At 44.4% G+C, this 144,179-nt stretch overlaps 1 protein-coding gene and 1 pseudogene across 1 annotated transcript; one reads left to right on the forward strand and one right to left on the reverse strand.

Moving 5' to 3' along the window:
• The first annotated feature begins 8,000 nt into the window (after positions 1 to 8,000).
• LOC145515805 (annexin A10) lies at positions 8,001 to 61,166 on the forward strand. The gene is made up of 13 exons (XM_081517161.1): positions 8,001 to 8,024; positions 8,074 to 8,370; positions 21,494 to 21,575; positions 30,348 to 30,442; positions 40,040 to 40,153; positions 41,995 to 42,085; positions 43,061 to 43,140; positions 51,768 to 51,821; positions 51,914 to 52,007; positions 52,869 to 52,964; positions 53,475 to 53,533; positions 58,454 to 58,576; positions 61,098 to 61,166. The coding sequence occupies exons 1-13, from the start codon at positions 8,001 to 8,003 to the stop codon at positions 61,164 to 61,166; spliced, it is 1,278 nt and encodes a 425-aa protein (XP_081373287.1).
• A 1,243-nt stretch (positions 61,167 to 62,409) lies between these two features.
• Positions 62,410 to 102,268, reverse strand: LOC145515811 (putative ATP-dependent RNA helicase DDX60; annotated as a pseudogene).
• Positions 102,269 to 144,179: the final 41,911 nt, after the last annotated feature.

Consider the following 144,179-nt stretch of genomic DNA (forward strand, 5'->3'; position numbering starts at 1 on the left):
TGCAGTGATTTTGGAGCCCCCCAAAATAAAGTCTGACACTGTTTCCACTGTTTCCCCATCTATTTCCCATGAAGTGATGGGACCAGATGCCATGATTTTAGTTTTCTGAATGCTGAATTTTAAGCCAATCTTTTCACTCTCCTCTTTCACTTTCCTCAAGAGGCTCTTTAGTTCTTCGCTTTCTGCCACAAGGGTGGTGTCATCTGCGTATCCAAAGTTATTGATATTTCTCCCGGCAATCTTGATTACAGTTTTTGCTTCATCCAGCCCGGCATTTCGCATATAAGTTAAATAAACAGGGCGACAATAGACAGCCTTGACATACTCCTTTCCTGATTTGGAACAGGTCTGTTGTTCCAAGTTCAGTTCTAACTGTTGCTTCTTGACCTGCATACAGATTCCTCAGGATGCAGGTAAAGTGATCTGGTATTTCCATCTCTTTAAGAATTTTCCAGTTTGTTGTGATCCACACAGTCAAAGGCTTTGGCGTAATCAATAAAGCAGAAGTAGATGTTTTTCTGGAACTCTCTTGCTTTTTTACACAATTTAAAAGTACTTTATCTAATCATAAAGTTAACTAATGTCTCCCTGATCCCTTACTATGATACCATCATGCCTTTCATTAAGGAAGTAGAGACCTGTGAACCAACTGATATAAAACCAGTCAAGGTACCAAGTCATCCTTTTGTCTTCTTCATCCTCAGGGCAATGATGGCAGAAGCACAGCTAATGTGTATAAAGAAATCTTGTAGTAATGAATGCCTTCCACCTTTACTATGACTCCATATTTTATCTTCACTAATATTCTCTGCTTTTGTGTTTTTGTGTGTGTTTGTTTGTTTTGCTTTGTTTTAGATGTATTCACAGAATGAAATGGAATTGCTTTGCAGGATATTTATTTAAAATAATTCAAAGCAAAAATTGCCCTACACTGGCCATTATTTTAACTGTGTAAAATGTATTAGTCATATGTTGTATCTTTCGAAATTATTGGGAAATCCTAAAATCTTTGCATTAAATTTTCCTTAATAAAGAAATATAAATTTCTTTCATTTTATAGCTAAACAACTTATTTACAGATTATCCATCCAGAATTTTATTTAGCTGAGAATTCTTTAAAAATCATATTCTCTTGCTTTAGTTAATATTAACTCAGAGAAGAGAAAAAAAATTGTCAACCCAGCTAGAATCAAGCATTAATATAAAGGTAAAATCTGGTGGGAAAAGAGTATCATGTTTCTTTTTCCACAACAGTCTTTCAGGGTTTAAAAGGAAGTAAAACAGTAGCCCAGAAAAGCCACTCTTTTTCTCATTAATGTCTCAAGAACAGGCAGTTCACCAGATAAAGTTATCACTGATCTCTGTTACAAAGGTAAGGAATTTCTAATCACCAGGAGCCTGTTTCTATTTGTGAAACAGATTACTGTGCTTTCAGACTGCTGGTTACCAACTTCTAAAAATACAAAATTAAAGTAGAGTGGCTGAAATCACCATTCATCCAGGAGTAGCCTCATTTTGTAGAAACTGTTGTAATAAATCCATGAAATGCAATTCTTCACTCATTAACTGCAACATAATGTCTATCTTAAGATTGAAATTCAGGACTCCACGTGTTCCTTGAGTTTGAGCTATGGATCCTATATTGAATTTTCTTCCCAATTAACCTTTAAAAATTTGAAGTTATGATATGTCTTATTCCCTCTATACTATGTTATGGGCACTAGGGTTTTTTAATCTTTTTAAAAGAGACACAAACAAATATGAAAGCAGCATTAATTTTTTGAAATATAAGAATAATAATGAACAAAGAGTTAAAAAAAAAAAAAAGAAGAGGAATAAGAAGTAAGATACATAGGGAAAGCACTGGGTTTAATGTCAGAACACTATTATTCTGGTTTGCCAATTATTAAGCCAAGGATGTTATACAAATATTGAGTCATCATTTTCATGTGTTATGTAGAAATAAGAACACTTGCCTTGCCAGCTACACCCTTGTTGATAACCTCGAATCAAACAAAGACCATAAAGGCACTGTTTAAATTGCAGAGTAGGGAGACAAGAGGTACAGAGAGCAAGAGGTATAGAGGCCTCCTTCACCTCAGAACACTAGGGTCTGCAAACCCACACGTACATGTTGTTCTGTTTGGGATGTGGATATGTTTATTAGATTTCATTGTGATTTCAGGTCTCTTTAGGCTTCCCAGGTGGCACTAGTGGTAAAGAATCTGCCTGCCAATGCAGGAGACACAAGAGATGCAGATTCGATCCCCAGGTCAGAAAAATCCTCTGAAGAAGGAAATGGCAACCCACTCGAGTATTCTTGCTTGGGAAATCCCATGGACAGAAGAGCCTGATGGGCTACAGCCCATAGGATCACAGAGGTGGACGTGACTCAGCACACATGTGTGAGTCAGGTCTCTTTTAAGGATATAGACGAGAACTAAAAGAGTGTTAGGATACTTTATTATTAATTAGATTATTTGTAAGTCAGCTTGAGTAGTATTTTTAGAGCTGCTGCATAATTTTATCTTCAAAGAAAAGAGCAAAAGAGACTGTAAGCTATCTCTTATAGACTGGTACACTAGGAAAAGGAATTCTCCAGGCAAGAACACCGGAGCAGATTGTCATGCCCTCCTCCAGGGGATCCTCCTGACACAGGGATTGAACCCAGGTCTCCCGCATTTCGGGCAGATTCTTTACCGTCTGAGCCACCAGGGAAGCCCATAGGAAAAGGCAAATTACCAAATATGTAAAACATGGTTCCATTTGGACAAACACAATTATATGTAAAGGTACAAAAAGCACAAGAAGAGGACTTGACAGATATTTCCTTTTGTTGTTGCCACTAAATATTTACCAATAATTTGTATACAATGAGATCACAAATGATGTTTTCACTTTTGTCAGAGATGTTCTTATTTGGTAACATGATTATACTAACTGTAGGTTAATTATTTAATGATAAAATATTCCCACCGGAATCTGTTCCATGTATGGAAGGAAGTCTAGCCTAGCAGTTAAGAATATGGGGGATGATTTTCAAAGTCTGTGACTCAGTGTTTTGTTTAAGTTCATTTGTATCATTTTTTTCAGATTCCATAATATGAGTGATATCATACAATATTTGTCTTTCTCTGACTTACTTCACTCAGTACGACAGTCTCTAACTACAACCATGTTGCAGAAAATGCCATTATCTCATTCTTCTTTTATGGCTGAGTAATATTGAACTGTATGTATGTACTACATCTTAGAAAACAAAGCCTAGGGTTAGGGCTAGGGTTAGAAAACAAAGCCTGTATATATTGTACATATATATAATATTCCATTCACACATTAAATGTAATCTCTATCTTATCATAATATCATATAGATATCATAATATCTATCAAAATTCCACTGTATATAGGTACCACATCTTAGAAAACAAAGCCTATTTCTTTCTGAAGTTAGAAAGAGAAAAGACAAATACTATATATTAACGAACCTATGTGGAATTTAGAAAGACAGTACCGACCATCCTACATACAAGGCAGCAAAGGAGACACAGATGTAAAGAACAGACTTTGGACTCTGTGGGAGAAGACAAGGGTAGGATGATTTGAGAGAAGAGCATTGAAACATGCACATTACCGTATGTAAAATACATGACAAATGTGAGTTCAATGAATGACGCCTGACACCGAAAGCCAGTGCTCTGGGACAACCTAGAGGGAGAGGATGAGGAGGAAGGTAGGAGGGGGGTTCAGGACGGAGGTGATGCATGTATACCTGGGGCCGATTCCTACTGATATGTGGCAAAAACAAAAAAAAATCACAGTGTGATAATTATCCTCCAGTTAACATAATAAATCAGTTCAGTCCAGTTCTGTCGCTCAGTCATGTCCGACTCTTTGCGACCCCAAGGACCACAGCACACCAGGCCTCCCTGTCCATCACCAGCTCCTGGAGTTTACCCAAATTCATGTCCATTGAGTCGGTGATGCCATCCAACCATCTCATCCTCTGTCGTTCCCTTCTCCTCCCACCTTCAATCTTTTCCAGCATCAGGGTCTTTTCCAATGAGTCAGTTCTTCACATCAGGTGGCCAAAGTATTGGAGTTTCAGCTTCAACATCAGTCCTTCCAATGAACACTCAGGACTGATCTCCTTTAGGATGGACTGGTTGGATCTCCTTGCAGCCCAAGGGACTCTCAAGAGTCTTCTCCAACACCACACTTCAAAAGCAGAAATTCTTCAGTGCTCAGCTTTCTTTATAGTCCAACTCTCACATCATACATGACCACTGGAAAAACCATAGCCTTGACTAGATGGACCTTTGTTGGCAAAGTAATGTTTCTGCTTTTTAATATGCTGTCTAGGTTGGTCGTAACTTTCCTTCTAAGGGGTAAGGGTCTTTTAATTTCATGGTTGCAGTCACCATCTGCAGTGATTTTGGAGGCCAAAAAGTAAAGTCAGCCACTGTTTCCCCATCTACTTGTCATGAAGTGATGGGACTGGATACCACCAATAAATAAATGAAAAAAACAAACAAAAAACCCCACAAACTCAAGGTGACCAAAGTGGAAACGTTGGGGATAGTGGTAAATTAGGAGCTTGGGACTGACATATACACACTAATATGTATAAAAGAGATAATCAACAAGGACCTATCATACAGCACAGGAAAACGCTACCTAATACTCTGTAATAACTTATATGGGGAAAGAATCTGAGAGAGAATGAATACATGTATATATATAACTGAACCACTCTGCTGTGCCTGAAACTAACCCAACACTGTGTATGAACCATATTCCAATATAAATTAAATTTTAAAAGCACACAGAGGGGGAGGATGGATTCAGACTGGAGTGGGTGCTAGTCTGCACCCATCACTAAGCTTGTGATCTTGAACAGAAAGTGACCTCTCTAAGCTTCGTGCATCTGTAACCGTAGCGCCAACCTGGCTTGTGTGTACTTCTGATTGTTTAATTCCTGGGAGTTAGATAAGGCATACATTACCATGACTCTTGAGACATACTGGAAACTCAGTGGGTGCCAGAGTCCCGCTCCAGCTGGTCCAGGGATCCCCAAGGGATGAACGGCGTCAGCAAAAGGAAAAGAAAGGAGACAGAGAGTTTTTGATGGCCCAAGGACCATAATCTTTATTGCTTTAGTCTCTGTTCATATAGCACGTGTTCTTCTACGTAATGATTCTTAACAATATTTTTCCATTCAGATCAACATCCCCTGATTCTAAGATGTGTTAAAAGTTTTTTCCTAGTCTATTGTCACATTTTGGTTACATGTTTACCCCGAAACCTATTTTTATTTTACTAGAACATAGTCTATGAATCATATCATTCCATCTACTTTTTCTGTACAGCCTGCTACTACAGCAAATACAGCATCTTGCTTCAGTGAATAAGTACTATAGCGGTGTCTAAGGGCAAAGTTTCTCATAGTACAGCCATTGTCAGCGGTGGCTTGTTTACTATTTACCCACATCACAAGGCTATTTCTGTCAGGGGCAAGTCTTTTGCAGTTTACCTAGAAACTATTTACAATACAATTCATATATTTCTTTTCTGTTTATGCTTAGATTCTGAGGGGAAAAGGCAATTGGCTTAGTTTCTGTAATTTTCCCTGATACATGACCCAAGTTCTCCAGTCATCAATAACGATCTCCTCATGAGGCCAGGCCACAATAGGCTTAGGGCTTGTTTTCCAAATGATCATGGCCTTATTCCCTGGCTAAATGTTAGGGACCCACCAGCCAGGGGCCCCATTAGGTTTAATCATTTTTGGAATGTTTCTCTGGGGCAAGGGATCATTTTTCTTTTTACTGGACTCTCATGACCTCATCATGGAAGCCCCTACAACTCCAGGCATCAAAGAATGAAACAGAGTTAGCCACAACAAAAGCATAGAAACAGGAAGGAGGAAAGGTTCCGATCCTGGAGAGAAACTGCTTTGCAGTTTCTTCTTGATTGGTGCCGTGACTTTGTCATTTGGCAGTAGTTCCAGAAGAGCTCCCAACATCTCGCTCTTTTTTATTTCTTAAGATGGCGCTGTGGAGTTCCAGGGAGACTTCCTTGATACTTTTACTTAAGACTCTTGACGATGACTGGAAGTAAAAGAAAAACTGTTAGGATCACAGCTATTATTACTCCTATGTTCATTACTGTGGGTATAAAATTCTTATGAGATATAAAATCAGATAAGCTATCAAAGAAATCTTTTGCAGTTTGAGAAGTAGAATAATCTAACTCAGACTGTCCTATGCCATGAATTTCTTGATGCAATCTGGTTAAATCCAAACTAACATCTGATTGGTTCCATATTCCTAAGATATGATATTGAACTTGATCCCAAGAATATACTGATTCATTAACCTTCAATGGGGTCACACAAATCCATTTATGTTCTGCATGGCATCTCAAAGCAAGCCTTAACCTTTAAAGCGGTTAGTTCCTGTCCTATATGCAAGATAGCTTCTTCTAATGCATCTACCTTAGCTTCTAATTTTCTTTCTATAATCTCTTGTGTAGCTAAAGCAAGGGAAACATTCTTGGAAAGCTGATTAACATGTTCAGCAGTGTGTACTTGCTGTGTGAGTGAAATAGCTGAAGAAGTAATTGAAGCAATGAGGGCGGCTATGCCTAAAACTAATAGACCCACAAACCTCTTTTGCCTAGTCAATAGGCTCTTAACTTGCTGTAGAGCCAAGAGGCCATAATTATCATACCATGGAGTAGTGAGGTTTACAGGTACCATAATATAAGGAGGACGCTTTAAAACCATCAACACTCGAACCTGAATAGAGGAGGTTACACAACTGGTCAAAACACGTTGGAGCACTTTGTCAAAAAAAATCAGTCCTATTCTGATAGATAGTGAGGTCTATATAATCTTTGGCTATGAGAAACACATAAGGATTGGGTAAGCAAGCTTGGATATAATAAGCAGAGGGCCCTCGTGGTCGGTGGAGAATAACAGGGGCAGTGGCTGCGATCGCTTTCCAAAGATCAGGCTGCCAGTAGGTGTTTCCTCCATGGACCAGAGATAACATAGGAGGTACAAATCCATTTTGATGCCATCTACTTCTTCTCAAAGTTGCGGAATCAGAGAATCATTCCAATTAAGGAACCTAGCTGAGTAATTAAAGTATTTTCTAAAATCTCGACTGGGGTCTGGGTTACTCCATTCATTAATCTCAAAAAGCTCTCCAGGGATTTTTAGATCTATCCAAGAATCATAAACACATTTTCTCCAGAGGGGGAATCCAGATCTAAAATCCATATTTTCCCAATCTTTTTCTGTAGGTGAATTTTCTGGTGCAGCCTCGATAGGAGACTTGCCATAAAGTGGATATTTGGGTGGATGTGCAATAGGCATCTTATGAGAAGGGTCCAAGTCTCCTGGTAATCTTAACAATATAGACCAGGCATGCCTTTTATCGGGCTCTCTGGTCTTTCTGGTCTTTACAGGAGTGTCAGTTACAAGCCCTCTTTTAGATGTAGGGATACATCCATCTTTGTTAGGAGCCCGTGGGAAGCGATATCCACTAACAGGCTTAGACTCATTTGGGAAAATGAAGCATATAGGATGAAAGGCTGAAAGACCATAAAAAGTAAAATTTGTATTCATCCTAAACTCATTGTAAGGGTAAGGGCTGCGAGACCCACGCATTAGCTCGGGCACAGTGGTAGACACCGGAACCTGGACACTGTCTGTCCCAGGCGACTACTTGAAAGAGAGGAGGGTCTGGGAAATACGGCCGATAAGAATCCCCTGCTGAACAAACCGGTTTTACCTGACAGGCAAGCAATGTAAGCATAACAACAACAACAAAAAGATGCCCGGGAGTTGTGGCGGCTCCCCGCTCGGCCACCAGCCCGTGAGGGTCTCCAGTCAACCTCCTAACTCGGCCCCAGGTAGGAAGATCAGCGGCTCTGGTTGAAGCACCAGGGGGAGGATGTCTGCGCGGCACAGATGTAGGTCGCGGTCTGGGGCAAATGGGTCCTGGAGCGTCGCTCAGAGTGAGATTCTGAAACTGCTGACAGGGCGGTGCATATTCTTTTGAAAGAGGTTGCGGTTTTTCGAAAAGAAAGTAGGGAGGGGGTGGGGGCTGCTTCTCCAGTGGCGGCGGAAGATGGACTCGAGCAGCTTCAGCTCCTGCCTCAGGCAGGGTCCCGGCCCCGGCTCCCCCTCCACGGGCCGCCCCTGCGGCTGCGGCTGCGGCTGCGGCTGCGGCTGCGGCTGCGGCTGCTGCATTTTCCGTTCCGCTCCGCTCCGGGGCGGCGGGCCGGGAGCTTCCAGCCTCCGCTCCGCGCTCTGCCGCCGCCGCCGCCTGCACTTCCTGATGAAAAGAACTCGAAGAGAGGGGTATATGGGCTTTGGATGAGGTTTAGGAGTATGGGGAACTGGTGCTGAGGGTCTAATGGTTTCAATGGTCTTAACTGGATAAGCCCAAAAGTCATCGTTCTTATGATAGACAGCAGCTGTTTCCTCCAGATCCTCCTTATTCTGCCACCGCCGCCGCCAAGTCGCTTCAGTCGTGTCCGACTCTGTGCGACCCCATAGACGGCAGCCCATCAGGCGCCCCCGTCCCTGGGATTCTCCAGGCAACAACACCGGAGTGGGTTGCCATTTCCTTCGCCAATGCATGAAAGTGAAAAGGGAAAGGGAAGTCGCTCAGTCAAGTCCGATTCTGTGCGACCCCATAGACGGCAGCGCACCAGGCTTCTCCGTCCATGGGATTTTCCAGGCAAGAGTACTGGAGTGGGGTGCCATTGCCTTATTCTGAGGGGACAGTTAATCATCATCATCTAAAATATTACCTGCCAATTGTTTTTTAGCAACCTTGATCCCCCTCTTTGTTAACATGTTTTATAATGTCAGTGATTAGCTGTCTCTCCTTTGACTCACTGTGTCCCTTTATGAGTCCTATAGGAGGGCCTTTTTAACTTCTCAAGTTCTGTAAAGATAACTGTCTCTCCTATGACTGACTGTGTCCCAGTACAAGTCCTATAGGAGGGCCTTTTTAACTTCTCAAGTTCTGTAAAGATAACTGTCTCTCCTATGACTGACTGTGTCCCAGTACAAGTTCTATAGGAGGGCCTTTTTAACTTCTCAAGTTCTGTAAAGATAACTGTCTCTCCTATGACTGACTGTGTCCCAGTACAAGTCCTATAGGAAGGCCTTTTTAACTTCTCAAGTTCTGTCAAGATAAAGCAGTAGTTTCAGAATGGCTCCCAACAAGTGGGTGCCATTATTTCTGGATTGAGGTGTTAAGCGTATGGAATTACTTCTGTTCTTACATGACTTCCTTCCTTCCACTGTCAGCTTCACTGGGCTGAATTATTCTTACTATGATTTGAAAAGGGTATCTAGGTGGTAACTTCTTCTTTTGCCTTTTCTTTCAGTTTATAGTTCGCTGGGTTTAAAACTTTGAATCCTCAATTGTTTCCTCTGAAGTCTGGAAAGACTGATCAAATGCCTTCTAAAATTTAATTTTATGGAGAATTCGGATCCCAATTTGATTATGTCCCTTGTAAGCAACTGGAATATATATAAATGTTGTCCCTTAAGTGCTGACCTTGATATTTTTCATTAGTATTCCCTGAGACAAGATAGTTCTTCTTTATCACATCACAAGGATGTGATTCTTACACTGCCTGAATTTTTTATGATGCATTTTTCTCTATTTTTTCATTATTTTTTTATTATGTTTATTATTTTATTTTTATTTTATATAGTGATATATTATTTTGCTATGGTTATGTATTTATTATGATTATATTATTTATTCCTGTTTTATTTTATTATTTTGTTATTTTTTTATTATTGTTTTTCTTCCATAGTTATGCTCTCTCCTAGGGGTGTATACATTAAATATAATGTCCTAAATTATGTCTCTATATCTTATTGTTTCTTCTGTAATTCAAAATCTCAACCCTATGTCTTTTTTCTGTTTATTCTGAAAGACCCTGGACAGAGTTACCAAATAGCAATAATCTTCTTACAATCCTCATTAACTGGCATCAGTCAAATGAAATGCTTCCAAGATCTTTTAAGCTATGAAACCTAGTCTTTCTGGTAATTTCAGTGACAATCTTTATTTACTTATAGAACAGTAGTAACCCATTGCCTTTTATTCATCCAGACAGAATGTTACTTCAGATTTCCTCGTTGTATCGTATCAAATGCGAGCTTCCTAGAAATGGCACCAAAGCACTCCCAACAATACAGCAGATTGAATAGAAGGGGAAGTTCTACCTTGACAGTCTTAAGAGCCTCTTGGGGTGGGGGGAAGGCTGGATATTTATGAATTCGGAGGGCTGGCTTAAGGGTATCATTTGACAAGGGGGGCGGGCCTGACTGGGACTGAGCAGGTTCATGAGCTAAGAGTTCAGGCTGGGAGGACACACGGAGAGGAGGATTCCACGGTGAAGGGGTTCATTTTCTGTTACTTCTGTAACAAAGTATCAGAAAGGTGGAGACAATACCAATGTATCCTCTGACAGCTCTGAAGTCGGGAATCTCAAATCAGTCTCATCAGGCTGCTGTGCCCAGGGCTGGGTCCTCCTGGAGCCTCCGGCAAGGGGGTCTCCTTGCCCTGTCAGCAGCTAGAAGTCGCCCACCTCCCTGCACAAGTGCCCTTCCTTCATCCTCACAGCCAGCATCGCGGCAGCTTGCTGTCAGCTTCACGTCACCTGCTGCAGTCAAATCTCCCTCTCCCTCAGTAGCTAGGACTATATTTAGGGCCCCCCAGATAATCCAGGATACTCTCCACCTCGAACCCCTTCACTTAATCACACCTACAAACATGGAGCATCTTAGATTCCTGGGATTAGGAATTGAATATTTTGAGGCTTCAAGAGAAAGCAGTCATTTGATGCCATCAATTCATTCTGAAGAGGGTAGGTTTTATAGTGTTCTACTACATATTATTAAGATAATGTTCACAGTACCTGTTATTCAGATAAAGTTATCCTCAGTTACATCTTCCTTCACAACTGTTTCCTCCAAATATAAAGTCCTGTGAGGGAAGACACCCTTGGACCACAATCATTAGAGACCGTGTGGTTGAATCCAGGTTCCTCCATCCTTTTCTTAAACTCCTTAACATCCATCTACTAAGTTGTAAAGATCTTACAGAAATTAATTTAGTAATTGGTTCATAGTCATAAACACTTCTGCATCAATTTGAAACTGTAACTCAGCCTATCTTAATATCAGGGAAGATCCCTTCAAGGAGAGCATGGCGACCCACTCCAGCATTCTTCCCTGGAAAATCCCATGAACAGAGGAGACTGGCGGGTTACAGTTCTTAGTGTCACAGAGTCAGACACAACTGAAATGACAGCACATCTTAATATCAGGAGCTGTGGTAGTCATCAGATCACCAAGCTTTATTTTTATTACATGATAGATGCACATTTCCTTGGGCTTCCCAGGTGGGTTCAGTGGTCAGTTCTGATGAGGTGGATGAACCTAGAACCTATTATACAGAGTGAAGTGAGTCAGAAAGAGAAAGACAAATATCGTATTCTAATGCACATATACGGAATATAGAAAATGGTACTGAAGAATTTATTTACAGGGCAGCAATGGAGAAACAGACATAGAGAATAGACTTATGGACTTGGGGAGAGGGGAGGAGAGGGTGAGATGTATGGAAAGAGTAACATGCAAACATGGAAACTACCATATGTAAAATAGACAGCCAACGGGAATTTGCTGTATGTCACAGGAAACTCAAACAGGGGCTCTGTAGGAAACTAGAGGGGTGGGATGGGAGGGAGGTTCAAGAGGGAGGGGATATATATACCTATGACTGATTCATGTTGAGGTTTGACAGAAAACAATAAAATTCTGTAAAGCAATTATCCTTCAAAAAAAGAAAAAAAAAAGAATCCACCTGCCAATGCAGGAGATACAGGAGACTCGGGTTCAATTCCTGGGTTGGGAGGATCCTCCAGAGGAGGAAGGCAACCCACTCCAGTATTCTTGCCTGGAGAATCCCATGGGCAGAGGAGCCTGGCAGGCTACAGTCAGGTCGCAAAAAAGTCAGACACGACTGAGTGACTAACGCTTTTTGTGAGGTTAACTATTAGACATTCTGTTCCTAAATGCACTTCAGTGGCCCAGACACTGGATCTATTTTTGGCTGTCTTTCTCTAATTTCGTCAACCCTTCCTTTACACATACACACACACACACACACACACACACACACACACACGCCCCTTTCTTCTTCTATTAGAACTGGCTTAAGGGTAAGAATTTAGGCTTTTAGAGTTTTGGTTTTACCCAGAGGAACCTTTGCAAACAGGGACATTTTCCCTGGCCAAAAAAAAAAAAAAAGGAATAAGGGGCCGCAACAGTACATGTTATTTTATTTTACATCAACTCCAGCTCTAATGGAAAAAGCACCAGCCAGGAAGCTAAATTTGGAGCTGAGTGTGGGCTTCCTGACACACCACTCACTCGGCCCCAGCGCCTCCTCACCTGTGAAATAAACTTGACAGCCCAACCTCACGAAACGGCTGCGGCGATTGCACAGGAAGCCCGGGTGAAGGCACCCGGAGCATAGCCCACTTGTGTGGACAGTGGATTCTGAAGCTGCAGGATGCATGCAGATGCCTTTGGGTCCATACATTTTTCTAATTAGCATTTTACAAACATCCTCAGGGTCCACTTCCTGAAAAAGGTGCTGCCCTAAATGCTCTGAAAAGCAGGAAGTGTCACTGCCCTACAGAAACTGAAAATTTGGAGGAAAAGGTAAATGCAAAAAATGCAAGGCCACGTTTAATGAGCAAAGGGAGCCACAGGTGTTACACGATAAAATCAGGGAAGACTCCACAGAACAGGTGCAATCTGAGCTGACTCCAGAGTCTGGGAGGAAAGAGTGTAATTCTGGGTCACCTCCATTCTCATGACTTGTTGTGTCTCTTCCTAAACTGATGCCTGGAAATCCAAATATTATTCCTTTATTCATGAAAATGTTCAATCTCTAACCTTGCATGATCAGTCACATTCAGGTCCATCCTCAACGAAACGCAGGAAGCCCAGTTAAGGAGACTTCGTGCTCTGGGAACCCCGAGAGAGCTGAAGGAACACTTCCCTCTGTGCTGCGGTGCTCCGGCAGCATGCCCTACAGCTGCGGCCCACTGATCCAGCTTCTATGTCTGCTTCCGTCCCTCTGAGTGTCTGGGAGGTGGCTGCGGTCCTGCACAGCACTGCAGGGGTGGCTTTCTGTTGGTATTTTGAAGGAAGGAGGGAATTAGGGTCATTTCCTGATGGGGTACCAACCACTGGCAAGGGATGTCACACGGCTGCACTCTGGAAGGGTGCAGACAATCCTGGGGGGCAGGGGCACGTCAGGAGGGACTCCTGCACACATGGGCTTGGAGCCATCAGATAAATCCTGAGCGGATGCTCCCCAGAGTCACGGAGGAGTCTGGGACTAGGAGCGGGTACGGAGGTGGGCACGGGGCGAGGAGGGGGGGGCTGTGTGTGTGTGTGACAGCAGTGCCCTGGGGCTGGAGCGTGGGGCTGTTGTGTGCGGGAGCTGAGAGGTTCAGGAGAGAGGAAGTCAGACAGGAACCCACCCAGACAATCAGGGATGGTCCGCAGAGCTCTGCTCACGCGCTTGAAACATCTGCACTGGATCACACAGCGGTCTATTCTCAGTCATGGGCAGAGTCGCCGTTAACACTGATTGATGAGCTGAGGTTCACACTCCAGTTCTGCCCAATACACGATGTTCTCCCCCTGGGGTATGAGGACACGCTCTGTTGATGCCCTGCAGCGTCCTCAAGGCCAGTCCCGGGGATGTGTGTGTAAATCTGGTTGTCCCGGGATGTTTCTCTCACGTGACCAGCATCCCCACTCGGCACCAGAGCAGAAAACCAGCATCGGAAACCCGGCTCTGGGCAGGGGGCACTTGAGACAGGACAGATGGTGTGTCTGATGCTGGAGAGGGCCTCTCTGGCTGTGGGGACAGCTCTCTGGGTGTGGGGAGGCTGGGGGAGGGAGGAGCATCAAGGAAGCAGGAGCAGGGGCTGAGATAAGGAGAGGAGAGGAAGGTGTTGCAGGGAGCAGATGGACTGAAGGACACGCTCCTGGAAGGTGGGAGAGAGTGGGTTAATCAACCCCATGGAGCTGTTTGTCTCCAAGCCACTGAAATCGTTCAGGACGTTCTTGCAGACAGGAGTGACAGGTAAGTGGGTGCAGGGTGTTCAGAACTGAGTCAATGGAGACCAGGGATCAGTGCCCCAAAGGTGACAATATGCCCGTGAATGAAGGCCCAGGACTCCTGGAGGGTTTCCTCACAGGGCTCCAAAAATCCTCAGTTCCTTGGAGATCTAAGGACCCCAATGACACTGAAACTACGCTGAGTCCTTCACTGAAACCCACCTGGCAGGCACCAGTCAGTCCAGCTGACATCTCAAAGTTGAAACTCTTGAGGTTCCCAGCTGGTTAGTGTGCGGGTGACGAAAAAGGCAGAGGAGAGAAAGGACTTACGAGTGGGTGCTGAGTAAGGAGGAACATGGGTTTACGGACCTTGGCCCCTAGGTCAGCTATGAAGAGATGAAATACGCACTGATCCATGCGCCTATTGATATGAGATGATTTAAGATTTTTTATCAACTTCATGAGCAATCTGTGAATTTTCCAGTCTGTATTCAGTTCCAGATAGTAATTCTGAAATTTTTCTGTCAGTTACAGAAATCCATTCATTATTCACTCAGGGGAGTAGCTTCTGGAAACAATTTTAAATTTACAAATTGCTCATAACCTTCTGCATAGTGAATTGATGAGGCAGTTTATTCTGTCTTTTTAAAAGGGAATATGTTTCATTCCTCTGTCAAAATCTAAACTCACAAATGAGTAGTAGTGAAGAATATATTCTGCTCACCTTGTGGTAAGAATTCAAGTGGAAATGACAGGCATTAGGACTTATTTTTCCTGTGACACGTGATACTATGTTTAAATCTGTCAATTTTCAAGGCAAAAAAAGTTTTATCATAGATGCATTATTTTTTATGTCACATTGGAAAGTGTCCACTTTTTCAAAATTTTCATTTTGCTCTAAGATGTGAACAAATTAGGAACACATATATAAAAAGGGACTTTGCTTTAAGAGGCATACATGAAAAGTACCTAACATAACAGTCTCTTACTCTTTCAAAAGGTTAAATTACAGTGATTGGGTTAACTTGAAAAAGACCTCGAAAATCAGTAAGTAAAATTACACTTGGTCAGACAAGTGATCTGTATTCATCGAGAACACGCCATCTGCTTCAGTTGAGCTGTGCATTTTACCTGCCAGGGGACTCAGCATGAGACACCCCTACAATCTCTATTGGGCTTCCCAGGTGGTGCGAGTGGCAAAGAACCTGCCAATGCAGGAGATATTAGGGATGCGGGTTCGATCCCTGGGTTGGGAAGATCCCCTGGAGGAGGGCATGGCAACCCACTCCAGTATTCTTGCCTGGAGAACCGCATGGACAGAGGAGTCTGGTGGGCTACAGTCCATGGGGTCACAAAGTCAGACGTGCCTGAAGCAAGTAAACAACAACAACAACTAAGAGAGCAGGTCTCAAGTGTCCTCATCAGAAGAAAGCCAGACTACGTGAGGTGGCAGATGTGCCAACTAACAGTACTGAGGGGAGCCCTTCACAGTACACACAGGCATCATATCACATTGTGCACAATGCTGCATGTCAATTACATCTCAATGAAACAAGGAAATACAACCATTAAAAGACGAGGTCAGCATTCCAAGGAGCCCTAAGTAGGTACCTTACATGGAACAATGTGGCTGACTCCAGCTTAACTGAAACATAATAACTGATATGAAATGAATATAATGATTTAATATCCTATATAAACGGGCATGAATGACAAGAGCTCACCAGAAAACTGTTGTCTGAATTACTGACCATTCACAATTTTTTTTTTTTTTTACTTTTAGTGTTGAATTTACTTCTAAAACATTTTTAGTGTTTTATTCTAAGACCAATAGATAAGGAGAGAACTTTAAGTGTCAAAAGAGAGGAGAATTGTAAAAAGAAAGAAAGAATTTTTGCATTATATTGTAAAAATACATTGTATTAGTAGTCTGTGTGAGGATTTAAAAAAAACTATGAAGAAAAAACTGGATTTTTATTTCACATGCAAATTTTGTCTAATAAATCACTATAGACAGTTCAAGAGGAGAAGGGGGTGACAGAAGGTGAGATGGTTGGATGGCATCACTGACTCAATGGACGTGAGTTTGAGCAAAATCCAGGAGATAGTGGAGGACAGGGAAGCCTGGCGTGCTGCAGTCCATGGGGTCACAAAGAGTCAGACACAACTTAGAGAGTGAACAACAACTTTCCTTATGTATTACTTTTAGAGCTTTGTGTGTGTGTCTTTTTTTTTTTTTGCAAAATATATGAATAGTTTCATTTTATAGCACTTACTCCAGTAGGAATCCTAGAGGACCCTAGTCCACCCAGGAATGAAATGCTCTGATTTGTGATGGACATTTGCACATTCAGGGATGAGATTGCCTAGGTCACTTACACGTATGTAAAAATATGTCTCATTGTTTCCAAATACATTTTCTCTTTTATACTTTTAAGACAGGGACAAATTGGGAGATTGGGACTGACACATGTATACTACCATGTATAAAACAGATAGCTAGTGGGAAGCTTCTGTAAAGCACAGAGAACTCAGCTTGGTGCTCTGTGATGACCTAGAGGGGTGGGATGGAGGGCTGGGAAGGAAGTTCAAGAGCTGATTTACTTCTTTGTACAACAAAAACTAACGAAACATTGTAAAGCAATTACACTCCAATGAATTCAAAAATAAATAAATAAGACAGTCCTTTGTCTGAGAGCTTGCAGCAAGACCAAGGTCACCAGGCAATGAATGGTACCATCACCTAAGACCTGTCCAACAAGCCTTCTAACTCCTACGACAGGGAAACATGCCCCCAAAAGCCTTTAATTTTCCCAATGAAAAAACTGAGAAAAGCAACCTTCACTTTCACTTTATCAGAAGTGAACTGGACACTGGCTTGCAGACACACACATGGGCATCCTAAGATCCTAAACTATTGTCCGTATTTTAATCACACATCTGTCCATCTAGGATTTAAAAAGAATGTTTCACGGACACATTTGTGCCTCTGAGTATAAAAACTTATTAATATCAGTCAAGTGGAACACAAATTGAATTTAATTCTTAGCTTGAACACAAATGAACAGTGCTCTTACTCCCCCCAAAATCTTTTTTTTTTTTTCTTACACTTTCAGACCCGATGCTGTGAATAATATTTTGAAATCAACCTCGTGGGTTTAGCCCAGATAATTAAACTGCTAGTTGCTCAGCTATAGTCTCTAGATTAGTGGAAGAAGGCAGACGTTTTAACAAGGACTTCTTTTTGTACATATAGCGAGGCATTATTACGTTTGCTTCATAAATGAATTTTGATCGGTACCCAGTTGTAGGTACTATGATTAGATTGAGCAGGAGTAACACGATATTGAGTAGAATCCCAATCCCAATCAAAAGGGAATCATTTCTTAACAAGTATATAGTTAGCAATTAATACAGGTTACGGAAGGTAAAGTCTTATTAGCATGTCCTTGTAAAATGTCCATTCCAAGTTTCAAGTTTTTAGGTGTTTGTAACAAGTTTCCAGTGTCTCTTAGTTTAGGCCCAACCTGTTTATTGATTTGAAGGCGAGGTGGGGAGATTTTTCTGTTAAGGTACTCAAGAAGTCCTTTGTCATGGTAATGAATTCTTTCCCTAATTCTTTCCCTAAGGTTTTTGTAGTGTAACCATGGTTTACAATTCAAGCAAAGTCCTGAAAGTCTTTTATGGGAGGCAGGGCGAAAGCCCAAGTTTGTCGGAATTCTGGTGGTCCCATACACAAAGGAAGGACTTCATGACCTAGAGAAATGTTAATTAGTTTTTTCTTCTACTTCTAGGGAGAAGGCATATGTATAGAGTCGTCAGTAGAAACAATCGATCTTCTCTCTGGCCATTGTATCACCTGTAGTAAGAAAGGGGGTTGGGTGTGAATGATTAATTTGCCTTGGGCGAAGGGGTGGCACAAGCGACCAAGCTAAGCATGGCTAGGAAAATGCTTTCTGGATTCTGCTGCATTCCCTGTTGAAAGACCAAATTTTCAGCTGGATTAGTAAGGGTTTTTATTTGTCCCCAAGTGGGGAGGTTATAAGGTTGATGTCACCGAGGGCGGCGCTTCCTGGTGATCTTTAGAGCTGACATGGCCTGTATTGGAACTTCTTCCTCCTGGGGTTTTTGTTGTTTCGTCTCTGTTTTGAAGGCTGGGGTCCCCCTTGAGTCGAATTTTCCAAAGAGGAAGCTATGTGAGTTCGTTGGATCCATCGGCTTCAATAAGCTTTCCGGGGTCACCCTGTCTGACCTGCCATATTGCAAACCCCTGTCTTGGCACACCAATTGTTATGGCCCTTTAAATGGGCCGAAACTTGGGGGTACAGAGTCGACCGATAAGAAAGTAAAAGAAGGAAGAAAAGAGGCTGAGCAGCCTGAAGGGGACAGAGAGAGAGAGAGAGAGAGAGAGAGAAAGACACTGAGACCAGTGTTCTTTGTGGAACAAAGGCCCAAAAATCTTTTCATTAATCTTTTGGCAGTGGCATATGCATGTTTCTTAAGACTAGAAACCAGGCTCATCGATTAATTAATTTTGTGCTCTTAGACCGTGGGCCCCAGAATGCTGTGTGTTCAGCAGAATTGCTCTGTGAAACTGCCTGCTCAAGGGCCCAGAGACCCGTCGCCATAGGAAGGCTCCCTCCCCATCATTTCTGGGCAAACTCACAACACACAGGGGGAGCTCCCCTTCCCAGCACACCTGAACTGGCGGCTCCTGCTCTGCCTGTGATCCTACCCAGCCCAGTGGGGCTGGCTCAGGCTCAAATAAGAGATGCAGAATCATTCTACTATTGGCACAGGACAGAGTGTGTCGGAAGCTCATGTCTTCCTCTGCACCTGCAAGTTTCTGCCAAAAACCCTCCACTCTACCTGCAGCATCTAGATTTTTGTGAATTTCGATACTAGATTCAATATTTCAATTTTCTATAATATGACTTTCAGTTCAGTTCAGTTCAGTCACTCAGTCGTGTCCGACTCTTTGCGACCCCATGAACTGCAGCACGCCAGGCCCCTCTGTCCATCACCAACTCCCGGAGTCTACCCAAACCCATGTCCATCGAGTCAGTGATGCCATTCAACCATCTCATCCTCTGTCATCCCCTTCTCCTCCTGCCCCCAATCCTACCCAGCATTGGGGTCTTTTCCAATGAGTCAACTCTTCACATCAGGTGGCCAAAGCATTGGAGTTTCAGCTTCAACATCAGTCCTTCCAATGAACACCCAGGATTGATCTCCTTTAAGATGGATTGATTGGATCTCCTTGCAGTCCAAGGGACTCTCAAGAGTCTTCTCCAACACCACAGTTCAAATGCATCAATTCTGCGGCGCTCAGCTTTCTTCACCGTCCAACTCTCACATCCATACATGACCACTGGAAAAACCATAGCCTTGACTAGATGGACTTTTGTTGGCAAAGTAATATCTCTGCTTTTAAACATGCTATCTAAGTTGGCCATAACCTTCCTTCCAAGGAGTAAGCGTCTTTTAATTTCATGGCTGCAGTCACCATCAGCAGTGATTTTGGAGTCCAAAAAAATAAAGTCTGACACTGTTTCCCCATCTATTTCCCATGAAGTGATGGAACCAGATGCCATGATCTTCGTTTTCTGAACGTTGAGCTTTAAGCCAACTTTTTCACTCTCCTCTTTCACTTTCATCAAGAGGCTCTTTAGTTCTTCTTCACTGACTTTAGGGCTCCTGAATTTTTTTTTTTAAGCTGTGGTGGTAACTGCCACTTCTAACTCATTGTTTATTTTTTATTGGGGTATAGTTGCTTTCCAGTGTTGTATTAGTCTCTTCTGTACAGTGACGTGAATCAGCCACATGTCTACATATACCCCCTCCCTCTGGGACCTCCCTCCCCCACCCATCTCACCTCTCTAGGTCATCACAGAGCATCGAGCTGAGCTCCCTGTGCTACGCAGCAGTTTTCCACTGGCTATCTGTTTTACACATGCTACTTAAAGCTCCAATACTTTGGCCACCTGATGTGAAGAGTTGGCTAACTCATTGGAAAAGACTCTGATGCTGGAAAAGATTGAAAGCAAAAGGAGAAGACAGCAGCAGAGAATGAGATGGTTGGATGGCATCACCGATTCAATGGACATGAACTTGGGCAAACGCCAGAAGATGGTGGACAAGGAGGCCTGACGTGCTACAGTCCATTGGGGTCACAAAGAGGCAGACACGACTTAGTCAGTGAACAACAAACAACAATTTATACATGTCAGTGCTACTCTCTCAGCTTGTCCCCCTTCCCCTCACCCCCATGTCCACAAGTCTATCCTCTACATCTGTGTCTCTATTTCTGCTCTGGAAATACGTACATCTGTATCATTTTTCTAGATTCCACATATATGTGTTAATATACAGTATTTATTTTTCTCTTTCTGGCTTAGACCTAAATATAAGACCGGACACTATAAAACCATTAGAGAAAAACCTAGGAAAAACATGCTTTGACATAAACCACAGCAATATTTTTTTAGTCCCACCTCCTAGAGAAATGAAAAGCAAAAATAAACAAACAGGACCTAGGTAAACTTAAAAGCTTTTGCACAGCAAAGGAAATCATAAACAAGAGGGAAGGACATCAGTCAGAATGGGAGAAAATATTTGCAAATGAAACAACAGACAAAGCTTTAATTTGTAACTCATTTAAATGGTGGGGAAGGCAATGGCACCCACTCCAGTACCCTTGCCTGGAAAATCCCATGGATGGAGGAGCCTGGTAGGCTGCAGTCCATGGGGTCACGAAGAGTCGGACATGACTGAGCAACCTCCCTTTCACTTTTCACTTTCATGCATTGGAGAAGGAAATGGCAACCCACTCCAGTGTTCCTGCGTGGAGAATCCCAGGGACAGGGGAGCCTGGTGGGCTGCCGTCTATGAGTCGCACGGAGTCAGACACAACTGAAGCGGCTTAGCAGCAGCAGCAACAGCACTTAAATGGGATGAAGATCCATAACAGGGTTCTCTTTTCAGTTTCTAAGAAGTCTCCAATTCCTAAGAAAATGCTTCCTGTTTACTAAAAAGACATGTATTTATTTGATTCTTACACGTTTCTACTATCAGTTCTAGTTTCTCAGTTTCTAGATCCCAATACAGCAGAGAACAGGGGATTAAAAAGAACACAACTAAGTCGCTGCAACTGACATACAATGAACATATCTGTTTAAAATACCTGTGTGTGTCTTAGAGTAACTCAAACATATAGAATGTACTTTTGTTTTTATTTATATGAAAAACATGCTGAAGTCTCTGGTGAGAATTACTCAACTCCTCTCTCTCTGACCCTCCCCACCAGGTTCAGGGTACCATCTTCCCAGCTCCGAATTTCAACCCCGTGCTGGATGCTGAGTTGCTGGGAGGTGCACTCCAGGGATTCGGTAAGCCTGGGGATGCCTAGCTCCCTTGGGGTCATTTTTTCTGTGTTTTTATCTTGTTTTATGACTGTGTGTGCATACTCATTCAGTTGTGTCTAACTCTGCAACCCCATGGACTGTAGCCCACAAGGCTCCTCTGTCCATGGATCCTCCAGGCAAGAATACTGGAGTGGGTTGCCATTCCTTCTCCAGGGGATCTTCCCAACTCAGGGATTGAACTCGGCTCTCCTGCACTGCAGGCAGATTCTTTATCATCTGAGCCACCAGGGAAGCCCTACAGAAGGCAAACACAGATTCAAACAAAGAGCTGGGCAAAGAAGTAGAATAAAAAAATAGAAAAGATGAACAGAATTGCCTCTCACCATTGCACATCTGATCGATATGTTTTTGCCTTAAATTCTTAAGTGTCTCACCACTACTACTACATGAAATTCTTCAGTCAAAAACATTATCTGGGATAAGCATCCTTTCTCACCATGTCTGTTTTCTAGCCTGTTTCCTTTGTGACCTCCATATCCGGCTAAACCAGCCCTCTTCCTGCTGTTTTTGGGGGGCAGCTCCTCTACATCCTGCAAACTGGCCCATCACCCCCCAACGGCTCCCCCCACCCCACCTGGAAGGTTGTTTTCTTCTCCCATCCACTTGGCATTCAAATTCTCACCTTTCAGGAACCCCCTCAAGTGAAACTTCCTCTTTGAATCCTTCTTTGTCCTCCATACTTGTCAGGCCAGACACCTCCTTCTGCATGGTCCTGCCCCGACCCCCTCCACCCAGCCTGTCCACCTCTGTCAACTGCAGACCAGTCTGTGAGCTCCCAGGATGGGGAGGCTGGGTCGCCTGCCTTAGAAGTGGATGTCCAATGAACAAAGAAGAGTTTAGGAAAGAAATGTAGAGAGAAGGGGGAAGTTGTTGAGTTTTGTTTTTGTTTTTTTTTTAAAGATTTAATCTTTAAGATTCAACACAGAGCTGTGAGACGTCAACCTGTGCTAAGGAGACTGCTGGTGAGCAGGGAGATAAACACTGACATCAGAACATTTGCACCAAACATACAAAGCCTTTCAGGAGAAAGCGAACTGTCAGCCTGGAAGACAAGGCTGCCTTTATGAAAGCGATACTATGTGTATGTGTGTGTGTCTGTGTGTCTGTGTTTGCGTGTGTGTGTCCACTAGCAGGACCCCAGAGGAAATCAATAAAGAACTTGAATATGCTCTGAAGTCCATTTTAAGAATCTGCACTGCTTCCATGCCTTTTGAAATATCAATCATCACTAGAAAAATCGAAGGGCAGGGTGATAGCAAGTTATGGATGAACTCTTCCTTCTGGAGAATATTTTGCTTTAACACTATAGATCAGAGCAATTTACTCATTGAAAAAAAAAGTTTTTTTCTTTGCACCAGTTTCAGTTTTCTTGTCATTGCAATTTTAGGGTCAAAATTCAGATTCACTTCGACCCTTGCAACTTTTTGCTTGTCAGTGTTTTAGCCGAAGGATTCCAGGAGGTTCTGCATGTGACAGCACAGGCATGCTTCAGTGTGACAGAGCAAGGACACAGGTCAACATGCTTGGAAAATCTAGCCATCTTGATGCTCCTGGCAAAGTTCAACCAAAAATGACAACTGCGAGTGTTCTCCTTGGCTACTGTGGGTTCTTTCCAGCTTTGCTGAGACATAACTGACATACAACAGTGTATGTCCAAGGTGTATGTACACATGATGATTTGACATGCATGTCGCTAAATGTTTAACCCAGTAAGGTTAGCTTACACATCCTTCTCATCGCATAATTACCATTTTTGTTATTATGCTGAGAACATTCACTGATTACTCTCTGAGCAGCTTTCAACTATGCAATGCAGAACTGTTAACTGTAGTCTTTTCCTTTGCAGAAGCTTTTGAGTTTGATGTAATCCTACCTGTTGATTTTTGACTTGGCTCTGTGTTTGATTAATACTTAGAAAAATCAGAAAGCAAAAATAGGGTCTGATGCAAATGAAAGGGAGTTATTTTAATAAAACTTGTCTTACAGTGTATAACAGTTCACCAAGGAAAAGCAGTACCTCCCAGGTAATGGTCTCTAACAGTCCACTTGCCAAGTCCCAACTGTGGCCAGCTGCTTCTCCTGCCCATACACTCTTAGAGCACCGAGCACCTGTGCTTATTTCATCTCAGTTAGCATATATAATTTCCAGACCATCACTATCAGATCCTGGACAGTGGGAACTATCTTTGACCTACACACCTAAATCACGGCAAAGCTGCCCACAAGACAAAATGAATCTTTGTGGGACCCTCAGTGCTACTTAAATTAGATCCACCACTACCTGCTCCTGACCTTACTCAGCAATAATATGGTGTGAGCTGTAGGGTGTGTGTAGACGCTATTTATACAAGTGCAGGAAGTGTCCCTTTACACCTAATGGCTGAGTTTTCCTGTATCTTCCCTGGAAGCAACCATTCAGCATCTACTAATTCATATTCATGGTGACTTTGTAGAAACACATCATGAATAACAAGAATCAACCATACATCATACAAGCCCATAAAATGGCTAAGGATCATTACGTTATGCTTTTCTGTTAAACCATCAAGTAGCAATTATTTCGGAGAAGGCAATGGCAACCCACTCCAGTACTCTTGCCTGCAAAATCCCATGGACAGAGGAGCCTGGTAGGCTGCAGTTCATGGGGTGGCACAGAGTCGGACACGACTGATGCGACCTAGCAGCAGCAGGAATTATTTAGAAATTCCTGGCCCTAATGCAATAGGACAAGAAAGAGAAAAAGACACAATGTCTAAAGAATAAGTCAAAATTCTTTGTTTCTGCAGCAGATATTATCAGCAAATTTCAAAATCCAAGGTAATCCAGTAAAAAATTATTAGAAGTATGAGAGTTCTGGAGAAGACACTGGCGACCCACTCCAGTACTCTTGCCTGGAAAATCCCTTGGATGGAGGAGCCTGGTAGGCTGCAGTCCATGTGGTCACGAAGAGTCGGACACGACTGAGCAACTTCATTTTCACTTTTCACTTTCATGCATTGGAGAAGGAAATGGCAACCCACTCCAGTGTTCTTGCCTGGAGAATCCCAGGGACGGGGGAGCCTGGTGGGCTGCTGTCCGTAGGGTCGCACAGAGTCAGACACGACTGAAGCGACTTAGTATGCATGCATGCATTGGAGAAGGAAATAGCGACCCACTAGAGTATTCTTGCCTGGAGAATCCCAGGGACAGAGGAGCCTGGTGGGCTGCCATCTATGGGGTCGCACAGAGTCAGACACGTCTGAAGTGACTTAGCAGCAGCAGCAGCAGCAGCATGAGAGTTCAATAATTTTTCTGGACACAAGGTCCACATAAAATTCAATCTCATCTATTTCATTAAGGAATTATTCTGTTAAGACCAAAATAAAAATAATATAACTTGAAATATTGATAGAAAGACAAATATGAATAATTTTAACCAAATAAAGTTTCTTGTAATTTGCAAAAACCATACAAATGTTTACTAAATCTTTTAGGAAAGAAAAACACATAAATAATTCAACAGATACGTCCTGTTAATGACTTCTCTAAATTGATTGCTGTTTATAGTTATTTTAATTGATACTTGAATAACATTTTTTGAGATCCATATGAAAATATTTTGAAATACTTCTAGAAGAAAAAATGAGCCAGAATTGCTATGAACTTTGAAAAACAGAGAATAATTCAGAGAGGTGTATTGTGGATAATATCCCCACAGAATAACAACAAAAATCACATTATAATAATTATGTGTGATGATAGCAAAATCAATATGTATATATAACTGAAAAACCTTATTTGTTGTTCTTCAGTTGCTTAGTTGTCTCTGATTCTTTGCCACCCTATGGAGGGCTACACACCAGGCTTCACTGTCCATGACCATCTCCTGGGGCTTGCTCAAACCCATGTCCATCGAATCGGTGATGTCTTCCAACCATCTCATCCTCTGTCATCCCCTTCTCCTCCTGCTTTCAATCTTGCCCAGTATCAGGATATTTTCCAATGAGTCTGCTCTTCACATCAGGTGGCCAAAGTATTGGAGCTTCCGCATCAATCCTTCCAGTGAATATTCAGGACTGATTTCCTTTAGGATGGACTGGATTGATCTCCTTCCAGTCCAAGGGACTCTTAAGAGTCTTCTCCAACACCACAGTTCAAAAGCATCAATTCTTCAGTGCTCAGCCTTCTTCATAGTCCAACTCTCACATCCATACATGACTCCTGGAAAAACCATACTTTGACAAGATGAACCTCTGTTGACAAAGTAATGTCTCTGCTTTTTCTCATGCTGTCTAGGTTTGTCATAGCTTTTCTTCCAAGGAGCAAAAGTCTTTGAACGTCATGGCGGCAGTCACCATCCGCAGTGATTTTGGAGCCCAAGAAAATAAAGTCTGTCACTGTTTCCACTGTTTCCCCATCTATTTGCCATGAAGTGATGGGACCAGATGACATGATCTTAGTTTTTTGAATGTTGAGTTTTAAGCCAGCTTTTTCACTCTCCTCTTTCATCTTCATCAAGAGGCTCTTTAGTTCCTCTTCCATTTTCACCATAAGGGTGGTATATCATCTGCATATCTGCGGTTTTGATATTTCTCCCAACAGTCTTTATTTCAGCTTGTGCTTCATCTGGCCTGACATTGTGCATGATGTACTATGTCTAAAGGAAATCAGTTCTGAATGTTCATTGGAAGGACTGATGCTGAAGCTGAAGCTCCAATGCTTTGGCCACCAGATGCAAAGAACTGACTTATTGGAAAAGATCCTGATGCTGGGAAAGATTAAAGGCAGGTGGAGAAGGGGTCGCAAAGAGTCAGACACGACTGAGGACTGAACTGAACTCTGCATATAAGTTAAATAAGCAGGGTGACAATATACAGCTTTGATGTACTCCTTTCCCAATTTGGAACCAGTCTCTTGTTCTATGTCCATTTCTAACTGTTGCTTCTTGACCTGCATGCAGGTTTCTCAGGAGGCAGGTAAGGAGATCTGGTATTCTCATCTCTTTCAGAATTTTCCACAGTTTGTTGTGATCCACTCAGGCAAAGGCTTTAGCATAGTCAATGAAGCAGAAATAGATGTTTTTCTGGAACTCTCTTGTTTTTCTATGATCCAGTGGATTTTGGCAATTTGATCTCTGGTTCCTCCACCTTTTCTAAATCCAGCTGGAACATCTGGGAGTTCTAGGGTCACTATGTGAAGCCTAGCTTGAAGGATTTTGAGCATAACCTTGTCAGCACGTGAAATAAGTGCAATTGTGTGGTAGTTTGAACACTCTTTGGCATTGACCTTCTTTGGGATTGGAATGAAAACTGACCGTTTCCAGTCCTGTGGCCACTGCTGGGTTTCCAAATTTGCTGGCATATTGAGTACAACACTTTCACAGCATCATCTTTTAGGATTTGAAATAGCTCAGCTGGAATTCCATCACCTCCACTAGCTTTGTTCCTAGTAATGCTTCGTAAGGCCCAACATCGATATTTTAGGAATCAGTGAACTAAAACAGACTGGAATGCATGAATTTCATTCAGATAACAATCATTTTACTACTGTGAACAAGAATCCCTTAGAAGAAATGGAGTAGCCTTCACAGTCATCAAATGAGTCCACAATGCAGTACTTGGGTGCAATCTCAAAAACTACAGAATGATCTCTGTTCGTTTCCAAGGTAAACAATTCAATATCGCAGTAATCCAAGTCTATGCCCCAAACACTAATGCCAAAGAGGTTGAAGTCTATGAAGACCTACAAGACCTTCTAGAACTAACACACACACACACACACAAAAATGATGTCCTTTTAATCACAGGAGACTAGAATGCCAAAGCAGGAAGTCAAGAGATACTTGGAGTAACAGGCAAGTTTGGCCTTGGAGTACAGAATGAAACTAAAAGAGTTTTGCCAACAGAACACACTGGTCATGGCAAGCACCCTCTTCCAACAACACTAGAGACAACTCGACACATGGACATCACCAGATGGTCAATATCAAAAAGCCTTCTACCTATTATTAAAACTACATTTATTTTGGATCACGCAGTCAACAGACTCCTCTAGAACCATCTCATGTCCCTCGGGTCCAGGACTTAACCCGGGAGCCTGGGCACCCTGCTGCTCAGCGCCACTTCACTGCATGCCACCTTTTTGTCACCAGTCTGAAATTCCAGTCTTTGGAGAAGAGTCACTGCCTCTCCACCTCCACTCTGTAGCTGCCAGACCATCTCTCTGACATGAATAGACACCCTGCCCCACACTGGGTCTCCAGAGATACACTCGCCCACCTTGATCCAATCCTCACCCTCACTCACTACCTGTTTCCACACCCGACTCATTACTTCCTATGATCCCCACATTTCCACGATGGCTTTAAATCCCCCAAATATGATCTGCTTAACATCCTAGCGCTTCAACTCGCTTTTCTCCTCATCTCCATAATTTGTCAGAGAAAAACTGTACCACACACAACTCAACAGGCCAGGATGCCCTTGCAAAAGGAGAGAGACTGTCCCCAGCTCCTCTGGGATAAAGGCAGGCGAGGTCTGAGCCCTGGGCTGAGCTAGTGAGTAGTTCAGAGGACACAGGGTGGGGGCCTGGTCACGCCAGAGGACGCCTGAGTCTGCCCACTGGCACTGAGGGTTCCGCCTGCCACAGAGCCCGGGGCCAGCAACTGTCTTACTCAGCGACTATGGCATAAAGGGGCGGATTCTAAGCCCTTGAGGAAGGCATTTCAAGACTTCCAGCAAGTGGCTGGGAGACGATTTACATCTCAAAGGAGTAAAGAAAGAATTTACAACCACAAGTTTTCCAAAGTAAATGCTCTCAGAAAAAAGCAAAGATCGAAGGCTTATGATAAGGAGAAGTTTATCTAAATACTGGTCAAGCTGAGGGGCTGCTGAGGTCTTCCTGGTCACTACCGTGACCGCATGTGTGCATGCTAAACTGCCCAGTGTCCGACTCTTTGCGACCCCATGAACTATAGCCTGCCAGGCTCCTCTGTCCATGGGATTCTCCAGGCAAGACAACTGGAGTGGGTTACCATTTCCTTCTCCAGGAGATCTTTCTAGCCTGGGGATTGAACCTGCGTCTTTTTTGTCTCCTGCACTGGCAGGCGGTTCTTTATGACCACAATCTCCCCGCAGCGATTGTACATCCAGGCATTTTACCAGATTGATGGGTTGGTAGAGGAGGAAGGGCAGGCCTCAGAGCCTAGGAGCAGGGCCCCTGTTAAAAGCAGGGGCCGGATTCTCTCCTCTCACAGCTCCCTCCCCCAAGACTCTTCCTTCTCTGGAGGGTCTGCACTGAGTAAGGGGCAGATGGGCCCCTGAGCAGAGCAGCTGGAGTTTGTCAGGTGGATTCAACGGGAGCTGTGTCTTCCCTGATACTCCAAGGACGGAGTCAGTGGCAGGAGCCGAGCTCTGCGGCAGTGAGAGAGAGGATGAGCACACCTGTCCCTCCTGAGTGCGGGGAGAGGAGGCCCCGCCCCACCAGGCACCAGTGTGCAAGCGGCTCCTCAGGGGTCACAGAGGGAGGGGGCGCCATCCTATAAGTTGTTGTTGTTCAGTCACTCAGTCAGGTTCGACTCTTTGCGACCCCATGGACTACAGCACGCCAGGCTTCCTTGCCCTTCACCAACTCCTGGAGCTTGCTCAAACGCATGTCCATCGAGTTGCTGATCCCATCCAACCATCTCATCCTCTGTCGTCCCCTTCTCCTCCTGCTTTCAATCTTACCCAGCATCAGGGTCTTTGTCAATATGTTGACTCTTTGCATCAGGTGGCCAAAGTGTTGGAGCTTCAGCTCCAGCATCAGCCCTTCCAATAAATATTCAAGGTTGATTTCCTTCAGGATTGACTAGTTTGATCTCCGTGCTGTCCAAGGGACTCTTGAGAGTCTTCTCCAGCACTACAGTCCAAAAGCATCAATTCTTCAATACTCAGCCTTCTTTATGGTCCAGCTCTCACATCATAATAAATACTGTCAAACCTCCCACAATCTCCTGTGCTAGAATCCATCTTGGCTAAAAGATGAGCATGCATATGGGGAGGGCCCTGGGACAGGTCAGATGTGGAGAAAGAGGCGAGATACCTGGCCAGAGTGGAACACAGCCCTGGAAGAAGTGCCCCACATCAGTGATTTAAATCCCGTCTCTGGCACACTCCTCACTAGGGACGTTGCCTGCTGTCTTCTCTGGGTCTGTGTGTCCGCTTTGCTCCTGCTCTACATGAACTGCTTCTTTGTTCCCTTTGCATGAACTGTGCTGCCAATAACCTCTGTGCCTGCTTCACCCCATTTCTGCGGGGAATTCTTTCTCCAAAAAAGACAGGGACCCTGGTGGTCTCACCTGCTGTCAGCAGGACCAGCGCAGTGACTTTCCTCTCAACGCACACTGTAAATCATTCAGAGCCATGTGGTGAGAAAGACATGGGGTCTGTTCAAACTGGATCCGTATGGAGTTCAGGGAAGCCTTTTGCTGGTGGGGTAGGAGGGGGATGGAAGAAAGGCCACATTCTCTCCTCCCCTCTATTTGTATTGAATCCTTTAAAAGAAAAGTCTGTAGGAGCAGGAGAGGGGGAGACAGAAGGCACCTCGGCCACGGCAGGGGTACCCTGAAACTTCCACTCACGTTGGGCCTTCTCCCTCCACTGGGAGCACCAGGGGACGAGCTGGCCCACTGGCCTTGGCCCCTGCACCGTGGGCTCTCCCTACCTGCAGTGTGGCACCCACAGCACTCACTCACTCTCCAACACAACTCTCTTCCAGGCTGTGACAAGGACCTGCTGATCGACATCCTGACCCAGCGCTGCAACACCCAGAGGCTGCTGATCGCTGAGGCTTACCAGGGTGCCTTCGGCCGGGTGAGTCCCCCCAACCCCTCCCGTTTCCAGGCAAACTTCTGAGACACCTCCGCACAGGGTCTGGGCTCTCCAGTCTCTGATCACAAAGGTGTCCGACTTCACTGAACATTCGAGACAGTTCCTCTACCTCAAACGTGTTGCACAGGATGTGGGAAAGAGACACATCAGAAGTGCCGGCACGTGATGTGTGCCACCAGCCCTTTCTTAGAAATCATTCAGCTTCATAAAATAGAAGCTCTCACAGCCCAACACTACCAGCTGGTCCAATTAGGCACTGCCTGGGAACACCCCGTGTTCAGCTCCAGGGAAGGCACACAGAGCTAATGATCCAGGCCCAGAAATAATATCTTTTCCTGCAGTTCTCCTGAGGCCCTCACCCGCATCTCTATCCAAGTGGCTTCCCCACTAGGTTTTCCTCCCAAGGCTACAGTTAGCGATCATTAGAAAAGAATGGTGCTCAAAAATAGTTTCAGGCAATAGAACCGTCCAGAGTACTTTACATAATCATGCACTGGTTTCGAAGCAGGTACCATTACGGATTTCTCTCCTCTTTTGTGCAGTTAAACCAGGGATTAAGAATGAAAACTCTTCAATCCAAAAGGACCTGGAATAGCAATTACTTTCTGTCACCTGATCATTATCGATGAAATACCACCATAACTCTTTCTCTGTAAGACTAGTTCTTAAAGATTTACTCCACCTCCAAACCTCAGGCTCTGAACAACCACAGTACACAAAACAAAGGTGTTCTCTGCTTTGGAATGAACGACATCTAAAAAGCCCCCACTGCTCATGAAATTAGCTGAATTGAGCCGTAGTAGGAAACCAGTTGTTGTTTTTTTTCCAGGTAAAACTGTTCCTTTTCTTATGTTCCTATGACACCCGGAGTAGTTTTCCTTTGAAAGAGAACATAAAAGCTATACAAGTTGCAGCATCAGTCACCCAATATTGCTGCAATATGCATACTGCCGTAAGAGAGGTCATTTTCAGTAAGTTCTTATCCCAAAAGTTTACGTACATCTGTGCTTCTCATAGATGAGGTTAACTTAGGTAAAAGCGATACTTTATCACTCTCTACAAAATGGCCCTAAAACAGACCAAGAAAAAAACTAAGAAACGAGGTGTTTGCACCTTCTCAGACACCGGATCCTCCAGGGAAGAGGCCTTACCACACGCCCAAGGTCTCAGAGTGGTCAGACCCCCTGTGCTAGGGCCCCAGGCCTCCAGAGAGCTTGAGGACCCTCAGAGGAGCCTCGTGGGGCCCCTCGGCTCTGAGAGACCCCATCAGGTCAGTTAGTCAGTCTCCTAGTCACTTTTACTGCCACGGGTCCCTGGCTCACACGGTCCTGATTTGGGCATCGCCACGTGGTATCCAGATGGATGTGGAAATGGTCCCCCTCCCAAGCTGCTGCCCCAGGACCTTACCCTGGCTATCCCTAAACTGAAGGCAGGAGGAGTCCAAACCTAAAACTCTACTGTCCCGCTTTAATACCAGACCATTAATCTCGATTCCCCCCAAAATACCCATCTCTGCACCGAATTCAATCCATCCTCCCACCCCTCTCACCAAGTCCGCAGCATCTGCACTCTGACCCTCAAGCTGGGCTGGCCACCTCCTGCTCTGCCCACTGCATCAAGAGGAGGCCCTGCAGGTCTGCAAACTGGGCGGCCAGGGCTCCGTGCACTCTCCCCGGGACCTACACACTCAGGCCACCCCAGACACACACCCCCGAGACTGCTACACCACATCCTCTGCTGCCGGCGCACAGGCCTGGCTCTCTGCCCCTCCCTCCGCGCCAGGTGTGCGGACTGACCTTACCTCCCGCCCCTCAGCCTTCACCTCCTGGAGTCAGGGACCGGGTCCAGCCAGGGTCTGATACAGAACAGGAACTGCATTCACAGAAGTCCACTCTGCCTGTAAATACAAAGGAGGAAAAACAATCCCATTAGGGTACACTGAACAGGTAAAAAAAGTACCGACAAACTGCCTAAATTTCCCTTTTCCTTCATTTCTTCCTCTGGATGCCCCCCAGTCAGCCTGCTGGACCTTGGGGATGGCTTCCTGACCTCCCCCACTGCTCACGTTCAGAAGGACTTCTTCCACCTGGACAAGGCTAGCTTTCCCTTCCTGTGGGAGAGCTGATAGATTTCCTGTATGGTAACCATTGATTTTTATTAACAGGAATAATAAAGATGAGAGGAAATTACTCTCTTAGCTGCTGAATAAGGTACAGTTCTGGGCACATTCCACAAATACTTCTTACTATTTGATACTTTACATTAGACGAGCTGCTGACACTAGTCCCGAGACACACGAGAGGAGCCTTGGAACACCGCTGACACACTGGTCAGCGTAAGGGATGCGGTCACTCCAGACCCTGACCCAGAGCAGTTCTCCCCAGTGCAGTGGAACCTGGGACCCAAGATGCCCCTGGGCTGGGGAGTCTGCCCCAGTAGAAGGGCTGGGCAATCTGACAGTGGTTCCTAGAGGAGGCAAATTCACCTGAAGTAATATTCTGGAATACAAATTGGCGCAGCCACTATGCAGAGCAGTATGGAGATTCCTTAAAAAAACAGTTATCATATGATCCAGTAATCCCACTCCTGGGCATACATCTGGAGAAAAGAATAATTTGAAAAGCTACATGCATCCCAGTGTCCATAGCAGCATACGATAGCCAAGACATGACTTTTATATCTAAGACAACCTAAATGTCCAATGACAGAAGGATGGATAAAGAAGATGTGATATGTACATATGTACAATGGAATATTGCTCAGCCATAAAAAAAATGAAATAATGCCATTTGGAGCAACATGGATGGACTTAGAGATATTATCATACCAAATGAAGTAACAGAGAAAGAGAAATACCGTATGATATCACTTAAACATAGAATCCTTAAAAATAATCCAGATGAATCTACATAGAAAACAGAAACAGACTCACAGACATAGAAAACAAATATATGGTATCAAAGGGGAAAGGTGCGGGGGATAAATTAGGAATTTGGGATTAACAGATAGATACCACTGTAAATAAAACCGATAAACAACACCGGTTTACTGTATAGCACAGGGAACTCTACTTAATATCTTGCAGCAACCTACAACGGATCACCCTGCTTTATACTTGAAACTAATGCAACATTGTAAATCAACTACATGTCAATATAAGTAGATACGATTTTTAAACATGTAGTTACCACTGCACAGTGACAAAGCAGTTTGCACAAGTGTTTTTCTAATGTAACATAAAATTTCCCGAGGGTTTACACGATGACTATTGGGGTGGGCAGAATTAAGACAACTTCTAAGTCACACTTCGTACAGGTCTACAACATGGCTTCAAGAGCAAGTATTTTTTTACAACAGCAGGAAAAGTGATAGAAGTTAAAAACATATTCCAACAAGCAGAGTGCTGGCCATCCTGTGTCTTGCCCTGAGTGCACACAGTTGGGTAAAGGTGAAAGGAAGAAAGAAAAGGGAACCGCCATGTCACTTGTAGTTTAAGTGGAGCTGTCGGAGCTGCTGCGACACGGCCCACCTGCAGCTCCAACAGATCCACTTGAACGGCATCCACTCAGCCTAGTTTAGGCCCAGGCTGTGAGGCCCATGGAGTCCCTTTGGGGCAAGTCTTTGGCCAAAAGGAAAGAGCAGCAGGCAGGCTGGGGAGAGGCACCCTGCGAAGACTGCATCTGCAAAGCTTTGTCTGTCCCTCCGGAGAGCATTTAAAACACTGACTAGACAACGCAGGTGAAGGCTCCGCTCTGAACTTGAGAAGTTTGGCTACTTCAACATGTTATTCAGTATCTGTTTTCCCTAATGAAAGTACTGTCTTCTGATGTCCTGAAAAACAAGCCACCACTACAGCGAGCTTCCCAGGTGGTGCTAGTGGCAAAGAACCCGCCTGCCAATGCAGGAGACTTCAGAGATCCAGGTTCGATCCCTGGGTCGGGAAGATCCCCTGGAGAAGGAAAGGGCAACCCCCTCCAGTATTCTTGCCTGGGAAATGCCAAGGACAGGGGAGCCTGGCGGACTACAGTCCATAGGTCGCAAAGAGTCACACAGGACTGAAGCAACACACACACACGCACGCGTATTATGTTAGAATGAACTAGTGCTCTGGAGAAAAGATGAAGCCGGGCGAGAAACAGTGCTGGGGCCGGGGCATACTGTCAACGGTGACAGCAGGCTCTATGAAGTAGGCCGCTGGCACAGACAACAAAAGAACATGCAGGTGACAGGAATGGGAACCCGGGGCCCTGAGGGAGGGGCCTGCAGACCCAGGAGCTGCAGAAAGCTGGCCGGGTGGAGCGGGTAGGGAGCAGGGATGGCAGCGGCCGGAGGTGAGGGCAGGGATGTGACCACCGCGGGCCCATCCAGCGCCCTGGAGACAGACCATCGCATAGAACACCTGCATGTTTGCTGTATTCTGAGCTGAGCTGCACAAACGTAGCTGTAATTCATCCTGGCGTTTGGAGTGGGGAAGGGCCTTTCTGCAGAGAAGTGACTAGCTGATGTGCAAGTTCCAGGGTCACCTGCCAGGTGCGCTGGGAGGGCAAACGGGAGGGCAGAACGGGGCGCTCTGGAGGCCTGGGCACTGACCGCAGGAGCGATGACCACGAAAGGCCGAGGTTGCAGCGATAACTGGGCATGAAATCGTCAATTTGGGGATGCATTCATAAGTTAGAGACCATGGAATCACTGACAACTGGATACTGGAAAGGCTGTGAGATATACAAGGGAACAGACAACTAATGAGGTGGAGAGAAAGGAAAAAGAGGGGAGAGAGGACACAGCTAGTACCCACCATTTTAAACCTACAGCAAATTACCTAATATTTTTTGGGAAAAAGACATTTCGAGTGCCTCATAGCAGCCAGAAAACATGTTAAGGACTTCACCTGAGCAAACATTGTCTAGTAAGGTCAACGCTGAGGTGAGACCCGTCCTCACTGTACAGACCGGACAGGGCACACAGGTGAGCTGCCCACCTCGCAGCTGACGCTCGGCCCGGGCTGAACCCAGGCCACCTCCCGCCCGGGCGCCACTGGCAGTCTTTTTCACCGAAGTGCTCCAGCTTCCTCTAGGTCCCTTATCAAATCCGTGTGCTACAGCCACGCGCACACACGCACCCGTGCACCCCCGCGCTCCGGCGCGCAGCTCCCCCAGCGCCATCTAGCGGCCGCGCCGAACCTCACCGGGCAGTGGAACCTGCGCAGTTGTTCCGGGTCAGAGCCCACAGGTGAAGTAAGGGGAAGTAAGGGGAAGATGCTGTTACGAATGTTCGGGAGGAATAGGGACCCCAGAAGTGACTGAAGATCAAATGGAGGATTTTGCCATGCCCAAGCCATTGCCTGTATGTTTTACGTTTCATCAGTAAATTCAGGGCTTTCTCCCACGTTCATTCCTTCATTCTCCAACTTGTTACAGCTTCATTTATACAGGGTATACACCATAAACTCTGCACATCTGACCACTCAGCACTCGGCCAGATTTGGCAACATTTGTGATAAAGCCGTTTCTTGTTGTTTAGTCGCTCAGTCATGTCCAACTCTTTGCTACCCCACGGACTGTAGCCCGCCAGTCTCCTCTGTCCTTAGGCTTTCCCAGGCAACAAGACTGGAGTGGGTTGCCATTTCCTTCTCTGGGGGCATTTTCTCGACCCAGGGATCAACCCCACCTCTCCTGCATTGCCATGAAGATTCTGTACCGCTGAGCCACCTGGGAAGCCTGAGACAGACTTGGGGAGGGGGGCATACATTCATGTAATATGGTCATTCATCCAGTGCAATAAGCTCAGGGGTGGAGCTGCAGTGTCAAAGAAACAATCAGCTGCCCTGAGGGCCGGAGGAAGGCTGCAGAGTTGCAGATTCTACCCTTTCCATCTGCCGCCCTTTAAACCGAGGTACAGCACTGGATTTAATTTTTTCTTTATTGGGGTATTAGGACAATATTAGTTGCATAAATTGAGAAGTCTTCTTTCACCCTCTGCTTTCTACACAATACTGTGTAGAGATGATTTTACTTCTACATTAAAATGTGTCATAGATTTTATGAAGTGACTCCACTTGGGTCTAGAGATTAAAGAGGGTCGATTACTTGTGAATCCGGTTTTGTTTTGTTTTGTTTTTAGTCAATATAAGGAAATTTAGATTGAGTTCGAAATTCTCCTTGCCCTAGTTTGGTAATATGTGGCTGTCAACAAATTTATACTTTTCAACTAAATTTTAAACTATAGTGGTGTATCTTTATGTTTTTCTCCAGATATATGCCCAGGAGTGGGATCGCAGGGTCATATGGTAGTTGTATGTTTAGTTTTCTGAGGAGCTTCCATGCTGTTCTCTGTAGACGCTGCACCATTCCTAGTCCCATTAGGAGTGCAGAAGGGAACTGAGCCTCAGCTCTGCTCACCTGTCTGTGACACAGCCACAGGTGGTCCCTAGGGATGCAGCAGCCAGGTGACAGGAATGACCTACAGGTGCTGAGTATTTCAGGCTTTATGATGATGGCATAATTCAAAAAGACACGTGCACCCCAGTGTTCACAATAGCCAGGACGTAGAAGCAACCTAGGTGTCCACGGACAGAGGAGTGGATAAAGAAGATGTGGAATGTGTCTGTGGTATGCGTATGGAACATTGCTCAGCCATAAACAGCAATGACATCATGCCACTTGCAGCAACATAGAGAGACCCAGAGAACATTATGCTTAGTGAAACCAGTCAGATAGAGAAAGACAGACACTGTATGATATCACTTATATGTAGAATCTGAAATATGACACAAATGAACTTATCTACAAACCAGAAATAGACTCACGCACCTGGAGAACAGACTCACATGCACAGAGAAGAGGGGGGGATAAATTAGCAGGGTGGGGTTAACATATACACATCACTATATATAAAATAGATAAACAACAAGGACCTACTGTATAGCACAGGGAAATTTAGTCAATATTTTGTAATAACCTAAGAGATAGATTATGAAAAACAACATATAAACATATATATATATCTGAATCACCTGAAACTAACACAAGATTGTAAATAAATTATATTTCAACTAAAAATATAAATAGTGGTATAAATGTGTTCATAATATTCTCTTTTTTCCTTTAATATCTGTAGTATTTGTGTATGCTACTCTTACATTGCCAATATTTTTGCATTTTCTTTTTTCTTGTCAGTCTAATTAGAATTTTATTAACATTCAGAAATTAGGTTTTGATTTCATTGACAGTTTACGTATTTATTAATTTTCTATTTCATTGAATTATGATCTTATTCTCATTTCCTCCCTTTTTTAAAATTTAAGATATATGAGTATATTACATTAATCCATCACAGTCTGCATTCCACCCTGTCATTTCCTCCCTTCTTATATTGGATTTAATGTATTCTTCTCTTTCTAGTTTTGAGGTGGAAGATTAGGTCATTGACTGACTGTTTCTCTTCTAATATAAATATTTAAAGCTAAAATGGATGTTCAATCACTGTCTCAGCTGCATGTCACATATTTTGACGTATTACATTTTCAGGTTCACTAAATAAAGTATCTGGGATTGCCCAGATCCATCTTTATTATTAGTTCGCAGTTGATTTTGCTGCAGTGGGAGAGTAAACTCACCCGAGAGACAAGTCATGAGCCGTGCCGCAGGAAACGTGTCATCCTCGTGCTGTTCTGACTATGCAAAGTCCTCGCTGTCGGAAGGATGCCCACCGCCACCGACAGGGAGGGCGATGTGAGGGATTAGCTACACGACTGTGAGGTGGACAGGCCACAAGCCACAGGGCAGGCCAGCCGAGACGCAGGCCAACTGGAGTCTCAGAGGGGGTAGGAGTCCAGTGTCAAGGACCAGCTGCTGGCAGAACTCTTGAGGGAAAGTCTTCAGCTGACTGAAGGAGCCTCACCCACATTGTGGAGGGCAATTCGCTCGACTTGAAGTCCACTGATTTAAACGTAAATCATCTAAAAACATAAATCATCTAAAAACACCTTCACAGAAACATCTAGAACAATGTTAATGGCCCAGCAAAAGTGAATAAAGTTAACTATCAGAAGCGACTTCTGAACGCCCATCCCAAAGCAACTTCTCCCTTGTCTGACTGTCTTGTGTCCCTAGGCCTGTAAGGCCATTCTCATCTCTTACCTGAATTTTTAGAACCCTCTTGAACTACTGTTTAGGATCTTATGATGTGAAAAATGATGACCAGAGCCTTCCAAAGCATTAGCTCGCATTTTCACTCGCATTATGTCTGGGATGTTTATGGATGTGGATCCTCTTGAAAACAGAGATTGTGTGTTGTTTTTCTCCAGCTCCTACCATCTTGTCTGAGAAAAAGTAGAAATAAAAACCCACTGACTCCACTGCTGCCTTTCCTTCAAAACGATGTGCTGAGCTCATGTGGGCAGGAGAACAAAGTCTTCACAAGCTCATGTGTTCACAACGGCTTTATCATTGCTTTTGCCTGCCTCCTGACAGCACACCAGGACAGTCTGTTACAGAAATTAGAAACAGTTGATGGCAAAAGATGAGGGAATTGACTGGAATACCAGCTCCATGAGGAGGCGATCTTGTAAGTCTTATATATACTCCAAGACCAGCCACAACTCCAGACATTAGACAAACTGCCTTGACCTGAGCAAAAATTCTCTGTGTTGCCAATTAACATCTTGTGGGTGATGCCTTTTTGCTAAAAAAGAAACACAGGAAATATACTGCCAGATTATACCAAATAAAGTGAAAATTATGACAATTTTGGTTTGTACTGTAACAAAGCTTATTGTGCCTTATTGAATTATCTTATTGAATCATAACTAAACTGTTGCATATTTTAACATATAACTGAATATATACTGTACATTTTAACAAGAAATAGTACATTTAAAAAATCTTTCAGATGTCTTTGTAACCCTAGAAAACATAAATTGTGCATATTTTTTGTTTTTAAACATCTACTCTATATGAGTGAAAAGAAAACTAAAGGAAAACCATCAGTTTCACGCCTTTATACCTGTATTTCAAGGGCTAAAATCTAGCATGCTTGTTTTTCTTTTTCAGGTGACTATTTAAAGAAAGTTCCAAGACTGCTTACTTAACTCATTTACACAAGCTTTTTGGCAACAGTATAACCGGAACTCTTTACTAAAAGACACTGCTATATGATAAAATGCATATTTTAAGGACTAATATTTCATTAATTCCACACAAAACTATTATACTCCCTACTGAAATGCTTTCAGTTTCAACTTTTATTTATTTTAAGCTTTTCATATTTTAACTTTTATTTATGAGCTCAGAACAGGGGCTGTGTTGGTATTAAAGAAGGATCATGGTTCTGTGTTTGTGTAACTAGAATATCCATACAGATGACGTCTGGCGTGGAGATATGACCACATCACTCATTTTCAAACCCTCAAGTCCATCCTCTCATGTAACCCATGTACACACGTGTGAACCCAAACCAAACTAGCTATTATGTGAAGGGGCAAGGAGAAGGGAATCCTGCTAGAAGACTTTCTGCAATTATCCCATTTTCCCCGCAAACTTGGGAAGTGGTGTAATGCAAGTACTTGCTTTCCCTGCACAGGACCTGGTTGGGGACTTGAAGGAGAAGCTTTCCAATCACTTCAAGGACGTCATGGTCGGCCTCATGTACCCCCCACCCTCATATGATGCCCACGAGCTGTGGCACGCCATGAAGGTAGAGCGGGTCACCCAGTGATATACTGCCACGTGTGATCGGGGTGGGGGGGGGGACATGTCAGTAAAGAAGAAATGAGAGAAATGCTTGGGGTGAGGGGGTTGTCATGAAAGGGGGGCCTCCGTAGCCCAGTGGCAGGGTCACTTGACTCTTCTTTTGAGCAAACTCAGATCCACGACCCGGCCCTGTGCAGAGCTGCCGAGAGGAAAGAGGAAATGAGCTGCTTTGGGGGCTGTTTGCATTTGTCTCTGCCCCAGTATGGCTTTCAGCTTCCTTGATGGCTCAGTGGTAAAGAATTCACCTGCCAATGAGGCAGGCACATGTTCGATTTCTGGATCAGGAAGAACTCCTGGAGGAGGGCATGGCAATCCACTCCAGTATTCTTGCCTGGAGAATCCCATAGACAGAGGAGCCTGGCAGGCTACAGTACCTGGGGTCACAAAAAGTAGGACACAACTCAGTGACTAAACAGCAGCATCAGCCCGTTTGTCTTCCTCTGTTAAGTGGAAATGTTAGCATTCTTGTGAATCTCTTTAAACTATTGTATCAATTGGGCTCATAAAGGAATGAGTCAGTAATGCTGAGGCAGAGACAAAACATAGATGACATCTATATTTTTGTGACCCTAAATTAGTCCTTTACCAAAACTACTGCTCAAATGTAGCAAAATCTTGCTTCTAAAGGATCAGAACAATTCTTTCTTACAGGCAAGTCATGAAAGAAACTGACTACAGATTTGTCAGAGGTTTGTTGGCTAGGGAAGGGGGACAGATGACTTTCCAGATCTTTCCAAATGCTGAATGAAACACCAGCAGAGACGCTGCAATCACTCCAGGGGGATGCCTGCCAATGACCTGATTTCCCCCATCTGGAAACAACACGAAAAGGGAAAGGAAGACAATTAGGGAACCTGGGTCATGGCCATCGTATTCACAAATCAGCACTGTTGTTTGTTTTAGTCGCTAACTCATGTCCGATTCTTTGCGACCCCATGGACTGTAGCCTCCAAGCTCCTCTGCCCATGTGATTTCCCAGGCAAGAATACTGGAATGGGTTGCTATTTCCTTCTCCAAGGGATCCTCCCCACCCAGGGATCAAACCAGCGTGTCTTACTTGGCAGGCGGTTTCTTTACCGCTAAGCCACCAGGGAAGACCAGTAGATCAGCACAGGCCTTATATAAAACCCAAATTTCAGCTAATGTCTTTTTAAGTGTTGCATATGTCAGTCCGTACCTCTTGCAAAATGATGTAACTAAAAACCTAGGGAGAAAGTCCTATGTCGATGGTTAGATGAAACTGTTAAATTTTTTCAATGTTTCATAAACTGGTATGGATTTCTGAAGCTCTCTGAAAAAGGTGTGTTGTCTTTCAAATCACCATCAGGGAGGAATATCCTATGACTGAAAGAGGCTGCAGAGAGTACTCAGTCCAAATATTCAGGCAAATGGTATAAAGCTCCACACCTGGGGAGAGGTGGGGTGAGGTCTCTGCACCATCCTTAGGGAGTTAGGGACCCAGAATCAAGTACCAGTTTGCCCAAGAATTGACATTCTAGCAGCAAAGAAAATGAGTGTCATGAGTGCTGTTTAAACGTCTTTTCCCACACGATTTAGAGATGCCCGTGCTGTTTTATTTTATGAAGGAGCTCATTTCAGATGATACCATCTTCTTGAAAACCACACACCTAGTAGATACCAAAGCTGGACCGAAGCAGGACCGTCTTTACCTTGAGCACACGCCCGCCCTCCGCCTCTTCTCAGAGCACCAGGGGCCGCATCCGTTCACTACAGGGCTATTCCCCGTATAGATGCCTTCATGTTTCTCCTGCTCTGTCCTTCCAGGGAGCAGGCACTGATGAGAACTGCCTCATTGACATATTAGCTTCGAGAACAAACGGAGAAATTTTCCAGATGCGAGAAGCCTACTATTTGCGTAAGGAAATTCACATGCGTACATATGTTTTACACACGTTATAAACTTCATATTTTTCAAATAACAGGCAAAAGATTCCAGTTTATGTATTTTAAAGAATTATCTAAGACACTCACACATGAGATATCACTCACTCAAGACTAATGAATTGTCTAAGTGGAGTTGGTGATTAGGGCACTAAAAACAAAGCGATCCCAAGATAATTGAGTGAAGCAAAGTTTCCAGGAAAATACCGATGAGTTTGTACGAGGTAGATTTTAGTTTAGGACAGCGAGCACTCAGGACAGTGGCTCAGGGAGGACTTTGTCTCTCACCCAAAAGGGACAGTTATGAAGACAGAACAAAGCAAAGTGTAATAATCACTCAGTGAATTTTACAAATACAGGCAACAACTTCACTTTTCATAAACCTCATAATCACTGAATCCACCTCAGAATCTGATTTTTATGCATTTTAAAAGCAGAAAGGTTAACCACTTTCATATTCAAAAGAGCTTTAAGACCTTAAGTTCCATTGCATCATGTATCATGTGACATTGAGTGTGAACAAAATGTTCCAGACAATCAGCTCCATTGCACTCAAACAAAAACAAGACTTTCCCGGGGCAGAGAGTTAAGACCCTTCACTGAAAATATTAAGACAACACAAAGACTTTGGGGACCAGTGGGCTAGGCAGTGGTCTAAGGAAAGAGAAGACAAAGCCCTGAATTTTAAGGGTTACAGAATGTGAAATGATTTTCAATGTTGGTTTTCAGTTTCGGAATAGAGATGGTATTTTTACAAGAAAGTAGACTTGGGCCGGTGTTATCGTTGGGGTCAGTTTTGTTGAGCGGACTGTTCATGGGCCTCATGTGAGTAGAAGGTGGTAGAAGACCAAGAAATGTCACCCGTATGGGAGCAGCGCTGACCTCTGCGAACACAGGGATGCGTGGTTCCGTCGTGACTAACCCTTCCACGTGGGTGTGCTCTCCCCAGAATACAGCCGTGACCTGCAGGAGGACATCTACTCAGAGACCTCAGGACACTTCAGAGATACGCTCATGAGCCTGGTCCAGGTAGGAGATTCCTAGATTCGCTGCACTGTGCACTACTGAAAAATAGACACATTTCGTTTTCAAAAAATAGCACAGGAAACTCCAGTATTAACAGTTACCGAACACCAGTAAATTCAAGGCACTGCAATGGAAACTTGGGTTGAATACAGAGACAAACAGTATGACTAAGACACCATCTCTGTCCTTAAAACAATCTAAGTAAAATGATCATAGTTATAGATATATGCATAGTTGATTATATATTATGTGGGAGTTAACAGACTGAGATCATTACAGTTACAATTAGTAGAATGTGCACACCGTCTAAGGCATCAGGAACTCAGGACCCACCCAGCTGATGAACAGTCAGAACCACTAGATGAAATACAAGAAACTGGGATCGAGGAGCCTCCCATATGACTTTAAATTAAGAGATTCTGGTTTATTGAAAACAAAAACTACTTTTCCCTCCTTAGTACAAGTGTTAATCATTCAGTCATGTCTGACTCTTTGCGACCGCATGGACTGTAGCCCGCAGGCTCCTCTGTCCATGGAATTAACCAGGCAAGAATACTGCAGCGGATTTTCATTTCCCTCTCCAGGGGATCTTTCCGACCCAGGGATCAAACCTGTGTCTCCTGCATTGCAGGGGGATTCTTTACCATCTGAGACACGAGGAAGCCCTCCGTACCAGCTGTTTATGTCTGTGATTCCATCTTCTGCTTGAGTTTGTATTGACCCAATTGTTCAGACACAGCCTCAGTGTCTGATGACATGGCGCAGGAAGCCAGGGACTTGAATTTACACAAGCAAAGCTGCCACCGTCCCTCTGTGTCATCAGTCAGATTGCCGACCAGCCATCTTCTAGCAGGGAGCAGTGGATGGAGTTCCTGATGCTCCAGCCCAGGTTATAGAACTTACCGAATGAAAGAGAACAAGGGGACATCAGGTCAGGGAAAAGCCCAGAAAATCTCCCACCTATTCTGGAAAATAGTGACAGTGTTAGTTGCTCAGTCATGTCCAACTGTTTTGCAACCCCATGGACCGTAGCCTACCATGGAATTCTCCAGGCAAAAATACTGGAGTGGGTTGCCATTTCCTCTTCCAGGGGGTCTTCCTACCCAGGTATCAAACCTGTGTCTCCCACATTGCAGGCATATTCCTTACTGTTTGAGCCACCAGGAAATCCCATGGTAGACAGACCCATAGCCATATACTAATTTTTCTTTCTGAAACTGCAGGTTCAAATCTTTACCTTGGGAGATTTCTTTTTTTTTTTTTTAATTCTACAAAACTTTGTTTTTAAAAAATGGGCAGCTTTATGTAGTACTTCGTATGAGAAAGATAAAAATTAAGAATTATTTCTACCCTGGCTAGAACTAGTCTGTGTATAGAAAAAGAGTTAAAATGAGAAAACAACTATTGATAATGATTTTTTTCCTTTAAAATACCAATGGCAGTGTGCAAATTTAAATAACTACTTTATTTTCCTTCTTAATCTTCAATTTTGTCATCTTTCTCATCCAGGGTAGCTTCACATGTCCAATCAAATGTGCATTTATTGTGATTAAAAGCTTCATATTGTACTTCACAATATTTGGTATCATTTAGTTAAAAAATGAATAAATACATCAGATTGATTGTAACACCGAGAATTCCATTCATTGCCAAGCACCAAGAGTTTAAAATTTTTAAACTGTTTTTTGTGTCCAAGTTACTGTCATTTTTAAATTAGGAATAAAGAAATCCAAAAGGAAAGGTTTCTGAGGAAGCCAAGTACTAGCTGCTCCAATGGAGGAGAGATTGGTAATGGACTGGTTGGCTTTTTTCAAATTGTTCAATTGAAAAAAAAAAATGGCATAGAACTAAGCAAATCCATTGACCTTACAATTAAAGTAAAACTTTCCATTTGTAAAAACAAAATCAAGTACTGTTTAAAGTGGATTTGCACAGCATGGCTGTGCACCTCACAAAACTGCCCGTATCAGTTCATCAAGTCCTTTTCTGAGGATTCTACTCTCTGGGATGATAACATCAATGGAGAACACAGAGCTTGGCTTTACATTGCCCAACAGGGGGCTTCTGCGCCAGCGGCTGTGGGAGTAATAATAATGACAAGCGGCTCAGTCATGTCTGACTCTCGGGCCAGGATACTGGAGTGGGCAGCCTTTCCCTTCTCCAGGGGATCTTCCCAATTCAGGGATCGAATCCAGATCTCCCGCATTGCGGGCAGATTCTTTACCAGCTGAGCCACAAGGGAAGTCCAAGAATACTGGCACGGGTAGCCTATCCCTTCTCCAGGGGATCGTCCTGCCCCAGGAATTGAACTAGGGTCTCCTGCATTGCAGGTGGATTCTTTACCAACTGAGCTATAAGCCTATTTAAATTTGTGACAGAAGTTGAGTCGTTATATAAAAAAGTTTTTAATAATCATTATTAATATTAAAAATAATCTCACTTGGCAAAGCGTCAATTGAATATTTTCTAAGTTATAAATGTTGTAAGATTAGTTACAAGATTCTCTCAAGTTAGAAGAGTCATCATGGCTTGACTTTCTAGGACTGACACTCCATAATGTAAATTAAAATGACAGTTTCCAGTCAGAAATTCATACTGGTGTTAGTATTGTCCCAACAGAGTAAAGACAACAGTCCTGTTATAAATCCACAAGTTATATCTTAATAGCAAACATATCTTTATTTTCTTAGTATCCAAACAGAAATGTATTTCAATTTGCTAAAGAAAAATAAAAGTAGGATAAAAATGTGTTTCATAAGGACCGTTTTGTATTCCACTAGGGCTATATCACAGTCCAGACTCTCCTCCCAAGCCTGCCTTCTTTTCTCTCTGCTCCTCAGTTGATCCCCAGCACATCCCAGAGTAACACGGCACCTGTTTTGTAAATAAGTTTATTTTTACCATTTTTTTTTAAGATTCCACACATAAGTGATATCATGCGATATTTGTCCTTCTCTGACTTAACTTCACTCAGTATGACAATCTCTAGTTCCATCCATGTTGCTGCAAATGGCGTTATTTCATTCTTTTTACGGCTGAATAATACTCCATTGTGTGTATGCACCACGTCCTCTTGGTCCACTCATCTGTTGACAGACAGTTAGGCTGTTTCCATGTCCTGGCTGCTATGAATAGTGCTGCAGGGAACATCAGGCTGCATGTATCTGTTTGATATGTATATATTATAACTGAATCACTTTGCTATACACCTGAAATTAACACAGCATTATAAATCAACTAAACACCAACAACAAAAAATTTAAGGCAAAAAAACAAAGATGACTGCAGGTCCAGATCTCAGAGTCAGCTCCCCCAGGGAAGCCTGCTGAGGGCACCTCCTCTCTGGAAGCTCAGACAGGCTCTGTGGCTGGGCCAACACTTCACGTCTGCTGAATAAGAGCCTGGCCTGAAAACAGGGTGCACAATGGTAAATGGGATTGTTTCCACCCCTGTCTGATTCCTCTCCACTTCTGTTTCTAGTTGGTGAAATTCCAGTGATCAAGTGCTCTGCCTCTCAGATCTCTGCCCTTCTTCAAAGGCTGAGCTACAAACCACCTAAAAGTAACTGATATCCACGAATGAGGATTGCAGTGCATTTTTATAAAGCAAACACTCTATATTTCAGGAAAAACATACAGTTCTGAAAATTAAACATGAGAGAAAATAAGTCACAAAGGGAAAAAAATCAGTGCACAGTATTTTCCCTTGGCAAAACTGCAATTCCTTTTTCCTGAAATTAAACAATAATGCTTTATTTTTTATAGAGTATACATGTATATGCAATAATATTATCTGTATAGACATACATATTTTGAAATAACACACAATTTATTTTATCACTGGCTTTCACCTGATTTTGATTATGACTTTACAGGATAAAGTATTACTTCTGAAGTTCAACTTCTAGCGTTTGAACTTAAGTGTGTGTGTTTAACCTTAAAATGGCTTTTCAGAGCATTAAAATTGCCCTTTCAACATAGAATATAAAAAATGGGGAGAGTTCTAGATTTTATAAGAAGCCAAGGAAAATTAATAATGTGTACTTAAATATTATATATTTAGGAGGTTTCACAGTATATTTCCCTTAAAATGTAAAACATGCCTTATGAGTATAATCCAGATTTTACAGAAGTTACTTAACTCACAATTGAAACTGGATATAAGAAACTTATAAAAGACATAGTACAAGATCCTTTACTAATAGTCTTTTTCAAGATCAGGAGTCCTGTGTAATGCTTACTAAAATGTATAGTTTCTCATAAATTTTTAAATATTTTGAAATTTGATCACTGGCTTCTGATTTCTACATTAATGACTCATTTTGGAACTCCTAGTTTAGGATTTGAATCAGTAAACTTAGAGGACTGGAAAAATATGAAAAGTGAGTTAGGGAACTGAAGAAGTCCAGCATGTCTGCTGACCACGATCTCTGGTGCACCCCATGCCAGAGAATCTGTCTGGATATCTCACAGAAAGGAAATGGAATTGCATCCTACAGGTTTGTGAAACTGAGAGTTGATAATAATTGAGACAACGGAAACAACCAGATAACTGAGGGGGCTGTCACAGTACCAAGACCCTCCTCTCCCCCCAGCTGGGATCCTTGTTCTCTCTGCCCCAAGCTCTCTCTATAGATAGATGATAGACAGACAAATAGATCAGATGGATTCCTTAGATGGATGATGATCGATGGTAAATGATAGAGAGAAGATAGACTCATGCTCAAACCCATGTCCATTGAGTCGGTGATGCCATCCAGCCATCTCATCCTCTGTTGTCCCCTTCTCCTCCTGCCTTCAATCTTTCCCAGCATCAGGGTCTTTTCCAATGAGTCAGATCTTCACATCAGGTAACCAAAATGTTGGAGCTTCAGCTTCAGCATCAGTCCTTCCAATGAATCAGTTCAGTTCAGTCGCTCAGTCATGTCTGACTCTGTGTGACCCCATGGACTGCAGCACGCCAGGCCTCCCTGTCCATCACCAGCTCTCAGAGTTTACTCAAACCCATGTCCATTGAGTCGGTGATGCCATCCAACCATCTCATCCTCTGTCGTTCCCTTCTCCTCCTATCTTCAATCTTTCCCAGCATCAGGGTCTTTTTCAATGAGTCGTTTCTTCGCATCAGGTGGCCAAAGTATTGGAGTTTCAGCTTCAGTATCAGTCCTTCCAATGAATATTCAGGACTGATTTCCTTTAGGATTGACTGGTTTGATCTCCTTGCAGTCCAAGGGACTCTCAAGAGTCTTCTCCAACACCACAGTTCAAAAGCATCAGTTCTTCAGCCCTCAGCCTTCTTTATGGGCCAACTCTCACATGCATACATGACTACTGGAAAAACCATACCTTTGACTCTATGGACCTTTGTCAGCGAAGTAATGTCTCTGGTTTTTAATATGCTATCTAGGTTTGTCATAGCTTTTCTTCCAAGGAGGAAGCGTCTTTTAATTGCTTGGCTGCAGTCACCATCTGCAGTGATTTTGGAGCCCAATAAAATAGATGATGATAGGTACAAAACAGAAATATAGATGATAGGTAGATAGATATATTAGATTCCTTAGATACATGATGATAGAATGTAGAGAGGTAGAAAGTAGAAGGAGAGATGACAGATACTGTTTGTAAAACAAGCAGGTATGATCTACGTATCTTTTCCTCTCAATTGTGCTATAAGTCACTGTGTGTCCTTGGGTTTATCATTCTGCTTTCTTGAGTTTCCAGAGATGTACTCCATAAATTAAGGATCATGAAACCATTCTTCTCTCTGTTCCCTCCCTGTGCCCATGTTCTAAAATTCTCCAACAGTTATAATCACATCCCCCTCCTCCCTCTGCATCTTCACCTTCAGAATCAAAGGAAAGACTGTCCATGGGCATTCAGACACACTTGAGGTTTTTTGTGAATTAATAGAGAGTAGGGATTGGAAGCTTGAAGGTATTCATGAAACGTGAAGTGTTTAAAATATTGTCATAGTTTCTGGGAAAGAAGAGCTTTTACTTAATCTACAAGGAATTTTCCAACAGGGCTATTTCTAATAAGCAAACCACTCGACCAGAACACATTCTCCTTGAAAATGAATGCCAATCACTGAACTGACAGCACTTCCTCTGCTCTGCTTTTATTAAACCAGACTTATAGGAGATGTAATTATCTGTCAAATGATGAAGAATTAGTCACTTACAGGTTAATTAATCTGCATGCATGATCACACACAGATGACAAGTGTCTCCACAGAGAGGAAGAGGGGCATCTGCCAGGAGCCCCCCTGTGCTGTTCCACAGGCACCTGCCCTAGGGCCTCACGGGACCCCCTACCTGCAGCCCCCGGGACCAGCTGCAGCCACTGTGCTTGCTCCAGACACTTCTGGCTAGATTTGAACCCCCTTAATTTCTTCCTGTCATGAGTTTATTCTATTCCTAACCCAAATGCCTGTTTATGCCATTTCTCTGGCATTTGCATCACATAACAGGTTACTGTCTTAACTTAGGCTTTTTATGTGACCAAATCTGCTTGGTGGGAAAAGCTACATCACACATTAGTTGATTCACATTTCCTTAATCTACCCATCTGCTTAAAGTGCTTTTGGGAATTAATTGCACAAAAGAGTACACATATGGGCCCCATTTCAAGGTAAATGTCCAAAATTCTTCTCTCTCAAAAAAAAAATCAGATGCACAGAATTGCACAAAATTCTTAAATATTTCTCACAACTTAGCTACATTCTGTGATGGGAAATCACTAAAAACACTTCAGTGATCCAGAAAATCTTCCCATCTCTACTAACTGATGTTTAACTTCTGTGACATCGAAGGTATTTCTTTATCTTTCCTCCCTTTGTGTAGTATTGATTCAGTGAGTATTCATCAAAAGCCTTCAGTGTGCCAAGGACGACTGGGAATTATCAAAAGAGGCAAAGACCCTAGTCTTAAGAAGCTTGCGTGTTAGTGGGGAGATTCTAATAAATCAGTGCATTTCCCAGCATGTTAGCTGATGAAGAATACAGCAGGGGAGGGGATGATGAGTCAGTTAAGATGTGCCACAGCTGTCAGAGCAAATTCCACTGAGAAGATGAGCCTCAGCTGGTTAATGTATCGCCCTTTCTCGGTTTCAGTTTGGTCAGAAGCAGGTAACCTCTCATGATGGTCTGGCCTCACCTTTGCTGTCACTGGAGAATCCCGTCATGTCCACCTGTGTCCTCCACACGGTTCCAGCCACTGTGGTCTGCCTCGCGGCCCTGGGCTTTCGGAAGGGTCTACCCGCCGCGGCCATAAGCCCCTCCTCCTGTCAGGCTCCCCTGTGTGCGCTCAGCCAGCAGTCAGGGTTCTCCAGCGGGAGTGGGTGAGAGAGCTGGGATCCTTCATGGGACTCCCGGATGGAGATAATGCAGAGAGGTGTCTTCAGGGCCCCCTGCCCTGTCTGGTGTCACTGAGTTCATTTGCAGAGTCCGAAAAACAACAGAGCAAAAGACAGGGTACTCAATGTTCCTGCAAAGCTCAGAAAGCATGTTTCCTTCAGATCTCCCAAAGGAAGCGTGAGATAAACTGGGTCATCACATGCCTCTCCCCCTCTCTTTCCTCTGTGTCCTCATGACCCCCAGGGATCAGAGGACCTTGCACTGGTGAGCCCTCCTTCCCTCCTGTTCGAAATGCCCTCTTAGGTCAGCTTGGCCAGGTCTGTTCTTTCCTTATATGATAAAGAGGCAGGAGTGAAACAAATGTACAAAATGCTCTCTTCTCACTGCACAAAATCTGGATTTCATGATTATTTTCCTGCTGCCTATGTGTGATGTTCTGAGTCAGAGGTCCAGTATTAACTCATGCTTTCTTTGTGCATTTTCCTTCTGACAACATTAAATCCTGTCTCTACCAGCCAGCCAGGCAGCAGACACTGTTTGGAGGGAGGAGAAGATACTGCTCAGAGGGTTGGCAAAGTGAAAAGCTCATCAACTCCTTTGAAAGATTACCTCAGCTGCAAAGAAAAAACGAAAAGTACCCACATTTTTTAAAAGACCAGCATTTTATAAAGTATCCAAGAAATGTAGACTAACTCTAACTAGTGATAGCACTTTCTTAGGAATCTCCAGTGTGTTTGGTGATTCAAAGGTTTGTCACCCAGTTATCCTATGTTCAAGAGGGAGTGATATACGTATACATATGGCTGGTTCACTCTGCTATACAGCAGAAACTAACACAACACTGTAAACCAACTATTGTTGTTGTTCAGTTGCTTTGTTGTGTCCAACACTTTGCAACCCCACAAACTGTAGCACACCAGGGTCCCCTGTCCTTCACTGTCTCCCAGAGTTTGCTCAAACTCATGTCCATTGAGTTGGTGATGCCACCCAACCATCTCATCCTCTGTCACCCCATTCTCATCCTGCCCTGAATGTTTCCCAGCATCAGGGTCTTTTCCAATGAGTTGGCTCTTCACATCAGGTGGCCAAACTATTGGAGCTTCATGGACGGATGACAGTGGAGAGTTCTGACAAAATGTGGTCCCTGGAGGAGGGAATGGCAAACCACTCCAGGAGTCTTGCTGCAAGAACCCCATGAACGTGAACAGGATGAAAAATCAACTACGCTCCAATTTAAAAACAAAGAACACTTACAAGGGAAATCTGTGCTTGTTCCCCAGGGAACCAGGGAGGAAGGATACACAGACCCAGCCACGGCCACTCAAGATGCGATGGTAACTAGAAGCAGCACCCAGGGCAACTGTGGGGGACTTTGTGGGGCCAGCCCAGGGCTGCGGTGCTACCAGGCGGCCCTGCGGCGTTTCAGGTGCTGTGGGAGGCCTGCCAGCAGAGGACAGGGGAACACAAAATGCTTCTGCAAGCGATGCTGTGTAACAAGAGCTACCAGCAGCTGTGCCTGGGTAAGGTCCTCCTTCTTTATAGCTACTCTCCCATTATGCAGTAACAAGCAAGTAGGTAATTGGGGGAAGGGGGTGTTACAAATAGAGGAAAGCTTGTTCTCTCAAGGCACCTTTTTAGATTATGTTTGTACAGACATGCTTCATCTATTAATACTGCTAAGGAAGGAAGTTTCTGTAGAATTTTATTCTGCCAGTAACTGAATTATAGCAGGTCATGGGGTTGCAAAGAGTTGGACACGACTTAGTGACTGAACAACAACAACCTTTCAATACTAAACCTTTGAAAGCCATCTCTGGTTTTGTAAGCCATCACTTACATATATCAGCTGTGTCCCATTCAGTGCATCACGTGTTATCTTAAACAGAATATGCTGAACACAGGTTGATAAGTCTGGAAGGAACCAAGGTCATTGTTATTGAAGTTGTGATTCACGTGAAGCTGCCTTGTTGGTTCTAAAGGTGCTTTCTTTGGCTTTCCCCAAACTGCTGGATACCTTTCTATTTCTCTTATTTTCTAATTGTTTTTTTTTTTTTGGCCGAACCACGTGGCATGAGGGATCTTACTTCCCTGACCAGGGATCAAACCCATATCCCGTGCAGTGGAAGCTGGAGACCTAGCCACTGGACCACCAGGGAAGTCCCTGTTTCTCTTATTGTTTTACAATACTTTTTTTGTTTTTTTTCTACTATCCATAATACACAGAAGTCCATAATAATTTAAAAGGTGGCCCACTCCAACCCAACACTTATTTGCACATACCTACACTTTATTTGCCTTTCTGTGTATAAGCAGTCAAATCAATACCTACATTTTAAATTTATAATATTCATAAAAATCTCCTTTGAATCAATTTGTTAAAGTTTTCCAGGAATTTCAAAATATTTCTGGGCAAGACATAGTAGATGCCATTAATGAATGTTACGATGGATACTTTCAAGAGCTGCTAGTAGCAATTGGTGAGTAATAATTTATTTGATACATCAAGTGCTGATTAGCTCTGATTGACATAAAGATGCATTCAATTGAATTAAGGTGACTGAGTTAGTTTCTCTTGAATTTAATTATTTAAACAAGACATTTCTCTACATTCTCTGTAGAGAAAAAATACATCAGCTCCTGATACAATGGCAAGCTGATGTCTTTCATGAACCTATACTCTTCCTAAGAGCTGTCAGTGTTCATAGTAGGAAACCTTGACTTCTCAGGTCATTGGGATCTCACATCTTTAAATTCATCACATACATGCTAATTTCCTTCCTTTGTAAAGAGGTTATGGTTTTACCACTATTTGAAATGTTGACATTGTAATATAGTGTACAATGAGGGATCCCACAGAGAACTCTCAAAATATCACTTTTCCAGGATTATAACTGGAAAAAAAAATTATTCTCATCGTTTCCCAAATTTTGAAAAAAATACGTACTGTCACTCTCAAACTTTCTTCTTTCCTCTCTGGTTTTTCCTAGTTCTCTGTGTTCGAGACAAACCAGCCTATTTTGCTTACAGATTGTATAGTGCAATCCATGTAAGTATGACCCACATATTTTTACTATTTCTCCAGAAGTCATGTATACTTTCTCAAAGGACTATTTTTACTTCAATCATTTAAGTATTGATTCCTATTTTTGAATTTGTATGCCAATATATTCCCTTCAAAGTAGATATGCTCAAGTGAAAAGATATATTACATACACACCAAAATGAGACCTGTCAAGTAAAAATAATGCTCTGCTTTCTGTATCAAATGGAGGCGCCTAAGAAGGATTTCTTAGTGCTTTTCCTCCCAGGAGGTGTGCTTCAGCATTTTTTTAGCATCTGAAGGAACTGAAGGGCCAAATGCTTTCACAGCTCCAAAGACACCCCCTGCCCCCATCCCTGCCACCTCACACTCAGGCAATTACACAGCATGTGGAGTCAAGCAGGAAATGTCAAAGCACTATAAACTTTCAGTAAGAAATGACTATTTTTCAACATAGTGGTTTTTTAAACCACTTAAAAGGCAACAGCCAGACAACAATAAACTCTAAAGCTGTATTTGTAATTAAGTACAAATGTTTTTTACTTTCAGGTGCTAGTCAATTGCACATCCTTTCGTGCATTCATGTTCAAAGAAACAAATACATACATGCCCGAGACGATGCATATTGCATCCACAACATGCATGAAACATTGAGAAACTGATAAGGTCTGATGCAAATCGTTATACACATCACAGCCCTGAAAACTCAATGAAAATCATTAAAAAAATTCAGTAGTAGAGTAATTTTAAAAGAGCGTTTTATCCTCCAAGTGATTTTTAGAGACCAGCTTCTTAGAGGTAGCCAGAAATCTTGGGTAACATGCTAACCATCAAGAATAATTTGTTTACTTATACTTATGTGCAGTATTTTTTCTCATGTACAAGAACCTCTGTATCCTCAGAACATAGGAGGAAGAATGATGCTCACAGTCCCCTGCTTCTTTGTTATTCTATTTCCAAGAAGAAAACCTGATTGGATTAAATATCTGTCTAAAAGTGTATTGGGCAAGGCTATTGAGTGACTTGAGAAAGGAATGGCTGTCTGCTGTCACCCTGTTTGTTTAACCTATACGCTGAGTACATCATGAGAAATGCCAGGCTGGATGAGTTCCAAGCTGGAATCAAGAGAGGCGGGAGAAACATCAACAACCTCAGATATGCCGATGATACCACCCTGATGGGAGAAAGTGAGGCAGAACTAAACAGCCTCTTGATGAAGGTGAAAGAGGAGAGTGAAAGAGCCAGCTTAAGACTAAGTATGAAAAAAAAACTAAGATCATGGCATCCAGCCCCATTACTGCATTGGAAAAGGTGGAAGTAGTGACAGATTTCCTCTTCTTGGGCTCTAAAATCACTGCGGATGGTGACTGCAGCCATGAAATCAGAAGACGATTGCTTCTTGGCAGGAAGGCTATGTCAAACCTAGACAATGTAACAAAAAGCAGAGACATTACTTTGCCGACAAAGGTCCATACAGTCAAGGCTACGGTCTTCCCAGTGGTCACATATGGTTGTGACAGCTGGACCATAAAGAAGGCAGAACACCAAAGAACTGATGCCTTCAAACTGAGGTGCTGGAGAAGAGTCTTGAGAGTCCCTTGGAGAGCAAGGAGATCAAACCAGTCTATCTTAAGAGAAATCAACCCGAATACTCTTTGGAAGGACTGATGCTGAAGCTCCAGTATTTTGGTAATCTGATGCAAACCAGATGACTCATTGGAAAAGACCCTGATGCTGGGAAAGATTGAAGGCAGAAGAGGGTGTCAGAGGATGAGATGGCTGGATGGCATCACCGACTCAATGGACATGAACTTGGGCAAGCTCCAGGAGATAATGAGGGACAGGGAGGCCTGGCATGCTGCAGTCCATGGGGTCGCAAAGAGTCAGACACAACTGGGCAACTGAACAACTGGGTGACTGGATCTACCCTGTGACTCAGCAGTAAAGAATCTACCTGCCATGCAGGAGCCAAAGGAGGTGCAGATTCAGTCACTGGGTTGGGAAGATCCCCTGGAGGAGGCCAGGGCAATCCACTCCACTATTCTTACTGGGAAAATCCCAGGGACAGAGGAGCCTGGTGGGCTCCAGTCCATAGATTTGCAAGGAGTCAGATACGACTAAAGGGCTTAGTATGTACATTGGATGACTTCAACTCTTCTTTCTCCAACAAGAGTAAAGCTTTGCTCGTGAGTGACCTTGGGAAGATAATCACATTACTGATTCCAATTATGCCCAAAGTGAGAGCCCCCTAATAATAAATAAAAACTACTTTGCTGAGGTGTGTCAGTGCAAAAAGGAAGGTGTGTGTACTCACCGTCACGGGTATTGAGGAGAGGCCTGTGTTCCAGCAATCAGAGATTTCATACACAGGACCGCGTCAAGTCAGGACCATGTCAACACAGGACCCTCTAGTGTCAAGCTCAGATGAGAGCTGTTTTCACCAGCCCTCACTAAGGAAAGCATCTCTGATTTTCTCCAATGTACTCTAATCACACAACTTAAATACAGAAACTTGGTTAATCATTCATTTTCATCATTTCAACTTATGGCAAAGTTTGTTAGTAGTGCATGTGCGTACGTGCCTGCTTAGTTGCATCTGACTGTTTTTGACCCTATGGACTGCAGCACCCCCAGGCTCCTCTGTCCATGGGATTCTCCAAGAAAGAATACTAGAGTGGCTTGCCGTGCCCTCCTCCAGGGGATCTTCCCAACCCAGGGATCAAACCCATGGTTCCTGAATTGGCAGACAGATCACTGAAAAAAAATGAAAGTTGCTCAGTCATATCTGACTCTTTGTGACCTCAGGGACTATACAGTCCACGGAATTCTCCAGGTCAGAATACTGGAGTGGGTAGCCTTTCCCTTCTCCAGGGGATCTTCCCAATCCAGGGATCAAACTCAGGTCTACTGCATTGCAGGCGGCCTCTTTACCAGCTAAGCCACCAGGGAAACTCAAGAATACTGGAGCCTATACATAAAACTGGATCTTCCCTGAGGCTCAGACGTAAAGGATCTGCCTGCAAGGCAGGAGACCTGGGTTTGATCCCTGGGTCAGAAAGATCCTCTGGAGAAGGGAATGGCAACCCACTCCAGTATTCTTGCCTGGAGAATTCCACGGACAGAGGAGCCTGGTGGGCCACAGTCCATGGGAGACTCAACTAACTGACTGAGTGACTAACACTACTATTACTATACATAAAACATTCATACCTCAAAAATTAGCTGATCTGTCCTGGCCACTAGGTGTCACCATCACTCCATTTGAACAGGCAATTTGAACTTGCTTTGTGCAGAGGTATTCTTTCTGAAGCTAGTATGCAGAAATTAATTTTTGTGTATTTTTCAATACTGGAGGTTAAATCAGCAAGTATTTCAAATACCTGGAATTCTTATTTGCACAGTTTACCACAATAAGCAGACAATAAAATAAAAATGTAATCATTTTTCTTTCTGACTTAACTTCAGAAAGAAAAACACCAATACAATATACTAACACATATATATGAAATTTAGAAAGATGGTAACAATGACCCTATATATGACACAGCAAAAGAGACACAGATGTAAAGAACAATCTTTCGGACTCTGTGGGAGAAGGCGAGGGTGGGATGATTTGAAACATGTATATTATCATTTGTGAAACAGATTGCCAGTCAGGTTCGATGCATGAGACAGGGTGCTCAGGGCTGGTGCACTGGGACGACCCAGAGGGATGGAATGGGAAGGGAGGTGGAAGGGGGGTTCAGGATGGGGAACACATGTACACCCATGGCTGATTCATGTCAATGTATGGCCAAAACCACTACAATATTGTAAAGTAATTAGCCTCCAATTAAAATAAATTAATTAATTTAAAAAAACATAACCGTGATCTTAGAGACATACCAATGGTTCATCAGCCAGAACTGGGACCACCTCCCAACCCGGGAAGAATGTTTACATAGAGAGTGCAAATGATCACATCTGCATCCTAAAATGCAGCATCTGGGAGATGAGGAGGAGGCTGGCCAGGTTTAAAGGGAGAATTATAGAGTCACAGATGTAGAAAACAGACTCATGGTTACCAGCGGGTAAGAGAAGAGAGGGATAAATATAGGAGTTTGAGATCAATATATACACATATATAAAATAGATAATCAGCAAGTACCTACTATATAGTACAAGGAACTCTGCTCAGTATTCTGTAATGATAATATGGGAAAAGAATCTAAAAAAGAGTGGATATATATATATATATATATATATGTATATGTGTGTGTGTGTGTGTGTGTGTGTGTGTGTGTGTGTGTGTGTGTGTATACACACATATGTGTAGAGGGGCGCTTCCCTTGTGGCTCAGACAGTAAGAAATCTGCCTGCAATGCAAGAGACCCAGGTTCGATCTCTGAATCAGGAAGACCTCCCGTAGATGTGGGAATGGCAACCCACTCCAGTATTCTTGCCGGGAGAATCCCATGGACAGAGGAGCCTGGTGGCTATGGTCCATGAGGTCACAGAGTCAGATATGGCTGGGCAACTTAGGTTTTGGAATAACTGATTCATTTTGCTGTACACCTGAAACTAACCTTGTAAATCACCTATACTCCAATAAAAATTCATTTAAAAAATAAATAAAAATAAAAGGGAAGTTTATTTCAGAGCCAGGTGAAATGAGAAGGGCCAGTATCAAGGCTGTGACCCTGAAAATAGAGATGACAGGGCATTGGAGAAGCAGAGGAGACGGATCACTTCACTGTGTGTGCACCGTGGACAGGGGTGGTCAGAGAGCTGAGGTAGAGTCTGAGTCAGCGCTCATGGGTGGGGACACCACGGTCTGAGGAATACAGGACACATGGTCACAGAAAAGGGCTGGGTCCATTTCAGACAGACTGTCTTTAAGGTGCTGTTTCCTCATGGTGCTCACCCCCACTTGGCTGTGTCTCTTAGGACTTTGGCTTCCATAATAAAACCGTGATCAGGATTCTAATCGCTAGAAGTGAAATCGACCTGATGACCATAAGGAAGCGATACAAAGAGAGATATGGGAAGTCCCTTTTCCAAGACATCAAGGTAAGTCTCCTACTCGTCATCTACCTGCACCCATATTTCATCCTTTTTGAAACTGAAACGGAGCCTAACTTTAAATAACTTCATGGTGGAATCTAAAAAGTTCCATCAAGCTTCCGACAGGGGTTGTCTACCTTAGTGTGTCAGGCAGCCTGAGAGCATCAATAGGTGTGAAAACCCCTTCACCTCACTTCATCCTCTTTGATGTGTTTTAAGCACAAGTCAGTGGTCTGGTCATGAGCGCTATTCATCCCCTGATCGTGTGATGAGGCCTTACCACCAGCACCAGAAGTCTGCATTCTGCAACCAGAGCACGTTCATTGCAGAGCACCTTGAGATCAGCCGCCTGTGTGCCACCAGAGGGGAGGGCAGCCTGTCAGGTTCCCGCGCGTGGTGGGTCCGTAATGTCCTCCGCATGCGCACCCATGAGCCCTGGAGGGTGCTGATGCGATGACTCCGAAGTCTGCAGCCTGGGGTCTTCACTCTGACACACGTAGACTCTACCCTGGATCCTGATAAAGCCCAGCCAAGAACTTTCAGCATATGGAGGCCCATCTATGTAACCTGGGGACACCGTGGAAAAATGAAAATGTTTGACCCGTGGTTCAAAAATGTATAAAGAACTTCAAGATGGCACCTAAGCACAGGGGCCTGGAATGTATCTTAAGGTATATTTTGAGCACAGCTGGGTCCTCTGGGCTTCCCAGGTGGCTCCGTGGGAAAGAATCCACCTGCCAAGCAGGAGACCTGGGTTCCATCCCTGAGCTGGGAAGATTCCCCTGGAGCAGGGAATGGCAATCCACTCCAGTATTCTTGCCTGGGAAATCCCATGAACAGAGGAGCCTTGCAGGCTACAGTCCATGGGTTTGGAAAGAGTCGGACATGACTCAGCCACTAAACAACTCCTGTTATTGTGTCCACATTGTTTCCATTGAAAATTTCCCTTGCATAAAATAGCCCTTTAGTTTACTGAAAGATCCAGGAGAAACTTGACAGCCAGAGGGCCAGGAGACCTCGTAAGCCTCAGGAAGTAGAGATGGTTTCAGAGGAAGGAATACTGGAGCACTTAAGAGACATCTTCCTCCTTTGTCTCTGATAAAACTCTTCTCGCATCCACCTTCAAAGCCGTAAACCTTTAGTGAAGATGAACGTTTCTCACTGAGAAATGCATAACTTATTTTCACAATGAACAGACTAGCTCAGTTTATACAGCAGTTAACCATGGCCACCTCAAAATCTACTAATATTCACAAATAATTAATTCAACTTTGTGCATTTAAAGCAGTGAATTATAAGTAACAACTGTGTAAGAGAACATGAACATGAGAGTTGACTTTTAACAAAGATAAGTTTTATAATACTAATATTACTATCATTTTTGAAAACAATGTAGAAACTATAGAAGATGATAAAAGGATTTAAATTGCCCCAATGTGGCGCTGGAGAAGACTCTTGAGAGGCCCTCGGACTGCAAGGAAACCAAACCAATCAATCCTAAAGGAAATCAACCCTGAATACTCACTGGAAGGACTGATGCTGAAACTGAAGCTCCAATACTTTGGCCACTTGACGCGAAGAACTGACTCACTGGAAAAAACCCTGATGCTGGGAAGAATTGAAGGCAGGAGAAGAGGACAACAGAGGACGAGATGGTTGGATGGCATTGCTGACTCAATGCACATGAGTTTGAACAAACTTGAGAGATGGTGAAGGACAGGGAAGCCTGGCGTGCTGCAGTCCATAGTGTTGCAAAGAGTTCGACATGACTGAGCAACTGAGCAACAATAACAAATTGTTCACCACAGATAACCAACAGTGAAATTTTGTTGTATGTGTTTTCTTTTCAAAAGTATATGTAAACATCAAAGTTTTACTACTTAGAGAAATATTTCTTTAAATCATGGATCCCACTGTATAAGTTGTTAAGAGCATAAACTGCCCTATATTATTATATATTATCTTTTTTTTTTATTAGTGTACAGAATATAATGATATATGTTTTGGAGCACAAACCTTGGGCTCATCATCAATTGATCATTTCCTTAGGATAGACTTCTTGAAGTATAATGACTGCATTAATGAGTACAAACATCTTTAAACCATTTGAGATATGTTGTCCAGTGTGCCCTCTAGACTCTATGCTAATTTGTAACACTAGGACACGTCTTTATCTAAAGGTGAGGAGGAGAATTAATTCTACTACTAAGCATTCTTCTTTATAAAAACATATTCAGGCCCACATGCAACAATGAAGTCCAAGCACAGCCAAAAATAAATAAATAAATAAAAACCACTAGGGTTCCATCAGCTTTATATAAATCCCATACTACTGACTGTGACCATGGTAGTACTTTTCAATAACCTCCACTGGGAATAGTCCCCAGGACAATGTTACATCAGGATAGAAAAAATAAATAATTTTTGAGATGCTAAGGGCCCATGGTGTCTCATTGTATAGTTCAGAGGAATTATGCTTCTTTTTATGACATTGTGTTTCAAATACATTATATTTGCTCCTTTTCAGAATTTCGCTTCAGGGCATTATGAGAAGGCTCTGCTGGCCATCTGTGCTGGTGATGCTGATGACTACTAAGTAAAAAGAAGAATCTGGAGTATGCCCTCATCTTCACAGACACGTCACATATAGGTTGTGATTAATTTGCCTTGTTAGTAGCATTACTACGAAACTATAGAATCATATTTTCTTTTCTCTCTTTAAAAGTATTTTAAGAATAATTAGTATCAATAGGTTCTTCAAGAAAAACCTATTGATAAAAGTATACGGGATTGGATTTGCACATATCTAAACCAGCAATTTGTTAAATTGTGTATACTGGGATAATAAAGGAAATCATTGTATTGAAATATATGTTACTTAACGTGAAGGATCAATTCCTACAAGAAGTGGGTTGGCTTATGTCTGTCCCAGCGGGTGACCAGGACAACCGGTGGGTGGCCATCCCCTCCCCCATTCAAGACTCTGGGCAAACTAAAGCTAAGTGAACATTTAAAGCCCCTTTAAATGAAAGCAAAGACATAAGGCTCACTTGATAAAGAATCTGCCTGCAATGCATGAAATGCAAGAGATGCAGGTTTAATCCCTGGGTCAGGAAGATCCCCTGGAGAAGGGAATGGCAACGTACTCCAGTATTCTTCTCTGGAGAATCCCATGGAGAGAGGAGCCTGGTGGGCTACAGTCCATGGGGTCACAAAGAGTTGGACACAACTGAAGGGACTAAACCACCACCACAAAGACACAAAACAGCAGAATGCAACCAGCTTTATGTTTGTCAAGCTGAGATGTGTGAGAGACATAAAAACAGGCACGTGTGTGTATTTGACAGCCACCCTAGTGACTGCAGCTTATCCCAGGTACTGTTTTCCTTGGCGTTGGTGTTGAACCAACCACCTACTCCAGCTGCTTCAGAGGAGTCCTTGCTCCCGGTTTCCATCTTCACTGCTCAACAGCAGCATCAAGATCTCTCTGGAAGCAAGCACATGATTAGCACCATCGGTGAGGCCGAGCTCTTTGGTTTCTAAAGATTTGGTAAACTAGGGGAAGCAGAGAAAAGGTACTCACAGAGTCAGATTTGGGGAGAATGGAGCTTGAAGTCACAGTGTAGCCAAGAACAGAATCGGGGACAGAGATGGGTGAGCCCACGACAGAGGGGTGCAGTCCCAGGATACACAGTGGCACGGGGGTGGTGGTGAGCACACAGACGAGACCCTGGAAGCAGCGGGTGAGGAAGGCCAGAAGGGAGATGAGGACAGGCAGGCAGAAACCTAAGTGATGTTCACAGGAGTGCGTTGTTCCCCATGGAGCACACTTTCCAGGCTCACAGCCCAGTCCCGGGAGACCGGTCCCCTCTGGACTCAGGGATGTAGTACACATGCTCAGAACTGGCGTCTGCCTGGGGGGAGGGTGCAGGACATGTAGAAATAGTTCACAATTAGACTTCTGAAACTACTGTCAAGACTTCAACTGATTGTCTTGATGCATATGATGTTATATAATTTTAACTTGGGTTTTATTTCCATTTTTTAAAAAAATCATTAGCATTTCAAGCCAAAGTAGTAATTGTTTGAGACATTTAGCATAGCTGTTATACAAGCCAAAACTCTTAGAAGAAAAATATTGTTAGAATTCCTGATGAGAACTTTAAAACTTTCCACCTTATGGGAGAAAATAATAACAAATGAAACAACTGACAAAGGATTGATTTCCAAAATATACAAGCAGCTCATATAACTCAATACCACAAAAACAACAGTCCAATCAAAAAGTGGGAAACAGACCTAAACAGACATTTCTCCAAAGAAGACATACAGATGGCTAACAAACACATGAAAAGATGCTCAACATCACTCATCATTAGAGAAATGCAAATCAAAACCACAATGAGATATCACCTCACACCAGTCAAAATGGTCTATAAACAATGGTCGTCAAAAAGTCTATAAACAATAAATGCTGGAGAGGGTGTGGAGAAAAGGGAACACTCTTGCACTGTTGGTGGGAATGTAAATTGACACAGCCACTATGGAAGACAATATGGAGATTCCTTTAAAAACTAGGAATAAAACCACCATGTGACCCAGCAATCACACTCCTAGGCATATACCCTGAGGAAATCAAAATTGAAAAAGACACATGTATCCCATTGTTCACTGCAGCACTATTTACAATAGCTAGAACATGGAAGCAACCTAGATGTCCGTCGACAGATGAATGGATAAAGAAGTTGTGGCGCATATACACAATGGAATATTACTCAGCCATAAAAAAGGAATGCATTTGAGTCAGTTCTAATGAGGTGGATGAACCGAGAACCTATTTTACAGAGTGAAGTAAGTCAGAAAGAGCAAGATAAATATCATATTCTAATGCATATAAATGGAATCTAGAAAAATGGTACTGAAGAATTCACTTACAGGGCAGCAATGGAGAAACACACATAGAAAATAGACTTATGGACATTGGGAGAGGGGAGGAGAGGGTGAGATGTATGGAAAGAGTAACATGGAAACTTACATTACCATGGGTAAAATAGGTAGCCAACGGGAATTTGCTGTATGGCTCAGGAAATTCAAACAGGGGCTCTGTATCAGACTAGAGGGGTAGGGTGGGGAGGGAGATGGAAGGGAGGTTCAAAAGGGAGGGGATATATATATATATATATATACACCTATGGCTGATTCATGTTGAGGTTTGACAGAAAACAACAAAATTCTGTAAAGCAATTATCCTTCAATAAAAAAATTAATTAAAAAAACTTGAAAAAAAACTTTTTACCTTAAGACATCTTTATATACATTGTTCAAGGAATTGTGAAACTTATACTTTAGCTAACTAATATCTTTTGTGTCTTTGGTATAGTGTGGGAAAAAAACCTCTGGACTTAGGTAAGGAGATATTATCGCAGTAAGTGGAGGAGGCAAACACAAAGGGAAGACACTGACCATGGGTGTGCAGGGTCTCAAAGGTCAGCAGGAAACAGCTTCGGTTCACAGGGTTAGTACACTAGGCTGGAGAGGATCAGTGTGGGAGTGAGGGACGTGGTGTGATGGTACCGTTGACCTAACAGTGACCCTCACAGGGGCTGGGTGGGGACAGATCTGGGCCATTCCAGGAAGCTTTTAGGAGGAGCCTGAAGGTGGGTTATATAGTTCAGGGACCTGTAGGGTGGACCGGAAAAGCCTAATATCTGGTCAAGCTAGCAAATGTTTGTCTGGTTGGTCAGCAGGGGAAATCAGCCCAGCTCATCCTACACGAGGCAAAGCAGAAGAGTCTGGAGGGCATATTGAGGATGGTTGTGGGTAAGGAGGAGTCGCTACAAGTCATCTTAGCCATGTGGGAAGGGGTGGTGACCACATCCCGACACACGAGGGGGCATCCGGGCAAGCTGTGTTTCCCAGGTGCCCAGGGCTCAGCAAAACTGGACACAGTCAGGGCCTTTCTTTGCTCCCAAGTTTTCTGTCAAAAGCGTCACTTAGTTGTTTAAATGCCAGCACAACATGGCCATCCTCGTGTTCACACAATTCACTCACTGAGATCCTGTGCTAGCGGAGCGTTACTGTTACGACTGTGGCTGTTTGTGCTTACCGACCTGCAGCTGTCACAGGAACCCCAGACACGGGGAGGTGTATCTACCTCATGGCCCAAGTGACCAGCACGAGGTCTCTGATTAACTGAAACCCATCACCCATGTTTAACCTACAGAAGAGAGCCAGCAACATAAAAGGAATGTGCTTTGTTTGGGTGTGTTCTTAGTCTACAGCTGAGGAAAAGATAAATCAGCACTGAATTGTTGGCATTTCCAGAGACAAAATAAAACCTTAAATGGACTGAATCAGAAAAGAGGCTAGTTGTTTGGCTAAAAAAAAAGTGACTTTTAGTGCTCATATATTGTAGAACATTATTATGACCAAAGTTGTCATTGTATATGTTAAAACAGTGCCAAACTGGAATGTCTCAGAAGATGGAAGAGAAGGCAGAATGAGGGCCCGTCCCTGCAGAGAAACATCAAAAACGCAAGCAAAAGTTGCCAGAATCAACTGAGAAGTGTGGGAAATAAGCTGGAATTTAACTCAGAGTCAAGAACAAAGTGGGGAAAGCAGAAAACCACTGAGACATTTTTATTCACCATCTCCCTGCCCTCCAACCAGCTTAGCATCAGACTTGAAGACAGAGCCTGTATCCCACTGTAGGATACTGGCCTCTGGCTTCCAAATATGTCTGTCCTAATCCATCGGGTTATGAAATGAAAAGGTCAGTTTTCATTCCAATCCTTATAAAAGGCAATGCCATGAGACAAATACTCCGGGCTGGGGCAATGGGATGACCCAGAGGGATGGGATGGGGAGGAAGGTGGGAGGGGGGTTCAGGATGGGGAGCACATGTAAACCCATGGCTGATTCATGTCAATGTATGGAAAAAACCACTACAATATTGTAAAGTAATTATCCCCCAACTAAAATAAACAAATTTATTAAAAATAAATAAATAAATAGATAGATAGATAAGCAACAAGGATATATTGTACGGCGCTATACAATATAGCCATTGTTTTGTAATAAATGTAAGTGGACTATAATCTATAGAAATACTGACTTACTATGGTGTACCACTGAAACTAATATAAACTGTAAATCAACTACACCTTGATTAAAAACATTTTTTTAAATAAGAAAAAAAAAAAGGCAATGCCAAAGAATTCTCAAACTACTGTATGACTGCACTCATTTCACACCCTAGTTAAGTAAGGCTCAAAATTCTCCAAGCCAGGCTTCAGCAATACGTGAACCGTCCGATGTTCAAGCTGGTTTTAGAAAAGGCAGAGGAACCAGAGATCAAATTGCCAACATCCACTGGATCATTAAAAAAGCAAGAGAGTTCCAGAAAATCATCTACTTCTGCTTTATTGACTATGCCAAAGCCTTTGACTATGTGGATCACAATAAACTGTGGAAAATTCTTAAAGAGATGGGAATACCAGACCATCTGACCTGTCTCTTGAGAAACCTGTATGCAGGTCAGGAAGCAACAGTTAGAACTGGACATGGAACAGCAGACTGGTTCCAAATAGGGAAAGGAGGATGTCAAGGCTGTATATTGTCACCCTGCTTGTTTAACTTATATGCAGAGTACATCATGAGAAACACTGGGCTGGATGAAGCACAAGCTGGAATCAAGATTGCTGGGAGAAAAATCAGTAACCTCAGATATGCAGACGACACCACCCTTATGGCAGAAAGTGAAGAAGAACTAAAGAGCCTCTTGATGAAAGTGAAAGAGGAGAGTGAAAAAGTTGGCATAAAGCTCAACATTCAGAAAACTAAGATCATGGCATCTGGTCCCATCACTTCATGGCAGATAGATGGGGAAACAGCAGAAACTGTGGCTGACTTTATTTTGGGAGGTTCCAAAATCACTGCAGATGGTGACTGCAGCCATGAAATTAAAAGATACTTACTCCTTGGAAGGAAAGTTATGACCAGCCTAGACAGCATATTAAAAAGCAGAGATATTACTTTGCCAACAAAGGTTCATCTAGTCAAGGCTATGGTTTTTCCAGTGGTCATGTATGGATGTGAGAGTTGGACTATAAAGAAAGCTGAGCAGCAAAGAATTGATGCTTTTGAACTGTGGTGTTGGAGAAGACTCTTGAGAGTTCCTTGGACTGCAAGGAGATGCAACCAGTCCATCCTAAAGGAAATCAGTCCTGAATATTCATTGGAGGGACTGATGTTGAAGCTGAAGCTCCAGTACTTTGGCCACCTGATGGGAAGAGCTGACTCGTTAGAAAAATCCTGATGCTGGGAAAGATTGAGGGCAGAAGGAGAAGGGGACGATAGAGGATGAGGTGGTTGGATGGCATCACTGACTCAATGGACATGAGTTTGGGTAAATTCTGGGAGTTGGTGATGGACAGGGAGGCCTAGTGTGCTGCAGTTCACGGGGTCGCAAAGAGTCGGACATGACTGAGCAAATGAACTGAACTGAACTGAACCCATCAGGGAGCTGCAGTAAGGACTGAGGTGAGGTGCTCGTCTCTGTCCTTCTGAGCTCAGAGCTGAGTGACAGCTGCCAAGGGAGAAATATGACAGTTGAGGCCAAACAACTGAGCAACAAACACCTCAGAGGAAAACCTGTCTGCTTCCATCGCTGTTCAACATTTTACTGGAAGTACTAGCCAGAGCCCTCAGGTAAGAAGATAAAGAAGGAAAGGAAGAAATAAACTCCTCTATTCACAGATGGCATGATCCCATATGTAGAAAATGTTGAAGGATTCACAAAGTAACTATCAGAGCTAATAAACTACTTTGGCAAAGTTATAGAGTACAAGCAAAAAAAATGAAAGCATTAGTCAGTCGCTCAGTGGTATCCAACTCTTTGCGACCCCTTAATGCTCCTCAACGTGATCTACAGATTCACTGCAATCTCTGTGGAAACCTGTACAGCTGTTTTTGCAGAAGTGGAAAAGACAATCCCCAAATTCATGTGGAATTACAAAGGAGTTGGAACAGCCAAAACCATATTGGACAGAAGGAAAGTTGGAAGACCCACGCATTTCACAAGCTATAGTTATCAAACAGAGTGGTGAAAGTGAAGTGAAAGTGTTAGTCGCTCAGTCGTGTTCGACTCTTTGCAGCCCCATGGACTGTATGTAGCTCCTCTGTCCATGGGATTTCCCACGCAAGAATGCTGGAGTGGGTTGCCATGCCCTCCTCCAGGGGATCTTCCTGACTCAGGAATCGAATGTGGGTCTCCTGCATTGCAGGCAGATTCTTTACCATCTGAGCCACCAGGGAAGCTCAAGCAAGGTGGTACTGGCATGAGAACAGACAGGTAGATTAATGGAAGAGCACTAGGAATTCAGAAAGAAGGGCACACACATCTGTCAGCTGAGCCCTGACAGGGGGCCATCACCATTCCATGAAGAAAGAACTGAACAGACTTTTCTGGGGCAACCGTGTATCCACATGCAAACGAATGAGGTTGGAACCTTCTGTTACACTACACACCAAAATCTATCCAAAAATGGACTGACAACTCAAAAAGAAAAGCTCTTAGAGAAAATTCAGGGCTAACTCTGCATGACCTCAGATCTGGGAATGGATTCTTAGACATGACACCAAGAGCAAGTGTAACAAAAGGAAAATTAGAAAGGTTGGATTTCACCAAAACTAAAATTTTTTGTGCATCAAAGGACATCACCAAAAAAAAAAAGATAACTTACAGAGTAGGAGAAAATATTTGCAAATCATATACCTGACAAGAGTCTAGTATTAGAAGATATAAACAACATCTACAACACAACAACAAAAGGAAAATAACAAAAAGTTTAAAGTGGGCAAAGGACTTGAATACACATTTCTCCAAAGACTATATGCATCTCTTTCATAGCATAAGACTCAGTTCAGTTCAGTTGCTCAGTCGTGTCCGACTCTTTGCGACCCCATGAATCGCAGCACGCCAGACTTCCCTGTCCATCACCAACTCCTGGGGTCTACCCAAGCCCGTGTCCATCGAGTCGGTGATGCCGTCCAGCCATCTCATCCTCTGTCGTCGCCTTCTCCTCCTGCCCCCAATCCTTCCCAGCATCAGGGTCTTTTCCAATGAGTCAACTCTTCACATGAGGTGGCCAAAGAATTGGAGTTTCAGCTTCAAAATCAGTCCTTCCAATTAACACCCAGTACTGATCTCCTATAGAATGGACTGGTTGGATCTCCTTGCAGTCCAAGGGACTCTCAAGAGTCTTCTCCAATACCACAGTTCAAAAGCATCAATTCTTCAGCGCTCAGCTTTCTTCACAGTCCAACTCTCACATCCATACGTGACTACTGGAAAAACCATAGCCTTGACTAGACGGACCTTTGTTGACAAAGTAATGTCTCTGCTTTTTAATATGCTGTCTAGGTTGGTCATAACTTTCCTTCCAAGGAGTAAGTATCTTTTAATTTCATGGCTGCAATTACCATCTGCAGTGATTTTGGAGCCCCAAAAAATAAAGTCTGACACTGTTTCCACTGTTTCTCCATCTATTTGCCATGAAGTGATGGGACCAGATGCCACGATCTTAGTTTTCTGAATGTTGAGCTTTAAGCCAACTTTTTCACTATCCTCTTTCACTTTCATCAAGAAGCTCTTTAGTTCTTCTTCACTATCTGCCATAAGGGTGGTGTCATCTGCATATCTGAGGTTACTGATCTTTCTCCCGGCAGTCTTGATTCCAGCTTGTGCTTCCTTCAGCCCAGTGTTTCTCATGATGTATTCTGCGTATAAGTTAAACAAGCAGGGTGACAATATACAGCCTTGACATCCTCCTTTCCCTATTTGGAACCAGTCTGCTGTTCCATGTCCAGTTCTAACTGTTGCTTCCTGACCTGCATACAGGTTTCTCAAGAGACAGGTCAGATGGTCTGGTATTCCCATCTCTTTAAGAATTTTCCACAGTTTATTGTGATCCACATAGTCAAAGGCTTTGGCATAGTCAATAAAGCAGAAGTAGATGATTTTCTGGAACTCTCTTGCTTTTTTAATGATCCAGTGGATGTTGGCAATTTGATCTCTGGTTCCTCTGCCTTTTCTAAAGCCAGGTTGAACATCTGGAAGTTCACGGTTCATGTATTGCTGAAGCCTGCCTTGGAGAATTTTAAGCATTACTTTACTAGCGTGTGAGATGAGTGCAATTGTGCGGTAGTTTGAGCATTCTTTGGCATTGCCTTTCTTAGGAATTGGAATGAAAAGTGACCTTTTCCTGTCCTGTGGCCACTGTTGAGTTTTCCCAGTTTGCTGGCATATTGAGTGCAGCACTTTCACAGCATCATCTTTCAGGATTTGAAATAGCTCAACTGGAATTCCATCACCTCCACTAGCTTTGTTTGTAGTGATGGTTTCTAAGGCCCACTTGACTTCACCTTCCAGGATGTCTGCCTCTAGGTGAGTGATCACACCATCGTGATTATCTGGCGTTTTTAAGCATAAAACTAAATTCAAAATATTTAGTGTTTAGGGAAATGTAAATTAAAACCACAATGCTATATGGATCACTTCACACACTAGAATGGCTATAATCAACTCAGCCATTAAAAAAAATACATTTGAATCGGTTCTACTGAGATGGATGAAACTGGAGCCCATTATACAGAGTGAAGTAAGCCAGAAAGAAAAACAACAATACAGTATACTAATGCATATATATGGAATTTGAAAGATGGTAACGATAACCCTATATGCGAGACAGAATAAGAGACACAGATGCATAGAACAATTTTATGGACTCTGAGGGAGAAGGTGAGGGTGGGATGTTCTGGGAGGATAGCATTGAAACATGTATATTATCATATGTGAAACAGAACACCATTCCATGTTCGATGCATGAGACAAGTGCTCAGGGCTGGGGCAATGGGATGACCCAGAGGGATGGGATGGGGAGGGAGGTGGTTGGGGGGTCCAGGAAGGGGAACACATGTAAACCCATGGCTGATTCATGTCAATGTATGGCAAAAACTATTACAATATTGTAAAGTAATTAGCCCCCAACTAAAATAAATAAATTTATAAAAAAAAAATAAAAAATAAAGGAAAACAAGAGTAGTGAGGTTGTAGAGAAAGTAGAACCTTTGTACAGTGCAGTTGGTGGTGTAAAACGGTTCAGTTGTGGAAAATATTTCAGCGATTCTACACAAGTTGAACATGGAGTTAATACATGACCCAGCAATTCTAAGTCTGGGGATACACACAAAAGAATTGGAAACCGGCACTGAAATAAATCCATGTACATGCATGCTCATGGCGGCACCATTCACAGCTGGCAGAAGTTGAAGCAATTGAAATGTTCATCCACCAGGTAAACAAACTGTATATATATAAACTCAGCTCTAAAGGAAATAAACCCTGAATATTCATTAGAAGAACTGATGCTGAATCTCCAATACTTTGGTCACCTGATGCGAAGAACTGATTCATTTGAAAAGACCCTGAAGCTGGGAAATATTGACGGCAGGACGAGAAGGGACAACAGAGGATGAGACGGTTAGATGGCATCACCAACTCGATGGACATGGGTTTGGGGAAACTCCGGGAGTTGGTGATGGACAGGGAAGACTGGCGTGCTGCAGTCCATGGGGTCGCAAAGAGTCGGATATGACTGAGCAACTGAGCAACAATAAAAACTGATAAAGTTACAACATGGTGAACTTCAAAAATTCCCAGTGAAAGAAGTCTGACACAAAAAGTCACATAACTGTAAGACCATTAATATTAACTACCCAGACTAGTTAAATCCACAAGACGGAGAGCAGACAGAGACAGAACAGTAGCTGCCAGAGGGTGAAGGAGGGGAGGAGAGAGAGCTTCTGCTTCACGGCTCCAGACTTCTCCCTTGGGTTACTGACAGTGCTTAACACCTCGATGGAGATGGTGGTTGTTCATTATGAATGCATCAAACATCCTCAAACTGTTCGCTTTAAAATGGTCAATTTTATATGTGACCTTCACCTCAATCATAACTTGAAAAAGCGTCTTTTAAACCATTTGAAATAAATTGCATCTTAGTGATTCTTCTTAAATCACGATATCTTAAAACTAATCTCATACGTCTTAATGAAACAGCCCTCATTACACAAACACACGTGCATGTCTGTAGAGCATATTAACACAGGAAAGCTTATACCAGTTATCCTCAGTCATTGCAGGCAGTGAGTCATGTTTGTAAAAGTTCAGTACATAACCGTTCAAACAGCAGGTTCTTCTAGTGTTGTCACATTTACTCAAGCGAAGGAGAGGAATATTTTTTGCATCCACGCCAATTGTTCCTAACATAGCCTGAGGACATGCAGAGATTTTAGATTGTTACCATCTTTTTTTTGAGACACGCCTTAATCTATTATCGGAGACGGAAATGGCAACCCACTCCAGTATTCTTGCCTGGAGAATCCCATGGACAGAGGAGCCTGGTGGGCTACAGTCCATGGGGTCGCAAAAAAGTCAAACACGACTGAGTGACTAACACTTTCACTTTAGTCTATTATAAAATTTGACTATCCTGGTTCTTTACATCTATTATCTAAACAATAATATGTTTTAATTAAGTATTGGCAAGTGTTCAAACAGCATATTAAGGTTTTCTTCACTTTAATATAAATGACCAAAATCAGTAAAAAAAAAAAAAAAAAATCAATATTCAAAATGTTGAGTCTTAGAAATCATAGAAATCAGGTCAGCCACTCAGTCACGTCCGACTCATTGCGACCCCATGGACTGCAGTCCGCCAGGCTCCCCTGTCTTTCACTAACTCCCAGAGCTTGCTTGAAATGTGAAGTTAGAGTCACTTTTATCACCTTGGTATACTACAAATATTTTTTTGAAATCCATTTTTCCTGAGAAAATATTCATGACTTTAAACTGATATTGTATCAACTACCTATAACAGGAGTGGCATTCCCCTATCCATATATACCTATTTTTTAAACTGCCTTTCAGAATATAACTATCTGACTTTGTCCTTAGTCTTTAGAGTATACTGCCCATCAAACATGCCTACACTGCTGGGGGGAAGTTGGTGCAGTCACTACAGAGCAGAGTATGAAGGCTTCTCAGAAAACTAAAAATAGAAATGTTGTATGACCCAGCAATCCCACTCTGGTCAAAAGTCTACTTCAATAAGCACATGAACCCTTAGGTTCACAGCAGCGCTGTTCACAACAGCCAAGACATGGAAGCTGTCCATGGACAAATAAATGGATACAGAAGATGTCGTACAAATGCAAGGGAATATTACTCAGTCAAAAAAAGAATGAAATAATGCCACTTGCAGCAACATGGATGAACTTAGAGATGATCACAGTAAGTGAAGTAAGTCAAACAGAAAGGCAAGTATATAATATTAGCTATGTGCAGAACAAAATTTGACACAAATGAACCCATCTACAAAACAGAAACAGCCTCACAGACATAGAGAGCAGACTTGTGGCTGCCAAGGTGTAAGAGGGTGAGTGAGGGAAGGACTGGGAGGTTGGGGTTAGCAGATGCAAACTGTTACCTACAGGAAGAATAAACAACCAGGTCCTACTGTTGAGGACAGGGAACTATGGTCAAACTCCTGGGATAAACCATAACGGAAAAGAACATAAAACGCATGTGTAACTGAGTCATTGTGCTGGACAGCACAGTTGACTGGCTTACAGTACAACACTTTAAACCAACTAGACTCCAATAAAGTAAGTTTAAGAAGCTCTCTGTGACAGAGAGCGTCCTTCTGGTTCTTGTAGGTCCTGAGGGGCTCTCTTCTACATCTCTGAGATGATGCCAGGCGTGGGCACAGTGTCCAGAGCCAGGCCCACTGCTGCTTTAACCTTCACCATCTGACCCATGCTTACATGAAGGGGTGACTTAACACTGGCCTGGGGCCTTCCCAGAGCCGGGCTCAGGCAGGGAGTGGGGCGGGTGGGGGTACTCTGACTCCCAAAGGGCTACCAGGCCTAAGAAAAAAATCCTGATGACGAGAAGAGGCCGGGCCTGGATATAGATGTAGATATGCGTCTACTATATGTCTATGAATCACTGAATCAGACTCGATACACCTCAGAGAAACACAACATTGAAAATCAACTCAAATCCAATAGACAAAATTAAATTGTGAAAAAAAGAAACAAAAGGAGTGGGGCATGAAACAATGCTGCCTCCTTGTGGCCCTTTTTTGGAACAACTTGAAAACCGGTGCTGATGGGCTGTTCGTATTCAAAAGGCCTGTGGGGCTGTAAAGGACTCTTGCCCTCAAGAAATGTCCTGGGATAAATCATCCGAGAAGAATTCAAAACAGGGAAGACTTACAAGAAACCAATTTCAAGCAGAAAGTTGGAGTCACACTGTATAACGTAAAAAAGCGCATGGAACGATACTCCACATCACTAATCGGTAAATCTATGCAAATCAACATTATGATGAGCAATCCCCTCCCACTGGTCAGAAGGACCATCATCTGAAGGATCTGTGAAGAATAAATGCTGCTCAGAGCATCAGGAAAAAGGCATCCTCTGTCACTCTAGGTGGCGATGGAAATGGGTGCGGCCAGCACAGAAAATACATGGAGGTTCCTTAAAAGCTAAAGGAAACGAAAAGGAACTTTAGTTTTTAAGTTTTAAAGTTTAAGGAACTTTTAGTTCCTTAAAAACTACAGGGGTACCACATGATCCAGCAATTGCATTCCTATGCCAAGACCTGGAAAGCATAATTCCAAATGGCTTGCGCACCCCTATTTTCTCAGCACCACTATTTACCACAATCAAGACACAGAATCCACCAAAACCTCCAACCAGAGAAAAATGAATATTGCTACATCTATAAATGGAATACTATTCATCCATAAAGCAGAACAAAACAGTGTCGCTGGAAACAGCACAAAGAGATAACATTACTAAGTGAAGTAAATCAGAGATAGAAAGAATAATACCATACAGCATACTTAAGAGGGGGAATCTATCAGTTCAGTTCAGTCACTCAGTCGTGTCCAACTCTTTACGACCCCATGGACCACAGCACGCCAGGCCTCCCTGTCCATCACCAACTCCCAGAGTCAACCCAAACCCACATCCATTGAGTCGGTGATGCCATCCAACCATCTCATCCTCTGTCATCCCCTTCTCCTCCTGCCCTCAATCCTTCCCAGCATCAGGGTCTTTTCAAATGAGTCAGTTCTTCACATCAGGTGGCCAAAGTATTGGAGTTTCAGCTTCAAAATCAGTCCCTCCAATGAACACCCAGGACTGATCTCCTTTAGGATGGACTGGTTGGATATCCTTGCAGTCCAAGGAACTCTCAAGAGTCTTCTCCAACACGACAGTTCAAAAGCATCAATTCTTCGGCACTCAGCTTTCTTCACAGTCCAACTCTCACATCCACACATGACTACTGGAAAAACCATAGCCTTGACTAGACAGACCTTTGTTGACAAAGTATTGTCTCTGCTTTTTAATATGCTGTCTAGGTTGGTCATAACTTTCCTTCCAAGGAGTAAGCAGCTTTTAATTTTATGGCTGCAATCACCATCTGCAGTGATTTTGGAGCCCCCAAAACTAAAGTCAGCCACTGTTTTCACTGTTTCTCCATCTATTTCCCACAAAGTGATGGGACCGATGCCATGATCTTAGTTTTCTGAATGGTGAGCTTTAAGCCAACTTTTTCACTCTCCTCTTTCACTTTCATCAAGAGGCTCTTTAGTTCTTCTTCACTTTCTGCCATAAGGGTGGTGTTGTCTGCATATCTGAGGTTACTGATTTTTCTCCCAGCAATCTTAATTCCAGCTTGTGCTTCTTCCAGCCCAGCGTTTCTCATGATGTACTCTGTGTATAAGTTAAATAAGCAGGGTGACAATATACAGCCTTGACATCCTCCTTTTCCTATTTGGAACCAGTCTGTTGTTCCATGTCCAGTTCTAACTGTTGCTTCCTAACCTGTATACAGGTTTCTCAAGAAGCAGGTGAGGTGATCTGGTATGCCCATCTCTTTAAGAATTTTCCACAGTTTGTTGTGATCCACATAGTCAAAGGCTTTGGCATAGCCAATAAAGCAGAAAGAGATGTTTTTCTGGAACTCTCTTGCTTTTTTTGATGATCCAGCAGATGTTGGCAATTTGACCTCTGGTTCCTCTGCCTTTTCTAAAACCAGCTTGAACATCTGGAAGTTCACGGTTCATGTATTGCTGAAGCCTGCCTTGGAGAATTTTGAGCATTACTTTACTAGCGTGTGAGATGAGTGCAATTGTGTGGTAGTTTGAGCATTCTTTGGCATTGCCTTTCTTTGGGATTGGAATGAAAAGTGACCTTTTCCTGTCCTGTGGCCACTGTTGAGTTTTCCCAATTTGCTGGCATATTTTTTTGGGCTCCAGAATCACTGCTGATGGTGACTGCAGCCATGAAATTAAAAGACGCTTACTCCTTGGAAGGAAGGTTATGGCCAACCTAGATAGCATATTTAAAAGCAGAGACATTACTTTGCCAACAAAAGTCCGTCTAGTCAAGGCTATGGTTTTTCCAGTGGTCACGTATGGATGTGAGAGTTGGATGGTAAAGAAAGCTCAGCGCCACAGAATTGATGCTTTTGAGCTGTGGTGTTGGAGAAGACTCTTGAGAGTCCCTTGGACTGCAAGGAGATCCAATCAATCCATCCTAAAAGAGATCAATCCTGGGTGTTTATTGGAAGGTCTGATGTTGAAGCTGAAACTCCAATACTTTGGCCACCTCATGCGAAGGGTTGACTCATTGGAAAAGACCTAATGCTGGGTAGGATTGGGAGCAGGAGGAGAAGGGGACGACAGAGGATGAGATGGTTGGATGGCATCACCGACTCGATGAACATGGGTTTGGGTAGACTCTGGGAGTTGGTGATGGACAGAGAGGCCTGGCGTGCTGCAATTCATGGGGTCGCAAAGAGTCGGACACAACTGAGCGACTGAACTGAACTGAACTGAGTGTAGCACTTTCACAGCAGCATCTTCCAGGATTTGAAATAGTTCAACTGGAATTCCATCACCTCCACTAGCTTTGTTCGTAATGATGTTTTCTAAGGCCCACTTGACTTCACATTCCAGGATGTCTGGCTCTAGGTGAGTGATCACACCATCATGATTATCTGGGTCATGAAGATCTCTTTTGTACAATTCTTCTGTGTATTCTTGCCACCTTTTCTTAATATCTTCTGCTTCTGTTAGGTCCGTACCATTTCTGTCCTTTATCGAGCTCATCTTTGCATGAAATGTTCCCTTGGTATCTCTAATTTTCTTGAAGAGATCTCTAGTCTTTCCCATTCTACTGTTTTCCTCTATTTCTTTGCATTGATCACTGAGGAAGGCTTTCTTATCTCTCCTTGCTATTCTTTGGAACTCTGCATTTAAGTGGGTATATCTTTCCTTTTCTCCTTTGCTTTTTGGTTCCCTTTTTTCACAGCTATTTGGCATACCATATTTAGATATGTCAATGTCTTTTGGTGACATGTGTTGACTATAATACAGAAAAAACTTCAGCATTTGAACAACTGTGTATATATTCATTATTTCAAGTGTATTGGATCCACATACTGAAATATTCGGTGGAGGCAAGTGAAAGCGGAGTATAGAGTTTGGATTGTGAAAAATAGTATCACAGTAAGAGATAAGGGAAGGGCAGGCACCGCAGGGTTAACAGTTAACAAGCAAGAACTCATCTGTAAAGCTTACCCTGTCCTTTCAGACAAGCTCTGCAAGGCCTGCGGGCTCGGGTACAGCCAGCAGGGTGTGCTCAGGGAGCTCTGCTCTGGAAAGGTAGGCGCTGAGGGATCACACCCAGCCCTGTCCAGAGGTAGCAGTAGTAGGAAGAGTGTGGAGTGACCACCCCGAGAACTGTTCCATCAGGGCTGACCTCAGCATTGATGGCCTTCTGGTCCGTGTACATGCAGCCCTGAGGGATATCCAAGTTCTTCTCAAGAACCTTGAGTAGGTTATCATGCTCAGCTTCATGGAGTAGGCTTGGATCCATTCTTCTGGGATTTTTCTGGCTTCATTCATCTCTATTTTAATAAAGACAAATCTTAAGTAATGAATGGTCAGATCTGGCCATCACAGGAAGCCCAAGATTTCCCGGATCCCCCGAATTGCCGAAACGTTTAATCCTACGAACACCTGGACTGCCATGGACCAGTCTTCTCCCTCATCAGCCTCTGGAACTTGTGTCCATCGTCAGAAAAGTCCTCTGTCGTCTCTAGGTGTCCCCTCCTTCCTCCTGGTCTAGCAGGCTTCATGCCAGCCCAATTCTCCCAGTATGACTCCCTTCTTGTCTGCCCAGTTCTCCCAGTATGGCACCCCCTTCAGTTCTCCCAGTATGGTCCCCCAGTTCTTGTAAGCCCAGTTCTCCCAGTATGTCCCCCAGTTCTTGTCAGCCCACTTCTCCCAGTATGGCCCCCCTTCTTGTCAGCCCAGTTCTCCCAGTATGTCCCCCAGTTCTTGCCAGCCCAGTTCTGCCAGTATGGGCCCCGCCCCTGCTACACTGATGACTGCTTCCTCTTTCGAAGCCCTTTGACAACAGGCTTGCAGAAGGTAGGTGCCCCCAGGCTCCACAGGCAGAGTGCAGGCCCCCTCCTCCCCTACTGCAGATGCTACAGAGGTTCTGAACTTGGATTTCAAGGGCTGCTGGTGACAATACTTGTCCTCCACTGACAAAAGCCTTGAGCAGCGCCTGGAAGGTACAACGGCTCCTGGGGGGGGTGGGGGGGTGGGGGGGTGGGCCCCAGCCGGTACCTGACTGATAGGTGCACAAATCAGCCACCTCGACCAAGGCCGGCATGATTCTGCAGCACCCCCAGCCCTCCATGCTGGCGAGGGTCGGCAGCATTCCAGCAACAGGCACACCCTCATGCGTCCTCCTCAGTCCCCCTCTGCTGCCCCTCCCTTTCCTGCGGGCCCCTCACAAGCACCCCCTCTCTGCCCCTCACTTTCCTGCAGGCTCCTCACAAGCACACCCCTCAACGGATCACTTGCATGAGGTCCAGGTCCCCGTGGGGACCAGACCTAAGACTCGACCCCCAACACACTGGCTTGGACTCTGTTGTCAGACCACGTCATCCATCACTCCTCATGGGAACCACCGTTCACAGACACGCACATCTCTGGCCCTTCTTTGGTTTGTCTTTTGTGAAGGAGAGAAGCTGCTGCCCACTGCCAAACCCTCGGCCGCTGCAATCAGCCCCCCATCGGTGAGCCCTGAGGGACGAGGATGGGAAAGCACAGGGCACTGGCCCCAGAGAGCTGAGTGCACATCACAGGAGTGAATTCGTGGAGCCCAGACTCTTGCATCTTCATACCCAGAAAAGTCCTACATTCATTAACTAGAGAGGTCCGGTTTTCTCTAATGAACAGTAATCTTGTGATGTTTACTGGTCTTTGTTGCAAAAACTCCTATGTATCCTGGCCTCTGCCTTCCCTCTTCAGGCAGCCCCTCAGAGCTATCTGAGATGCTGTGTCGTGGGTCTAAGTCCTCAGAATGTCTACAAAATGAATAAATTCTCAGCTTGTAGGCTGTGCTTTATCTTTTAGTCGACACTCTTGACTGTGCACATGGCTCCTACTATGAGAATATGTGCTCACGAGTGCCCGATTTAACTATTTTCATGGGTGAGCAATCCTGACCAAGCAGTAGAGAAACCGCCAACTCCCTTCCACTGGTACACCCCTCACCCCCGTGGCAGTGCCAGGACAAGCAGCAAAGCACAGGCAGAGGATTAACGGAGGCCCCGTGGTGTCTCAGATAGCTCTGAGGGGCTGCTCCAAAGAGGAAAGGGAGGAGTCAAGATTCTTACGAGTTTTCACAACAAAGACCAGGTAGTCAGAACATCAAAAGACCACTGTTAAAGAAAGTCAGACATCTCAAGTTAGGGAATTTAGCACCCTGTTATGTACAGGAAGATGCAAGGGTCTGGGCTCCCTGAAGTCACTCCTCTGATGTGCACTCAGCTAACATCTGGGCCAGTGTCCTGTGCTCCCATCCTGAGTGCCCTCAAGTGCAGGGTCAGGGGATTGGGCTGGCTGCAGTGGCTGAGAGCTGCAACGCCCTCTGTGTACCAATGGCAAGCAGCATTCCTAGTTCACAAAAACATTCTCCTTAGTTTTATAGTTGGAATTGTTGGTCACTAATCCAGCTTGAAACCATGACTCCTAGAGCCCTGAAGAAAAACTGTTGGAAGACTAGAGACTGAAATGGCCGACACCTGCTGTCTCGACCACGGAACCAAGCACCAGGAGAAGGAAGACACACAGAGGGTCAGCAGGAGATTCTAACTTGCTCTAGAACGTGGGAAATCTGAGTCAGCGAAGCTCTAAGAGCTGTTTCCACTTTCAAGGAAGTAACTACTATTCACTGCAAAATAGTTATGAATGGCTGTGACCCGCCCAGCAGTGCGTTGGGACTGTGCACGCAGCTCTTTGCAGCAAGCCCTCCTCAGCAGGAAGTGCTGTCCTTGTCTCTTAGCAGAGCTATATTGTCTCTGACTTTTAACTGGGCGCCCCAGGCTCTGCTCATCTCTGCCCAAGCACAGCTTTCAAGTCTGGACACACGATATGTTGCCTGACTGGTTGGTTCTCTACAGAGATCAGAGAAGAAGAAATGAGAATCAGTAATTAATAGGTGACCAGACCTCTTCCCGAGCTTCCCCTTCAGCAATTATGCAAACTGTGTGACCAAACCATGTGAACAAGAGAACATCCAGAGGAAGATTCTGAGGCATCCTTAAGCCTGGAGGGGATGGCGATGGACCCCCCCATCTCAGTGTGTCAGTGAGATGACTCCCCTCCTTCCCTGTAAAACTTTCACGGCCGAGCAGGATCTCAGAGGTGTTTCCAGCAGATGCGCAGCCCGCCCTCTTCCCAGATGGCCAGCATTCTGATTAAAAGCACCTTTCCTTTCTACCAACATTTGTGAGAATGTAATTGATTTTGTAAGCGGTGAGCAGCAGGACCCCACATAAAATAACAGCCGGAGATAAAAAGAGGAAAATGCACAGTCCCTGCTGTGAAGGAGTAACAATTTAGGAGAAAGAGAGCAGTGCCTCACAACTGACCCACCAAGTACTGCAGTGCGGCATGAGCCCGGGAGAAAGGGACAAGTCCAAGCAGGGCTTGGGGGGGAGGGGGGCGGGCATGCCTCAGGGGGGGATGTGAGCTGCTGAGCAGAAGCTCTGGGGGCACCGGGAAGGGGGGCCCAAGGTTACGGGACGGTACAGGGGGACGCGGCCCCAGGAGAGGCGTGTGTGCAGTCCTGTCGGATGAGAGTAGTAGCAAGGGCACCTGAAGAAGGGCAAAACCGCACACGTGCTGGCCCACGGACAACAGCCCAGAAAGAAGAGCGAGTGAGGGTGAGGGTATCAGCCTGAATGTCAGCTGCAATATATGGGGGAGCCTCAAGCTCAGGTTCCAAGAAGAAGAACTTTGTGACCATCCAAGGAAGATGTGGACACTTCGAGACCAGGACGTCACTGAGGACCTGAGGATGGGGGCTCGGGGGGATGCATTTAAGACCCGGAGGAGTCAGAATTAGACCCCAAGAACTAGTGCCCCAGAATGAGGGCCCCGAGGCAGAGGGGCCCACTGCACACAGTTCTCCAAGCACAGAACTGGCCAGCAAACAAGTCCAAGCAACAACTAACTCGTCTGTGCAGCCCGGGGCCGCCCTGCTGGGACGGGCGACTATCTCAGCTTTCCCAGCACAATGTGCTGAGTTGCATACTCACAGTGTCTTGTATTTCTCCATGGATTTTTTTTTCACTTTGCACAGTTTGTTCGCCATTTTGTGGGCCTTTTTATCTGCCCTGGGGGGCCTTCTGCGCTCCTGCTTTTGCTCTAGAAACTTTTTCACACTTTCAGCCCTTCTCGCCACAGCCCCTAAATCAAACTTGGAAACAGAGGAAAAGAAGGCATGCCTTGAAAGTGATGTGATAAAGACAACTCAACCATCCAGGCAGCCACTGCTGCCACTGACATACAGCTGTCGAGATTTAACACCCATTGCTACGAGCTTCCTTCTGAACGGGCACACGGGGTGCTCTGGGTCAGAGACCCATCATTAACCACCTTTGGGGAGATCAGAAGTCCCCCTCCTGGGGCAGCAGCAAGCAGAGCCCCCTGGAGAATGTTCCTGGAGGAGGGGCCAGGCACCCCACAGGCAAGGGGCTGGCCCCCGTACATTTTCTCTGTCTACAGAAGAGAGGTGCTTCCCTGTATACTCTTAAGACAGGGGGAAAAAATTAACCAAAAAATGTTTCTACTGTTTTAAAATGTATTTTTATTGTTATTATAGTTGTTCTTGTATTTAATTCCACTGGCCTTTACATCTGTCTTGTAACAGAATCAAAGACCCTTGTGTGCGTGCTAAGTCACTTTAGTCATGTCCAACTCTGTGCAACCCTGCGGACTGTATCCTGCCAGGCTCCTCTGTCCATGGGATTCTCCAGGCAAGAATACTAGAGTGGGTTGTCATGCCCTCCTCCAGGGGATCTTCCCCACTCAGGGATGGAACCCGTGTCTCTTATGTCTCCTGCATTGGCGGGTGGGTTCTTTACCACTAGTGCCTCCTGGGAAGCCCCCAAAGACCCTTAGTATTAGCTAAATATATCTACGTCCTGACTTTATTTTTTACTGAAGTATAGTTGATTTATAATATCATGTTAGTTTCAGTTGTACAACATAGTAATTTAGTATTTTTGAAGATTCTGCTCCATTATGGGTTATTACAAGACCATGACTATAATTCCCTGTGCTGTAGAGTAGGTCCTTGTTGGCTATCTAATACATAGTATTAATAGTTTGCATCTGTTAATCCCAAGCTCCCAGTTTGCCCCTCCCCACCTTCCCTCTTCCCTTTGGTAACCATGAGCTTGTTTCCTATGTCTGTGTGACCATTTGTTTCCCATGTACACTCGTTTGTATGACTATTTAGATTTCACACATAAGTGAGATCATAGAGTATGTGTCTTTCTCTGTTTGACTTATTTCACCAGAGACTATTATGATTAGTGAGGTAAGTTAGAGTTCTTGATGGTCAAATCTCTGAAATGTAGTGCCTCCTTTGCTTTTTTCTGTGCTTTTTGTTTTCAGTTTTATTAAGACAAAATTGACATGTAACACTATACACATTTAAGGTAAAGAAAACACGATAATTTGATATAGGCATATATAGCAAAATGATGACCATAATAAGGTTAGTTAACAAAACCATTACCTCCCAAAGTTACCTTTTTTTCCTTTTGTGGTGATAACATTTAAAGTTGAACTGGAAAGGTGTAGTTTTTAAATATGTACTCTGATGACAAAAGGGAACCAAAACTCGTATTGAACACTACAACAGGCAAGTTTGTATAACTCTTATCCTTAAAGGAATGCATCTAATAAAAAACAAACAAACAAACAAACAAATTAAGTGACTCACAGAAAAAACAGCGCAGGTAACTTCTCCATTTCCCTGAGCTTTCCAATGAGAAGTGGAAACATGATTGTCATGTTTTCTGAACTAACAACCAAACAAACAATGGCAGACTGAAGGAGGAGGAAGACTCTCCAGGACCATTCTGGCCTGCAGCAGGGAAAATAAAATTATTTTACGTTTTGCATAATGAAGACATGAGTGCTTGCTTCTAGATAAAACATATTCATCACTATCTAATCTATATGCCTCTGATTCTTTAATAGAGTATGTAACAAAAATAATAAAGATGAAAGTATAAGATAAAACATTGCAAAAGAACTAAAGAAATACACTAGAGAACAAAAAGATAAAAAGTAATAACCATGCACGCAGGTGCAATTTAACATGCGACTTTTTAAGACAACACAAATCAGTCAGGAAGAGGATTATTTGGTAAACAATGCTACTTTCACTGTGGCGGCAGATGGGGTGAATCAGTTTCTCTCTTTATCATGTAAAAATCTCTTATAAATACATTTTGAAGGGTTTTCTCGGCAAAATAAGTGCATTAAAATAAAACTATGTTTCTCAGCAGGAGGAGAAAATCTAAGTTAAAAGATAATGAGCAAAGCTCATCTGAGAAGTCTAACATGTGTCACACCCCAAAAATCAGAAACTTCAATATATGACAACAAAGCAAACACCAAAATAAAAAAGATCATCAACTTACTTAAAATAAATATGCACAACTCATATGACCCCGGGTTAAGGTTTTAACACAAAAATAGTTTCTGCAAATTAAAACAAAAGTCATAAAATAAAAAAAAAAGCTTTCTGAAAAAGGGATAAAGAAGTCAAAAGCTCTTCTCAGCTATTATCACTGTAATTCCAGTCCCACACTGTCTGGGCCTCACGACCTGGTCCATGGAAAGGGCTCCCTCTGCCTGCATCCGTCAGAACTCAGAGCACACGTTGGGGGTGGGGACAGAGGACAAGTCAAGGACCAAGGTCCTTTCTCTCTGGTCTGTCTCAGAACCACTGGACTTCACGCTCAACTGAAAATCCTAAAATGGAGGTTGAAGATTAAAAAGTCCAGACAATAGTCATGACTGCACAAGAACACAGAGATGTTTCATTCAAAACACGTGTGCAAATTACCTCGTTGGCACAGCCATTCTTCACCTAGCTTGTCGATTCTGCCTTTAAGCTCTCTTCATACTTTCTAGCATCCATCTTCCTAATGATTATTTTATTCTTAAAATGAATGAATTCCTCTGGACACAACTCCTTGGAAAGGCGTGCCACTAAATTCAGTAAAATCATGCAAGAAAATCCAAGTGCTTCTCAACGATATGTCTCAGATATGAACAGAGTTACAAGTGTCTTGCAAACGGGGCGAACCGTCTCCCCATCGTTCCTAGTGCATAAACCTAATAGGATGGTGAACCCTTACAGAAGAGTGCAGCAAAACCAACCAGGAGGTGAACACAGATGGGCAGAGAGAAGGAAGGGGCATGAGAGGAGAGGAAGGCAAGAATAGAACCCGGGACCCGGCACACACTGGGGGAGATGGAAGGGTGGTCCTGTCCCAGAAAGCAGAAGAGGAAGCAAGGTCAGGAGTTGAGGGGCTTTCTGCCCAGTTACAGGAAAACACAAACTGTGAGGCGGAAGGCTGTCAGGGGAGGAGCAATCTTATTTTGTAAAGAATCCACTGGTGATTTTCAAAGATCAGACGATTAGGAAGGGTGATAGCTCATCTCTGTGAATGGCAGTTACCATCCACTATAATCAGTTCAAAAACAATTGCAGAATTACTGTTTACCTGAGCCCTGAGACAACTTTTCCAGAATTCAAACGTGGTATCATAAAGCTAGACCATTTCTCAAGGTGAAAGGGTAAGATCAGAAGGGAATCCAAACGTTTCAACCTCCATTTAAAATAAAATTGAAAAATTTAATATTCTTTCTATTTCATCTGAAGTTCTATCCTTTGCTTCAGAGTCACTATCATGAACCCAGACACTGCAACTATCCCTGATCTAAAATGCTTGATGCAAACACAGTACTAACCAAAAGTGTCCCTGATTTACTAAGAGAGGGAAAAAACCCAAAAGGCCACCACAAAGTTCTTATATTTCCTTAGACCTTGCAGCTGGGCCAATTCTCTATAAGGGTAGAGGTGAGGGGGTGTCTAAAAGATCTGCAAACTGAGTTCAGATAAGAACACACAGCTTCCACCCTGGCACCAGAAGTGAAACTGATTTCATTATGAATATGGTTCCTGGCTTTTGAGCACCAGCCTGAAAGGGGCAAGTCTGACTTTCTCAAGTCCTAAGATCACTTGAAGGTCACCTTCACAACACTCAAGGAAACTTCTCCTCAGGTCACTGACTCGGTTCTGCTTTAAGCCCTCTGGATATCCATGGCATTCATTTTTCCTCAGATATTTTAAAATATAAATTTAAAATTCCCGTTCTCCAAAAGCTTGTATTGCAGTAAATTCTGTTGGATTCAGCCACTATTGCTATGAATCCACTGCCTGTGAAACTATGATCTCTGAAATGCTAGCAGATTTCCTTCAAAAGAAGAGGTTGGAGTACGGGGAGTTGGTTTATGAATAGGCTTCATTAAGGTTTCTCATTGGAAAGGTTATGTCTTCAAGAAGGGGCTATGTACACAGATTTCTCCAAAGTTATTTGACAATAGGGAATGTGTTTTAATAAACAGCTACTAAGTTATGAAACTCAGGTTTGGAAATTCAGGGCTAAGAAAAAGCCACTTCAAATAATACAGTTGAAAAAAATTGTTAGGCTGGAAAGTACAGTCAAGTTTGAATCAGAAAATCTAATTCTAATTCCACCTCTAAATGATGGTTCCTCATCTACAACGCAGGATCCAAGTACCTCTATTGCCACCTTACAGACTGCAGTAAAAGCAAATAAGACAAACACCTCAGCACAAGGTTTTGGACTTTTTAAACTAGGAGATAAGTAAGACCTGAAGAGCTAATGCCCAGTACAGTGATTACAGACAACAAAGCTGTATTATGACACCAAACAAGCTGAGGATGGATATGTGCTCAGTCACTCAGTCATATCTGACTCTTTGCATCCCCGTGGACTGTGGCCCACTAGGCTTCTCTGTCCATGAGATTTCCCAGGCAAGAATGTTGGAGTGGGTTGCCACTTCCTCCTCCAGGGGATCTTCCTGACTCAGGATCAAACCTGCATTGGCAGGAAGGTCCTTTACCACTGAGCCACCTGGGGAGCCCTAAACATGCTGGGACTAGATCTTAATTGTCCCACCACAAAAAAAAAAAAAAAGGATGAGGATTCAGACTTGACACAAGTGGCCATCATATTGCAAAATAAATGTACCAAATCAACACTCTGCATAAACTTACACAAGGTTTTATGCCAAACATACTTCAATTAAAATAATCAATCAGGCTTTGACTGAGGTGGTAAAAATCAACAGAATGTAGGTGAGAGCCTGGACCACAATTCAGCATCTCAACCTGAGCAGTGAACTAGCTGAACAGAAAAAATTGCTTTTTGCCAAATACTATTTGAATACGTTACTTTGAAATGTGAGCATTTGTTCTCTTATTATTACTATGTAAAAGCGGCAACTTGCAGTCCATGGGGTCTCAAAGAGTTGGACATGACTAGGCGACTGAACAACAATATCTTGCCTAAATAAAATAAATCCAAGAACTATCATAATTTTTAAGATAGAATTGTTCTGGTTTGGTCACTAGAATGCATTTGGTTTCTTAGGGCTCTTGCTGCTGCCTGCTGCCAAGTCGCTTCTGTCGTGTCCGACTCTGTGCGACCCCATAGACGGCAGCCCACCAGGCTCCGCCGTCCCTAGGATTCTCCAGGCAAGAACACTGGAGTGGGTTGCCATTTCCTTCTCCAGTGCATGAAAGGGAAAAGTGAAAGTGAAGTCGCTCAGTCGTGTCCGACTCTTAGCGACCCCATGGACCGTAGCCTACCAGGCTTCCCAGTCCATGGGATTTTCCAAGCTAGAGTACTGGAGTGGGGTGCCATTGCCTTCTCCGTCTTAGGGCTCTTAGCCTCTTACAAAAGCCTGCATGCCCTTATTCTCACGGTGGAGAGAAGTACTGCCTTTGCCATCAGAACTAAGTTAGACAACACGTGGCACAGGCCTAGGAAAACACCCAGCATGTGCCCAAGGCCTCAACTGTCCACATGACCGACCAACTTACAGGTCTTCATTTTTTAATCAGTTTAACAATCTCTGTGGCCAAAAGCTGGGCCACATCATTCCATTCCGCTGGCGTTCACTGTATGACAACTAATGAGCCAGCCCAGGGAGACAAGGAAGAGAGATAAAAGGTCACAGGCTCACACCCTCCTTCATTTATGAACATGCAGCATCACACCATGATGGTGTTTTGGCAAATCGCACTGTCCGCAACCCCACAGATGACAGGAAGCACAGTTCCACAGGCAGCAGAAAGATGCGCAGCCCCTCCCACACTTGCTGGGGCTGACACCCCCGTCCCGACAGCTGTCCCTGAGTGGCCAGATAGCTGGGGACAAAGTTGGACTCCACCCCGTGCCAGAAATGAACCTCACATGGAGGCAGGCCCTAAACCTACTCAGCCCTTCCTTCTGGAGCCCCCGTGTGACAGCAGAGCCACAGCGCAGACACCTATGGGGACAGCTCTTCTGTTCATGTTGCCTCACCACCCAACCTCCTCACGTCCACCTGAGGTCTACTACACAAGATCAGGGATCACCTCCTTGCTCAGGGAGGCTGCCATGCCTTTTACCACTGATGCTTTAGGAAACACTCCATATGAACACACACTAAACACACAACTGTCAACATACACTTTTAATGCCGTCCAAGCTGGGTTCCTATTGAAAAAGGAGACTCATGCAGCAGCATGACCTTTGCAGGAGTCACATGGGGTTAGAGTAGCTGGAGCCGCTTCCCAGCCATCCATTAACAGCCACTGAGATAGTAGCAGACAGGCACTTGGAGCAAGATGCCAACCTCACCAAGTTCTCCCAACCCCTGTGCTCACTGCCACCTAAAGACAGCCTGCCCTGAACCATCTACACAGAACAGAGGACTGTGTAAATGCTGCACTGAAATGCCTAGTGACAAGGTGGAAAGAGAAGAGAAGAGGAGATGGACACAGAGAAAGGAGACTTGTTATCTATGTGTGGGTTATCATCACTACTCCAGTTTGGGGGTATGAGTTAGGTCACAGGAATTTCACCCACATTTCAGTTTTCTTTAGATGTAGATGGAGCCATTGCCACACAAAAAAGAAAGTCCCTTAATAAAATCCTATTGGAAAATTACTGCACTGAACTCATTCCATTGCTTTTAGAAGCTACTGCGTCACAGCCCAAAGGCCATAACGTGATTCTCACTCAGTCCCTCACTCACGCATCTGTCCACCAGTCTGTTCGGAACACAGAGATGAAACTGCAGGCTCTGGAGTCATCTATGTGAGACTGCACCCCAGCCCCACCCCTTCCTCAGCAGTACAGGTTCTCTCTGCCCTACCTCCCTCGCTTGTCAAACGGGAGTATCGGTAAGGCGTCCATCCTATTGTTGCAAAGGTTAAAGGAGACAAGATACGTAAAATCCTTAGAACCCAAAGTATGTGCTCCCTCTGGGTGTCTATATTCATGTAACAAACATTTCAATCCAGCTAGTTACAAACCACAAGGGCAGAAAATCTGTCTTCAAGGAATTATTCCAGTAAGAAGACAAGCTGTTAAGGAACTTCAGCAGCAAGCCAACCACGACTGTTGTCAGACAGGAAATACAGACCAGGTGCGTGGAGAGAAGACTCCCTCCAGCTAAGCAGGTCACAGAGGATTCTGAAGAGATTTCCCATGAGAAGAGCCATCAAAGATGAACAGGGTCTGGACAACTTGTACTGTGCCTCTGTGGTGAAACACTCCAGTTTACAGATAAACCATGAGGGCGTCCAGTAAAATCCATCAAGTAGATGAGCAGAAGCACATGGGGCTGGGTTCTGGAAGACCTCGGAAGCCTGACCAAGGAGCTGTGCCTTTGGCTGTTGGCAAAAGAAAGCCATCAGAGGCTCAGCAGGATCAGAATTATCCTCTTTTTTTACCTAAGTTAGGTTTCTGATATATATGTCATTCAGGCAGAACTTGGAACTACTCCATAGGACATCAACTATTGTAACTAAAGAAAACTGCATGTGACTTAAAAACTGTCAGATCAGAAGGCTTCATCTGACAACAGAGTTTAGAGTATATTTAACTTGTTCAGTCTTGGAAGCAGAACTGTTGCCTAATTATCACTTTGAGAGGCAACCAAAGCTTTAATGGGACATCCTGAGAATAGAATGGAAAAGGAAAACAAATGCAAGGAAAATTAAGAAATCTTCTCCCACTCAAACCCCAGAGCCCCAAATGAGGTCTCCTTAAGACTTCCACCTTACTGATTTATCACCAAAACATCACCCTGTGATTGCTATGTCAGTGAAAAGCATCTTTTCCTCGTCTAACCTAATTCACAGTGATCAAATTCTCACGTGTATGAGACACTGTCCACACAAAGTTGTAGCTGCACTAAGAGAAGAGACAGTGTCCAAAAAGGTGGATGGATGGACATGGGTGCTGAGAAGAAGGAAAATGGGCAAAGATAACATCCAAGAATAAAGAAAAATCAACCCCAAAAAACTTCAGGTTAAAGTGTTCAGTCATTTTTAAGCTTTGCAGAGGCATACACCATTAAGGAATAGATAAAAACTAGGAAGTTATTCTTGTTGCTTTTAAAACTCAGATTAAATATCTGTTAAAAGTACTGATTCTGTAATTCTGATGAGTACCACCCAGGCAGCTCTGCATTATGACATAAATAATAGCCTTTGCTCAGAACAAACATGGCAGAAGTATCACTCACATGGTCTGTTGTCAACGCAGCACACAGGTGAAAATGGTCAAAGGAAATGTCACGATTGCTCACTGAACATATGTACTTCTCTAAGTCATCGTATCTCTCTTCATACAGCGCTGGAAGTGAAGAGCAAGAATTTCCCAATGAATGGACACACAAGGATGGGATAACTTGAAAGGAAGACACAAAATTCCTATGAATGTGTCAAACCTACCAAGTCTCACTTTATATGACTGCTTCATCAGCAAGTAGTTCTTGTGGGAACTGGCACAGGAGCTGGCATTTCTTTTAGAAGCAATACTTCATTCAATCATACTGTCTGCTTGTTTCCAGTACCGTTTTACAGATTGTAGCCACCTTAAAAATTTTAATTACATATTACTTATGCAGAACATGGAACCACTTCCTGAAATATCAAGTACTTCAAAATACAGAAAATTTTATGTGCCTTAAAACTTGTACATAAATGAATAGACCCTGGAGCCAGATGACCTAAGGTTGAATCCCAGCCTCCTTACCATGGGCTGAGACTCTTGGTTGAATCATAAAATCTCTCTGTGCCTTGTTTTTCATATTTAAAAGGAAATAATCATAGCAGTCAGAAAATCTACCTAACAGCAGCAATTAAAATAATAAATCATAAGGGTTGTTGGCCATCTAAGACAAATCAACATATGCAAAGTACTTAGAAAGGCACTTGGCAAATCAGAGTCTTTGCTATAATTGTTGTTAGTGGGCAAAGATCCAGCACAATGGAAAAATGATATGGGGCTTTCAACTAATAAGGCTCCCCTATCTTTCCAAACATCTGTAAACTGGGACAACATAAGAAGTCTCAAGGTCCATGGCAGACTGTGTCATTATGTGTGTGTGTTAGTTGCTCAATCAACGTGTCTGACTCTTTGCGACCCCACAGACTGTAGTGCCGGTACCCAGCTCACGAGATCCCACCCATGACAGAGTCATGAGGAGAAGACCTGATGAGCAGAGTAACTCAGGCCTCAGGGATTCTCGGAAGGAAGGCTGTCTCAGCGCTCACCTTAAAGATGATATCTCTCTTTCTGATGCTTGCTATAATAAACCTCTTCTTATTTTCTGTGACTTAGGTAAAAGGCCTTTCCTGATCTCTTCCTAAATAGATCAATGTGGAACCCTGATCGATACGGCCCCCGAACGGTGGCACCCTGTTAGATTATCTAGGATATAGAGTATTTTAATCTAAACTTCCCTTGCTAGCATTTTAGTCTGTTTAACAAGAGTGCCTGTGCCTTTGGAGCTAATGTGCATGACTGCTCCTTAACAATAAAACAGCATTGAGAGCCTCCGCACAGAAAGCCCCAATGGGCACAGAACCCTTGGTAGGAAAGAAGGCTTATTAGGAAATATAAGAAATATTGCTTTATGAAACTGTTACTTAGTCTATATTTACTCACTATGTTTTTGCTCTTAACGTATTTAGCCTATATAATGAAAGCATAATAGTTAGAGATAAAAGTTTAGCTTTAATACAAATAATAAGACAATTGTTAATTTAGCTGGTGATTTTTGCTAAGAACTGACGTTTGCGCTACATTGTTTCAGCTTGCTGTACCATGACCTTATGGGACCACATTCTTTTCCCTTGGGCTCCGGGGGTGGGATGGATTACGGAAGACAGGTTTTGCCTTGAGGCTTTCTGTTGATGAATTCTTTCCTGCTGTGCCTGATGCAGGAGTGTTCTGGCTGGTCGACCCCTGTCAATGGAGAGTCGCGGGGTGTTCCCCCGGGCCAGAAGATGATGTAAACAAAATGAAACTTTTTGTAACTAACAGATGCAAACAGTTTCAATAATGGTCAAAACTGCCGACCCATTAAGCTGATTTGGTATGACTCTACACTTTACATTTGTTTCTATGTACCACTAAAAATATAAAAGCTGTCTTGAAAACAATAAAGTCGGGAGACACTTGGAGACGCCAAGATTCGCTGTGTCTTCTCATTTCGCATCGCCGACGTCGTCCTTCCTGAAGGAACCCCTGGACCCGCTGGAGCTGGACTCTGGCACTCTAGCCCACCAGGTTCCTCTCCATGGGATTCTCCAGGCAGGAATACTGGAGTGGGTAGCCTATCCTTTCTCCAGGGAATCTTCCTGACCCAGGGATGGAAACTGGGTCTCCTGCATTGCAGACAGATTCTTTACTGTCTGAGCCTCCAGGGGAGCGATGATACTATTTTAATTTTATTTCTTTGCAAAAGGACAAAGAAAAAGAAAAATAAATCAATCACTTCTGGTGAGCCTTTCTTGAGATACGGGGGAAATTTCCTACTCAACTGCAGATCCAGCTGGGGGAACCCTTGGTTTTTTTCCTTTACAGAGTGTGGCCTTGCTCAGCACCTGCCAGGAGGGGTGAGTGTATTCCCTGAATATTCAGAGATAAGAGATTCATCAGGTGGTTATGGAACTTTCCAGAACACATATAGAAATGATGACATTCAAACATTCAAAACAGATAAGTATTCTATCTAGACTAAAGCTCAGGCCTACTCAGTCAGATGCTCCGGGTTGCTGATGGTAGCAGAAAGAGTCAGGAAGGGGCAGCAGATAATGATGAGATGCTCCCAGATTTCTGCTCCAATTTCCCCACCAAGACAGTGGACCTATTAACGACAAAAATGCTCCACTAAAACTGAGCAGGAGGTCTGAAAGATGTCTTTCCAAAGGAAACAAACAGATGGCCAATAGTTACATGAAAAGATGCTCAAGTTTACCCATCATTGAGAAATGAAAATCAAAACCACATGAGATATCACTCACACCTGTCAGAACAGCCACCACCAAAAAGAACACACATAAAATGTGTTGGCTGGAGGCTTCCCTGATGGCTCAGTGGTAAAGATTCTACCTGCCAATCCAGGAGACACAGGTTCAATCCCTGATCCAGCAAGATCCCACAAGCCAAGGCACAACTAAGCCTGCACACCACAACAATTAAGCCTGTGCTCTAGAGACCGGGAGCTGCAACTACTGAGCCCATGTGCTACAAATGAAGCCCTCATGTCCCAGAGCCCATGCTCCACATCAAGAGAAGCCACTGCAATGAGAAGCCTGTGCACCACAACTAGAGAGAAGCCTCCACTCGCCGCAGCTAGAGACGAGTCCATGCAGCAGTGAAGACGCAGCACAGCCAAAAAATAAAAATATAAAATAAACAAAAATATTTTAAAAAGCAATCTGAATGTCCATTGCTCAGAGACTAAGTAAACACATTAAAAAAAATATTGTTGGCGAGGGTATGGAGAAACAGGAACTCTTGTACACTGTTAGAGGGAATGTGAGATGGTTACAGCCATTCAGAACAGTATCAGAGGCTCCTCAATAAACTAAAAATAGAACTGCCATATTCTGCAATTATATTCAGCAATTCCACTTCTGGGTGTCTATCCAAAGAAAACAAAAGGATATATGCATCCCCCATGTTTATTGCAGCACTATGTATAACAGCCAAGATAGGAAGCCACGTAAGTGTTCACTGAAGGATGGATGTACGGATAAAGAAACTGTAGTATGTATACATAGAATGGAATATTATTTAACTACAAAAAAGAATGAAATCTTCCCATCTGTGATCATGGAAGGACATCAAGGGCATTATCCTAAGTGAAATAAATCAATAAGTCAGACATAAAAATGATTTCACATGTGAAATCTTAAAACACACACACACAAACAAGCTCAAATATATAGAGAACACATATGTAGTTACAAGAAGTGGGTGTGGGAGAAATTGGTGAATGGCTTTTACTTGTTGTTTTAGTTTAGTTTAAATAAATTAAATAACTTTCCAGTTGATTTAAAAATAGCAGATGCAAATAAGACCTGGAAGCTTGCATCATCATCATACATCGTTTCATATTGGCCAACCATGCCAAGTTTACATAAACACTGACAAATCTAGCCAACACAAAATCCTGACACACACTTTCTTTTAATTCCCATAACCAATCCATCAATAATTCCTCTGTATCTTACTTCCCAAAATATCTTTCAAATCTAAGCATTTTCTCCACGTTCATGGCCCCCAGGTCATCTACAATATCCTCCTGGCTGACCTCCCAGCTCCCCTGGGCCCACCCCTGCACTCTTCACATCATAGCCAATAGACACGTCTCGAGGATGAACTCAATCAGGCCACGTCCCCAATTACATTTTCTCAATATCTTCCCACTACATGTGGAACAAAATACAGACTCCCGAACAGGGCGAACATTGTGTTGGGGGTTCCCACCCTCACCAGCCACTCTCCAGCCGCATTCCAGCCTCTCTCCCTTCGTGCACTCACTTCTCTCCAGACACACCGGACTTCGCTTTGTCACCTGAACACAAATTTCCTACCCCAGAGCTTCCACATACACTGTTCCCTCTGCTTAGAATGCTCTTACCCCCTTTTGGACTTGTAGAGTTCGGTTCAGAGTCACCCACTGGAAGACTCTTCCCACCAGCACTGCAGAGCTGTCCTCAGGCTGCACCTATCCCCCAGCTGGCCATCATCACAGTCAGACAGGCTGCCCCTTCTCATCACCATATGCAGGGAAGTGGGCTGCCACAGTCACACGTATGCTCAGCTGTCTGATCCCTTTTGCCCAGTGATTCTGTGGCTCACACCTGGGCATTCCCACACCCACAGTGCCTGGCATTGTGGAGACACTGCTTCTATGCTGAATGCATGAACGTCCTTTGACCCGATAAGCAAATGGAACTAGATTTAGGGAAGATTCTCAAAAGTGGTGTCAACTTATAAAATATAAGTTTTCCTCTAATTTTGCCCTCCAAATGTGAATTTCTGAGCCCCGAGAGTGCCCAGGAACAGCAATACCTGCTATCTGGTAGCCATGGAGCTGCCACCACTCCCTATGGTGAGCAAGGAAATAAGGATGTGAATAATCACATCACAGGACACGGTTTTAGTTAAAAACTAAACATGGTGAGAGTTATGTTTCATTTGGTGGGAATTTTTAGGGCATCAAGCCCGGGAGACAGCCTCTCAAGTGACCCTGAGAGAACTGCTCTGAGGAGACAGGGAGGGGAGGGGAGGGTGGGAAGTCAGGTAATGTAGAAGCTTGTAACAAGGGGCAGGTAGTCTGAAAATCAAAAGATTATTGCTAATCAGGGAACACGTGCTGTAGTCCATGGGGTTGCAAAGAGTCAGGCATGACTGAGGGACTGACCACACACAGTCAGATAACACAGCTGAATGGTGGCCTTACAATCTGTGCACATGGCACTCTTCCCTGACTCTGCCAGAAGAACCATCAGTCTCCAAAGACCTCCAGCTTTACCCTTACAAAAGCTGGGGAAGCTGAGGTCCCCCATGTCACTCCATTTCAGAGCTTGGAGACAAGAGTACAGTTCAAGGCCCTGGAGTACAAAGACAAAGCTGTTGGATGTTTTCCAAATGTGAATATTCAAGGCCTTCAAGATTCAGCGTATACAGATTGAGCAGAAATAAACACAAGAAGTCAGCTTCAAACAAATCAAAAATACAGCCTGCTTGGTGGCTCCTAGTTCACACAGGAAAAGTTAAGCGAAACACAGGCTTATCATCATTTCCCCTTTAAGCCGAAAGCCCCTTAGAGCGGAAGAATTCTTCTATAATGCTGTAAGCCTCTCTGAATAAATACTCTCACTCTGCTGTAAAAACGTTCTCAGCACCCTTCATTTGCCCTATAAATGTCTATTTTCCATCCTGCTCTCTCTGCCCTGGGAAACTGAGCCACTGAGGCTACTTCAAAAAGGTTCCGGGGTTCTCTGGGTCCATCGGATTTGGCTGAATGAGAGCCTGGGCAAGAGACCTGAGGGGAATGAGGATGAGGTCTTAGTGCCACCAGCTCCCTTCCTGGAGGGTTGCCCTGAGCCAGCTGTGCCCCCCTGCCTGCCTCCCCCCGCCCCCGCCACCCTCACTAAGGCAGCTGCCCTCCCCAAGCGGCCAGCACGCATAGAACCTCCCTGTGGGCCTCAAGGACCGCATCTTTGCCTTGTCCCCTTAGGCTAAGGGATGGGCTCCTTGCCTGGCATTACTGCACTAACCCCACAGTGCCCCCTCCCGACTATACACACACCTTTGGAAAATGCTCTTCTTGAATTGTTCTGAGTATGTCATTGGTTTCCTGCTGGGACCACAAGTGAAAAGATAACTTATGTAACTGACATCCTTGTTAGAGGCCCAATTCTTTGCTTTAGGGATCAAAGATTGTATTTTGGAATCTCTGCCCAGGAAAACCTATGTCCTGGTGGTTAGTTCGGCTCCCCTGAAACCGTGGTCACCACAGACAGCTCCTCTGCCATCCAGAGGCCCGCAGACACAGATACCCGGTCCTGAGCCAGATCAGGAAAACGGAGCCTAAAGACAGACTGCTGTGGTTCACGGAGAAGCCGGTGTCCCCTGCCACCCAACAGAAACTCCACACAGACGACGAAGCCCTGAAGCAGCAAACATCTTCAGTGTAGCGCTGATGCAACCAGGAAATCAGCCCAGAGAAACAACCTCAAGCCTACCTCATCAAATATGACGTATCTGATCCTTTTCACCCACACCTGGTGGTACAGAGCCAGCAGCAGAATTTCAAAGCAGGCAGGCACTGTGATGAGCACCCACAAACAAGAACACTTTGAGCGCTTGCCACATACAGATGTGCTTCTAAGAATATAAAAGAGAGAGTTAAAACTCCTGAATGGAGCTGCTAATAGCTAGAATACGATACTGCTTCAGAGAACATTTCACTACAGCTGCAATGTATTTTTCTGAATACTGTGAAACTGCAATTTTTGTAGGTCTAAATGGTAAAATATCAGATTTGAAGTTTAAATTCTTATTTATGAGCAATCAAGGTACTAACAATAGAAGGAGTCAATTGTCACAAATTTATTTCTTCAAAATCTGACCCCGAGGTTCAGTTTAGGTTGAAAAACATTTATTAAAAATTAACAATGATGGGGTAACTTCTCTGGTGGTCTAGTGGTTGAGACTTCACCTTCCAATGCAGGGGATGTGAGTTCGATCCCTGGTGGGGGAGCTAAGATCCCACACGCCTCACAGCCAAAAAACCAAAACATAAAACAGAAGCAATATTGTAACAAATTCAATAAAGACTTTTAAATGGTCCACATCAAAAAAAAAATCTAAAAAAAAGAAATTAACAATGATGGAAGTTGGGACAGGATGTTTGTTTAGCTTTAACCGTTTTCTGTGAGTTCAGTAAAAAGGAAAACTGTTAAGTCCATCCATAAATTTAACATTTGAAACCATGACGAGCATCCTTCTTATTGAGAAAGATCAAGAAACAGTTATTCTGAATGGAAATCGGAGCTTTTACTTTTTATAACATGGGGTTTTTCAGATCATTTTCAATCCACTTATAAACCAGATGATGCTTTTTGTAAACTCAAGAATATTACTTGTACAAGACGCTGGGGAGGTACCGCACTTCTACTGAGAGAGATTCTTGAGTGCTACCGCGTACGCTGGCAACCAATGCATTAGTTAGCATGCCTCCTACCTGAGAGTTCAGGGCATCGTGGCAATAGTCCCAGGTGAAAACACCACACAGACTTTCCCCCTTTGGCACATTTTTGTTAAAACGATTTCCAATGGTTGCTGCCACTTAATTGACAAGGGCCTGATTGTCAAGGAAAGAGATCCACTTATCATGTGGCAGATTTGAAGAATTGTTGCTTTTGAACTGTGGTGTTGGAGAAGACTCTTGAGACTCCCTTGGACTGCAAGGAGATCAAACCAGTCAATCTTAAAGGAAGTCAACCCTGAATATTCATTGGAAGGACTGATGCTGAAGCTGAAACTCCAATCCTTTGGCCATCTGATGGGAAGAACTGACTCATGGGAGAAGACCCTGATGCTGGCAAAGATTGAAGACAGGAGGAGAAGGGGACAACAGAGAATGCAATGGTTGGATATCACCGACTGAATGGACATGAGTTTGAGCAAGCTCCAGGAGTTGGTGATGGACAGGAAGCCTGACGTGCTGTAGTCCATGAGGTCGCAAAGAGTCGGACACGACTGAGAGACTGAACTGAATCATGTGACAGAGCACTGATAAAACCTCAGAGAACAACAGGCACTGTCTGGAAACACGTGCTGCTGGGGGCGGGGGCAGGGGGTTCATCACCTCCTTCTCCTCCCATCTGCCCTCATACACTGACCCACAGGCTGTCTACCAGCTGGGTGACTATGCCTAAACCTTGGTCATAGCCTCCACCTAAAGTAAAATGGGAAAAACAGCTTCATCAGAGGGAAAGACAGGAAGAGTTGCCACACGAGAAACAAACAGCTGATCCTGGGTGATCAAGGCTTAGAGAGAAGCCATGAGTCTATGTAGGAGAATGGCCGAGGTGGGCAGTGGGGTGGACATGTGGTCCTCATATTTAGGGGCGGCCTCCAGAACTCTATCTGTGAGGGTACAGGTGATCCTCACCCCAGACCAGGCAGGTGGTGGCCAGCTGAGTATGTGCAAACCCACACACATCTCTCTACTTCATACTTTGTGCCCCTAGAAAGTTTCACCTAGATTAAAATATAAACTTGAAAACATAAGCGTAAAGATACTAGAAAGTGAACAATTTCACATATTTTCATATATTTGAGCACACACATGGCAAAGCTAAATGGAAATACTGATAAATCTGACTACACAAATATTAACAAAATACCATTAATATAAGCACAATATAGTAAAAAGACAAAATGACAAAGGTACATTGGTTATAATTTGGAGAAAAAAAGAAATATACTTATTAAATACAGTTCTGGCCAATCAATAAAAAGGGAATTCCCCTTCACTAAAAGAAAAAGAAAATGGCCAGATTTCATGAACAAGTAGCTCACGAAGAAAGAAATATTCTGCCCGGAAATCATATGGGAAGACTTTTCAGTCAGTAATCACAGAAATGCAGATTTAATATGAGATGGAAATTTTTTATCAGCATGGAAATAAAATTTTTTAATGATAGGAATGTTGTTAAAAAATAAGAGACTATATACTTCCATATACTCCCAGAGGGAATAAAAATAGATTTAAACTTTTAGAAGAGTCATTTGGCTTCTAAACTTTTGGGTTCTAAAACTTTTAGAAAAGGAATATGTACTGTGTTGAATTAGCAATTCCACTTCCAGTAAGCTTAATTTTTCTTGATGTATTTTTGATTCATTTCTTACTATGAACACTTACTGCTTTCACAAGTGTGAAAAATGGAAAAGCTACGATAAAAACTAAAGTGCTAATTTCATTTAAACATGTTGATCAATCTGGTTCTGAGTCTGACCCTAAGTCACTCAACGCTACATTTTCCTAAAAACATCAGTAAAATGGAGTGAGATCTCATTTTAATCTGTAGAATCAAAGTTATGTCAACTAAATCTGCCTTTCTGAAGAATAATCACATTAAAAACAAGGGGTTGTAAATGAGGATATGCAAACTTATACTTCCTGGAAGTCAAACTTTCGTCTAAATACCAAAGATCATACTTTGTTGTTAAGTTTGACTTTAGGTGGTTCTAGCCATAAAACAAATATGGCAAAACCACTGGGTGTGAGGAACAGGCCAGGAACTGGTGCCCGAAAGCAGACTGGATATGCCCCATGGAGGGCAGAGGTGATGTGGGGTCCTTAGTGACTCCACACTGCCCAGCAAAATGGAAGTGCCTCGCTCAGTTACAGCAAAAAGCTGAACGACAAGGCTGCAAGTCCAGACTCTTCCTCACAACCCTCCAAGGAAAGTGTTACTTTAGGCTTTCAAACTGGAAGGAGAAAACACAGAAGATAAAGTAACACTCATGGAACAGAACAGACTGTTGGTTGGTGGGGATGGTGGTGGGGGCAGGGGAAGAAATGTGGGAAGGGGTCAAAAGGTACAAAGTTTCAGTTGTAAGTCAGTCCTGGGATGTAACAGTGACTATTGTTAACAACACTGTGTACCTGAACAACATTGTGTACCTGAAAGCTGCCAAGACTGTAGTCCAAAGTTCTCGTCACAAGGGGAAAAAAGGTATAACTGTATGAGGTGATTCATGGTAACTAGAATTACTGCGGTGATCACGTCACAATATACACCATTACTGACCATTACGGTGTACACCCGAAACAAACATGTTACATGTCAATTTTACCTCAATAAAAACTGAAAAAATAAACTGGAAAAAAAAAATAAAGTGAGCTAATCTACCACATGACCTTGGGCTTATTTCAAAAGAGGAGGTGCAGGAGTAAATGAGAAAATTCACTTGATTGTTACCTTGATGGGGGCCACGTCCACGAGCACCCGCTTGTCACCCGGGGACGACTCCCAGCCCTGGGATGTACCTTGATGGAGGCCACATACACGACCACCCCCTTGTCACCCTGGCATGACCTCCAGCCCCAGGATGTACCTTGGTGGGGGTCACATACACAACCACCCCCTCATTGCCCTCATGCAGCACCCTCTCCATGCAGTAGTAGGAGGCGTAGTCTTCCCTGAGGACTTGGGGGCCACGATGACCACAGACTCGTTCTTGTCCAGGAGCTCTTGCTGCAGATTCAGAGCACTGTCTCGTCAGCACCAGGTGCAGTATGACAGCAAAACCAATACGTGAAGACACCTCCCTCATAATTCCCTTCTATTGGCAGCAGGGCAGACGTGAGCTCTAGCAGCCTGTCTCCCTCGGGGGTCAGTGCCACAGTGGGACCCTCCCCCAAGCAAGCGACCATTAAGAGCAACTGTCAACCAGCCACCTGAGTGGTCGTTCTTGGTGATTGGTTGTGGGCCTCTCTTGTGTATAAAAGGAGTCTGAACTGGGACTGAGGGAGATGGTTTTCTGAGACACTAGTCTGCCATCTTCTGGGTCTGCTGGCTTTCTGATGAAAATTCTTATCCTTTGTTCCAACAACTCGCCTCCCGACTTATTGACTTGCTGCAAGCAGAGCGAGCTTGGGCCGGGTAACGCTGAGCCGCAAAGCAGTGGTTGGGAGCTGAAAACACGCCAAGAGATCCTAGAGAACTTGTGAGGAGCTCACTGCCTCTCCCAGAAGAGAGAACCGCAGTGCTTTTGAGCATACAGAGGTGGGCTTTGTGTGAAAAACTGAGACTGAGTCAGAACAAATTATCTTGTTTTGGGGCAGATTTGCTTTCTGATGACTTGTCATTAAGTGCACTTTGGCTTAGAGAAATGAAGATCTAAGAATATGTATTTTTGTGAGGGTGAAAAAGTAGCTGAATAGAAAAAAAATCAATAATTAGCCATTTTACTACTTATCTTCTCCTTTGTAAAGAGAAGAATTGCCCTACTTTAGAGGGCCTGTGGGTCCTTCAGTAAAACAGATTCTCATCCCTCAGCCTACGCTTTCATTCATCAAAATGATGACTCGTCAAAGGATCGAGAGCCCGTGTGATGGGCAGAAGACAGAACAGCCCTCCAAAGCCCCACCCTGCTCACTATCTGAATCCAAGTCCACTCTGGGCTGCATTTCAGAGCGAAGGCAGCATCAGTAGTGTGGTGTGTGTAGGATTCCTGGAAGCCCTCGGCTGCCCCAGGTCAGCCCTCGGGCAGGAAGGACCTGGGCCCTGCCCCTGAGCAGCAGCAGAGACCCTGTGGGCGACCAGCACCACCAGCACCAACACAAGGAGGATAAAGTCAGACGCTGATGAGACAGCCTGTGGGAGTGAACCTCTGAAATGGCTCTCTTGTAGCTAAGCATGTTTAATTCATAAGGTTGGACCAATGCAGAAATGCACCCTTCTATTCCTAATTTTATATCCATCAATATTATTCTTACACATATTTATGGAAAAGCAGTTACTGTGGTCCCAGATATGGGCTATAAATACCTAAATGACTGTCTATACTGTTAAACCTCCCTGAATATCTGTGCACTTTTCTGTATTTACACAGGAACCCTACTGACTCAGGGGAACCTTGGAGGCTGCTCCGTATGATACAGTCGGAACTTCAAGTACACACATGTGAATCCACCAGAACACCTCCAAGAAGATGGTCCACTTACAAAAAGTGGATGATGTGGAAAATTCACTTTCTTTAAATGGGAAAAAGTCCACATTTGACATTTCCTGTGGCAGTTTTAAATGACATGATTCAATATTAAGAACTTCATGCCAAACATGATATGAGGAACCACAATCATGAGTAGCTTCTGAGATCAGATTTAATAATACAATAGAAAATTCAGGCATTACCTGCTAGGTGTCAGGAATAAAGTCCTGAACTCTGGGGTCTGGATCTTTCCTCTCATCGTGTACCAGATAGTGGCCCATGTACTGCAGCTGAAACTGGACTGGCCCAACACTCACTGTGAGTATTGTCATTTTTCTTCTCCTTTATGCCCTTTCCTGTGACCTGTATTCATTTAAAAGTCCAACTTGAAAGTGATTTTAAATTATAACATCGTTTAAATGATCAAAATTATTTATTTTTTAAAATAAAATGACTGAAAACTAATTTTTTATCAGAAAAGCATTTTACCATCTTTGAAATTTTGCAATATTTATTGAAGAAATCTTTTACCATCTGAATCATTATCTTAACTAAGGGTAAAAAGCACACATCAAGATTTTCAAATACCCATCACAGTACTTGAACTACAATCTGATACAAAGACAATTAAACAATCACAATACAGCTTTTAATGTTCTCCTAGAATTAAACACAGGACTAGTTTTAAGGGTCTGCAGAGACTATCTCGCATTCAATTTGCTTTGTCCAGACAAGCATTTGTAAAATGTTCCAGTTCCAGATTACTTGGAGAAGGAAATGGCCACCCACTCCAGTATTCTTGCCTGGAAAATCCCATGGACAGAGGAGCCTAGTAGGCTGCAGTCCATGGGGTCGCTAAGAGTCGAACACGACTGAACGATTTCACTTTTACTTTTCACTTTCATGCACTGGAAAAGGCAATGACAACCCACTCCAGTGTTCTTGCCTGGAGAATCCCAGGGACGGGGGAGCCTGCTGGGCTGCCGTCTATGGGGTCGCACAGAGTCGGACACGACTGAAGCGACTTAGCAGCAGCAGCAGTGCTGTATCTTTGCTATTGGGCCCTCTCTGAGACTTCATTGCTCATCAATAAAAGAGGTAATAATACTTGGCATGGCAACTCACTTCAGTATTCTTGCCTGGGAAATCCCATGGACAGAGGAGCCTGGCGGGCTACAGTCCATGGGGTTGCAAAGAGTCAAACATGACTGAAGTAAGTGAGCTTCAGTCATGTCTAACTGAAGCTTCTTTCTCAATAAGAAAGTATCTAAGCCTTTAATAAGAGATGAGTAGATAATTTACAAAAGAAATACAAATATTGATAAAAGCGTCCAACCTCTTTAGGAATAAAGATGATGAGCTAGCGTATTTTTACTTTCAAATTAGCAAAGTATATTTTAAGGTTAATAGCACTGGAAATCACAGGATAAGTCCTTTCTCTTCCATTTTGCCGATGAGTATAAATAGGTACAGAGTGACTGCAAAGCCATTTGGCAGTACATATGATTTCCATTAAGCATGTTGATACTTTTGGATTGACTGTTCAAGTTCCAGGTATGTAGGTTAGTGAGCTATACAAAATGTGTACAAAGATTTATGCTCCAAGACATTCACTACAGAGTTATTTGTTAAAGCCAGTTTTCAAACAATTTAAATATTCAGCATTAGAGAGCTATTACACATCCAATAAAAATAAACTTTGTGAAGAATTTTTTGATAATCAGCAAAAGTGGTCTATTAAAGTCTGTTATTAATATATTTGTTAGTTAATATTATTGTGTGTGTGTGTGTGCTCAGTCATTTCCAACTCTGCATCCCCGTGGACTCTAGCCACCAGGCTGCTCTGTCCATGCGATTTCCCAGGCAAGAATACTGGAGTGGGTTGCCAGTTCCTCCTCCAGGGGATCTTCTCCACCCAGGGATAGAACCCATGTCCCTTGTGTCTCCTGCATTGGCAGGTGCATTCTTTACCATTATAGTGATATTAGTTTCCTGGTTTGACAAAGGTGCCTTCATTACATTAGATGTTAACATGAGGGAAAGCTGAGTAAGAAGTATATGGAAACTCTACAATTATTGCATATTTCTTAACAATTAAATGATTCATTCAAATAAAAAGCTTTTTTTAAAAGCTTCAATACTTCTTCCAACATAGTTTTCCATTTTAAATTTCCAAAAAGACGTCCTAACAGTAAAGCTTGGCATTCCTCCAGTTCCTCCATCAGCGCCTTATAAGCATTCTCAATGTTCTTCTTATTCTGCGAAAGGAAGGCAAGTCACATAAATAAAACATTCCATTACTCTACAATTATAGAAAATCATATATTGAAGATAATATTGTTACTATATATTTCTAAGTAAAAAAAAATACACTAATGTAATTCAGTTCAGTCACTCAGTTGTGTCTGACTCTTTGAGCCCCCATGGACTGCAGCACACCAGGCTTCTCTGTCCATCACCAACTTACGGAGCTTGCTCAAACTTGTGTCCACCGAGTTGGTGATGCCATCCAACCATGTCATCCTCTGTCGTCCTGTTCTTCTCCTGCCGTCAATCTTTCCCAGCATCAGGGTCTTTTCCAAGGAGTCGGTTCTTCGAATCAGGTGGCCAAAGTATTGGAGTTTCAGCTTCAGCATCAGTTCTTCCAATGAATATTCAGGACTGATTTCCTTTAGGATGGACTGGTTTGATCTCCCTGCTGTCCAAGGAATTCTCAAGAGTCTTCTCCAACACTACATTTCAAAAGCATCAATTCTTCGGTGCTCAGCTTTCTTTATAGACCAACTCTCACACCCATACATGACTACTAGAAAAACCATAACTTTGACTAGATGGACATTTGTCAACAAAGTAATGTCTCTGCTTTTTTAATATGCTGTCTAGGTTGGTCATAGATTTTCTTCCAAGGAGCAAGCATCTTTTAATTTCATGGCTGCAGTGCTTTTGGAGCCCAAGAAAATAAATCTCTCACTGTTTCCATTGTTTCCTCATCTATTTGCCCTGAAATGAAAGGAGTGGATGCCTTGATCTTCGTTTTCTGAATGTTGAGCTTTAAGCCACCTTTTTCACTCTCCTGTTTCACTTTCATCAAGAAGGTCTTTAGTTCTTCCCTTTCCGCCATAAGGTTGGTGTCATCCCTTTATCTGAGGTTACTGATATTTCTCCTGGCAATCTTGATTTCAGCTTGTGCTTCATCCAGCCTGGCATTTCACATGATGTACTCTGCATATAAGTTAAATAAGCAGGGTGACAATATACAGCCTTGACATATTCCCTTCCTGATTTGGAACCAGTCTGTTGTTCCATGTCCAGTTCTAACTGTTGCTTCTTGACCTGCATACAGATTTCTCAGGAGGCAGGTAAGGTGGTCTGGTATTCCCGTTTCTTTCAGGATTTTCCACAGTTTATTGTGATCCACACAGTCAAAGGCTTTGGCCTAGTCAATAAAGCAGAAATAGATGATTTTCTGGAACTCTCTTGCTTTTTTGATGATCCAGCAGATGTTGGCAATTCTAAATCCAGTTTGAACATCTGGAAGTTCACGGTTCACGTACTGTTGAAGCCTGGCTTGGAGAATTTTGAGCATTACTTCGCTAGCGTGTGAGATGGGTACAATTGGGCGGTAATTTTAACGTTCTTTGGCATTGCCTTTCTTTGGGATTGGAATGAAAACTGACCTTTTCCAGTCCTGTGGCCACTGCTGAATTTTCCAAATTTGCTGACATATTGAGTGCAGCACTTAACAGCATCTTTTAATATTTGAAAGAGCTCAACTGGAATTTCATCACCTCCACTAGCTTAGTTCTTAGTGATGCTGCCTAAGGCCCAAATGTAATTATAGAGCATCAACAATGCTTTTAAAACCTGCCAAACAGCACTAGTTTGTTTTTGCCAAATTAACTTTTGTCTAGACCCATTTCATTTTTTAACAACGTTATGATGGTGTAATTAACATGACATAAAATCCACTCACTCTAAGGGTATAACTCAATGGCTTTGATAAATTTACAAAACTGTGTACAACCACCATCACAGTCTAATTTTAGAACATCTTCAACATCTCAAAAAGGAACTATTTACCCATTTAATGCAATATATTCTATTAGAAAAGTTTCAAACATAAGCAGAGAGAACAGCATAACCCCCAACCCGGTAATAAACATCCAGCAACAGCAATTAACATAGCATTTTATGTGCTTTTCACATAGTCCCCAAATTGATCAATGAAATAACCTCTGTAAGGTGAGTGTTCATATAAATTATTTTACCAAAAATAAGTCCTCCCTTAAAAAATACTGTTCTTATGGAAAGTTTAGTAAGGAAGTTTTGTAAGAACTCTTCAAACTCAGACTCAGAAATTGCACTAACAGAATAAAATGAGATATACTGATTATAGGACACCTTATCATTATAAAAAAAATTTAATTAAGAAAAGAACCCAAGGCTGTTCCTGCTCACTGCAGGCAACTAGAGATGGAAGTAGTTTAATGCTGCTGCTGCTAAGTCACTTCAGTTGTGTCCAACCCTCTGCGACCCCATAGTCGGCAGCCCACCAGGCTCCCCTGTCCCTGGGATTCTCCAGGCAAGAACACTGGAGTGGGTTGCCATTTCCTCCTCCAATGCATGAAAGTGAAAAGTGAAAGTGAAGTCGCTCAATTGTGTCCGACTCTTAGTGACCCCACGGACTGCAGCCTACCAGGCTCCTCCGTCCATGGGATTTTCCAGGCAAGAGTACTGGAGTGGGTTGCCATTGCCTTCTCTGATAGTTTAATGACTGAAGTTCTAATGGAAGCAGAGTAAACTATCTTATGATGGATGTCTCCAATGCCCGGAGGGGTATGACACTAAACTCAAAAAAAGTGAAAAACGTTAATTAACTCAAAAATCGTTTTGATGATATGTAGAATTATCTTCATATTCTAAATTCCCTATAAGTAGTGAAAATTAGACAGGAACCAGATTTCTAAAATTGGTGAGCATTTTTTGAACTCTCAAAAGTATATTACAATCATTACCAATTTTACCAATACAGCAAAATAATAAGATCACAGGATTAAAATTCTAAATAATTCGAAAATTCTACTAATGATTTTCTGTTAGGAAATAATTTTATGTCAGGGACTTCCTCAGCAGTCCACTTACTGCTAAGGTCTCTGCACTTCCAGTGCAGGGGGCATGGGTTTGATCCTTAGTCTGGGAACTAAGGTCCCACATGCCACGCAACATGGCCAATAATTTTTTTTTAATTTTCCTTTTAAAATAATATGCATTTATTTGGCTACATCAGGTATTAGTTGTGGCACATGGGATCCTTCACTGCGGCACACAGACTCTCTAGTTGTAGCACATGGACTTAGTTGCTCTGCAGCATGTGGGATCCTAGTTCCCTGACCTGGGATCAAATCCACATCCCCTGCATTATAAGGCAGATTCTTAACCACTGGGCCAATTTTTTTGAAAAATGGTATTTAATTTATTTGCCTTCTTCATCAAATTTCTCCATTGTTGTCTCATTAAGAGCTGCCAGTCACCACCCTTTCACTAGTGCATGGATGTGTGTCTGGCCTTCCTAAGTGGAGGCAGAATGACACGCCACACTTAAGGACAGAAGCACTGGGGTCAGGCTGCGTCTTTTCAAGTCCAGGCTCTATTACTCATCTGGGGTTGACAATGGGCAGATGGGGCTTCCCTGGTGGCTCAGACAGTAAAGAATCTGCCTGCAGTGCAGGAGACCCAGTTCAGTTCCTGGGTTGGGAAGATCCCCTGGAGAAGGAAATGGCAACCCACTCCAGTATTCTTGCCTGGAGAATCGCATGGACAGAGGAGCCTGGCAGGCTACGGTCCGTGGGGTTGCAGAATCAGACATGATTGAGCAACTCACACACACACACACACACACACACACACACACACACAATGGGCAGATTATTTATTCAAGTATCTCTTTCATGATCTGCAAAACAAAGATGATACTAACACCTCCCTCACGGCATCACTGTGAAGGTTAAACAAAGTGATCTACAGAAAGTGCCAAGCACTACTGTTATGACAATAACTGCCCAGTAAATGAAAGCATTTTTATTTTATTATTATCATTTCTATACCTCTCTGTTAAACCTATGATAATTTCCATAAAACAGGTAAAAATAAAACCGAGTCATGTAATTTAGAAAACTTTGTGAAATTCTAAAAGTTTGTCTTTCAGGTGGAAATTACCTTACGGAAAAACATCTTGTTTTTGTACTTGCTCTGCATAAAGTCGAAGGATATCAGACGACTGGCCAGAGAAGAGCATAGCATTGACCTTCATTGACCAAGACTGAAGGATTAAAAAGTTGAAAAGGTGTATCTGTAGATGGCTCAGGCCATCATCAGCAACAATCAGAAAATACGGACAACTGTCTTCCAGGAAAGTGATCCACTCTTGTGATAAGCACCCAGAAAAGGTTGTTTGAACATCAATGTTGGTATTATGCTGAAGAGGGAGGATTAATGCCATTCTCAGAGCAAGAAGTTCCGGAAGTTGAAATATGCATGCTCAGCATCCTGGGAGGATGGATAGATAATTGTGAAATCATCATTTCGTTCTCTACTAGCTTCACTGGTTAACATATACCATGGAAGCCTTTAAAGGAACGAGTTCCAACACACTTATGTTCTGATTCACAGTCAGGAAGTAGACCCTTGACTGTCATTTCGCAAATACATGCACAAACCCCAATTTGGGTTTGAATACACGTGTCTCCTTTAATTCAGAATTTACCACACTTTCCCTTCCCACTCTAATTGTTTTCCACCCCAATCACACTTCATAAAGAAAAAGGAAAGAAAAATACTAAAACCAAATGGTGGCTACAAATCATCCACAAGGAAAGATAGGGTGGATCATTCTGTAGGGATGGTCTCAGGTCATCCGGAAGTAGCACTGGTTTTGATCAAAGACCACAGCTTGTGCACTGCTTGCAAGCAGTCAGCAATGTTCAAACACTTAAAATAATGTAGATCACAAAACAACTGGACAGGCATGCACCGAAACCTTTAGGGGTAGAACGAGGAGGAGGTGGTATTATACACATATGAACTTGAAAGTGCTAAAATTTCACTAGCCAAGTATCTTCCCTTGGAAGTATTTACTGCAGAGCAAATAAGAACAGAGCAACGCTAGCGAGTTTGGCCTTCCTCTGGGCTCAAACTGCTGAGTTTTGAAGACAGAGATGGATTTACTTGGAGCTGGGAGGCTAGACTGGAGACCAGCTTGGCCGCCCTCCCCCAGGGTCCTGTATGTCCTCACAGGAAAGCTCCAGTAGGTCAGAAAGAGAGAAACAAATATCAAATAATATCGCTTACACATAAAATCTAGAAAAATGATAGAGATGATCTTATTTGCAAAGCAGAAATTGAGACACAGACATAGAGAACAAATGTATGCACACCAAGAGGCAAAGAGGGCGTGGGAGGAGCTGGGAGACTAGGACTGACATTTATACCCTCTTGATACCAAGTATAAAATAGATGACTAATGAGAACCTATTGCATAGCTCAGGGAACTCTACTCAGTGCCTTGTGGTGACCTAAATGGGAAGGAAATCCTAAAAAGAGAGCAGATATGTGTATGTGTGGCTGATTCATTTTGCTGCACAGCAAAAACTAACAATATTGTAAAGCAACTATACTCCAATAAAAATGGATAATAATAAATACATAAATATGAATGTTCTATATCCTCAATTAAAATAGAGAGATTGTCATCATAGATAAAAGTGCAAAACCAAAAACAAAATACAAAAAAAACCCTTAGTCATTTCTGAATCCTGGGATTATGGGTAATAACTTTTTCTGCTATCCCCTCTAAATTTTCTAAATTTTCATTGATCTATTTCTCTTTGAAAAAAGAAAAAATAGACTACTTACAAAACAATGTCACCGTAGGTTTTAGTTCTCAAATCACGGACAAGAACCCCACTGTTGCATGTTACCTTGAAGAAAATGATGGTAAACTGTCCTCCTTAACTAATTAGACTCATGCGGTAGCATTCAATCAGGTAGAAGAAGCACAGGTCTTGTCCAAACCACCATGAGGGCATGACTATCTCTGAGCCCCCCATGTGTCTACACAGGTACTCTTTTTCCTCCTAACAGACACTTTACTAGTTTCACTACTTTCCGTCTCCATGAGGAAATTCACCTCTACACAGCCGACAGGCCACACCTGGTCCCTGGTCCCTGGTGGTGTAATGGCTTGGATTCAGCACTCTCCCTGCACTGACTGACCACAGGCTCTGGTGGGGGACCGAAACCCTGCTCTGAGCCACTGTGGGCCGAGGCCCACTGAGATCAGCAGCCTGGGGGGCCCATGCTGCTGGCCGTCAGGAGGGGGACAGGCCACAGTTTAAGGAGTCTGGCGTCTCTACAAGCTGGCGAAGCAAGGAAATGGATCCTCCTGGAGAGCCTCTGGGGACCAGCACTCCTGCACCTTGACTGTAGCCCCGTGGGACTGACCTGCAGAATTGTAAGGAAAAGCATGGGTGCTGTTTCAAACCACTAAGTCTGTTGTACTTTATCCCAATATTGTAAACTAATATGGTCAGAAAGTGATAACGTATTTGTCAGCAGCAGAAATATGGACTTTGTGTTATAATAAGAGGTAGCATTAGCCAAAGCCACTGTGTGTTCAAAATATGCTGACCTCTTTACATTTATTCCCACAGTAACCTTCATAACAATGCCATGAGATATGCACTCTTATTTTTATCACTTCATAAATGAGAGAAATAAAACTTAGAGGGGTAACACAGCAGTAAATGGCACCAAGATCCAACACCAAGATGCCGACACCAATGGCACCAAGATCCAAGGGTGAGCTCCAGGATCAGGCCTACAGGTCTGCCCACAGTTTTCTCTGTGACCTGATCCACCCTTCAAGCTCTACAGCTGAGAGCCTTTCACTGATGGACAACTGATTTCATTCTGGTTTCTCCTTCGGTTCACTTGTTGAGATGGGAAGTGTTTTGGTATGTGTGGTATTTTGTGGCTGTTCAGGGTTTTTAATGAGTTGAGGATGTGAAACCTCAGCAACCCCTGACCCAGTCCTTCCCCTCTTCCACCCAGCATATTTCAACAGCACCGGAAGCTCTAGTCTCCCTCTCCACTTCAACAACCTACTCCCGTGACCACACCTGGACCCTGTCCAGCATGTCAACAATCACAAACCCCTCTCTGTGTGTCAGCCCCTCCCTCCAGCTGCCTCCCCTGGGGACCTCCCAGAAGTGTGTCCTGTTGGGTGAGCTCTGAGGCAGCACCTCTCCAGTCCGCTGCTGGCTCCCCTCCATACCTTGCCTGCAGCTGACAATCTGGATCCACTTTCCCCAGTGTTCTGTCTGGACACAGGGCAAGTTTACCCTGCTCGTGTCCCATCAAACTGTGACATAGCTGATGCCTTTCCCACAAGACTTCTGCATGTTCTACAATGATGGTAGAACTGATGGTACAACTCCACAGCCCTTGACGTTCTCCTGCAGTCCTTTCTGATGACAGGACATCTCTGTTTTCAGTTCTCTCTCAACTTTGTGATGAACGCACACCCTCTCGGTCTTAGAGTCTGAGAAGACACCAGGCACTACCAGACCCAACACTAGCCCCCTACGATGGGACCAGGTACCACCTCAAACTTCCCAGTTCCTTCTTCCTCAGCCAGTTGTACTCCCCCTTGACTCTGTCAACTGGAAGGCGCTGCTGTTCATTCCACTAGCAGACTCAGGTCAGTTCCATTGAAAACACCACCAAGATTCATCTCCTGCGGCACTCCCTCCCTCCTCTTTTTGGCACGGCCCCCCCTTGTGGTCTACACACATTGTCTGCACCTCCTCCCCTTCCTCTGAGTCCTTGGGACCCTTTAGTCCTTGGCACAGCTCTTCAAACACCAGTGACGCTTCAGTGATAGAGAAATCCAGACGATGCTCCCCTGGCCCACAGTGCGCTGGCTTCTCTCTGAAACACGTGAAAGATTTCTGCCAGGCTCTCCTTTCCTAAGAGCTTCTTCTCCCTGGGTTTCAGTTACAGTATTCTTCCTTAGGTCTATTTCTCTTCCTCTCTTCTCTCGGGATTAGTGTAATCACTGCTCAAATTAGAAGTGTGAAGATCGTTGAGCATCTTCACTCAAATCCCAGTGAACCTGAGCTCCTAGCACCAAGAGAATCTGGCACCTCTTGCTCCCGTTTTCCACAGACTGGCGCGAGCATCACCACGCTCACCTGGATGGCTGAAACAAGTGCTTCCCTGCCAGACTGCTGGCGGCCTCTCCACCCCATTGCCACCTGCTGCCTGGGCCACCAGTGAGTGCGGAAGGTGGAGGCTGACTGAGCCTGCTGAACACACTCCAATGCTTTCTCTTGCTTCTGAATTAAATCAACCTCATTAGTGCTTCCTTTCTGGGACCTGCCAATCATTTGATAAGCCTCCTTCCACTGATGAATCTAAAAAAGAGTGAATATACGTGTATGTAAAACTGATTCACTTTGCTGTACATCTGAAACACACAACCACACAACATTGTAAATCAACTCTATTCCAATAAAAAAACTTTTTTTTAATTTTCTGCTCAGTTCTTTGGGACTTCATTCTATTTTGAAAGGTCCCAAGTATGTGTCAAATATCAGTAAGATGTGTATGCTTTCCTTCTGCTCATCCATCTTATGTCAGTTTAGTGCTTAGACTCAGCCACACACCCTAAGAGACCAGAGGACGTCTGTCCTCTACAGCTTCCCAGGTGGCTCAGTGGTAAAGAACCTGCCTGCCAATGCAGGAGACACAAGAGATGCAGGTTCAGTCCCTTGGTTGGGAAGATCCTCTGGAGGAGGGCATGATAACCCACTTCAATATTCTTGTCTGGAGAATTCCATGGACAGAGGAGCCTGGCAGGTTACAGTCCATGAGATCGCAAAGAGTCAGACATGACTGAGCACACACAGGGTACACATGGGATTTTAGGTCTTACAATACTTTGACATCCTTTTAAACCTTGGTGATGACTCATATCTTTAGGGAGGAGGACAAATGCTCCTCAGGAAGCAAAGTAGGCCCCTGACCAGGCGGGACAGGGTCAGGTGGGGAGGTGGCCCCCGGAAACGAGAACCTCAGAGGTTCCCATCCTCATGGCCACTAAAAGTGGTTGGGGTGTCTGAGTGGTGGGGGTGGGAATGTTGGGGGAAGTGCAGTCCCCAGGGGCAGAAAGTTCGCTTGATTGGTGCCTGTAGTAATGGTGACACTCACAGGAGGTGGGAAGGTGGCATGTGGTACTGTTTAACTTCAATCAGAGCTCTGGAAGAGTCCCTTGGCTTCTAAACTGAACTAATTAGATCGGCTGCTGGGGGTGTATGTGGAAGGCGGGTGCCCCAAGCACTCCCTTCATGCCTAGCAATGTCTTCTGAGATGGGACAGGAGTCCTTGCTGTGGGTGACATCTGGATGACATCTAGGACTCCCAGGGGGATGAGGCATGTCCCAGGAGGGCTGTCTGGGGGTTAGCAGATGTAGACAAGTCTGCTACTGGCTCTCTGTTTGGGTACCTGTAAAGCAAAGATCTCTGGAGTCCTTCAACCCAAAGGGAGGGGCTTCCAGGCCAGGGGCAGGCACACGTGGAGTTGCCCAGACAGGGCCCCTGGTCGGCCAGCCTCGGGGCTGAGACCGCTGCCTGAAGGGCAGCCAGCTGTTCAGCCTTGGCCCCCTTCCTCTGCCAGGACACTTGGTTTGAGAGATGGGAGAGTAGCCCCAAATCCCCGAGTTCCTGCACACACACTGGTGGTAACTCCATCTATAGAATCTGCCAACTCCCGTTTCTGTTCACTCAGGTGATCTCTGGGTGTCCCCAGGCAGCTGAATGGTCTGGGATCGGGGTACCTCCTCCAACTCCCCAGCATCTGGCCTGGACTGAGGGCAGGGGGCAGAGAGGACAAGTCCTGCTCGAGGGTGGGACCTGCCAGGGCCCCAGGTTCAGCCCCACACCCCTGCCCTCCACAAGAGGCCTGGTCCCAGTTCCACACTGTGGGGTGCTGCTATCACCAACCGAATCGGGGAGGGCAGAGTCCAGAGGGTCACAGGCTCAGGGTCATGGGCACCTCTTTTCCGGGATCCTGAGTGCAGGGCTGAGGAAGGCAGCGCTTGAGGTCACAAGCCTGGGGGTGCCCGTGGCCACCGCAGGTAGTCAGGTACTGAGGAGTCACAAGAGGAGGCCTCTTCAGCGGAGGAGTGGGGGAGGGCACCTCTGGAATGCGCACAGAGCTCAGTGGGGGCAAGTTTTACAGCGTGTGGTGCAGGGGCCCCCATGAGACAGTGACTTGCAAGTCACACCATCAGTCAGGTGAAATGAGTGGATGCAGATCGTGTTGTCCCCAGAACCCAAACAGGACTAAAAGCCGTCAGCGTTGTGTCCACACGTTGGATGGGGGCCGGTCACCAGGTCTCTGCACTCCTAGTCGGCAGTGGGGCCCTCAGCTTACCAATCAGATCCTGAGCCCCCCTCTAGGGTGGCGGGCCGGCACCGTCTGTCTGTGCAGCATCCACCCCCAACATGCATTGGGCGCTTTGTCAACATCTGTGAGTCCAAGATGAGCACTTCAGTGAAAGAAGGGGTCTCCTCAGATGATACCATCAGTGCTGTCACACCTGTGCCCCTGGAGAAAGGTGACACGGCTAAGACGTCACCTACAAAGCATGTGCACATCCCAGGCGGCTGCCCCCCTCCCCAGGGAGCCAGGCAGACACACATCCTGGCCCTTCAGAGATGGGACACTGCAGACTTCAGAGGGGCCGTGGAAACAGGCACAGAACAGAACAGCTGTGCATTTCTGTGACAGTCATGCACCAGCTGCTGTTGGATGGAGTGACGGGGGGTGGGGGCTTCCTGGAGCCATGAAGGGAGTGGATCCACCGTGGGGGCAGGGGGCACTCTCAGGCTGAGAACACACCAAGGTGGGCTGGTGCCTGGAGAGCCAGTGAGGACTACCACCCCTTCATTCATTAGGTCAATGATGGTGCAGCGGTAAAGAATGCACCTGCCAAGCAGGAGATGTAGGTTCGATCCCTGGATCGGGAAGATCCCCTGGAGAAGGAAATGCCAACCCACTCCAGTATTCTTCCCTGGAGAATCCCATGGATAGAGGGGCCTGGCGGGCTACAGTCCGTGGGGTCGCAAAGAGTCCGACACAACTGAGCGCACACACACACACACGGACGTGACTCAGTTCATGAAAATTATTTGTCAAGAGTGCAGCAGTTGAATATATGCTGTTTCACTTTTTACTTTTTTTTCTGATTATGCTGTGAGTATTATTTTAGGAGTTTACCTAACATGTGGCTTTCTAAGGAATCTCAAGACTTACTTTTTCAGATGTAATTGAATGTTTTTGATCTTGCCAGGAAGCATGTGGCATTTTAGTTTCCTGAATAGGGATTGAACTTGTACCTGTTGCAGCAGAAGCTCAGAGTCTCAACCACTGGACCCTCAGGGAGTCCCACGATGAATTTTTTTTTACACCAAGATAGTCTCATGCTTTCTTAAGATCATAAAGTCAACACTTTTTATTACCAACAGAGTTCTTCTCTACTGAATCTGTTTTGGTTTGAATTGTGTAATAATAACCTCAGTATTAAATATACAAATCATAAATAAACAATGGACTTAATCAATTTTTCTGTATCCCTATGGAAAAGTGTCAGCAATAATATACTGACCTCTTCATCATGAAGAAACGCATAAAACATTTAAACACAATCACAGGCTCTAGTAGAAAGTGAAGATGAGCCCCTGGGTGTGTGACATTTCTGACACAGGCTTCTCCAACACCTGCTCGTCAGTCCGTCAGAGGAAACCTCGGGGATAAAGACCTGCCAGCTCCCTGAAGATTCCTTCCCAGAATAGCAGGCGCTGCGCAAAGAGCGCGTCTAGCCACAGCGGGCCAGGGCAGACCCGGGGTTTCTGTGGCACGGCAACTGGCCTCCACGCTGGCCTTTTTTCAGCGTCTAAATCGTTCTCTGCTCCGACAGCCGCTTTCCTCCTTTGACACATTCTTCCTTCCTGTCTGTTTTCCCAGGGGAGTCCCGGCCACATGGTCCAGGGCAGGTTCCATGGGCAGCTGCCCCTGAAGCTGTGGGCAGCTGTCCCCATGTCCCTGCTTGTTGCAGCAAATGCTCCCCACGCAAGTCTGATGCTCCCCACCCCGTGTCTCCACCCCATATCTCTCCAAGGCAGAGAAAACAAGAACTCTGGGAGAAGCAGAGGCTGTCAGCTGGGATTGAGGCTGTGAAGTCTCAAAGCCACTATTAGACATGGAATTATCCTGGCATATCTGCCTTCCCCTCTAACAACAACAACAATTAGAAGGCCTCATACAGTTTGGGGAAGTCTTTACATTTGCAGAAAATAGCGAAGCATTTCAATGTAAACCATCAGAACTTTCAGCCATGCAAAGATTGTTTTAATTCAGTTATATTCAAACTGTAAAAACTGTTGGTTTCTTTCCTGTTTTCCTTTTTCCTAACTAATGTAAATACTTCAAAAAGTCACTTTTTGTGGCCACTTCAAAACTCCCCGATTTTGCTAAGCTGTTCCACGAACTGTATTTGAGTTGTTTCAGTTTCCTGTCACTGTAAACAATGTGGAATTGAATGTGTTTTGCATACAGCTCTTGCTATAGTTGAGCTTATGTCCTTGGGGCAGACCTGGGATTAAGTGGGTCAAAGGACGTGCCGTTTTGATGTCGGCCAGGTGAAGAGGACAGGTCACAGATGCAGAGTCATTTAATCTGCCATTTGCTCAGATTAAACAGCGGCAAATCAGCAAGCAGGGCCCGCCGCATAGAAGAGGGACTCTGGTTTAAGGTACTAACATCAGTGGAGTTTATTTTTAACTCTCTGAATTGAAACATACTGAATTCAGAATTTCTTGATTACTCTCTATTTTATACCCAAATGACTTCAAAATTTTTTCCTCTCTTGTAGGTTCACCAGGCAAGAAAGGATAAAAAAAAAAAATTAAAATGGCTTTAGCTCATTGTGTGGTTAACTTGTTTGTCTTTTTGTTGTTTTTTTTTTTTTTGATGGTTCATGAAATGAATGCACACAAATGCCAAGTATAGGAAAAAAGGAGTTGAAAGTTTTCTTTAATCTAACCCTCCACAGAGAATAACTAGGATGTAATGTGCTTGTTGCCCTTAACAATATGTTTGGGACAGTTTTTCCATCTCACTTCTTGGTATATTAGAAAGTACATGTTAAAAATTACTACAATGAATTAGGCAAAGAATAAAGAGAAAGAACAATCATAGTCAAGATAATGTCTGATGCCATTTTTAGAAGTAACACTGCATGGCCACCTTGGAGTCATGTCCTGCCCAGGCCTGCTCACCCGGTCTGAGGGCACTTGCTCCCAGGCTGACCACTGTCACCCTCCAGGAAAACTTAAAAATGTGTCAGTTATGTGCCAGAAAGAGAGAATAACAGACATCGATATAGATGTAGAGGTGTATTTATATACATATCTATATAATATATAATGATGATGTTACACACACTGAAATGTACACTACTCTCATCCTAATCCTGTCCAGAATATAGTCCTGTAACTGCATACTTATTCACTCATCTCACACCCCTTTTTCTGTTCAATTTGTGTGAGCCTAATGAGCTTTGTTTCTGCTGCAGGAAGTGAAGTGGATATCAGTTCTTAAACTGTAATGAGGGCCAGGTCAATGGAACTGGACAAGAACAAGAAGCAGATGTAGTTATTGACTATGAGCAGCCATTTCAGGGAAATGTTCTTCCTATACAAGAGTAAGATGTCATCCCATTCAAGCCATCATCCCATCCCTATTTCTTATGCACTAGGAGCTGGTGTGCGTGTCATTGGTCTCAAAGAGCTCCCCTCCAGCCCTGTCCCCTTTCTCACAATTTCCTGCATATTTTGCCACAATAATGCCTCTGGATAAACCCACATCAGTTTTTCTAGTTCCACAAAAAAAAAAATACTGTTTTAATTGAGGTTGTACAACATTTGTAGAATATTTTTATGGAGAATTTTTTATATTACAAAATCAATTCTTCCCATAGCACTCCATTTATTCCCTTCCTCTGCCCCCTTGTCTTCAGACTAGGTTAAGGCATGCATTTTGTGGTTAGTGTTCCTTGTGTCACTACGTGATGCATCTTAGGTGCATGTGAATGAATCTGTGTATATACAAAGCTGAACCACATACACATACCCTTCAGTATAATGAATGTACCATATGATGGGGGAATGCTCCTCTCCCCACCCCACTGAGCGATTTTTTAACTGAGAGTGGATGTTATTTTGTCCAAAGGCTCATTAATAACCTATGGTAATGGCCATATAGCTTTTTCTTTTGACTTATCAATATGGAGAATTAATTAGACCTTCAGGGTTAGTTAAGCCAACCTCTATAACTTGGATAAAACTCAATTGTCCATGGTGTAGTCTTCCTTCAATATACAATTTCTATTTACTAATTTTTTAAAAAAAATTTATATCACTATTCCAAACACAATCTGTACTTTTCTCTTTATTCAATGATACCCATGTTATTCTTTGTAAGAAATGTGAAATGTATTTTGCTTAAATCCAATAAACACCACTTTGAAATTAATGTCACTGGTTTTTAAGCCCTGAAGAATAAAACTTCTCTACAGTTGGGCCCTAAGAGTCAAGTTGAAAATGAGATTACTTCTGCTGAAGATCATAACTCCTAACTGGGCCACAATATCCATTTAAAATGTGCATTATAGAATCTATTCTCAGAAATGTCAACTCTCCTTTGATGACTACTGTGATAAAATTACCTTTCTCTAGTCATTCTTGTGCACATACACAAACTGGCAAACATCCCAATAACAGAAGCCTGTGATCGAAAGACTACCTGCAGGCTTGGGCTACATGAATGCAGCAGATTTAATCACAGTTCCTAAAACATAATTCATGAGGGACAAACCTGAAGTTTACTGCTATGTACAGACAGACACAGGGCTTCTCAGGTGGCTCAGTGGTAAGGAATCCACCTGCCAATGCAGGAGACTCAAGAGACGCAAGTTTGATCCCCCGGTTGGGAAGATCCCCTGGAGAAGGAAATGGCAACCCACTCCAGTATTCTTGCCTGGAAAATCCTGTGGACAGAGGAGCCTGGCAGGCTCCAGTTCATGGGGTCACAGAAGAGTCGGACACGACTGAGCGACTGAGCACACACACAGACGGATATAACCTGTTTAAACAAACAAGGCTTGGGGTCACACCTGGGCCTGTGACCTGTGTCCAAGCCACACACATGGGAGGAGGAAGACGTAGGAAGCCTGTCCATGGTTTGCAGGACATCTGTTCCCAGGATGGCCAAATGGGCCAACAAGTGGTCATTAGAACAACCCTGCAAGCATTTTATGCCTCTAATTTTATTTGATTCCTGATTTCTCAGTTTACTATTTTATGTGCTGCCCCATGATCCCTGCTTGCTGGCAGGCCATACTGCGAGTGAAGGGGGAAGGAAAATGTTCAGAAAGCGGGGAAGGGAAACAGCTCCTGGAAAACCAGAGGATTTTCAGAGCTTTCTGGGCCCCTAGGGTGAGAAAACATCAAAGAAGGGTGAAGGGGCAGGTCCTTTTCACATCCCCTCCATCACAGAAGTTTTGAGTACCTTCACCTTGTGATTGTCTGAACAACCAGGGTCCTTATCATCTAAATGGAAGTTTATACACCTGTGCACCGAAATATGCACATGAGTGACACCCTTGGAGGCAGATTCCAGAACCCAGTCCTGCTTTCAGAAGAAAGGAGCCACGTGTAACAGCTGGATGCCAATTTATGATACCCCGACCTAGGGGTCAGCAGGCTCATCTAGACTGGACAGCATTCCTGACACACAGAAACAGTGTGAGGTGATATATATTTATTGTTCTAAGACATTAATTTTCTCAATAATTTGTTATGAAGCAGCAGTTAACTAGTACAGGCTGTTCAAGGGAGAGCAGGCCCACTAGGTCACCTGTAAGGGGAACGGGGCTGGTGGGGTGGTGAAGCTAGCCTGACCTAGGCAGGTGGAGTACACCTGGGGTCAGGGGAAACAGACAAGCAGGCTGACGTCACAAGGACACGGGCCACACGTGTGAGAGAAGCAGGGGCTCAGCCAGAGCTAGAGTCTTACTTGAGAACACGTGGACAGAGGGCGGGCTGCTCAGTGCAGCCTCAGAAAGAGCAGGAACTTTTACACAAAGAAGAAACCACTTGGAAGATGGACTAAGTAAGACCTAGTGGAGAGGTCATGACCCCACCCCTGACCTTGGTGCTCACAGAAATGGCTCTGACAGTAAATAAAAGCGGACCTCACATGGCATGACTGTGTACACACAGGTCTCATCCTTAACATCTCCAGACCCTTCCCATGATAACTTAAGAGCCTTGATCAAGAGTCTCTTCTAAGGAAAAGAACTTTTGTGTCCCGATTCTTATAATACTTGGTAAACAAGCATGGTTTGCTCCATGCTCATTTATTCAGGAAAAGTCACTTTCTTAGTCTTTTGGAATAAAATCGTATCTATCTTTGATGCTTCTCAGGACCACAAGCTACCTTTTTATTTCTTTATTCTTCTTACAGTCTCATGGCTTCCAGGCCTTTGGGAACCTGGCACTCCAGGGACATGTGGGCCCGGCCTCTCTCTGGGCTGAGAAACAGCACACTCACCTGAGATTCACGGTGAGATGTACTGTCCTCCCTGAGTCCATCAGCACACGGAGGACCCCACCTCTGCCACTCGGCCGCCAGGCCGCGGTGCTCTCATCAGCCTCCTGGGCCATCACAGAACCTGCCACCCCTCTGTCCCTCCAGGCTCTGAGAAGGCATCTTCCCCAGAACCCCCAGCCCCCACCTCCCTGCAGATACACCAACAATACTGTCCCCATCCTACACACCAACTTCAGTTGCTTCGATGGTTTTCACACCTGCAACTTTCCACTTTTCATTTCCACAAAAAGGTCTGAATTGTCTCCTGTTGCCGGAGGCCTGCTCCAGCTGGTCCAGGGGTTTCCTCAGGAAGGACGGCGTGGGCGAGGCGAATGAGAAGACACAGCAAGTCTTAGCGTCTCATAGTGTCTCCTGACTTTATTGTTTTCAAGACAGCTTTTATATCTTTAGTTGTACATAGAAACAAATGTGAAGTGTAGAGTCATGCCAAATCAGCTCAAGGGGTCAGCAGTTTTTGACCCTTATCGGAACCAGGATACTGTTTTGCATATCTTAGTTACAAAAGTTTCAAGTTGTTTACATCATCTTCTGGAGTGGAGGCCTGCTAACATCTTGTGACTCTTTACTGATAAGGATTGATCAGCCAAAACACTTTTGTATCAGGCACGGAGCGTATTAGAGTTACATTTTTTAAAGAATACAGGCACAGCAGATTATGACAAAGAAAGAATTCATCAACAGAAAGTTTCAAAGTAAAACCTGTTTCCTGTAATCTATCTTTTGCCTTGAGCTTAAGGAAAAAGAATATGGTCCCATAAAGTCATGGTATAGCAAGCTGAAACAATGTAGCGTAAAGGTCAGTTCTTAGCAAAAATCACCAGCTAAATTAACAATTGTCTTATTATTTGTATTAAAGCTAAACTTCTATTTATATAAATCTCTAACTATTATGCTTTCATTATATAGGCTAAATACGTTAAGAGCAAAAACATAGTGAGTAAATATAGACTAAGTAACAGTTTCATAAAGCAATATTTCTTATATTTCCTAATAAGCCTTTTTTCCTATGAAGGGCTCTGTGCCCATTGGGGCTTTCTGTGCGGAGGCTCTCAATACTGTTTTATTGTTAAGGAGCAGTCATACACATTAGCTCCAAAGGCACAGGCACACTTGTTAAACAGACTAAAATGCTAGCAAGGGAAGTTTAGATTAAAATACTCTATATCCTAGATAATCTAATAGGGTGCCACCGTCAGGGGCTATGTCGATTAAAGTTTTCAGATTGATCTATTTGGGAAGAGATCAGGAAAGGCCTTCTACTTAAGTCACAGAAAATAAGAAGAGGTTTATTAGAAAGACAGATATCATTTTTAAGGTGAGCGCTGAGGCAGCCTTCCGAGAATCCCTGAGGCCTGAGTTGCTCTGCTCGTCAGGTCTTCTCCTCATGACTCTGTCATGGGTGGGATCTCGTGACCTGGCTCCCGGCATCCTGTGACCAAGGCACCTTAAAGACCATAAAACTTGGCTATACTTCCCAGAAAGGGAAAGGGGAAATGTATTTTCATTCCTTTGTGAATGACTCCACAACAACGAAAAAGGATGAGCCGCTAATTTATCAGTAATACGGTACGGTTCTTTTTGTCATTCTGTACAGTGAATGTTTACTAGACTGCATTCCCATCTCCTCTCTTCCTAAAAATTGCAAGAATGTGCATCTTCTTGGTAACGTGTTAATAAGAGAAAAATATTAGTACGAGTGTGCATGTCCTAGCACACACTTTAGGTAGGTTTTAAAATGAAGCCAGGATTTACAAGTTACTGCCTAGGTGCAGCCTGGCGCAGACAGAAAAAACACCTGGTGCCTCCTGAGTAATTCACTATTAATACGGCAATAAAATCTGTTCAAACGTTGAGATGAAGCTTGGGTCATATGGTTAGCATCCACTCATCTTAAAATGAAGGAGGAGGAGAGAGTGGGGGAGAAGGGGGAGGGGAGGAGATTGCTACTGCATTCATTGTCCACTGGCCTTTGTAACCACCAGCCGCCTTGCTCTCAGCAACTCTTTCCTTAACTAAGGTAACACCCTGGAGAGGTCACAACATTTTGATTCCTATCATCTCTTTCACTTGCACTTTGCCACTGGACACAACAGAGGTTTTCTTTAATTTTAGCTCATGACATATTTAGACACCAGAAGTACAGATATTCATGTCACAGACACAACAATGCCAAGCTGTATCGAATGTGACTGTTTTTCCACATTCCCATCATTCCTCTGTTCCAGAAATAGGACACAATCCAAGCCCCTGTTCTTTCCCCCCACCCAGCTCCCTGAAATTTTTCTCTGCGTCTCACCCTTTCCTTCTGCTGTGTCGTGGTCCCGGTCCTGGGGACTGTCTTATACACTCCAGAGAACACAGCTCCTGTCCTCTCCAAGGGTTAAGGGTGGTCTGGGATGTGGAAACTGCCGCAGGTCTGACTGTTCAGTGGGGGTTCTTTCAGTCAAATCCCTGTCTCAGCGCTGGTCCGCTCCAGCAACACCAAGACTTGCCAATTACGACGATGTTCAGGGTGGGGCCAGGTGCCTCCAATTCCAGTCTTTCTGTAATTCTGAACAAATCACTGCTTCCCCAAGGCACCTCCTCCTGCAGGCACTTAACTTCCCAATTTAATGTTAGCCCATTCATCTGTGTATTAGCCATTTCCCAGACATTCTGTCCATTTCTAGAATCTTCTACTGTCTTCTCTCCCAACTCTTTTCCTTCTAGGTCTTTACTATTATCTTAAGGGTTTTAGTAAGAAGAAGACATAAACACTTTTGTTTTTACCAGCCCCCCCGCCCCCACACCCACCTCAAGGCATTGAAACAGCCCAGGCATGTGCCTGTTTTCAAGGACTGATTAGAAAGGACCACAACTGCCTGTAAAGGAAACTTTAAGAGCAGCCCTTTCTAAGTGTTCCACCATCAGAAAAAAATTTCTTTAAAAGCAAATATCTCCCAATAAAAATGTTTTAAAGTTTTTAAAAAATAAAACATTTTTATAAAGAAAAGAAAAAATGTATCTAGATAAGAACATGCATCGACTAGAACAATATTATCCAGACAAAGGAAGAAGTGGCCCTTCATTTCCAAAGTTACTGCACCAGGAGTTTTTGTGTAATTGTTTTCTGCCCCTTCTATTTGACTCTGCTGCCTGACCTTGGAACAGAAAAGCTTTCTGTTTTGTTCCTTGAAAGTTCAAAATATTAGAATATGTTACAATGTGATGTTACAGAATAAGTAATGAGACATTGTTTTACAAGTGTAAGAGAGTTCAGACTTGTCCTGAACAATATCTGTTCGACTATCTATTTATTCCATCAACAGATACTTGCCAGATGGTGAGGATGTGCGCAGCCCTGGACTGAGTGCTCAACACTGCACTGTGTGTAAGATTCAGGCTCTGGTGTGTTCATGTCTATTTCATATCTATTTAATCCTGCGGTAGACTCTGTCCTGCACACTCACAAAGTCATACCATAATTTTTAATTAATAAATTGAAGTGAGAGATCAGTGGGGCTCTCCACTCCATTTGACAGGTGCCTTAATTTCTAAATAGTTACTGGATATTTTAGGATAATGGCTGTCTGAGGAGGCCTTACAGATAGCTGGGAAGAGAAGAGAAGCGAAAAGCCAAGGAGAAAAGGAAAGATATTCCCATCCGAATGCAGAGTTCCAAAGAATAGCAAGGAGAGATAAGAAAGCCTTCCTCAGCAATCAGTGCAAAGAAATAGAGGAAAACAACAGATTGGGAAAGACTGGAGATCTCTTCAAGAAAATTAGAGATACCAAAGGAACATTTCCTGCAAAGATAGCCTCGATAAAGGACAGAAATGGTATGGACCTAACAGAAGCAGAAGATATTAAGAAGAGGTGGCAAGAACACACAGAAGAACTGTACAAAAAAGATCTTCACGACCCAGATAATCACGATGGTGTGATCACTCACCTAGAGCCAAACATCCTGGAATGTGAAGTCAAGTGGGCCTTAGAAAGCATCACTACGAACAAAAATAGTAGAGGTGATGGAATTCCAGTTGAGATATTTCAAATCCTCAAAGGTGGTGCTGTGAAAGTGCTGCACTCTATATGCCAGCAAATTTGGAAAACTCAGCAGTGGCCACAGGACTGGAAAAGGTCAGTTTTCGTTCCAATCCCAAAGAAAGGCAATGCCAAAGAATGCTCAAACTACCGCACAATTGCACTCATCTCACACACTAGTAAAGTAATGCTCAAAATTCTCCAAGCCAGGCTTCAGCAATATGTGAACCGTGAACTTCCAGATGTTCAAGCCGGTTTTAGAAAAGGCAGAGGAACCAGAGATCAAATTGCCAATATCCGCTGGTCATTGAAAAAGCAAGAGAGTACCAGAAAAACGTCTGTTTCTGCTTTATTGACTATGCCAAAGCCTTTGACTATGTGGATCACAATAAACTGTGGACAATTCTGAAAGAGATGGGAATACCAGGCCATCTGACCTGTCTCTTGAGAAACCTGTATGCAGGTCAGGAAGCAACAGTTAGAACTGGACATGGAACAACAGACTGGTTCCAAATAGGAAAAGGAGGACGTCAAGGCTGTATATTGTCACCCTGCTTATTTAACTTATATGCAGAGTACATGATGAGAAACGCTGGGCTGGAAGAAACACAAGCTGGAATCAAGATTGCTGGGAGAAATATCAATAACCTCAGATATGCAGATGACACCACCCTTATGGCAGAAAGTGAAGAAGAACTAAAGAGCCTCTTGATGAAAGTGAAAGAGGAGAGTGAAAAAGTTGGCTTAAAGCTCAATGTTCAGAAAACTAAGATCATGGCATCTGGTCCTATCACTTCATGGGAAATAGATGGGGAAACAGTGGAAACAGTGTCAGACTTTATGTTTTTGGGCTCCAAAATCACTGCTGATGGTGATTGCCGCCATGAAATTAAAAGACGCTTACTCCTTCGAAGGAAGGTTATGGCCAACCTAGATAGCAGATTCAAAAGCAGAGACATTACTTTGCCAACAAAAGTCTGTCTAGTCAAGGCTATGGTTTTTCCGGTGGTCATGTATGGATGTGAGAGTTGGATGGTGAAGAAAGCTGAGCGCCACAGAATTGATGCTTTTGAACTGTGGTGTTGGAGAAGACTCTTGAGAGTCCCTTGGACTGCAAGAAGATCCAATCAGTCCATCCTAAAAGAGATCAATCCTGGCTGTTCTTTGGAAGGACTGATGTTGAAGATGAAACTCCAATACTTTGGCCACCTCATGTGGAGAGTTGACTCATTGGTAAAGACCCTAATGTTGGGTAGGATTGGGGGCAGGAGGAGAAGGGGACGACAGAGGATGAGATATTTGGATGGCATCACTGACTCGATGGACATGGGTTTGGGTAGACTCCAGGAGTTGGTGATGGACAGAGAGGTCTGGCGTGCTGCAATTCATGGGGTCGCAAAGAGTCGGACACGACTGAGTGACTGAACTGAACTGAACCATGTGACTAAGTTAAATGCACAGAGCAGATTATAGTCAGAAGAGCCTTCCTTAAGAGTGTTGCTTTTTCTCCTTAGATTCACACATTGCACATTTTAATTGATTGAGAATATGTTTAAAAGATAGGTGGTGAATTCCAGTCACAAGGTCAGAGAGTAGAGGAACACGTGTAAGTCCCATGTTTTTTAGATCCATAAATATAGTTCCCTCTACACCTAGAGCCTTTAATTTCTAAGAACCCAGCCCTCAGTGCTGGGCTGCTGGAATCCCTGGCCAGGGCCGTCTGCGGAAACATGAGTTCAGTTACCAAATACAGCTGAGTGGAGGACGAGGACAGATGGGATCTGAGGCCACAGTTGCCTCAAAGTGACCACGGACCAAGCAGTGTGTCACGAAGAGACGAGGCCACCTCCGCTCCTCCGGCAAAGAAGAAACGCTCCTCTGAGATCCATCACCTTTGGCGAGGTCCTCGAGGAGCCAAGGATTGAAAAGGTCTGTAAAATGTGTCTTAATGTACTAACTAGTAACGCAATATTTTTAAACTCTTTATTAAATGCTAAAAACATTATAGTCATTTTCCAGAAGATATAGCACTGTTTAGAAGATGTCTCGATTTCTCTTTTATTTGGAGAGAAAAAGGAATGGGAATTCTGTACTTGTCTCAAGAACAGAGACCATATAAGATTCACCTGCAGGCTTTGTTTCTACCTATGCTGTCAGAGAGCTGCCTTGTCTGTAATAATCTTAAACTAAATTGGTGCTATTCATTCCACAAGGATCAAATGTAACGATGGAGCCAACATTTATCAAGTCTGTGTCTGTGTTTTGTTTTACAGAAAGTAAGAATGCTGTTAATTTGAAACTTGCCTATACTTAAGCTAACTACAAATGGCTTCAAATGGTATAGTTTAGGTTGTAGTAACATTTTAAGTTGTTAATTTCACTTTCAGAGAACTTTTTAAATTTTGAGAGTAAAGGCAGACATTTTAAATTCTATCTATGCACAAAGGTTGCCTTTTTTTTTTTTAAAGATAAAGCTTATCAAGGGAAACTATAGTACAGTCAAATTTAAGCTTTACAGTAAAATTTTATATCATGTTGTTGTAAGTTAGACCTGAAATTGTCTGGAATCCAATAGATGAGGTTGATACAGAACGATTTCAGGCTCGTGTTACTTTTTCAACATTTGCTAAAAATACTAATTACCTTCCAGTATGAATAACGTGTCCACACCCAGAGCCCATTGCCTGACAATATAACACTGACCAAGTTCCCTCAATCATGAATGTGCAGAAATGACATCCTTATTACAGGGTAGATAAGCTTTCCAATATACTTTTTCCTCAAAGACAGAACCCACCTCCATTACTCAGATTTTAAACATCAGAGTCTATCTGACAAATTATTACAAATAGCCCATCCCTATGTGTGCTCAGTGGGGTCTAACTCTTTGGGACCCCAGGGACTGAAGCCCACCAGGCTCCTCTGTCCATGGGATTCTCCAGGCAAGTATACTGGAGTGGGTTGTCATTCCCGCCTCCATTATGAACAGCAGACAAGGCCTAAGAGAGTCATTAAGGCAATATGTGCTCTGTGAATACATGATTACATTTTCCTAGAACACAGATCTGTCCTTCTGCATTCCCACGTCTAGTATGACTTAGGGTCCCCATCTCAGCTCTGTCCAAACCACGGTGTGTTGCTAAAGCTGAAAGAGTCAGAGCATACTTAACAGTAGAAGAGAAATCTGGATTACATGGGACAGTTACAATCACTCTGATTTCTTTACCTCATTTTTTTTAATGTAGAGGGTAGAATTAGTCAAGATTCAAAATAAATCTGACACATACTTAAAGAGATAGCAGCTGAAATCTCCAAGGCCAAGACAAGAGCCTGCACTTCACTGATACATGTGTGTGTGGGTGTGTGTGACATCAAAGGGAACTGTGATATCTGAGCTCTAGCCAGTAACTCAGACATCTGGAGGCGATGGCCATGCCCCAGTTAAATTCCAGTAGAGCAGCTCCCACAGATTCAATACGGTGAATAAGATGATATCTGAAGAGGAACCAGTAACTGCAAACACTTCCTCAGGAAACACTTCATATAACTCTTGTGGGCATGAAATCAGCTGTTATGTTATGTCTCTCAAATTAAGATACAATCTACTGTCTGGGAGCATTTAAAGCTGGAGAAAAAATATGCCATGCCTCCCTGTGACCTCAACCTTCTTAAAGATTAGACAAGAGTGGAATCCACATGTGTTTATTGAGAAATAGTTGATAAAATTGTTGTGCATTTTTTTGCATCAAACAGGATTTAATAAAGTTTTCATATTTGCCTTTTGTCCTGTAGGGCCCTTGGTAAAAAGAATATTACAAAGAAAGGAAGGAAGGAAGGGAGGATTGATTTTAAAATGATGATCACATAGCTGATTCACTTTGTTGTACAGCAGAAACTAACACAACATTGTGAAGCAATTATGTGCAGAGGTGTGTGTGCACTCAGTCGTGTCCAACCCTTGGCGACCCCACGGACTATAGCCCATAAGGCTCCTCTGTCCAAGGGATTTTCCAGGCAAGAATACTGGAGTGCGTTGCCATTTCCTTCTCCAGGGGATCCTCCTGACCCAGGGATGGAACCTGCATCTCTTACGTCTCCTGCATTGGTAGGCAGATTCTTTACCACTTAGCGCCACGTGGGAAGCCCCAATAAAATAAAAACTTCTTTAAATACTTGGAGAAATTAAAAAACAAATAACTGATGATTAAGAGGACAACTGAGGTAACATAAACACACTTTGTTTAACCCTTCATGAAGTGTGGACAGCCTCTTTTGGAAGAGCTGCACCCTGAGGAGGAAGGCGCGAAGCTTTACAGGAAAAGAACAGGGAAGAGAAAAGTGGAAATAACTTGATTGGCTGGGGTTGTAGAGTCACTGTTGTTTGGGGTGAGACAAGCAAGGAGATAAATTGGGAAGCCAGCGCTGGCCTGGCTTGGGGCTGGCTGGCCGCATGCTAATATTTCAAGCAGATTGTCCCTGGTAGCTCAGCTGATAAAGAATCTGCCTGCAATGCAGGAGACCTGGTTCGATTCCTGGGTCAGGAAGTTCCCCTGGCGAAGAGATAGGCTACCAACTCCAGTAGTCTTGGGCTTCCCTGGTGGCTCAGATGGCAAAGAACCCAATGCAGGAGATATTAGAGACATGGATTTGATTCCTGGGTCGGGAAGATCCTCTGGAGAAGGGAATGGAAACCCTCTCCAGTATTCTTGCCTGGGAAATCCCATGGACAGAGGAGCCTGGCGGAATACAGTCCATGGCGTCGCAGACAGTTGGACACGACTGAGTGACTAAGGAGAGAGTGTCCTTAAGGACACAGAAGTTCCCCACGGTTCGGTTTGCTGACATGGGCCCCAGGCAGGAGCAGCTCTTTAGGTTATGTTGCACCTAACCTAAAAAAGTTAATTCAACAGAAGGAAGAAATTTCATATAGAAACTGCATGTGCTTCCAAAACAAGAAAAAAAGTGTTTTAAAGCTTTTTCAAATTTGGTTGTTATAGTTTGGGGTTTATTTTTAAACATTTTTAGTCCTGAATCTTTGTACCAATAGTTTTTAATACTTTTAGTCATTGTTGAAATAGGAAAATAAACAGAAAGCAAAATGCTAAATTAAATATTGAAATCACTCCGAATTTTCACTCCCACCCCAAAGAAAACAGCAACCAAAGATTCCCCTAACTGCATGACTCCTTACCCACCACAGACGTAATCGGCGTCCACTGCCTGGTTCCCAATCTTGCAACCTCCCTGTGTATTTATATCTAAGTATATATGCACTTTTAAATGCCCTGTGAGATGTTGCCGCCATTGTCTGCACTCTCTTAAGGACCTGGCCCCTGTGGTTCAGAATACTGAGTGATCCCTGCTGCCTGTCAATCTTTTTCTAACATCAAAGACTTTTCCCCTTCAAAATTGTAGTAGCTTATCGATACCTGCACACTATTCCATAAACTACTGCAAAAGTGCCCCCTTTATCTAAATTATTCAAGTAAACATCCGTAATGTGCTCACCGGGAAAAGACCATGTGGCAGTTCCATGCAGGTTTCAACTGTAAGTCTCCTTTTTCTTGCTGGTTCAACTTTGGCCAAACAATTGGGTGTTTTTATGCCATAGGTTGGATAATCAAAATAATCAAAAGAAAAACAGTGTTTACCCTATTATTCTCAGGATCCAATTGTTCACTACAGATTCTCCTGGACTTACATGGGGCTCCCTCCCGGCACACCCATCCCAAGTTGAAAATGCCTTGAATACACCTCACTTACCTACCAGCCCAGCCCACCTTCATTCCTAACCAGGGCTCTTGGCCTCCTTAATCAATAGAAATTGATCAGAGGCCTGAGGAGAAATTCAGACAAGGCTTTACTAGGGCCTCTGCTGCAGTAGCAGGGATCAAGAACAAACAACAGGTTCCCTTGCTCCCTTGCTCCCTAAGGGGGGGTGGTCAAGCTGCTCCGTTATACGGGGTGAGGGTAGTGGTGTGTCCAGGGGTCGAGCTGGAAGGGTGCCTGAGGTGGTTTGCCCACCCCTCTGGTGTTGGTGTCTGCAGAGGGCATGTGCAGTACCTGCTTTTGTTTCAAATGCTTCAGAAGTGGCAGTTGGGCTTTATGGTGTCTTTGTATCTTGCCATCCATAACTTAGGGCTTCCCAGGTAGCACTAGTGGTAAAGAACCTGCCTTCCAATGTAGGAGATGTAAGAGAAGTGGGTTCCGTCCCTGGGTCAGGAAGATCCCCTGGAGGAGGGCAAGGCAACCCACTCCAGTATTCTTGCCTGGAGAATTCCATGGACGGAGGAGCCTGGTGGGCTATGGTTCATAAGGTCATAAAGAGTCAGACATGACTGAGTGACTGAGCATTCACGTCCATAACTTGCCCCACCCCCACCCGCTCATGCAGTTATTTTGAGGCCCTTATAGCTTGTTTGTGTTTTGTTGCTGGAGGAGACGATTGTCCAGGGGCAAGCACTGCAGCAGAGGGTCCCAGGGTCCGGCCTGTCTCAGCTTCGGTGCCAAGAGCACTGCCATCAGCCTGCAGTTGGACAAAACCATCTAACACAAAGCCTGCTTTTCAAGAAAGTGTTGATAATTTTGTAAGTGATTGACTAGTGAACTGACAGTGAAAAGCAGAGGAGTTGTCTGGGTCCAGAAGGGTTGTAAGTATATCAGTTGTGCACCCTCATGATCATGGGGCTGTCTGGGCACAGTGGCCACTTCCCAGCATCTCCAGGGATTATGTCACTGGCCTGGGGAAAGAAACAAGTTCAAAATCCCAAGTACAATTTCTACTGAAGGCCTATCACTTTCATAGCACTGTAAAGCTGATTTGGCCAACCACTGCAAGTCGGATCACCAGTATGGGAAAGCCTTCAGCTCAAATCTTGGAAATGACATTCCTTGGGAAGGCGAGCTTTTATTGTGTGCAACTGAATTCTTCTCCCTCCAAGACTCTGTTGCTTCTCATGAGGTGCTTTGTCTCCCTCAACCTCTCAGTCAGGGAATTTTTTTATCAATACATTTCAACAGCCAATGTGCCTTGCCTCTGGAGACGGTGCAGGGGGTGTCCACAAGTGTTTCCTGACCCACAAAATAGAGGGTTATCCTGGATAGCATAGATCTTGTTTTCAGATAATTATCCCCCAAGGTCAGCAACTCTAAACACAAATGTTATTCATAAGGTTAAAATCTATCTTTCTGTCTTTTCTATTAGTTGTATATTCATCTGTGAATCATATACATTTATATGTCTATTACATATTGAGGAACTCAAAAATAAATGTTTTCCCAAACACCAAGACAGCAATGCTGAGACAATTTAAGAAGATAAAAATTGCTTATGTCAGAATGTGATATGCATAAGAAATATTAAACGTTCAGTGAAAACTTACTTATAGGCTCTATATTTCATAGTGGAATATGGGTCCAAAAGACCAGACAATGTGAACTTAGGGAGAATTTGTGCACCATAAAATTAACAGTGAGAAATAATCTATAAATTGAGTGGCATGAAATTCCTTAAGAATGGATGAAATATGCACAGGGATGTAACGACACAGGTGACCGTGGGGGTTAGCATCCGACAGCAATGCTTCCTTGGGATACACCAGATGTGGACAGCTGCCTGCCGAAGGTCAAGACAGACAGGCAGCTATGATGCCTCCTAGTATTTTCAGACCCTCCCAAAACTCTGCTTTACCAAATGTTTGTTCATGGCTGAGAGTTTGGCATCACATGTGACTATCATCATCACCGGCTGGAGGAGGGCGCCTGCAGCCCCTCCACTGCACAGGTCAAGAGTCTGAAGCACCACTGGCCTGAGGTGTCCTCCTGCTGTCACTGTCTCCCCCTCCCACTCACAGTGGGAACAGCCACGGTCTGTGGACACCAAGGGCAGCCTGCAAACACCCATCCACCCCGTCCCACTTCACTTGTTCCCTAACAACTTTGAAAGATGATCTGAGGGATAAAACCACATTACAATTTCCCAAGATCAACTAACAAAAGATTGACGACCAAACCAAGCCTAAGAAAGCAGAACCTGACATTTTCTGTTTCCTAGTTTTTGCCTGTGTGTCCAGTCACGCAATCATGTCTGACTCTTTGCAAGCCCATAGACTGTAGCCCCCCAGGCCCCTCTGTCCATGGAATTCTCCAGGCAAGAATACTGGAGTGGGTTGCCATTCCCTCCTCCAGGGGATCTTCCCAACCCAGTGATTGAACTTGGGTCTCCTGCATTGCAGGCAGATTCTTTACTGTCTGAGCCAACAGTGGAGCCCTTCCACTTTGTATTTTTCCCTATTAAAATGGCAGCTCCTTAGGGCAGAAAAGCCCCCTTTCCTCACGGCTGTGTCGCCAGCCTGCAAAAGAGGCATGTAGTAGGCACTCAAGAGAATCATTGCTGATGAATAAGAAATTAAGACAGAAACATGCTTTGACTAAAAACATTTGTATTTCTATGACTCAGAATTTAACTCTGAACTTGCTGGGACCCATGATGAAGGGTATCAACATTCACAGAATTTCCCTCATCTAATAGTAGAGATGCCAGAAAAGGAGCGTCTGTCTGGTTCTGAATATTTTCACAACAAACTTTTCTTGATGGTAATGAAAACCACAAAAATCACTGTCTCTATAGTTAAGGCTTTTGTTTCAGACCTACCACTTTCGTTTTTGTACAGTAACACCTATATATATTTTGTGTGTACTCATTAATGGCTATGAACACGCAACACTGATGACTTTATCAAGTCCTTCTCAGAAAGCAGAGCCCAGGCGTTGAGTGACCACTGATAAGACAGGTGACAAACCCAGGCAAAGAGCAGAACGCCTCCTCACTGAAGAGATCCCAGCCCGGGGAGGAGCGTGGGGCCAGGGGCTGAGAGCAAGAGGAGGTCACAGACAGGTCTGCATCTGCCGTGGCCATGTGGCTCCCTCTCCCGTCAAATCCCACTCAGGACTCAAACCCAGCTCAAACACCAGGTTGGTTCTTCCTCAACTGCCATGATCGTGACCCACACCCTGCCAGATGTCCGCCACACAGAGGCTGTCACACACTTGCTTTCCTGACCTTCACGGGGCTCTTAACTCATAGTTCAATAAAAGGAGTGTATAGAAAAATACCTGCAAAGACGCTTGTTGTTGAGTCCCTCAGTCATGTCCTGACTCTTTGCAACCGTGGGGACCGTAGTCCTCCAGGCTCCTCTATCCATGGGATTCTCAGCATACTGGAGTGGGTTGCCACTGCCTTCTCCAGGGGATCTTCCTATCACAGGGATCAAACCTGTAAGTCCTGCATTGGCAGGTGGACTCTTTACCACTGAGCCACCAGGGAAGCCCTCAGAAGAAGGAGTGAATTTGGTTGACTGGGCAGTCACCAACAAAAAGTGAAATTAAGTACAGTTTTCAAGGAGCTGGAGTTGGAAACACAGAACAGACAGGAAGGGCAAAGAAGCTGCATGTGCAGAGCGAGGGGATATGGAAGAGCCCCGCAGTTCACAGCAGCGAGTGGACAGCCGGACCTGTCCGGGGACGTGGGGCCTGAGACCCGAGAATCCACGTTTCACTGACCATCCCGGAGTGCGCACGGAGCCTGCCTCCTACATGTGGACCTCCTCTTACCGGGGCGGGGGCCCCACTGGGGGAAAAGGAGCAAAGGAGTGACACGGCCAAACTTGCATGATTTCTCCCACCGTCAGATCTCCTGGGGCAACAGCCATCATCGCGTCCTTCCCTCCTCCTCTTTGGGTTTCTCTGACCTTGTCTACTCCCTCTTCCTGGATCAAGGTTCCTGACAGAGGAGGAACCTTGCCTGGCTCATCTTCTTCTTTGTGTAGTGAGTGAGGAACAAACAGTTGTCAACAGAATTCATGCCCGCCTCTCACTCCGGGAAAGGCGGAGTGACCAAAACCGGCAGGAGACGGTTCTCCCCCTGAGGCGGCTGGACCCACAGGCTCTCAAGGAAAACAAGCGACTAAACCACTGACAGGGAAGACACGAAGGAGAGGGAGGGGAAGCGGAGGGAACTTGAGGAGATTCTGCTTCCCTCAGAGAGGAGAACAGAGGCGGGCAGAGACGTACAGATGTGCGGGAGCCTCACCCAGACTTGCCCGCCATCACGCTGCCGGCCGCAGCGGACACTCACCTCGCGCCCTCTTGACTTGCTTTTCAGTGAGCTGCATTTTCTTTCCGTGTTTTCCCGCATAAAGTCGCTTTATTTTGATTCGCAGTAAACCAAGGGGGAGAGAAGAGGTGGCTCCAGGTCAGTGTGTCGACTCCGCGCGGGGCCCCGAGTCTCGGGCGGCCTGGGCCGGGGAGAGCCGTCCGGCCTGCGCAGCGAGCACTGCGGCTGCTCACGCGGGGCGGGGCCCCTCACCGTCCTGCCCCAACACTTGCCCGACAGCCGGTGGGGCCCTCCGAGGGCCAGCAGCGTCCGTCACCATTAGCGGCGTGCTCAGGGCTGCCCGTGCCCGGCTCTGTTACACCTCTTCTGCCCGTCCTCCCTGTGACCTCTCAGCCCCTGACCGAGCTGTGCACTCCAACGTCTACCAGCCTGGGCACGTGTGCGTCTCCGTCCTCCACCCCAGAGCGGGCGCGGCCCTCGGAGCGGTGCGACCCCACACAGAAAGCACACCGGGTCCAGGTCCGGCCGCTTGAGCACCACCTCCCTCCTCCGCGAGCCCAACACCACTTCACCCGCCAACTCCTCCACAACGTAGTGGACGCAGGAGGAGGGAAAAGGCAAGGGCCGTGAGCACACGCCATCATCTGAAAGCAGGCCCGGAGTCGCAGGTGTGAAGGGACCCAGGCCGGTCAGTGAGCAACCCTCAGTGGCCCATTCAGCCAACCGTCAGGGGAGGTGGTCGTCAGGCTGAGCAGTGAGCTAAGAGGCGGATCTGGTCTTCTCTCCCAGCCTCAGGCCAGCAGGTGAGCTGGGGGCCCAGAAACAGTCTGGGGGCTGTGTCCTGAGGGCTCCGGAGCCTCAGCAAAGCCGCTGCTGGCCAAGCCCAGGCCCCCAGGTGGCAGCAACCCTCCCCCCATCCCCGCCTCTGTGATCTGATGGCATCGCCCATCTGCATGGGACCTGCCCCCACTGTCTGGGCGTCCTGAGGAGCCTGAGGGCCAGCTGGGTCCTAGGTGCCCGGCTCCCTCAGCCGTGACTGCTGGACAGGTCTGGGGACCTGGCCCTGAGGAACCACCGGCTGAGCTCTGCCTTCTCTTGGCCAGGACTGGGACATGGGAGGGTGACAGCTGTGCCTGGGGACCTGGCCTTTCTTGTCAGATCAGAGAGGAATGTTGCTTTGGTGGAGATTGACAAGAGCATTGTGAGGGTGCTCTGCCTCAAAAACAGAGGCTCTGACACCAAGACATTCGCCACAACTCACCACGCCCTCCTTCCCCTTTCCAAGATATGGGCTCTGCTGAGAACTTTTGGAGTTTGGAGTTTTTAAGGCAGAAGCCACGCGTCACCTTACAGGACCTGCAATAAACCTTTCTCTGCTCCAAACTTCAAACGTTTTATGTTTTTCTGCCTCATTGTGGGTCAGGCACAGGGATCACAGAAGGGGCTCTTGACATGCCTTGAAGTAGCTGCCCCTGTAGTAGGTGTTGGGGGTCCTGAAGATGCCCACCTCCCAGTTGTAGGTCACCCTCATCCACCAGGGCACCAAGAGGCCCACCCCAGCTCCTCCTGCAGCTCCTTGAGTGGCAGCAGCAGCGCCTCCTGCGAGCTGGGCACCTGCCCCCTCCGTGTGCCCCCAGCACTCGTGGTGTGTTGCATTTTCTGTGTCTTCTCACCAACACACAATTGCCAGAAGCACTGTGGGGAATAAGCCATGAAACCTCAGGACTATAATGGAGATGTCTGCAGTTGTATGTCTTTGCTTACAGCCTCTTAATTTGGGGGTTGGTTGAATAACACTGAAATCTCTGAGGCATACTTCTCTGGTGAGTTTGGGACACGTAGAAACCGCTCCTTCCATCCACCCCATTATGAGCGCTTTCCTGAGTCCTGTGCATGTTTTAGCAGCAATATTGGGGTCACAGATGAAACCTGGACCATATATGCCCTCCTGCTATTATTTTCTCTTTCATTCTGCAAGCAGTTTATAAGCGACACCTGATTCAGACAACTGGATCCCGTCAGATGGCACCTCTTTAAAACCACAAGTGTTGAGACAAACAGTGTGGGCTCTGGGGTCATCATATGTGGTGGAGTCTTGGCTCCCCCCTCAGTTTTTTTCTTTCTAAACCGGGGCTGCCAGTTTTGAGGTCTTCTGTTTGGGGTGTTGGTTTTTTTTAATTTTTTTTTTTTTTTTTTAGCTGCACTGGGTCTTCGTTGCGGTGCTTCAGCTTCTCATTGCGGTGGCTTCTCCCGTTGAGGAGTACTGACTCTAGGGCACGAGGGCTTCAGTAGCTGCAGCACGTGTGATCAGTAACTGTGGCTCCCGGACTCTAGAGCACAGGCTCAATAGTTACAGTGAACGGGATTAGTTGCTTCTCAGCATCTGGGATCTTCCCAGATCAGGGATCATCGAAACTGTGTCCCCTGCATTGGCAGGTCGATTCTTAACCAGTGAGGCACCAAGGAAGCCCTAGTTATGCGGTTTTTAAGGGAAATAATCTGTATAATGGCTGTTGGTAAATGTCTCTCCCATGCTGAGCAGTCCAGTGATTATCTGCCCCTTTATGTGGAAGTTTGCTGACTAGAGCACAGCTGTCCCTCTGCACCTGAAATTTAGTAATCGATTTTCAGCTCTGCCTTGAATTAACTAATGAATGAATGAATGAATGTGAATGCACCTACGGACACACCAGGAAAGGAAGAGGTGAAAAGGCTTCAAAAATTTCATCAAAAACTAAACACTAATGAAAACAAATCAAAGTGCATTTTGTGGTTTAGGGTGACATAAGCAGAGTCAGATTTGCTTAAAATATCAACACACTACTATTCTCATAACATCAAAGAAATTAGATCTGTAAGAGAGGTGGGTGGGGGGATGGAGGGAGGCCTGAGAGGCAGAAGCCCTGGACCCCCTCACAGCACCAATGGCAGGGTCAGCCTCCTGAATTATTGAAAGAGCTTTAGTGAGATGCTAGGGCTTCCCCAAGGCGCCAGTTGTAAAGAATCCTCCTTCCAATGCAGGAGATGTGGATTTCATCCCTGCATTGGGAAGCTCCCCTGGAGGAGGGCATGGCAACCCACTCTGGTATTCTTGCCTGGAGAATCCCATGGACAGAGGAGCCTGTCAGGCTGTAGTCCACAGGGTCACAAAGAGTCAAACATGACTGAAGCGACTTGCACAGCACAGCACAGTGAGATGCTTAGTGTTCACTCAGGGGCAAATAGCAAATTAAAATAATGAACAAGGAACTTCCCTGAGGGTCCAGTGGTTAGGACTCTGGGCTTTCACTGCAGGCCGTGCAGGTTCTGTCCCTGGTTCCGGAAGTAAGATCCCACAAACCAGAGAGTCAAATAAATAAAAACAGAATTTAAAAAATTAGGAAAACGGTCAATGATAAACACAGGTATGCTTGACGCTTCTTCCAATTTATAGAGGAAAATGATTTTAAAAGTATGTTTTCCCCTTAATGTTTCTCCCCACTTGTGAATGAGTAGTACCGTGGTCACAGGCGTGCACGCGCGTGCGCGCCCCCCCCCCAAACACAGTCGTTCCTACTAACGCAGGTGTGTCTCCTGTCCTTCAGAGCCTGTGTTCAAGACACCGGCCTTCCTGCGGAAGCGGACCGAGTGCATGAGCGCCTCTCGACTGTGTCCGAGACGTCCTCCCACGACTCCTTCTACGACTCGCTCTCGGACCTGCTGGAGGACGGCGAGAATGCGGCCTTCTTGCCGGGGCTGTCGGCCTTCCTCAGCCAGGAGGAGATCCACAGGAGTCTGGACCTGGCCCGCAGAGCCATAGCCAGCTCGGAGACGGACGACTGCGCCTGCGAGGAGGTCCCGCGGCGCTGCAGCCCCTCTCCCAGGAGCCGCCGGAAGCCGCCGGCCCCTCTGGAGGCCCGATCGGGCGAGCGTGCGTCCCTAGGGACACCTGGGGACCGCAGGCGGGCACCTGCCGCGCCTCCGCCAGCGGAGCAAGCCGAGCGCATCTCCTCTCCCGCGTCGCGGAGGAAGCCCGGAGTCTCGCCCCTGCTGGCCAGGCCCAGCTACATCCGGAGCCTGCGCAAGGCTGGGAAGTAGGGGGCCAAGGCCCCCGGCGCCAGCGCCAAGCCCAGGGCCGCGCGCCCTGGAAGGGCCGGCCCCCACAGCCCGCTGAAAGACAAGGCGGCCACCCTCATCGAGGAGCTGACCTCCATCTTCCGAGAAGCCGCCAAGCCCAGAATCAGGAGCCCCGACGGGGAGTCTTCGTCTCCGGACAGCGGGTACCTGTCCCCTAAGAACCAGTCTTCAGACCCGAGGAGCGCCTCGGCCAGCCGGAGCCCCACCCGGGACCAACATGACCTGGAGGCCGGGGCCAGGCCCCCGACGCCCGGGCATCACCCCACCCGGAACCAGCAGGACGTGGAGGCCGGGGCCAGGCGCCTGGCACCTGGGCATCACCTCCCGGTGGCCAAGGATGTGGCCCAGCCCAGCCGCAGCCCCTCGTCCCCATCGCCCCCCAGCGCCTGCCACCCCCAGCTGCTCCCCGGTTCATCCAGAAGCTGCGGAGCCAAGAAGTAGCAGAAGGTAGTCGGGTCTACCTGGAATGCAGAGTCGCTGGGAACCCACCTCCTCGGGTCAGGTAGGACTCTGGTTGCAGAGATGCGATGCTTTGCATGGACTTCCACTTGCACTTTAGTGTGAGAGAAGAGATTTCTGTTACAAGTCAAGGGCTTGGCTCCCCAAGCGCACAGAAGCAAGCATTATGGCCCTGGCTTTTGAGGGAAGGAAAAGCTCCATTGCTAGTTGGACCAGCAGGGAGACAGGAGGCAAGGCTCAAATCCGGTTCTCGATCCAGGGATCAGGGTGCAACTTAAGGTTTTAGGAAATTTCAAGCTTGGAAGCTGCCTTGATGATAGTCCACAGTTAGCACCTCGTGCTGGAGCCGGGTTGTCCTCACTGAGGGGACTCCTGGCTTTGTAAAGCGCAAGTGTGGCAGCTTCTCTATGCTCCTATATCTGCAGACTGAAAATGCTGGGTTTGTGGTCATCCTGAAGATGGCTAGGGAGCAGGGGGGTGGGGGGGCCCATCTTGTACTTGCCCAGCGCTGTCTCCCTACAATAACTGCAGGTTTCCTCAATACACCTATGTAAGGAGCCCTGTCCTTTTAAGCTAGGTGATGTTTTACGTGCTTTTTCGTTGTTCGTTCCTCAGTCTCGAGGGAAGTAGGGGGAGAGGGCCTCTGCTAGCTGCTTCCTGCTGATGAAGGACGTGGGTTTGTATAAGAGGAATGAAATTGTTTTGCACTTACCTATCAATATTTGCGAGTCTCACCTTAAACTCTGAAGTCTCAGGCAATCATCCTGTGAGTCTGGGGGTGGGGGGTGGGGCTCTTTAAATGTACGAGGTGGACAATGAGGACAGAATTTGATGAGTAAGAGGATTAACCCTGAGATACACAGAACTATGGCTCCTAACTTTAACAGTCCTTCAAAACAGACCTTATTTCTTTGGGAATCCATGAAAACCTGTTTTTAACATTTTAGTGATTGAATTTGAATTTGTGTAGGCCTGTACCAGACTCTTAAGTCAAAATCGTCTGCTTTTGAGATGCTACTGTCTTCTCGTCTTGGCCAGGTGGAGCCTTAGCTGTCTGTTTCCTTTTGAAGAGTTACTTAAAGTACCTGGGAGTGGGGCAGCCAGGGTGTGACTACTTTTAGCTTTCCTGGAGGATGTATAACCAGGAGGATTTCACATGCCTGCACGGGTTCTCACTGTATGGGTTTGTCCGAGTTTGAGGAGGATGCGGTCCTGGGGCTTGTGCAGTGCAAGGGGATGTCCGTGGGAAACCCTAAAGGGCTAGACACGTATTTATGTATAGAAGACAAGATGGCACTGAGAAGCTGTACACATTTTATCAAATTTAATGCTGTTACCACATGAGACCTTCAGGAAGATCTCCCGTAGAACATTGCATACAGGCTAAATAGGAGCTTGTTTTTAGGGGCCACTCTGACCCTCAGCAGGGGAGCTGGTCAGACCTTATCCCAGGTTACTCTGGTTTCTTGGCTTGTCTTGGTGACTGTCTTTTTGAAGGAATGATTCATTGTTTCCCTATGGACTGAGGTCTCCAAGAACTATGAACTTCATCATGTTCCAAGGGCCTTGACACCTTTGAGTCACCTCAGCTATGAGAGCTCCTCTGTTGTCACTTTGAATCGGAAGAGGCAACCCCAGACAAGGTATTATTTCTTGGAGGAAGGCCTTTGTTACTGCAGAAGCTTTCTCTGTCCTATGCGGAAAAGCTTTGCCACCGTGATGGCATCACCGGCATCTAGACATATCTACAGTGTCCCTGGCACTTGATGCAACAGTGAAGTCTATTTAGCAACCATCCCCTGGTTCTGTCCTGCGGGCATGCATCCCTTCTATCATCAGGGTGGCCCAGTTTTAGGATTGTTTCTGGTGCAGATCAGCAATTTGGATTACCTTTCGGATGCTCATTTGCATTTATGGACGAACAATGAACTGCTGGAGTCCATGACATGTCTCAGCCCTCCCATCATGGGTTCCTTGGTGTAGATGAGTAATAATTCTGTCCATTAAATGTTTGGGATAAACTCTTCATAAACCCAGCCTCTGTGGCTGTTCGTCCTGATCGCCATCTAAGTCCCCAGAGTCTGCATGAACTCCCCGTGCATCTGCTCTCTGGATGATCGATTTCCAGATCCGAGGCTACAACAAGGATGGTCCACACTCAGAATTAGTGGTAGGGTCTCTGGATCTGGGTCTTTGGTTCTGGACGCTTGTTGTGCCACCGAGTCCACCTAATTATTTCCTTTAGTTAAGTGATGATCCGTTTTGGGTGACCCAGGCAGCACGCACTGGCTACTCTTCCTGGCATTTTAACAGCATTTATTAATAATAAGGCTGGTGTCTCCTCTGTGTGTTCCACTTCTCTCCTTCCTGACATCAGTGGGCCTCTCTTTCCAGGTGGCGCCATGCACACATACAACAGAGAAGGCAGACTTGGAGTCAGTGTGTGTGGTCACTGTCTCTTAGCTCCTAGGCTCAGGGTGTGATGAGGGCAGTGAGCTCTGGGCAGATGGACCCAGATGATGGCTTCTGCTTCCAGGGATTCCTGATGACCTACATCTGCACACACACCCTTGTTTGTGAAACTGGTCCCATCCGTGAGTATTTCTAAAGGCTGACCAGCCAGGTCAGGTCTTCAGGTATTTGTATACAATTGAGAGCAGGCTCTCCGTTGTCCTGGGGAGCAGAGTGGCTGGGCTTAGAGTAGATACTGCCTGTGAGGTGACGTTTAGGATGTCAAGTGGTGTGCCCTGGTATCTGCCCCATCTGCCCGAAGTAAGCCCGCATCTCCTGTTCTGTGCTAGTAAAAGCAGTGCATGATGTGGGTGGGGTGTGCTGAGGGTTCATTTTTCAGCCTCTTGTGAAAGGCTGCAATCACAGCCCAGAGGCAAACTGGCAATCCTTGATGTAGCTGCGCAATTATTTAAAAAAGTACGCTACAGGCTTCTGATGGTATCTAAGTGTTGAGTTAGCTCCAAGACTCACGCCCTGTCTTTGATGCACAAAATACCTGGACAACCAAATGCTGGGCTCTTAGAAGTTTCTCCTTGGTGGTGTGGAACACATTATGACAGCTCAGAGTCCAGCTTCATGGTTTATTGTCATTTCCTTTAAGGGCCTCATGTTTGTGTTTGGCCGAGTCCAAGACCAGGAGTCCAAAGACGACAATACTCAGCCGTTCCTAAAAATCCTCACAACCGCCTTCTGGTGGTGGCTGCCGTCACCCTAGTTAATGCCTCTCTTCCACCTGGCAGTAAATTTCTTTGTCCTTTTGATACTTCAAACCCTAACTAATTTAGAGTTGGTTGAGAAATTGTGTGCTCTTCCCTTGCAAACTTTATCTAATTGTATTTTGGTCTTAAGCTTCCTTAGTTCTGCTAGCAGTTATTGAGTCACATACTGGAGTAAGACTCCTTCATTTAACTGGAAATCCCTGAAGTCCACGGTGAAAGCTTCCCTGCAGATGGGGGAGGTGTTCTTACATCCTGTGGGAGTTCCATCCTGCAGTGTCGTTGTTTCCCATCAGTCTCGGGATCGTCCCATTCAAAGGCAACGCCCCAGGACTCAGGACTTAGCGGTATTCAGTAAAAGGCATCTTTTTTCAAGTCCAGAACTATAAACCAGCAAAAGTCTCCAGATACAGTTGTAAGGAACATCTACGGATTTGACATCACCACATTATTTCCTCTACAATTTGGTTAATAGCCTTCAAATCCTGAAAAGAGCAGTTACCTCTGATCCTGCGTTTTTGTATGGATGGGATGGAAGTGTTACATGAAGATCAATAAGGTCTGAATAATTGATATTTTAAGAAGGTGATTGTCAGAGGCTTTACACCTTCCTTCATGTGCCTCTTTAGATGCCTGTTGCTTTATATTTGGACTTCCTTGATGGCTCATAGGGTAAAGAATCCGCCTGCAATTCAGGAGACCTGGGTTCAATTCCTGGGTTGGAAGCTCCCCTGGAGAAGGGAATGCTTACCCACTCCAGTATTCTTGCCTGGGAAATCCCATGGACAGAGGAGCCTGCTGGATTACAGTTCATGGGGCGGCAAAGAGTAAGACATGACTGAATGACTGATACTTACTTACTTACTTACTTACTTAAATTTGGAACCTTGTCCCCTGGACAGAGTTTTATTGCTACTGGGGCAGCTGTCTTGGCTCTTTCTGGCCTTCCATCATTCCAAACATCGCTCTTAGCTTTTGCAGAATTTGTTCAGGACATCTAGGTGAGGCTTGGTCTTCCAACTGTAAAGGTGAAGCTTGGAGGGCAGAGGCTTGACCTGGGAGTGCACTTAATGTTCCCAACAAAGGGACAGGGCATCGGGGCAGGTCCAGCTGGGTGTTCCACATCCCCATCAGTATATCGTCTGTCAGCCTTCAGCCCTCTCAGGGAAGATGGGGAGTTCCCCTGGGCCCTTGCTGTACTCCCTGGATCTCAGTCAAGCTGTTTTGTTCAGGACCCCTGTTGAGGTCTGGTTATTAAACATTTCTTGATGATGGTTCAGCCTTGCTCAATCCCCTTGGGTCACTGGGGTGCCTTCTGGGTCAGCTCCAGGCGTGGTCCATGCCTCCCAAGTCCTGATTGGACGATTTGGTTGTGATCCAGGCTGCTGCTGCTAAGTCGCTGCAGTCACGTCCGACTCTGTGCAACCCCATAGACAGCAGCCCTCCAGGCTCCCCTGTCCCTGGGATTCTCCAGGCAAGAACACTACAGTGGGCTGCCATTTCCTTCTCCA

The sequence above is a fragment of the Giraffa tippelskirchi genome, chromosome 1 (assembly GCF_054371585.1).
Source record: "Giraffa tippelskirchi isolate mGirTip1 chromosome 1, T2T-mGirTip1v1.2.pri, whole genome shotgun sequence".
Lineage (NCBI taxonomy): Eukaryota > Metazoa > Chordata > Mammalia > Artiodactyla > Giraffidae > Giraffa > Giraffa tippelskirchi.

Bases quoted from the DNA above. Each gene is read 5' to 3' on its own strand.
- LOC145515805 (XM_081517161.1), top strand. From the start codon at position 8,001: ATGGGTCCTGGAGCGTCGCTCAGA. The intron at 52,965-53,474 runs GTGAGTAATAAT...GGTTTTTCCTAG, and splicing joins AGAGCTGCTAGTAGCAATTG to TTCTCTGTGTTCGAGACAAA. The intron at 53,534-58,453 runs GTAAGTATGACC...TGTGTCTCTTAG, and splicing joins GATTGTATAGTGCAATCCAT to GACTTTGGCTTCCATAATAA.